At 38.3% G+C, this 121896-nt stretch overlaps 2 protein-coding genes across 6 annotated transcripts; both read right to left on the bottom strand.

Annotated features, from left to right (window-relative positions):
- Positions 1-1809: 1809 nt before the first annotated feature.
- Positions 1810-50508, bottom strand: ATF2 (activating transcription factor 2). 5 transcript variants are annotated; one of them, XM_066554069.1, is made up of 15 exons: positions 50445-50479; positions 46784-46814; positions 45407-45435; positions 41352-41426; positions 40663-40732; positions 39047-39143; positions 37277-37395; positions 35129-35257; positions 30306-30484; positions 29874-29988; positions 29609-29695; positions 18833-18982; positions 16832-17038; positions 11111-11216; positions 1810-4460 (listed from the first exon to the last, which is right to left on the bottom strand). In XM_066554069.1, exons 5-15 carry the CDS (start codon positions 40708-40710, stop codon positions 4234-4236), a joined length of 1464 nt encoding a protein of 487 aa, XP_066410166.1. In that variant the 5' UTR covers positions 40711-40732; positions 41352-41426; positions 45407-45435; positions 46784-46814; positions 50445-50479; the 3' UTR covers positions 1810-4233. The 5 variants fall into 5 exon arrangements, with proteins under 5 accessions (XP_066410166.1, XP_066410168.1, XP_066410165.1 ...); XM_066554071.1 differs by lacking the exon at positions 50445-50479 and adding an exon at positions 50176-50291; XM_066554068.1 differs by lacking the exon at positions 45407-45435 and having other exon boundaries at positions 50445-50508.
- A 3883-nt stretch (positions 50509-54391) lies between these two features.
- On the bottom strand, positions 54392-57629 carry ATP5MC3 (ATP synthase membrane subunit c locus 3). The gene is made up of 5 exons (XM_066553880.1): positions 57564-57629; positions 57405-57482; positions 56339-56416; positions 55795-55988; positions 54392-54630 (listed from the first exon to the last, which is right to left on the bottom strand). Exons 2-5 carry the CDS (start codon positions 57441-57443, stop codon positions 54516-54518), a joined length of 426 nt encoding a protein of 141 aa, XP_066409977.1. The 5' UTR covers positions 57444-57482; positions 57564-57629; the 3' UTR covers positions 54392-54515.
- Between the last annotated feature and the right edge of the window lie 64267 nt (positions 57630-121896).

Raw genomic sequence — 121896 nt, 5'->3', positions numbered from 1 at the left:
TGTGCACAGCATCTATAATGAAATCTTTTGTAACACTACAAAGTCCTTCCGTACTTAAATATAAATCGTATAATGTATCTTAGCTAGGAAGATGTAAATATCAAGATAACATAAGCTTCTCATATCTATTTTAGCTGAAGATAAAGTACAAAGTGTGCAGAAATTAATTTTCTGACTTCAAGTGGAAGTTCGCTATAGAGGGTTAACACAACCAAGGAGGAAGCAATATGAAAAAAGAAAGAATTCCACATTGAATACTATAAGCACTTTCTGGGGCTCACCACACGAGGAAAAATATTTTGAAGAGGAAGAAAGTAAAGAAAAAGAAAGGTCATGATCCTACATTCCATAAAGGAAGAAAAAAATAAAAGAAGGGGGGAAAAATAAAAAAGAGTCACATTAAACCCTAAAATTAAAAGGAGACTTACCATTGAAGATTATGAAACTTTGAAAATTTCATGATAAAATCATCCAAATCAACCCTACACAGCGTTACACAACACAAGTTAAATAAATCATATCTGTGTTACTTTTGATACAATGGTTAAAAACAGATGTAAAGACTACTGCAAACCAATCTTACACTGCTCTGCAGTGTAAATGAGCACAGTTCCAATTATGTCTCTACTGAGGGAAGCAACAGGCAGCATATAAATGCAAACAGCCTTCATTAGACACATTGTCATGAGTATATTAATCATGTCAAGAAGCATTGCTCAAGTTTCCTTCAGTGCAATTTAACATACCTTACTTTATTAGGATGCACTTAATTTCACTATGCTTTCTCCTCATTATCATTTATGATGACCAATTAAAATGTTTGTGTCTGTCTCTAAGCAAATTACTCCGGTAATTCAGGTAGCTGAACTCACTGTTCATCCCACACTTCTGTCATCTCCTTCTCTCAGTGCAATATCTTCCTTTTAGAGGCCCAGCCACTCTTACCATTGCAAACAGAAAAAATCCCTTATTTAAACCGAATCAATAAGATACCAACCTGAGTCTTTTTACAGCACAGACATTAAGAAGTGGGCTGGTTCTCCTCCCCTCAGCAAGAGTACCCCTGTTACACAGCCTTTTGTTCCCCAGGAGTCACCAGCACAACCCATAGTCAGGAAAAGAACATAGTGAAGCAACGGAGGCCTTGCACATTTTTCTCATTGGGTTAGAAGTTGTGTGCAGCTTCACTTCATTTGGTCCATACATGGAATAAATGCAGACACACGGCAACTTTACTCTTGAGTTTCCTCCAAAGCCTCCGTACTGGGGCTCCGGCATGAGTTTTTCAAATGGTAAAAGAATGTGCCATTCCATGCATGTTTCCAACATCCATAAATAAGCCCAAACCATTTTTACTATTCTAAACATCAGGTGTGAGGGCATGATTTTTTCTGAACCCTTGACAACACAACTGTGCGCCATTTATTTGATTACAGTTGTTATTTCTGGCTTCATGTATATTGAAATAAGATTAAAATAACTGGAAGTTAGGTGGAAATTCTGATTACACACAGTGCTTTTGCTGTGGAACTCAGGGCAACCAGGAATGGCTGAGCAACATCTGGGATCACCAAGCTATGTTTATGAACTCATTTATCTGTGGATTACCTTGGGCTCCTGGAACTAATGATAAAATGCTTGTTCCTCAGCAGCTGCTGGAGCTCAGCTGCAGAGCAATGGTATTTACCTTACTTTCTCAAGAAACATACGTGTTCTCATTTACATAACATTACTTTGACATTACAGTAATGACTTCCAGAAAAACACTGATAATTGCAAGGATGAAGAAAGAAGTCTGAAGACAGTGCGGCCTTTTAGAACAATTATAATTTCATTAAAATAGGAACATAACTTAAAGATAGATTTTATTCTCTTTGATGATTTACTCATGCAAACTGCACATAAAAGAAAACAGTACAGTTTGTGAAACATGTCAAATGTAAAGACCCAAAATGCTAAGTACAGAAGTAGTGTGACAACGTCTCAAAACGGAATCCATGGTAGTACGGCTAATACCTTTTCTCTATTTGCTGAACACAGATTTTAATGGTTCTTTTTCCAGCCCCACTGTTAAATTCATTAACTGTTTACACATCTCCTATACACTTATGTAGACTTATTTTACAAGCGCAACAGTTTTGTTATAAAAAAACTCCACTTATATGATTTAAAAGCCTTTGTGTTTAGGAGGGCAAATTATAGTATGATCAATGAGGCCGCATTTAGTCCACCAAACCTACAATGAAAAGTGACTGTAGAGCTTTCTTGCAGAATTCACATTTTGTGCCTTTGCAATTCATTTCTTTCTCGTGAGAGGTCCATTGTATTTAACCATCCTGGAAACGTTCAATAACTGTTACAGCTTTTTATCTTGAAATTGGGAAAGTAAGACTTTTAAACACATGAGGTTATCAACACAACTTTCTTAGTTTTAAAATACAAAATATTTAAATTCCCTAATATTTTCATGCTTAAAGCCCTGCAATGATACATATATGACTTAGATACTTCTTTGTCCAGTTTTCAGTACAGTATGGTTGTATATATATTGCAGAAATTATATTTTCCTGTGAATCAATTACATGTTTAGATTTAAAACTGAACCAAATAGAAATCTGATGGCACTGACACTTAAAAAACGCATGGTATAGTGTGGAGAAGGAAGAGCAAATGAACTACACAACCCATTATAAATGCATTAAATCTTTGTTATATACATAATGGAATCCTGCTTTACTGCCAGTTGCTACTATGCATCTGTTTTTGCTATTATACAAAGTTTTCCGACCTGAAAGCACACATCTACTTTTTTTAAAACAACTTAATCTATTGTAAAATATTGTACTGTATTTTGAACATGAGTACAGAATCAAAATAGATAATGGCACATTTAAAAAACTCAGTATCCTACAGATGATTGGATAATGAGAAAAAGTGTACCTACAATCATCTCATCAGAAACAAACTACATCATGGAATGTTAGTTATCCAAGTTCGCACAGTAAATAACATTTTAAAACTGCAATCACCTATCAGCCAGCATCACATTGAAGGCATCTTTAAACATTCAAGCAAAAGACTGCTGGCATTAACTACTGAACCATTCTCACACACACACCACACACACCACATTATAATTACATTGTTTCCAAGATACGGTAGATACTGATTTTTTTTTTCCACAAGAAAGGTATCAAAATTTTTGCTACTAAAAGATGACAGTGCTTACACAAGAATTAAGTACAAGTTAGCTTGCAAATACAAGACAATGACAAAAAAAAGTCGAGTTGTCTGAAGAAGGATTTTAGGCTTTTCTGGCATCCAAAACCATGAGTAAACTCCTTAGTCTGCGACTCAAAAATCCACAAAATATCAACCTACTTTGGAATAACAAGTATTCCATACGTGATAACTCTGTATTTTACAATATGCTTACTGGTTTCAGCCTAGCAACAAGGGGTGGTTATAGATATCTATTCTGACCGGAGAATTAAAGCTCTCCTCCCACCAGAATCAAGTGTTGGAGTGGGAAAAAAACCCACCTGACATCAATTAAAAAAAAAAATCAAATCTATTTAGTAATGATCCTCATCTAGGATTGGTATGTGCATAAGTACTGTATCTCATATACTGTACTGGCCCTATTAAACAAATTAAAGACCCCAACAGTTAAAAGCCAACCAAAATGCTATACATAAAAAACCCAAATGTTTTTCTTCCAATGTTCTTCCTCTCATAATGTGCAAAACAACAAAAAGGCAAAAAGACTAAAAGCAAATTTACTGTTACTGTCTTTCTCTTGCCTAGTGCTTTATGACCTTGCTAACTTTACAAAGTCAATAGGGACTATGCAGAACTTTGGTATAAAAATGTCACATAATATTCCTATCACAGTCTTGGGGATGACCTTCAGTAATTCACCCCAATGTTTGTTAAAATAATACCAAATTAAAAATGAAATAAACCACATTGTACTGTACACACACTTTACACATTAAGCACAAAAAATAACTAGTAAAACTAATACTTAAAAAAAAAGTCTTTCGCAAAGAGACCAGAACTGGTGTTCCGTCTTATTTCCACCTGCCAATCGTTAAAGCCAAATTTAAGTTGGATTTTTAAAAACGAATAATTTTAAGCTACAATTTCTCCTAGATGGAGACTGGTCTGTTGTTGGTTTCCCTTTAAAGTCACAGATGTGTATCTAAGGAACTGATGCAACCAAGTTTGTAATCAACTTCCCGAGGGCTGGGCCTGGGAGGGAGGCGCCAGGACGATCTGGGACAGCACGGGCTCCGTGCTCTGGTCCGCCATCTGCGTGAGCACCGAGGTGGCCACCGCCTCCGCCTTGGACGTGGAGCTCACGCCGTTGGAAGTGCTGACGGAGCTGTGCTGGATCGCCTCCGTGTGCGGGCTGCTGGGCACCGAGATGTCCTCCGAGCTGTCATCCTTGTCTGCAGCTGAACGACAACAACTCATTTATTCTGTGCTGGAACGCACACCACCTCCTCCCAGCCACAGCAATCACCCCCTAAATAGCTAACACTCGTGCTGTAATGCAGCACAAATTGCAAAACAAGCTTATTTCCGTTTTTTAAAAAGAAAATACTATTTTGTAAGCAGAAAAACCAGACTGCAGTATGGACTATTCAGGAAACCAGAGTATTTTCACATCTTCAAGGCCATGATTAAAATTTCCTGCCTAGTAAATCAGCCAGTGGGTACTATGCCTAATTCTAATGATGCATGTTCACATCAGTAAACATTATTCACAGACTACAAAATGCTATTTATTGTGTCTGCTTAGTAATCAAACAAGAATAATTCTACATTCAGTAATAAATATTTGCCATCATGAGTAAGATATCTGAAAAAATATTACTTACACCACTATATTTACTGGACAATGCTTACATGAGTTTTCAGCCTCCATTCTTTTAACAGAATGAAGTTCCATAATTTTACAAATGCCTCTTAATAGGTTTTAAAATCATTAAAACTGGCTTAAAAATATTTTTGGAATATTTCAGGTGTTCTCCACACAACCAAAGTGAATTAGCCACAGAATTACATCATTTTTTCCCATGACAGAGGGTAAGCAGATTAAAAAAAATTATCACTGTGCAAAAATAAAATTTCCAAAATTATCATGACTTAAAATGTCCCTCTTGCACAGACATTCTAGTCATGCTAAAATCATCCTTTTTTCCAGAGCTGCAGAAGTTAGCCAAGGTATTATGCAAACACTGCCAAACTAAAAGTTTGAGTTCAAAACTAAAAAACCAAGAACAGAAAATTATCCTAATGTTTTTCACTCAAAAATAGAAATACTAATGCTGAATTTTATTGTAACTTTTTTATATCACTTTGTGCTACTAACGTTTGCAAGTACTTTTCACAGCAATTTTATAAACAGACCAAAACCAGTATCCAGGTGGCATATTAGAAGTCCCTTTTCAACTACTACTGACTACCATGATACAAACATAGCCAGAAGCAGGCATGAACTATTGCTTGGGACAAAGCAATGGGACAAAGCTTGATCTTCTCTAGTCTTGTCTTTGCAATCTCTTTCAGATTTGCTTGAGACTGGCCTACAAGTTCAGAAGTGTCTCAGAGAAACAATGGGAAAGGATGACACTAACATGGGGACACAAGCAGTGCTGTGGTATCATGTCCTCATTTCCACAAAAAGCCAGGCTAAGAGCAGCAACTAAAAGGAACATTAAGCGTGAAAAACCAATAGTGAAATAGAGTTTCTGTTTTACTGAGGTTTATATGACATGCTAGCTATGGGTAAGAAAATTTACTAACTTAGCAAGTCAAGACCCCAGTATAAAGATCTTTGAGCAGCCCTATGCATACTAAGAACAAACTCCTCTTCAAAGCTTGAGAGCAACTGTTCTATTACTGACTGCTTCCAGAAAAGAATGGTAAGGTCAAAAAGGATGGGTAGGCAAGGAAACTGCTGAATTTTTTTTTTTCTCAGAAATACTGCGTACAGGAGCAAGGTGGCAATCTCTCCTACAACTCCACTAAAAGAGCAAAGAGTAAAACGTAATAGCTTGGAAGTTAGAATGCTCTTATCCACAAGGCCAACTGTTTTACAGATCCTGCACTTTTTAAAGAACAGACCGCTCAAACACTGAAGGAGAGGGATACTGGTGACACAGAACTAGATCTGCTGACCAGTGCTGCATATCCAAAGGTTTCATAATAACTGCAAACAGCAAGAAAATCAAGGTATTTCCAAACGGCATTTGTGACCCTTAGGAGAGTTTGCCCATTCAAGAACAGAAAGAATACGAACAAGTATCAATTTAGTTAGAAGTATTCAACAGGATAGAATCTTTACCATACCTCCACAGCAAGACCTACAAGATCTCATGTAAAACAAGCAAGAAGGAACACATGCAAACTTTGTTAAAAATAGAAACCCTAGTGCGACTTGCTGAAAAATACTCCATTACTAATTATGAGAGTAGCATATTTTTTCCTCAGACAGAATGAAATGGCAGCAAGTGGGATGACATGTATCAAATACAGTCTCTCTGCTGTAACACCTGCTCCTCTTCTTCAGAACTGCTGCTATTCTCCTATGAATCTCAATCTTCCTATCAGCTTCTTTTGCTGATTCCCAATGTCTGGGTTGTCCAAAACCTCCTCATTCTCAATAAAAAATGGTTAGTTTTAAATGCTACGAGCCAGAGACAAAGAAGAAGTTGAAGTACATCCCTATCTTTCAGCCAGAGAAGAAAGGTCTTCCACTGTTCTGTCTTCCTTAACACATTTCTGAACTCAAAAGAAATGTCTGTAATAATATCACAGTGGTAAAGAACATGAAAAAGGCCTGGTTTTCTGACTTTGATGGGTTCTGGAAGATCCTACAAGCAATGTGAGAAACAGTTATGAGTACAGAGATAACCACCAATGTACAAGAGCAGTGTTCATATCACAGAGCAGATAAACAAACATGCTGTGCTGAAGACACAAAAGTATACAATTCAGGTATTTTCAGATGCCAGGGGGCAGAGAGGGGGAGCCTACAGCAGACAGGTGATTATATAAAACATAGAGCTAACACTAATTTATGATAATAAACTGGACTGGAAGCATAAATCCTTGCAATAACTACAGACCAATATTTAGAAATTAGGTGACACCCTAAAGAATAGCTATATGAATTTTTTTCAATGTCCTTCCTAATGTAGTCCTAACTTTACAGGAACAATGGCCAAAAACTGAAAACACCTCAATTTGAAGTATTAAAACCAAACAAGAAAATCTACTCATAGAATATAGAAGGTATTTAGAAGTCATCCTATTACAGAGATGGCTTGTTTTCTTAAGCCTGAAGACTCGGAATGAAGAACAAAGGCTTTTAGAAGAAGACAGAAAAGTCATACTTAAATTCTGACAGATTCTTTTTTTTTCTTAGTTGACCAAAGAATTGCCAGGCACAGGACTGTGATTTCAAGAGTGTGACTGATATGTAACAGAATCATACTGTAGCTAACAATTAAAAAAAAAAAAAAAAAAAAAAAAAAAAAAAAAAAAAAAAAAAATTAAGCTTTTTAATGGCTTCCCCTGCTTTGCCTCACATCAAGGAAAATGCACAGTCCAAATTAGAAATTAATTCAAAGAAATAATGTTTGCTGTATATTAGAGGGCTGAAAATTTACAGAACTGTATCACATGAACTTTCCTGAAGGCTACGTAGCTCCTAGACAGGCTGTGTCATGAGGAGCAAGCCACTATGGATATGGAACGCAATGTGGGCTAGATTGGGCTATAAAGAAGATTTAAAGAGCACCAAATCAGGCACCGACTTTTGAGGATCTACTAAAAAGTACCCTTTTCAAATAGCCAAACATTGCTGCTATTTGCTTCTTACCTACTGTCTTACCACCACAGTAAGCAATAGCTTACTAATAGCTTACCAATAGCTTACCAATTTGCTTACCAATAGCTTTCAGTAAGGTAAGCAAAGAGGGAGGGATTTCAGTCTTCAGAAGAAAAAACCGACCTACACCAAAACAGGAGTGAGTACACAAGCATTGATATGATCCTGAATTCCTTTCAGCCCCTGATAATCACTAACAAGAAAGAGGCCTCATGGTAATTCTCATCAGGCCATGCAGGGACTACAGAGGGACCTAAGCCTAGCAATGCTTTTTTCCAGGGAGTTGTCCTTTGTGAATATCCCCTGCAGGCACTGAAGAAGCACTGCCTGTCCAAAACTGGGCTGCAGGAAAACACAGTGGTTTGAGAGGTTCAAATCATTCAAGGTCTGAAATTGGTTGGTCACCTTCTATCTTTCTTTTTAAAACTAGCTACAGAAAAAACATAAAACCGCCCCATTCAACACCCCCTACACTGCAGCCTCTATCTGTCTTCTTTTATACTCTGTTTTGAAAAAAATGCTCTTGAATATTAAGATGTCCTTGTGAAAAATATGGAAAAATATCTTAAAAAACTCTTTCTCCCTTAAAAAAAACCCAAACTCTGAATACCACAATACATTTTCTTCTCACTAGTTTTCACCTTTGTCCTAATACAAGCCCAGAAAAATCCTAACACAATACAGGGAGTATTGTAGAAGACTTTTAGAAATTATCTAGTATAAAAGATAACACGAAAAATAAATGAACAGCATCTAGGCATCTTGTATACAGAGCACTTTCCCAATCCACAGCTGAAGATGCACTCAGAACCAAAAGCATCCTTTTCTGTAAAATAAAAAAGTTTAAGCTGGCTGACTCAAAGTAAAATATCTATTTTTCTGGTTTCTCTGTCCTGATGACACCCTCTTTTAAAGCAGGCACAAGACTTTAAAATAAGGAAAACGTGATCCCAAAAACAATTTTAGAAGAAAGGGCTATGTGCACTGTCGTGCTTTTCACTTGGCCTGAGAAAAAAATGTGTTTGGGAAATACAAAAAATTTAAAAAAATATGTAAAAGTAAAGGCCAAGTGATCAATTATTTGTTCCTATTTAAGGGCATAATGCATGAAAAGCCATCAAATTGTGGACTTGGCTGTTAAAATGTGGTCTATGCAGTGCACAGTAGTCAGCACTGCAGGAGCTCTTTAAGCTGGGGTCTTCAATTTCTTCCAGAGACAAGACTGTTAAACCACTCACTACATTTTTGAAGCAATTCCACTTTGATTATTTGATGAATGGAGTATGTTTATTTAAATACACTTTATAGGAATACCATTTTCATGAACACATTGACTGAAACAATTTTTTTCTCTCATAAACTGTTACTGTGGATATGTCACTTAGCCAACATACTTTCCTTACAATATTCACGCAGAGATAATGTGACAAAATCCTTTCAGAGGAATGGCATTACAACTATCATTCATGTTAAGCTTTTACTTTCAACAGACTTTCCAAGAAACTGAGCTATGCTTCTAATTTCCTTGCGTAATACTATTTTCCTCTAAAATGTAGGCTTTTGCCACTGATTAGTATTTTAGGTCTGATTCATTTTGTATTCTTTACTGAATCAGATGCATAGTCCTTTACTGAGGGCTGAAAACAAGCACTACTAGACAGGCCATTCACTAATCCTTCAACAAAGAAATCCTTGGCATGGAATCACTTTGACAGTTTATGACTTACGATGAAATATTTTACATCCCAATTCAGGAACATGAATCCTCAAAACATCAAAATTTAAGAAACCTATGGTTTGTTTTTTGTGTGGAGTTTTTTTTTTTTTTTGTTAAAAACCTTGCATGCATAATGCCATCCCCCTAGTAGCTTCTGTATGAAATTATGTTGTTCTGTCAGATGGGAGCCATAATGGCCTCATCCCTGCAGCAATCATTGTTAATATAAATCCCAAATGTATTTCTATACTGTTCCAATTTAGTCCAAGATGCTATTTTCTGTCTTGTCAAAATGACTGGAGATCAAAGGACCAAGATTTATAAGCTCAAAACTGACAAAATCAGTATTCTAAATATATATGGCAATACAGAGTTGCTAAATCTCCTGAATCTTTTAAATTAAAAAATATTGCCCATTCTGATGAAATTGCTTACAATGACTACAAGTAAAGATGGTGGCTATTAAGTTTTATCGCAAGCACCTGAGGATCTGTTTGCATGCAGTACAAAATGTTCCTTTATTCTCCTGAATTACTGACACTGGCAAATTAAAATGAAGTGGCTACATATGGCAGAAACAATCTTCACATTTACAAATATCTTGAAATATCACTAAATCATAAAAACGAAAGCTGTGGGTTATATATTATGAATGTTGCCTAATGCATTCCCAGCTCAGTTATTTGTAACAAATTTGTGTACAATGGACAAAATTGGCCATTTATTCTACAGCAGCAGCAGCTGGTTCTGGCACTGTGTATCACAGCCAAAAAGGAAGCTACAAGTCAGGAAAGCATAATTAACCTTTAAAATGCTGGAAGGATGAAAAGTAAATAGAACAACTTAAAATAAAAATACGGATTAGAAAATATTGGTATTGACAGTGTCAGTATTCTCCTCAATACTAGAACTGTCTTCAAAACTACCCTCTCTATATAAAAGAAGTAATTTAATGTAGATATCAAAGCAAACTAGAAGACATTGTACAGTAGGAGCCATGAACCTGCATCTGATTATTTTAATGGCTTGACTGATCCTGGATGTTATGGTAAATGAGGACAGCTGTTATAGTTCCTCCACTGAAATCTCATTACAATGAAGGAAAAACACCCACAAGAACCTTTCACTGTATTAGGCTATGATAAAGTATAAAAAATGGTTTATCGTGTGCTCTTAATACTCTAATTATATTTTCCAAAGCAGGTGCAGTAACTGATAGTCCTTAAATGCTAATTATCATATGCATTCATTAAACCAACATAAACCTTTCAATGTTATGCAACAATTCAATTTTGACTTATACATATATTTTTAAATACCATGTAATATTTTCTGTCTTCCAATAACTTCAAGCTTATATAAAAAAAAGATCTTTAATGTAATATATATAATATTAGAACCGCACTTCTCAATTTTAATGCTCATTCAGTTCATTTTGGCAGTATTTCATTGATGCAGCCTCAGGCTATAGGTAATGGAACATTACTCACTATGATAGCCAGATTTCTTCTGCATGGCGGTTACAGGGCAATCTTTATGAGCCAGAAGAAGCTGTTTCAGCTGTGCCACTTCATTTCTCAGCAGGGTGACTTCATTCTAAAGGAGAAGAAAGTTATGTACTTTACCAGGCTCAAACTACACAGGTTTTGAAGGTAAGCATTAAGTTTTATAGGATTTTCAGTTGTTCATTTAGGGGTAGCTGAAACACAAGCAATTTCAATTTGGTATATACTGCAAATATATATATATTTATTTTATCTTAGAAAATGCAAATATTAGCTGAAACTTGGCTAGCTTTGTTACATTTACTGGGAAATGCTTGGGTTTTTTTAAAAAATATAACATATGTTTTTCAGTTTGCAGATGCAGAGTCTACATATAGTCTCATTCACATGATCCAGCTACTGTGAGACTCTTCTGGAAGGTTTTGTGATGAATTCTAATCAGAGTAAACCTACATTTAGCTCCAGAGATTTTAACAAATGTCACGGCCAGCATTAAAAAAAGGGAAAATAGAAAAGAAAATCCAAAAAGCCAATGCAGAATAATTTTTTAGTGACTCTATTTACACTTGGACTTCAAAAAAGAAAATCTTACATAGTGGAAAATAATTTAGCAAATACTGGTTGATCCCCAGACTGATTTTTATTTTGGCAGCCATACATAAACATGGTCTCAGAAGGAATCACTGATAATAATGACAAAATCCGGAGACGTCAGCTTGTGTCGCTAAAGCACAGTGCAATCTAAGAGACAGCACCTGCACAATCCAGTGCCTGGATTCATTTCCAGACTCTGCCTTTTCACTACTGCATGACCTTGAGCAAGGTCATTTCACTGCTTTGTGCTCCAACTTGGCCATTTGTAAACTGGAGAGCTGCAATACTTACCTTCCCTGGAAAGCAGCTTGGTGGCTAGAGATGAGGAGTGCTGTGTAACTGCATTGCATGTGACAATCCAAATTAAGAATGGTGTGGCATTTTGATGTCACATTGATGACCCATTTTTATAGAGTAGAAAAATATTTATGAATCAAATTATCTGTAATGCTTTGTGATACCCATATCTGGACACAATGTGTGTTTTTCATGGGTTATTTTATTTTGAATATAAATCTTTTCTATTAACACTTGAAGTTACTTCAAATACAAGAACCTTTGCATATTATTGTAATATACCACACATGTGACATAATTATTTAGTAAATGTTTATGTTTCTGCATTTAGAAGCAAGTTAAAGAAAAAAACAAACAGCAGAGGGAAACTAGATGGCATCTGAAATTATCTGCACAATAAACTACAAGAAAGTCAACCTATTTACTTGCAAGCAAGAAATAAGGCAATGCAGCCAGAGATGACATGAATTACAAGTTAAAGGATTCCAAAAGAAAACAATTCTTCCAGAACAGAACTTATTAGGTTTAATTACATTAAGTAACTAAAATATCAGACTGTTCAAAGAAAAGCTCCTCTCTTGTGTTCCCTCTCTCTCCATTTAGAAGAACAAATTTTAAGCCTTTATACCTGCAAAATCCTCTTAGGGTCTCCTTTTCTATTCAGTCCTTTTATGCGTAGAATACCCTTTAGAAACTTTTTACTAAAAGCAAAAGCTGGAAGATGCCAAAAATGTGACTCCACAGACACTTGTAATGAAAGAAAAATGTGACGGCAAACAAAAAGGTTTGAAATGATAGAAACCCAACCAAAAGCTCCACAAATTCTCTACCAGCTGGCACTACATGTCCTGAAACCTTAGGCTGTTAAGAAAGCACAGGACTACTGCCTCCAGCTCTGTCTGCCCTTAGTTCACCATGTTATTTACTGAGGAGCCACAAATCTTGATATGCAGGCAGCTGCACAGAATTGACAGAGGTTGGGCAGAAAAAACCACACTGATGTAGTTTTGAGGCACCTGATGACCTACAGAAGCAACAGTGTCCAAGACTATGAAATATAGTTCTGCCAGTTCAAAGGAACTCTGGCAATCAGGAAAAGGTTTGCAGAAATTTTCTCTTATGCCTCCCACATTTTAAGGAAGAATTTTATATACAAACAGCACATCTAAGTATGAAGTTGCTGTTCATCTGTGGAAGTAAAATGATATGTTTATGAAAAGTTTTTATAATACAGTTTATAGCTCAATATCAGCTGTATCAAAAATATTAAGACCACTGCTAGCATAAATACAAAAAGTAATACATTATCTTACATTATCTTATTAAAGCAAACTTGAAAAACATGGATCAGCATTCCTATATAAAAGAGACTGAGGTAATTTCTAGAACAATGGTAGCTGTATATTCCATAACAACAACACTGGCGCCAACAGTACCACATAAAATGCACACACCACTCGTGACACTAGAACAGAGTTCTGTCTGCTGAACACAGGGATGGGGAATGTTGCAGGAAGCAATCTATGGTTGCCATTTACGTATTACCAGTAAGAACCACTTCTAACTGGTAAAGGGGGCTGTTTAGAACCCATTCTTAAACATATTTGCTTGTGACAACAGCAAGTCCTTCCATCTCATTCATAACATGTGAATGTGTGGTGGTCATTACATATGTGGTTAACCTGTGGGAAACAGGCTACCAAGAAACACATAAAATAAACATTTTTAACAGGTGGCACGAACAAAGATGATTTCAGATTTTCACATTGGAAAGGTTCTCATCATCAGTGAGACAGAACCAAGTGCAGGCATCAACAACTCTTTAATGAAGTATACAATATAGCTCACATGCTGTTGAGAAGAATTTGTATGTTCCTGCATTTCAAAATGTGCTAGCATGAGAAAGCAGCTTTCCGGAGGAAAGCATACTGACTTGTACCCGCACTCCATCCTTCAAAAGATGCCTTCCCTTCTGCATTCTTATGAAGGGAGGGCACAGTGTATGACACATTCTTTTTTATCTGCCTATTCTTCCCTGTATCCAAAATGTAATAGTGGGACCATGGGAACACATTAGCCCTTACCCAGCACGGTGTGGGACAACACTTGTGATATGTTATTACTCAAAGTATCATCAGAGGCAGGTAAATGTGACTTCTGGGGATAGGGGACTGCCTGTGGCTGAGTTAAACAGCATTCTTCCTCCTTCCTTTTTGGGCAACTTCCTCTATGGGAAAGGATCTTTACTTATGGGCATACTTTCAAAATTTAGCCTTCCTAAAACAGCTTCTGCAGCATCAGTACAAATCATCACTCAATTGCTGCTCACTGAAAACCCATTGGGACTTCATGAGGAAGACAGGCCATTCTTCTAGAGCTTCACCTTTTAAGATTATTAAAGCAACAGGGACCAAATACAGAACATGTAATGCACTTTGGCATCTGATTCTGCAATGTGGCTCAGCGGCCACTGTGAGCATGGTCAACACCTTCTTATACCCTGCAGGATTGTGTAAGGCAGAGGCCACACAAGGTGAGGAATAAAATTTAAGATCAATAAACAAGTCAACAATAAATAGAAAACAGTTCTCAAGAATCAAATCAGTAAATAACCTTCAAAATACTGGAAGCATGAAAAAAACCTACACAGCAGAATCTATAATAAAGGCAGCCTAACTAACCTATATATGTTACTGGTGATGTAATAGATGGAAATTTTCCTTTAAGCAAATATTTGAAAAATATTTGCAAACTTGAAAACAACCATGAAGTTACCTTCAAACATTTATAAGAAGAACTTGATAGAAGTTAATATACAGAAAAAAATAAATTCATCAACCAAGTAAACCTCTTCGAAATTCATACGTACTGTCACCAGCTTGCAGTCTTACAGCCCTTCCCACTGCCATGGGAACCTCTGACACAGGCATTATGAGAAAGCCAGTAACAGCACTGAATGGAGTCAGAATTGTTACATGCAGAAATGCAATGCAGGTGTTTCACTGTGAACCTGCTTTTGGAAATGTGATATCTTGGTAATTTCAGCTGGGCAGGCCACTTACACATTAAACTAAAAATGAACTACTAAACCTGCATTAAGGCAAAACTCCAAACTTATTAAATTTTCTATTAAATATAAAGTAAATAATCATGGGTCATTGCTGCCCACTCTGCTGATAAGCTGTGTCAAGTTATTATTATGGAAGTATAGGATTGATTAATATTTTCACATAACGCACAGTGTAATTATTTCTCTGATACCCAATTTTCTTTTCAAGTTTTTCTGTTCTTTACAGTTAACAGTTTTGCTTTTGGTAGACTGTAAGAAAATTTTTCTTGAATTCACTGTTACTGAATTAACACTTGTAAACATTTTGTTTATTGGACTTATGTGATTTTTTTTTTTGTTATAAAACTTGGCATATATATGTGAAAGACAGGTCACATGATACCAAACATTACTTTCACTAAAAAACTGATTTTTTTCATTCTCCTTCACTCCTTTCTTTGATTATTTAAGCTACAGTGCTACGTATGATTATGTAATTAATGGACTTAATTGAGGGCTGTGCATTAAATGAGTATGTCTAAAGACTGTGAACAGGTGTGAGAAGAATACATATTTGCAAGAAATTTAACTAATGCTTTTGCAGAGTGTCATGATTCTTGGAACACAGGAAACCATTTCACGGTGTGTGCTTAGGTAGGAATCTTTTACATTTCAGGGTCTGGGATGCTGAATATTTTTAAAGACACGAACATGAAGATGGCTGATACAGTGTAACTTTGATTACATGATAAAAAATAACCTCAACACGCCCTACTTTCCTGTTGATCAAATTCCTGTTGATCAAACAGCAGGAGAGGTGAGTTTTCATAGGAAGATGATGATCTGTGAATTTGACTCAGTGAACAGCTCTGATGAAGAAAAACAAGTGACACTCAAACATATCAAAATAAGTCTCACCACATTTTCTAATGAATGCTTCACAGTTTTTCCTTTCAGCAACTTTCAAAACAAATATTTTAGACTTTTTATTTTGAAAACAATAATTTCTGCCAATTTTTAATGTGCTACTGGAAAACATTAGGAAAGTATGCTTTAATATTTAATAGCAGTTTAAACAAAAGGGTCATGGATTGTTTTACTGGGGAAAAGTACATTCACATGGTGACTTTCTGAGATCAGATGAGGTGGAAAAATGACCTGCAACATACACCGGCCCTACCCTCTTATACCACACTTCATCTCTACCGGATTTAGGTGTTGCTGGTTGAAATTTGCAATGCCACTGCTGTACCCATCCTGTGGGCAAAAGAGGCCCTCAGTATCCACTGATATCAACCTGGCACCTTTCATAAGCATTACACTCACTTTAAAGGAAAAACAGTGAAGTTTAAAAGAACCAAAGGAAATAAGCCCAAAACTTACTCAAATAACCTGGGCCATGATAAAAATAAAGAGCAAGATGTGTTCAAGGTAAGACTATTACTTTGCTCATAAGTGTTTATTCCAACACATCTTGTCATCTTAGTTTAGTATCATAGCCTGAAAGTTATTTCAAATGGAACGAAGGAGAGAAGGGTATGATCCTTAAATGTACATATCTTGAAATATGAGTATGTTTTCATCCTCTAATTTTACTGCTATATGCAACTAGTTCTGAATTTCAAGCCCGAGCTGAGCCACCAGTTATAAAACCATTTATATTTCTGATTTCATGCAAAGTTTTAAGCTCCACTGATCAAGGATCACTGAGTAAGAACAAAAAAAAAAAAAACCTTCCTAATTTTTCCTTGAAATAAAAGGTATACCTGTAATTGGCCATTTAGTGAGCTCAGGTCCTCAGCTTTTTTCTCCAGTGACTGCACCCAGACTTTCCGTTTCTGCCGGCACCTGGAAGCAGCAGCTCTGTTTCTCTCCAAGAACTTTCTCCTTTTCTCATCAGGGTCTTCATTGGCAGCTCTTCTTCGCCGACCACCTGTATTTGGTGTCTGTGGCGTAGGCTGAGCTGGTGATGCCTGAAAACAACCATGATTTAACCTACAGCTCTGGTATAAACAGCCAGCACATCTTGAGAAAAGCATTCAGGGCATTTCTAAATATATTCAGGTGAAAGCTGTGCCCATTTAACTCTACAGTGATGTTTTTAAATCTTTTACCCATACTTACTTCTCCTGATCATCTTACATTAACATATTGCATCCAAAATAGCTTTCAAACTACATTTAGTAGGAAATGAATTTTCTATTTTTGACTCTTCCCACACACCCAGCCACAACTGAAAAATGACACAATTGCTTATGCCCGCTACTCAGAAGCTGTTTGACAAATGCTGGCAGTGCTGAGACTCTCTGATCCCTGGATCTCCAGATAGCAATTTCCTATTCATTCATGTGTTCCCCACCACTGAGTAACAATTTCCCTTATTCTCCCCACATTACATGACAGTATCAAAAGACTTCAATATTTTAAATAATACATTATACTCATTTTACAGTTGTATACAGACCCTAAACAAAGATTTAATGTAACAATATAATGGGTCTTAAAATCCTTTAAAGAGATAAAATAGAACATAACTGTCCACATGACATTCAAAGGTGCATCTCCACATTCAGTCCTGCACAGCAAGAAAGTTTTATTTTTAAATTAAAACCTCCAAACATGTATCAGCTGGCATATAAATTTGGCATTAATTCTAAATAGCTAAGAATAAAAAAACTCTGGGAACTCAAATCAGTGTTTTAAGAATGAAACACTATTTTTGATTAACACTAATTGTAAAATAACTCTAAGACAATCAAACAGCAATTTTCATCTTGAAAATTCTGCTATGTGGTATTTTGAAAAATATTCTTTAGAAAACCTCAAGGCAGTATGGGGAAACAGCAGCTTTAAGAAAGAGATCTCTTTACGATGGGTCACTTTTTTCCCCCGTTCTGTTCCAAACATATTTGTTTTGATACATTATTTGATTTCACTGGCCAGAGTAAGAATCTGAGGCTTTCATTGCAGGTAAGTCCTGTCAATTCTGGGCCAGCTTTTATAAAATTAATATTATGCTACGAATTCTGAAAATATCTCTTTGAGATTTTTATAAGCAGTTTGAAAACACATTCCAAGAGGTTTTTAGAAACAGAACAGCTGCAATCCTTCAGGATTCACCAGGAAGTGTATCTTTCCTCCAGCAGCATGCCCACTTCCAGTCTGACTTAGAGGCTTTGTCTTTTACTCCCCTGTTCTGATCTATCATCCCAAAAGGATAACAAAACACTCCTAAAACCAGAGCCCCCCTTCCAGAGCCTGAGATGATGAAGTACTCTTAATGACACAGATGAAACTCTTCCTGTGGCAGCCCAGAAAAGATCCTTCAAGCAAATTAACACAAGCATGATACCTGATGCAATAGAAAAATTTCTAAGCACACTTACGATACAAAAATATAATAAACATAAAACAGATGCAACAGAAACACAAAATAAAAACACTTATTTTTTCAAATATATATATATGTTGACCAGCTGTAAAAATTTCAGCTATCACAGGATCTCCTAACAATGAACTTCAGAAATCAGGACTTGGTTCTAAATTTGAGTAGATAGATACTACCTGTTTTGAAATCATCATCTTGGATAATAGATTTTAGAAGCATTTAAGAACATGTAAGACCTGTAAACATTTTACTGCTGTAGAGCTATTGATTAAAAGAGGAGTCTGTAATCTCTATTTTACAGACCAAGAGTATAGAAAAAATAGATGTATTTGCAAAATAAAAGGAGGAGCTAGGAGGCACATGCCCACTCCTGTCATACCGGTGTTTCAGTTGTTGAAGTTGCAGGCTGTTGGAGTGACTGTGGTCGTGGTTCCTCTGACTGAGTCCTAACCAACCCACTTGCATGTCCCTTGGCAGTATCTCCATTTGTTACCTGAGGGTGCTGCTGGGTCAAGGCTGCTTTCAATCTCTGAAAGCAGAAAATAAAGAAGGAAAAAGAAATATTCTATCATGCTAGCTTGAATGATTAATCATTTATATAAGCAGTTACTTCCACTTTGGAAACAGGAACTCCAACTCATAAAGAGGTGTTTCTTTTTACAGGCTTTCAACAGTGACCTATGCATATACCTAAAAATGGGGTAAATTTCTGCAATCATGTTAAGAGCAATGAGGTTTACATAAGATCCCAGGAAGGGAAGGATGGTATGGAGAAGTAAGCAGAAAGCCTCATCTGTAGTGAACTGTGCCCACAAACAGATGAGTGGAAGGCCATAAACAGAAGGTGGTAGTACCAGAAGAGTAACGATGACACATGAAAGAAAATAGGGAACAACCAGAACACAAGCATCTTTCCACTTGAAAAATTCTGGTGTTCTCTATCTCTATTCATTTTTAAATAGCTTGTTATGCCTCCACTAATTCATGGTCTTTACAAATACTCACCTCTGCAATCCTAAGGGTAATTAGATAAAAGCCAAGATCTTTGCTGAAACAAACATCTAAACACTAAGAAGCTTCAGGTTATATGTAAAGATTATTTATGTAGAAATATACAAGATAACTACTACAGCATGCTACTTTGCAGTAAAATACTGCTAAAAGGTTTGATGTTCTTCCTTTACTGCAAACAGCCACTATGAAGAACAGTAATGTGCAAGTTCAGCTGTATATAATACACCCAAGAGTTACTGACAACCTGATGGATGATTTCAGAGCATTTTACTGACTGCCTGTTGAAAAACACTTCATTCAACTTTTGGTGAAATCTATTAAAACTGTAATATAATACATTCTATTTAAAATTATTTTTTAATCTTGAGTGATAAAGTGTCCAATTTCAGCAGATACAACTGCTTGTAATTCCAGATTCTTTCTTAAAATTCCATGACTACTGTACAATTTATCATTAATTTTTTTTGTTTTACTGAAGAATTTACCTTACTAGAGAAATGGTGTTAGAAAATGTTTTTATACTGAGTACCAGATTTTTTAAGAATCCAATACAAGTTTAAGAGAAGATTAATGACTTAAACACATAAGTTTGTGGAAATTCTGATATCTTGTAACATCATATTTTGAAACATGAACAAAGTGTCACCCACATACTAACATTACTAGGATATCTTAAGAATACTAGAGAGAGGCAGCATTTGGCCAGCCCAGAATAAACAGAAAACTTTGCACCTATTTATGTAGATATTCTCTATAAACTGTAGTATCCAATGTCTCCCAACAATTAAGTCAGTGAAATACAGTAACAGCTCTCTCCGACCTTCCACGGTGACAGGCTTTCCTGGATCCTATGCTACAATTAAAACAACAGATTGCAGATTACCTGTGTCAAAACTGCAAAATATTTTCATGTCTGAAATATGGCAAGTTACCATCAACTGCATGGACTTGGTAGCACATACCAAGCACCAGTAGGTATTCTAACTGGGGGCTACAAAGAGAACCAAGAAACTCCAATCCTTCTCTACTGGCCTGCTATTGAATCTTTAGCCAGTGACTTCTGTAGTAGGTCTATTCTGTAGATTGCTGCGGACTGAATTAGCAGCACATTACATCACTTAGGAACCATTCAAGTGCACATGAAAATTAGGAGTTAATCCCAACAGCTAAATGAGCTATTGTTCTTCACCTCATTTACTGTATCGACTTCCTAAATTTCCCAGAATAAAGAAGACACTTCAGAAAATTACACAAACCATATTTACTGCAGTTTCCAGTGCTCAAATTTAACAACAAAAATTTAGGATAGCTGCAAGCATTAGATCAGGATAATAAAAAAAATTAAGATAATATGTCCATAACTTTTAGTATATTTACAGCATTCTGAAAGCCCTTAGATAGTTAACACTTTAATTAAACTCAAGAATTGACTTGTACCTTCCTAATTCTCCTTGGAAAAACAAGTTAACAAAAACATTTCAGTCCCTGTCTCCAGCAGGCCTAAGTATTTTCTAAATGTCTAACTAAAATTACTAAAACCAAACTCTATGATCTATCTGCAACAACTGCAAGGTTGATGGCTGATGATTCCTCTCTCTCTTTAAGTAATCCTGGTGTCTAAATTGTAACATCTTCTACACAACCACTACCAGGACTACTAGGGAAACATATCACATCCAAGTCAGGTTTTAAAATAATGGTTTTCTAAAGAAACTAGCAAGTATTTAATACCAATACGACAATAACTTTTCTGTAGGTTATTAAGGTAAGATTTTTTGCAGTGTATTTTCATTTATGACTTGAATAACTTTAGAAGTATTTATTTTATCCTAACTTGCTGTTAGGCAGGACGTGACAAATTTTCATCAGTCCTAATCAAGAGAGCAGTGAAAGTACAAATCAGTTAAAGGGTATGCTCTCTTCTACTTCAAGCTGTCATACTAGGAGAGATTTCAAAGTTGCCATCTCAAAAATGATGTATATTGGGTTTGCATGGTAATTGATGAGTTTGCACTGGGATGTGCAAACAAAGTTGGACTTTACTTACTGTAATGCCAACACTTAAACATTATATCCTGTAAATTCATAAGTAAATAAACTCCTTTTGAGTATTACATTGTTAAATGTAATGTAGTACGGAAACACAAATAGGAAATAATTAGATTTAATCTCAAATGACAAAGTTTGAAAGTTGAAATTAAAGTAGTTGGGAATAAATAATCCACAAATGCAGGCACATAGTGAAAATCTGAAGAATATTTACAGATTTTCACAAGGAGATTTCCAGCTTGTATGTTTAATAAGTTTCATATTTTAAAAGGTAATGCTGGAGTAAAATACTGTATGGGTGTTGTGCTTCTTGTGAGAGTTACCCCAAATTCAATGAGAATCTCATTTTTAACAATCAAGAATACAGATACATATATTAGAATAAATGCATATAAGCATTTTTATGTGGAAAAACCTGATGACAACTGAGGTTTTTTGGTATTATTTGGTTATAGGTGAACTAACCAGATAGGTCAATAGCTTTTAAAATCTTGATTAGCAAGGTTTTATCATTCATGTATATCCCTGAAAACAAATCCTCACCACATCTGTCAAAATTTGGTAGGACTGGATCATTCCATCAAGAGCTCACAGAAACAAGATAATATACTCCAGAAACAATTTGTGAAAAACTCAGATCCATATTTCATATCTGCCACAAAAGCTCATCAGAGTAATAACCCTCCTTCTCCTGGGTGTTATCCTACCATCTGCTCCTCTATTACTTATCTTTATTTTGCAACTAATTAACAGCATAATCTTCTAAATTCAGCAAGTTAATTATCATTATTGTGGTCTTTGCAGCATCATCAGTCCTTATGAAGTCTTGTCTCTCCACCCCCAGAGAACATATGAAAATGAAGTAGGTTGTGAGAGGGTCTGTTTCTTTAGAGTAGGCTCATTAGGTGTTTGCTGATTAGCTCGGCATGCAGAGAGACAGGTCAGAAGAATTCTGCTGAACACAAGGTCCCATGCCGGGCTGCAGCAAGTTAATGTTGGTTTCTGAACATTTGCCAAGCTGCCCTCTGTCACTTCTCAGTAGAAACCTCCTGCAAAAAGTCTACTGGTTGCCTACTGAGTGCAAGGTATTTTTTATATTGTGACAAAAAGTTTTGCATGGGAAGGAGGAGACAGAGGGAAACATTCCATATTAAAGCGATTTTGAAATTCTTCAGAAACTTCTGCAATCCATGCTGAAGAGTCTGAATGCTAAGTTTGCACCCACAAGCTGCACACTCAAAAAGGATGTTCTACAGCTACAACTCAAGGCTCATGTTCCATACACAGAAAGCATACAATTACAGATCTTCTCATAAGAACGTCAGAAGCAATTCTACAGTTATTTAAAATCATGCATCCTTATCTTAGTGAGGAAGTTTTTTTGGGGGTTTTAAGTTTTTTGGCTTTTTTAAAGACAGTTATTGAATCTACTTCTAAGCCTAAAAATACCACAAAACTGACATACATATGATTTTACTTAAGTAAGTGAAAGTTAGTTTCTTTAGCACACTGACAAATATGGATTCATGTCAGAAAAACTGACAATTTATATTAAGTGTGCCATAGAAATCTGAAACTCATTTTTACTCCTACTGAATGTCATTCTTAGTATAAGACGTAAGAATATTTCCAAAATCATAGCAGTAAAAGACAAGGTTGAGTCTGAATAAAATCTCTAGTCATTTTGTACTTCAGCTCTGCAAGCAGGAGAGAAAAAGGATCCAAGAATATTCAAAACTATAGTAACAGTGCCTTTCACAGCTGTGAATGGACCAGCTCTGTTCACTACAATAAATTCAATACTGAGGCAATAAAATTAAAATGCAATGTGATTTCATGCAATTCTTTCACAGCACTGGAACACATCAAGCACTGTATATGTTTCTGTAGTGAAAGAGATTCTAAGACTGTGCTTAATGCACTCTTTCACTTAATGTCAACATGTCAACTGTTTCAGCTGAGAGCCTCTTGCAAGAATGCCACCAGTCATAAGGATTTGGCTCACTGCACATACAGTTTTTAAATTTTTGTCTGTCATCACTTTTATGTATTCCTTTTTTTAATGACTATTTTTTCTTCCCAGTTATCAGTCCTTGCAGTTGGTATACATTTTTCTATCTGCTATTTCATTTAGTGAACCTGTTCCCACATACAACTGCTCCTCTATGAAATTCATACAATCATTTAATGTCAGGCAACTTGACCAGTAAGCAGAGAAAAGAGCATTTCAGCAAAGAACAAACAGAGTTTGAGAGGTGACATCTCAGTAAGTTGCTTCGCATCAATAATCAAAACTGCCACGCTGAAGGAGTTTGACACTTCAGACTGGAAACTTTATTGAACATAGAAATAAATACACAGCTTTGATTATTATGCATTAAACTTGGACACCCCTAATAAAAAAATCCTTTCAAATGCTCTAAGAGAGACCATTTGCAAAAATAAAAGTCTCCAAAAGTTGTCCATTGTGGGAAAAAATTCTCAGCAAGTGCCTCAGTTCCTTTATCCTTAAAGGGTTGTACGATTTCCAGGACAGCTAAAGAAAAATTTTAACTATGCTATAGGAAGGCATCCAATGTCCACTACCAAAGACATCTCCTGCCAGTTATTTTAAGTTTTAGATTTTGGAAATGAAAATATCAATTTGTTTACTAAAGTTCATTCATGAAATTATAAAGAAGAAATACACTTCTTCTTTGTACAATTTGGCAACTCGTAAGGGAACAACAGGTATTCATCAAAATAAAAATTTGTTCTTCTCATGTTAATTCAAATACAGAAATGAAGTTATCTAAATTCATATTTAAATTTCAGAGCATTAGGAAAGAAGCACTGCAATCTCTAATTTGACTTTTATCAATCTCACATTCACTTAAAAAAAAGTCTATACAACAGTAGGCTTTTGTAAGCAAGTAAGAGTGAAATGAATGAGGAATGTAATCAGAGCCCAAAGTTATTTTCTTACTATAAACTTCTAAAATGTGTTAGCTCCTTGAAATATGCAGAAATAGCCTCTGCAAAGAAAGGCACAAAGCACAAAAGAAAGTGGTTTGTGGCAGGTATTTCATCCAAAACACAGAGCTGTACCTTCTACACAGGACAGCTCCAGATCTGATAACAATGCAACAATGCGATGCTATTTCACATTAAATTTACTACAACCAGTTTTTCAGGAATTTTACTCAACTTCTGAAGTTATTAGATCTGTGTCGACTTGGAATACCTTGAAGTAGTATAGTGGTATGATAGCAGAAAATGCCAAATACCATAATAGCAAGTATGGTCCTTCAATACAGGAGAGGTTCAAACTACTGCCAACACCAGATATGATAAAACCCTTTGGAGATATAAATAAACCATGTTAACTTTCCAAACTCTGCATCCCATACAATACAAAGCTTACTTAAATACCCAAGGAAGTTAGGGAAGTTAGTTAGGAATCTATTCCTGCATGGTTTTTTATTTTTGCTACATATTCTACTCTTACATTTTATAATGCAATACAAAAATTCCATGAGATTGCAAGGTCCATCTATAAAGAACAACAAAAACTTTCCTCAAATAATAAGTAAGAAACAAAGCAGCAGCAAATATCTATACTCCTGGGAATGCTGTGAAAGGAACATCACAGCTTCAACCCTTCATCTGGCTTTTTGTTCAAAATACACTAAGAATACTATGCTGACAGACTTCGTAGGTTCATAAAATTGTTTAGGCTATAAAAGACCTTTAAGATCAAGTCTGACCATTAAGCCAGAACTGCCAAGTCCACCACTAAACCATGGCCCTAAGTGTCACATCTCCATGTCATTTAAACACCTCCAGGGATGGTGACTTCACTACTTCCCTGGGCACCCTGTTTAATACTTGACAGCATTTTCAAAGAATAAATTTTTCCTAAAAGTCCAATCTAAACCTTCCCTGGTGCAACTTGAGGCAGTTTTCTCTCATTCTATCAGTTGCTGTTTAGAAGAGGCTGAGTCCTACCTGGCTACACCCTCCTTTCAGGTAGCTGTACAGAACATAGAGATCCTCCTTGAGCTTCCTTTTCTCCTGGCTTAACAGCTCCAGCCCCCTCAGTCACTCTTCAAAGGACTTTCTCTCTAGACCCTTCACCTGCTCCCCTGCCCTTCCCTGGACATGCTCCAGCACCTCAATGTCTATCTTGCAGTGAGGGGCCCAGAACTGAACACGGAACTCAAGGTGTGTCTGCACCAGTGCCGAGTACAGGGGAACAGCCCCTGCCCTGGTGCTGCTTGTCACTATTGCTGATTCTGATACAAGCCAGGATGCCACTGGCTTTCTAGGCCACCTGGCCACTGCTGGCTCATGTTAAGTTGGCTGCTGACCAGCACACCCAGGTCCTGTCCCAACAAGCAGCTTTCCAGCCACCCTGCCCACAGCCTGTAGCGCTGCCTAGGGTTGCTGTGATCCAAAAGCAGGACCCAGCACTTCGCCATGTAGAACCTCATACAAATGGCCTCAGCCCACTGATTCAGCCTATCCAGTTCCCTCTGCAAAGCTTTCCTACCCTTCTGCACACCAAAACTTTTGCCCAGCTTGGTGCCATCTGCAAACTGACTGAGGGAGCACCCCATTCCCCTGTCCTGACCACTGATAAAGATACTACACAGAACTGGCCCCAACACTGAGCCCTAGGAAACACTGCTTGGAACTGGCCACCAATTGGATTTAACTCCATTTACCACCACTTTTCGGACTCAGTCATCCAGCCAGTGCTTTTACCCAGCAGACTGCATCTGTCTAAGCCATGAGCAGTTTCCCCAGGAGAATGCTGTGGCAAACAGTGACAAAGCCTTTAGTAAAGTCCATGTAGACAACACTGACAGCATTTTCCTCATCCACCATAAGTAGGTCACCTTGTCACAGAAGCCAAGCAGGTCAGTCAAGCAGTCTGCCTGTCACAGACCCATGCCGGCTGGATCTGATCCTGCCTGTTCTGTGTGTGCTATGATGATCAAGACCATCTGCTCCATGACCTTCCTCAGTGCAGAGGTCAAGCTGAGAGGCCTGCAGTTCCTTGGATCCTCCTTCCAGCTCCTCCTGAAGATGAGCATCAAATTTACCTCCAGTCACCTGAGACCCCCCCAGTTAGCCAGGGCTGCTGGTAAATGATGTAAAGTGGCTGTACGGAGTTTCTCCCCTAGCTCCCTCAGTACCCTAGGGATCCGATCCAGTCCCATAACCTTCTGTGTGTCTTAGGGCTGTAGCAGGTTGGATTAGAGAGGCTCTGCTCTCCTCCACGGCTGTCTTCCAGCTCAAGGTGCTGGGTACCCAGAGAGGAACTAGTCTTACTAATAAAGACTGAAGCAAAAAAAGGCATGAAGTACTTCTGCTTTTTCCTCATTCTTGGCCTCTATGCTTCCCCCCGTATCCAATAAAGGATGGAGATTCTCCTTGGACCTCCTTTTGTTGCTGATATACTTAGAGAAATATATTTAGTTATCTTCTACAAAGTAACCAGATTAAGTTTTACCTGGGCTTTGGCCCTGCACAACTTCACAAGATCCACGTAGTCCTGAGTTGCCAGCTGCTCCTCCCACAGGTCACACACTTCCCTTTTTCTCCTGTGTTCCAGCCAAGGCTCTCTGTTCAGCCAGGCCAACCCTCACTGCTGGCTCATCTTTCAGCATGTGGCGACAGCCCACTCCTGCACCTTTAAGATTTACTTCTGAAAGCATGTCCTGGACTCCTCTGCCCTTCAGAACTGCCTCCCAACATGAAGGAGACATGTGGCCACAATAGGCAAAAGGACACAGGGCATGTTCCCAGAGTTCAGCTAACTTAACCACACCAATAAATCCACAAATTGCAGTATACCATTAATACATGAAGCATACAGTGTTCATTTATTAAATTTCAGTGTATTAGCTTATTTTTCAATATTAAATGTGAACTATTAACGAAATGAAAAGTGAGCTGTAAAACTAAATATTGTCTTCTGTTGGCTTAACCAGGAACACAAGTGAAAAATAAACCTGCTCTGCAGACCTTCAGAGAATTTAGTATGCAGCAAGCAAAATTATTTTAAAGAGAGACATGAAAAAAAGGGTTTGATATCACAAAGATTTGAATTTAAAAATTAAATTGAACTTTGCAGTTAATAAACCATCACGTATCTGCCAACAATGCATCCCATGGCACAGTGAATTAGTCTTACTCTTGGAGGCTTTTCTACATAAACATTAAGTTTCTCATTAAATTGCTTTTACTTTCAGGGGGATAAGAAATTAGGTTTTTTATTTTTGTGAATAGGCACTATATAAAAGCAAATGAGCACAAGAAATATACATAATTCTGATATTCTTGAATTCTGCTCATGCTTCATGTTAAGCAACAAGGAAAGGAAATACTGCAAATACCCTTTTTACAGTCTCACTTAAAAAAAAGATAAGCAATCACTGAAGTGCATATATTAGCTAAATTGTAACGAGAAGGCTAATGAGACTGTTAAATTTTAAGTCTAATGATCTTTGTTTTCCTTTGCATTTGAGTGATTGCTTCTTCCAATGTGAGATCAAAGTCTTCACCACACACATGTATTTCCTCTCTGCCTTTAAATCATTCTAAGAGAAAATCACTCAGCAATACACTTAAAAACCTAATTTCTTGCCCATCTAAAAAATTATTTGGAACCAATTCCTCCTGGATTTCCAACAGAATTCAGAGTGGAGTCTCCTGACTCTAAAACATGTTCAGTTTTGGAGAAAACAGTTCTTGCTTTCACTTGTTTTACATTCTTCTCTCCTGGATTTAAGGTAAATTAATTTTGTAAGAGCTGGTTACATTTAAGTATTTTCTGAGGTATTAAAAGATTCCTTTTCCCATTCCCAGGGAGACAAGGATGCACAAAAACAGACCTCCTTCCCTTATATCCTCCTCTATACTATTTCAGAAGTCATTGTGCTCAGCAGAGCAGGGAAATGAAGGAAGACCTGAGAGCATTAGGCAGAGTCAGTGCACCTCTCCACGGCAGTTTCAGTATTTGGTGAACGTGGTCTAGGTGTGCTCACTCTATGGGAATCCCTTTACTCCAGAAAAACCAGACACACTGTTTCTCATATTGTGGCTTGAGAAGAGAAAACAGGTAAGGAAAGAAAGCCCACAGGTTCAGATCAAGAGAAACTAGATATCTAAGAATGTTAAGGGCATCCTCCCACTTACCAATATCAATGCAGAAAAAGATATTTTATCTAGCAGGTGTTCCTGATTCTCTTTTAGCACAAAGTAAGAGCCGAAGAAAGAGGAACACTATTTCATAGGATAGATATTGTTCATGGAGGCATCTTGTAAATATATAAATGGGTTAATTATTGTTTAATAATAGATCTTCTATTGCTTTAGAACAGTTGGAACAAACAAGACAAAAAAAAAGAGAAGTGACTGCCTAATGCTGTATAAAATATTTCAATAAATTGATAAATTCAAACTACCATCTTCAATGGTCACTAATATTAAGTAAAAAGGACAACCCCCCCAATCAAACAAAAACCAAACCCATCTTTTGCTTTTTTTAGACATTTTCCAAATATTCCTCAACTCCCCCCAAAAACACCCAACACAACAGAAACAACTTCCACATAGAATAATTTGTTAACTACATGAGTACTACATATTTAATTGCAAAACTCTTGCCAAATGGAGTATATTCAGTTGGGAGTCTGAAAACATTAAAAAACCCATATTTTTCTTAGTTTAAGAAATATCCTTCTTTTAGGCAGAAACATTCTGCTTCTCTGAAAGAAATGTTCACATGCTACTAATCTTGTCTTTCTCCCAGCTAGCATTTCTGATCCTCTGATACAAGGAGTAAGAAGGAGTTTAGTTAGAAAATTTATTTAAAAGAATGACTAAAAATAAAATAAAAATGGCCATTAAGAACAGAACTAACATAGGCTGGAATTGGAAAGAACTGTAAAATAAATGCAGCTGTTATTTTTCTGGTTTTATTAAATTTGTATTTGCAGAATTTAGACTAATAAAAGAAAACTAAAGCTGTTTTAAAAAGCAATAGAATGTAATTAATTTCTCAAGTTATTCTTCTTGAGGAATAATGGAGTTTTTCACTTACCAATTTAGCCTCAGACTGCACTGGCTGTGGGGAGGAAGGCCCTGGGATTCCTGGGATACTAGGCACCATGGTGACAGGTCTAACAAGCTGACCAGATAAAGTATAAAAATGAAGAAAACCTGAGTATGTTATCATAATAGAGAGCATTTGACAGCACTACCCTCTGAAGCCAAAACAGCTATCAAGGTGCTTAAAACTAAGTTCTATGCTGCACTTATGCAAATCTGCTCCACTTTCAAATTAATATAGCATCATGCTTACTTACTGGAACTGCAGCAGGGACATGCACATTAGAATTTGTGATAGATGCAGGAATAGCAACAGGCATGGTTTGTCCATTAGGAAGATGTAACAGCAGAGGAAAAGGACCTGGAACTGGACTGAAAAAGGAATGAACTATATAAAAGAAAACTTATCCAGAGAAGAGAACAAGTTTACACATTATTTTAAATTGGTTTGTTTCTTTACAGGTGTAATGTATAATTTATTTGGAGATCAAAAATATGAACTTAGTGATGTGGAGAACATAGCATTATATCTCACATGTAGTGAAAGTCCAATGTTTCTTGTGTAGTAAAGCACCACATTACACCAAAGCATCTCAAATTCATATATTAACTGCAGAAACAATAACTGAAAGTAAATCAGATTTTCAAATTCTGCAAGAAAACATTTTACTAAGATTTATGTAACTTACACTATTGGTCTGTTAGATGATGGAGCCTGGGTGATAACAGTACTAGAAGTTGGTGATGGTATTGCCTGCTGAATAATAACACTTGAGTCAGAACTCGTAAGCAGTACATTGGGAACCTGGAGCGACGCTGGACGAACTATTGTTGATGTAGGCTGTGCAGTCTGCTGCAGTGACACTTCCTGAGGAAAAAGAAAGCTTCATCAGTTTGTAAAATACAATTACAGACCACTAATTCCAACTGTTAGATGAATGCAGTTTGAGGGAACAAATCAGAATTTCTGTAACATTATGCAAATAGAATCAGTTATACAATTAAAAACATTCAAAAAACTCCCTCTGGATGATTCATTTAAACCACCAAAGTAAAATTGTTTCAACAACAGTGATTTTACTTTTACGACAAACCTGGCTCAATTTATTCTAAGGCTACTATTATTTCTTATTGCTTCTAATTCAGTTTTGATCAGATTTTAATTTTTTTCCCCAAGAAACCCATGGTACTACCAGCACCACCATGTTTACCCACACTCCGAATACGGAAAATGTTTTATGATGTCCTTATGTACATTTCAGTTTCAGTCCATTGTTCTGGATTTAAACAAAAGAAACAAGACATTTATGGTTCAGTAAAAACAGTAACAACAACAAATTTTTTGACCCTTTTTCTGTAGCTCTCTAACTAGAGTGATAAGAGTACTTGGAATGTTATATTCAGAGCTCTGCAAAATACATGCATATCCTGTGTATTTGAGCACAGAAATTAAACTTTCTTAGGTGCAAATAAAGAGTAGACAGAAATCCCTATAGCTCTTAGCTTAGCAACTAGGTAAAGCACATTATCAACTGAATGCTGTACTCTATTTGCTGTTTCTGAAAACCCAGAAAGGCCTTACTGTAACCAATGCCTTCCTTCTCAGGAAACTCTTGATATTGCCAGACTTCAATTTACCTTCAGACAGACTTTTTGCCAAGTTATTTTTTTGACAATACTTACTGCAATCAATGATACATAAAATCACATTTTTAAGATGAGCAAACTTTAGTTGCTCTGCTGGTAAACAGTAATTCAAAGAGAAATCTCTATACCTGTGTCACACAGACTGCACTGATTATTATCTTCTTTGAATGAAACTTGAGTTCTGAAAATTTATCCACAAAGCTTTAAGTAGGAAACTCTGAGCTCTCTAAGCCGATTGCTTGTATTTTATATATTAATGCACAAATGTGTGAGATCCTCTGAGCAATTCATAGAACTGTGAGCTTGCTAGCAAACTGTGGGCTTTACAAAAGAAAAGACTTTAGATGATGAAATTTTCTGCCTCCAAAAGCTCAGAGGCTAGATTTGTCATCAGGGTTCACTAGTTCATTCATGCTTTTTCCCAAGGGACCTAAAAGACTATTCACAGCGAATGAGAGTTTTTGGAGAATAACAGTGAGCTGTGCTGAGGGAAGTGAAATTGTTTTAGTATCAATCTGGGGTATAATATTTGACTGTACTTAGCACTACAGATGAGCATTCAGTAACTAGTACAGAATTCTGGAAACAGAAAAAAAGCCCAATCATATTGTTAGTACAGGATTAAACACTTTGCAAGTAACCTCTTACAGATCTTATTCAGGAGTCATGGGGAGAATATAAATGAGACTGAACTGCTTGACTGTGGGAAATTCAGAGCTCAGAACACCAGCTGAATCTGTATGCTAGCCTGAACAAGCCGCACAATTCAAGCAACATCACAGTGGTTCCTACATGTGAACAAAGACTACAAGATCATATATACACTTGATAAAGAATGGACCCTTGGAAGGACTTTCACAGAATCACAGATTGTTTGGAGCTGCAAGTGACCTTTGGAAACCACTCCAGTCCATCCCTTCTGCCATGGCTAGGAACATTTTTCATGAGATCAGGTTCCTCAGAGTCCCAGTCAGCCTGACTCTGAGCACTTTCTGAACCCAGGCTAGAAGTTGTGGTGTGTCAGTACCTCCTACCTCTGGGCAAGCAGCTGGGATTGCCTCCCAACTGTGGCTGAAAGCAGGTAACCACATACAAGTGAGACAGTAAGGGAGGGCATTCTGTCAACACTTCTTTGCTGCTCATAACAGAAGGTTAATTAATGCATGTTCTAATAAACACTGATTGTAAAACTTGACCTTTCCCTGGCTTGAACACCTATCAGGAAAAGGACAATATGAAATTTTTAGACACAGTGTTCTATAGAAACCAGATTTCAGCAATAGTCAAAAGATTAATGTACAAAATTCTGAAATAAATCTGTAAAATTCTGAAAATGGAAACCTCACAAACAATTGTTTCTGTGTTATTAAAGATGGCATTTATGATTTACAGGATCAGAAACTATCTTCAGCCATTAAAAAAGAACATGATCATTCACGAGTGTTTATACAGCTGAAAAAGTATTTTCAATCTCCTCTTCACACTAACTTGCTCTTTGCTACAATGAAAAATGCATGCAGGTGCCTGTAACTGCAATGGCGTGGCAAAAACATAAGCTGCATATTTAAGAAGTACTGCTTTGAAATAAATTGACATTTTATAAGCATATAAAAACAAAACCATAGATCCAACAGCCTGATGGAAGATTCTAATAGATCACTAATGCACTGCACTAATGGAGTATACATTTTGCCTGGAATAAAATAAATTGTAAATATACTCCCCTAAAGAACAAGAAAAACAGGGTTGAATTTGCAGTCATAAGATTAAGTGAAAGTGACCTTACCATTACCTACCTTTCCTTACAGGACAGAAGTCTAAGCCCACCCAAAGGTACTAGACTTACTAAAAGGACTTCTCCAACTCTTGTAATTCCTATTCTTGAAGCTAAAACCCACTGAATGGGAAATTACAGAACAGGATAGTTACTTTAAATGTTCTCAGATGTGCATATTTGCAAGTATTTCCTATCTGAAAGCAAATTTCATGCAATAACTTTCTAATGCTATCAAAAATACATAGAATTCTTTATACAGAAATGTAGATGGCCAGAACTAATACTGTATTTGATTATTACTATAAGAAAACAACTGGTTCTAAAGTAATTAAATTATGCAGTTAGCTACTTGGCAACAACTAATCAACTTTTAAAACTCTGTTGAGGGTTGCCCTTTTAAAGTCCTGTTAATAAACAACTACAATGTTTGAAAGCTCTTACTACTTTAAGGTTTAAAGACTTTATACACTTCTGTTGATATCTTGGTCTATTCAAAGCAAAGTACCAACTCTTACTGAGCCTAACAGAACTCATGGAACTCTTACAAAGCCTGGAAAATAATTAAGCATACTTTTTTTGAGAATCTCCAAGGAATTATTTTGACATCTACAAGGACAATTAGAACTGCCCTGCACAAACATAAATAGACTGCAATCATTTAAGACTACTAAAATACATGCAGCCAACAAAATGGTTACAGTTAAAACCATCTATGCCCTGAAAAAAATCCCTTCTCTCCTTCAATACATCTGCAAAAGGAGAACACAAAATCTAACTGAACAGCACTCTGCTCACATTTCTCAATGTCTGCAGGTCATGTAGAGCTGTACACTCCAAGCAGCACCCTCAGCCTTGCTCAGCTTGTCTCTACAATCAGACACGAGAACGGCATTGAGCAGCAGCACTGTCACAGTGACACACCCAAATTGCATCATCATTGAGACAAATTTTCACTTGTAATGATGCTAATGGGATACTGACACATGATTGTATGAAGGTAGTAATATTATCTTCTGCCAAAGTTAGATTACTTGGAATAAGTATTTGCAGCAAAAAAATAAACTAATCTCTGAAATAAAGACTTAAAATTTGAACTATGATTCACTTAATCCAAACAGCTCTTTATAATAGTCCTTTAAAATGTTTTTACTATTTTTGAGACTGCACGATTGCCTTGATTAACCATGATTACTCATCCTTGCTAACTACGAAACTCAGGAAAACTTAGTAAGGACAAATCTGAATTAAAACTCTTTACAACTTCTGTCGCACACTTAAGGTTGTCCTCACAGAAGTTCCTCTGGCAGTATAAGAGTTGAAATAGAGAGGTTCAGACTGGATCCAAAGAAAAACACTCTGCCCACAGGAACAGCCTGGTACTGAAGCAGGTGGCACTGAGGCTGTGCAGCCTCTCTCTCACAGAGGATTCAAGACCAGACTGTGTAAAGTGCTGAGCAACTTGGTGTGATCTCAGAAGTAGGCCCAGCTTTGAGCAGGAAGCTGGACCCTAGGAAATCCAGCAGTCCCTTCCAACCTGAATTACCTGGGATCCAAAAAAAGTCCTGCTGATTCCTGGGAGTGAGGCATCTAAGCCCCTCATACACACACTGCCCACTGAAGAGGCACATAAAGACTGACTAGAGCCATCTCTATGCTTTATTATGGTCTGCTCCTACTATTTGTATTTATTGAAGACTAGAAATAATTAACTCCCTAATTTTGCTTCATTTTCTGTACTTCAAGAGAACTCCACAAGATGAAAACACTGCAAGTCCCATATTGAAGTGATCACTACTAATGATGATGTATAAACAAAAATAAAGAGCCCTTTTAGTCTTTTCTAAGATAACGTAAATCTTAAATTTTATGTCTTTTCTGGCTTTACTGGATGGCCAGCTTTACTGGAAGCAATTACTCTAGTGAACAAAGCTAACTGAAGAATTGAACAAGTCACCTATATATCCACTGGAATGTAGCAAACGAAATCTCTCTTCCTTTCAACTACAGCATGGCTATCACCACATACAATAAATTTACAGATGATCAGAAAAATAAATTCCAAAAAAAAGGAAAAATAAAGGTTCTGACCTTTTCATCATTGGTAGTAGACTCTGGATGAGGTAAAGGACTATCTTGATGAGTTGTCTCTACAACTGAAGGTTCTTCAATTTTATTTCTTATAATTGGTGTTGCAAGAGGGGACAGATCTAGAGGCATCTATGAGCAACAATGTAAAACAAAATTAGTCAATGTTTAGAAAACAAAACTGAGCAAGAAAATATAAATAGCTGAAGAGAAATATCAGCCCATTACAAGACAGAGGTGCTGATGTTTGAAAGGTCTTGATGCAGATGCATTACCAGTCAAGGCTATTTTACCAGCACCTACATGAACACCAATCTTCAGTTACACAAATGTCTTTCAACACCTATGTTAGACTAAATATTTTCTCCTTGAGAATTAACAACATTCCTGAAGTTTTCCATTTCCAAGGGTCAAAAGAAAATTATAGCTGCAGAAGGACTGTGTTGCAGTTAAAAAATTACAGCTAAATTAAGGTATTATATCCTTCTGTATATTATTAGATCTCATGCTACAAAGCACAAAAGCCTAATAACCACATTTCCAAATTGAGAAAGTTAGTACAGACGAATTTCAAGCTTATTGCAGCTAATAATTATTGAAAAAGCAAATTTTATATTACTACACAGGTAAAATTCACCAGGACATCTAGAATGCCTTGAAGAAATTGAGCTATAAAAGTACTTAAAACAATACTATAGATTTGAAAGCCTATATTCCTGTCTAGTCTCCTATCTAAATACTTTTGGAAGAAATTTCCCCCAAAGAAGTTTTTCCAGATGCTTTTTCTTCAATTAAATTCCTAGTTTTCCTGTGCAATATATTACTAATAGACAGGGAAGACTGTAAGAAGAGGAATCTCTTCTCATATCACAAGTGACTGAAATACTACAGAAAAAACTCAACCATCAATGCCCTAAAAAGTGTGTTATTGTGGTACATTTTTCCACACTTTGTTAAATCATCCAGAGATATGGCAGGACTGTGTTTCTTCTTGTAATACAGAGGGCAGCGTGGAAAATTAGTATCGACTCAAGAAATGGACAAAATGTTTAAAATACTTTACAATAGATAGAACCTTCTCCAAGACAGTGGTGAGCTATACAGAAAATAGTCTTGTTAAGTCAAAAATCAATTTGACCAAATATCATGGTCTGAAAACAGTCAGCATACAGCAACTAAAAAAAGTAAACTTATAAATCCATTATTTGATACAGCTGTTACAAAGTAAGGGTGAGGCTTGGACAGGAATGGATAATAATCCATCCTACTCACAAGTACCTCTCAAAATCATTACTGAAACAAAATGAAGCCACTGATTCTGCAAAACTTATATAAGTAGGTATAAAACCATATTTTTAATCACTACCTATAGAAGTCAACGACATAATCAACTAAAGACAAAATTAGTCAAAGGGGACATTGAACAAAATTTTTTACTTGCAAAAGTATTTAAATGTTTAAGTTCCTAACCAGTTATGACTGGGAAGCACTGAAATAAATAACAACAGTAACATTTAAAAATATGGCAAAAACATGAAGTTGCTAAACAGATACAGTTCAAGTTTTTATAATATTTCAATCAGTACACTAAAAAATAAGTAGATCTTTATGTTGTAATCAACAGCTTCTAGGCAAAAGTGACTTCAACACACAATGAATATAACCATAACCAAATTACTGATACTTCCTAAAATTTAGTCAGAACTTAATTCTCATTATCATGATGACTGATTCTTACAGTAACATATGTATTCAAAACCAATCAAAATGATCAGTGTTCACATACTATTGTTTTCATGAGTGTTTTTCTTTCTGTAAAAACTTTACTTTTCAGACTCCTTTTTTGCTTATTCAGGACCTCAGGAAATTTCAATCAAAACCATCGTGGTTAACTTCAATAGATACTAGATACTTACATGATTAGGACAATGTGTCCCATTATCAATGCTACATATGAAAATTAATCAGGTTAACTAAAATTCAGGAGAGTAATCATAGACTTGTGTTCTCTACAGACAGCACATATAAACAGCTAACATGATTATTGGTATTGTTTAGAAGGCAATACATAAATCCAAAGTTTACTTTTTCAATGGAATTTCTGATATTAAAAAAGTGGAAGATCTGAAGAAAAAAATGTTTTGAACATACTTTCTTAATGTCATCTTCCGAAGCCTTTTTAAACTCATTTTCAAAAGGACTTGCTAATTCATTGAATAAGCCCACTTCTTCACAGTTCTTCAAGAATCGAGTTGGTGTTGGTGTCTGATCTGAAAAGAAGTGTATAAAACCCCCACAATTTTATTTTTACAATACCATTTATGAACCTACTTGTCCTAAATAATTTTCAGAGTATAAACAAACAGAAAGAGACGAGGAAGCGGCTGGGATCCCTCGGGCTGCATTCTGCCCTGAGGGGAGGCAGCTGGCAGGCAAACTCCACCTGCTGGAGACAAGCACCCAGAGCCTGCAAACCACCCTGCCGATTCTAGCAGGGAACCACGGCATTTCCTTTGTGGCCTCGAACCACAGGGAGTGCACAGCAGAACACTTCGATGAGCAAGCTGACTCTATTTGCAAATAGAGATAAGGACTATATGAAGGCTTTTAATCAGAAAACAGATGAGAGAAGTGCACAGCTCAAAGCCAGGTTGCCTCCTTTCCTAATCTGACAACAGCAGTGGTTACTTCCAAGTGCACAAACTTCTGAAGGAAATTGTGACTGTGCACAAGATTGCATTGACTCCTATGATGCCTCTGGATCAAGCTGGAATCATAAGACTTCTGGCATTTGGGTGACTATCCCATGAAGAAGTTTCAAAAACATCTTTATAGAAAATTCCTGTTAGTATATAAATTTGCCTTATTTCACTGTTATTATCAGGTCAAAATTAACTACACTTGACATGAAGTTTCCAGCATTTAAAATACTGTAAAGTGGCATGATTGTGTGGACTTATTAAGCCTGGTGTCTACAACAATTTCTACACTGGAACGTGGCTGCACAGAGACACTCCCATGGTTTCATTTATAAATACCTGATTATTGGAAAGGTCCCTTTTCTTGTGGTGTAATTGACAAGGAGTACATCCAGAGTTTTACAATTTTTAACTGCTAGTTTAGGAGCAATATTTTTTTAATCTGCTCATTGTAACACATTAGCAATGTACAAGGAAAAAAAAACTAGAAAAAGTCTGAAAGTCTTTCTGAAGTTCATTTAGGCTGCTCCACCACTGAAAAAAAACCCAGACTGACTGTAACTTCAGCATACTTAGCACATGCTAAGTATGCGTGTGCTATCATTCAAAAATTCTCAAATGTATAATGCAGTCAATCATCCACTGGTGATTACTTCTGATCCTGGACAAAAGTTGTAATTACTAAGGGTATAACATGAATTCAGAGGTGGGAATAAAGTACTTTGAATTTAAGCCAAAATGAAAACAAAAGATTTGATCTTTCTTTTACTATCCCATTGGAAGAATAATCACTGATTCATTCTTCTAATATCACCATGATATGTAAAAGATGCTACATATTTTAACATTGAAGAGACAAGTAATATCAATGAATAATTAAAACTGAAATACAGTTTAATTTAGTTACAGGTCCTCTTAGGAGTAGTCTTTATTAGCATGTTTTTATTAAATGCTTATATAATTAAATCAATTACATAAGTATTGATAATTTTAAAATATTTTGGGTCATATATCAGATACGAATAAAAGTAACTTATGGAGAATACTACTGGCTTCAATTATGTAAGAAAACACTGCCTAAGCACACACTGCAGACAAGTTTAGTGCAGAAAACGTATCACATTCTTTTAATGTGAATCTACGCATTATGTACAGAAAATGCATAAAGCACATGCCCATTCCAGCAGAAAAGTGAACAAACCTAATACAAGTGTATGCTTACCAGCCACAATGACACTGTCATTACGAGCCGGCCCAAATTTCAGTGTCATCTCATGTTTGTGTTTATGGACAGCCAAATGATCCTCATTGGTAAAACGCTGCGGCAGGAAGTTTTAAGAAACAGTTGTAATTGGGAGTGTGAACACAACAAACGACATTCCACAGAAAGCAACTTTTACAACATGTAAAACTACCATTACTATGTTAAAATAAAACCCTCTAAGGCAGATATATCTTGTTCCTTGGTCAACAGCACCAAGCAGAAATATTATAAAACTCAAATTATGTTATGTTTGTAATAACTAAATATACCAGGGAAATTGCAGTATAAGTACTTGCATTTATCAAAAGTCCAAGATAACATTTCAGAGTGCTGCAGCCTCCATCAACCATCAGCAAACAGCCATTTGCTGTATTAATAGATCTTGACAACGTCTAGTAATTGATCACCACTACTTGATTACTGCATTGTGTGTATTACCACATTAATGAGAATTGATCTGTAATCACAAACTTCACTGCATTTAATAGTGTAAAGGTAAAATAAAATGAAATACTATAGCTCCTGCCCCTGACAATTTACTACATAAAACAAGAGGCAGGTAGAATAGGTAACACTAGAACAATGCCAGACAACTGAAACGCTGTGAATTATCTAAACCTTACCAGCATTTTAAAAACCTCTCAGGTTTGCTCATTTCATGTATACTTTCCCCAATATTTGGGGTATATGCTATAAAAAAAGCAGCAAGCAGACAAACTAAGTTCTGTAAAAGAGATACTCTTACTTTCACTATTTGTTTATTTTCACTAATTTGCCATGCATCTGTAATTGTGGGTGAAGTTAGTGTTTCAATTGACATAATCTAAGAAAATGTTTCCCAAGATGCAGTTTTCCTAAAAAGAACACATTTTACACAAAACATTGAAATTCTTAATTTTCTTTGTGAAGATCTGAGCTCCAATTTATGTTTCTGGTTATGCCTCACTAATTTAAGTCATTCCACATATAAGAGATCCATGTCAAGAATCACCTCTCAGGAACTAATACTTAAACGAAATTCACCTCAGAGTACAGTAATTCAGAATGTTTCCATGAGAAAGGACATGTGCATATGGAACTGTGAGGGAAATTAAAAATGCAGGATCACTGTAAGACAGGGTGAAACAAGCAAGGGACTTTTTTTTTTCCCTTAGAACTTTACTGCCCTGAGTTCCAAATGCCCAGCTCTCCATAATTCATGCACCCTATCTCTGCATACAGCATAAATGAGAAATTTCTGCATTCTATCACACTAAGAGACTTAAGTCTGTCTTTCCGTCCTCTTTCCACTAAGTGGGGGAGCAGCCCTTCCAGAGGGAAGACGATGTCCAGAGCCTGACTTCCTCCCTCTGTTCTACAGTACAAAGCTGGCATCTGGGACATGAACTTCTCTCTTCACCTTCACTGGAATCATTGGCTGGTGTAGACCCACATGCTATAAATTCTTGCTTTTCAGCAAAACATAAATACTTCGTAGTAATTATCATAAGCCCCTTTTCTTCAATCTCTAAAAATACATTTCACTGCTTTATTTTTATTTGAACAATGCTAATAACTTCAGTTCACACCATTACCTGGCCACATCCAGGGGCAGTACATAAAAAGGGTTTGTCATCACTCATATTCCACAGGTCGTTGTGCTACCTATATTAAAATTAGAATGTAACAAATTTTACAAATAAGGCAACAAATTATCAATATATCAACAAGCTATTTTAATATTCTTTGGGCAAGAATTTCTGCCTTGTGGCTGTAGTAATATTCTAAATACTCATGATTCAGAGTATGGATTTCAAGCTATGTCAGGAAGCTACACAAAATCCACCACAGCAGTTTCTGAACCTACACCTCAAGCAGAAATCCACATGTTCACATGTAACATGAGTAACTGCAAAAAGTATCTGAAAACACAGTAAGAACAACTTGCCATTGAAATCAAATACATTGTAATAATGATCCAATTCTCAGCTAAAAAGAGATCAAAGCAGCAGACAACACCATGCAGTCAGGGTTCTGGTGCCAACGGAGGAAGAAGTAGTGTTCATTCCTCAGCCTTTTCACAATCCTTATTTAAAGCTCATCATTAGAGATAAGTTGGCACATAGCCCTTAATGTAAACTGTTATGAATTTAATTACAAATACATGTACTTTAATAATGTTTCAGCTACTTAATTACTGACAGGCTAAAAATACTTAAGAAAGAAGGTATTAATGATATTTGGTGCTATTTTGCATACTCACCCCACAGACTAATACACATACCTGCCAGATTTCACATATAAACCTGTTTCATAAGGCAAGCTATCATATCCTCCTTTTCATGGCAATGAACTGTAACTAAAAGAAGATATTAATTACTTGCATGCTAAAAATATAATAATGAATGATTTTGTAAATATAAATGAGAAAATGTCCACTATTCACCCATGAAATACAACAATTTTTCAAATAAATAATTTACTTCAACACATCCTCTAATTAGTTGTAGCATCTGTGGCTTTGCCTTGGAGGAAATACATTCATCTTTAAATGAATATTTGTATGGAGAACTAACAGTAATAGTTCTGAACACTATTTAGATTGATGAAGCAAATAAAGATGAATAAAGATATTTTTATGATTAAAGATCACAGGCAGAATAAACCATGTCATCCCCAGCATACTGGTCATGTAGAGTTGCAAGGATTCTCAAACTGTCTAACCATCCTAAGAATTAAACTTCTGGTACACATCTGGGCACTAGACACAAGACATATCAAGTAAGCATGAGCAGATAATTTCAGACTTATTACCTCAGAGATCTGTAGGGAATACAGTATCTGATCCTTCTGGATGTACCTGTACAGTAAAAAACCACTGTGTACAGACCTTTTTGGATAGTCTTTCAAAGAGGAGGATATCCCAGTGCTCTTGGTAATGTTCATCCAACAGCAAAGAAAGAAAAACATGGCATGCAGGAGATTCTAAACTGTCACTTCTATATATGTTTCATGGAATGGGGAAATTGAGCTGAGATCAGAAGTCAAGAGAGATGAATGGCTGCCAGAAACTTCAGTCTTTGGCACTGACAATTCAGGGAAACATTTACATCCCAAAGAAAGGACACCAAAGCAAATCAGAGATGAAGACTGTTCCACTGTCTGCAAAGAGTTCATAACCTGTCTCAAATTTCTGAAGGAATGAAGTATTTTTTTAACTGTTCAAACTGTGAACTTGGTACTTTCACTAATAAGGAATATTAACAAGATTATGGGCAAGTCTGAATACTCATTATTAAGGCTTCAGGGTAAGAAATAAGGTCCTTATCCATGACACTTTAAGAGTATATCCTTTCAACATGTGGAACTTCAACAGAGTTAACAGCTATCCCACTATTCTTCAGCAATGCAACAATCTCATTTTTTGAAATGCAGGCTCAGACTAATAGAGTTAGTCTTGTTTAGATCTCAAGAGGAATTAGTTTTTGTGAACCTGTCATCATAGGGCACTGTATACTTCTTTAATGGGTACATATGCCACCATATGCAATATAGACATATGGGTAAGTATTATGAGTAGACAAGTAATATCTATATCAGAAATGTCTAATGGTGGAAGAAACAATTATGATTTGGTTTCTTTTAATCCAAAGCATGAAGATTTTGATTAACTGAAGTGCATGTAGGGCATTTTTTCCACTCTATTACCATGTCTTGTTGTCAGTCTCTGAGAGATGCAGTTTCAGCCATAAAATCAGCTCCCTCCATGCTGTCAGTATTTTTTGTAGGTGAGAAGATGTAAATCTTTTAGGTCCATTTATTTTCTCTTTTCAAGGAATATTACCAAATCTCATATTTGCATGTGAAATTCCTATCTGGTTCTATGTCTTAGTTTGTAAAGCCCGTGAATTTTGAATGCCTAATATACAATCAATCCTTGTGAAAAAGAAAAGCAGTGCTGTCCTTCTGGCAAACTTACTGGAAAAAAGTTGGAGATAAATTCATTTCCTCATCTTTGTAACATTATTTGACTGCAGGCCACATGGAATTCTGTGAGGTAATCCCTTGTAAAGAGATTCCAGATAACATCTGAGGAAAAAAATTATGTTGAAGCACTCAAATTCTTGCACCTAAAAGAAGTTTACTTGCATTCTGAGCAAGACCTTGGACATTTTAAATCTAAATAGAAACTGGATCTGACAGGATGGGAAAACAAAGGGCTCGCATTCATTAGTGCAGCCAAATTGGTAAGAACTGTATTTACCTATAGAACAAAATAACTCCATGCAACAGTGGAGGCTGAGGGGCAACTGCCTGTCAAGCAGCTTTGGGGCAGAACCTGTAATTCACGGTGGACAACAAACCCAACACGATTCAGCATCATGTTACTTGTAGCACTGAAAGACAAGAGGCTACTGGGATGAATTAACAAAGGCACAGCAGTGAGATGAAGGGAAGTGATTACTGTCCTTTATCTGGCACTCTACAGCTGAAGTGCCGTACCCAGACAGCTGATGATCTGGAGAGAAAACATCTGGGGCCCCACCAGAACAGTTAGGAGGCTGGACTATTACATAACAAGAGGAAGCAAAGTTTGTTCAGAATGGAGAAGGAGGATCTGCTTGCTGTCATAAACTATCTAATGTATTGATAAAGAAAAGTCAGATCCAGACTTTAGGTAGAGTATAATAAAAGGACTGAGATGCAACATTCATGAGACACACCAAGAAAGTTAGGAGCAAGTGTAGAGGATGAGGAAAACACAGCATTAAAAAAAAATAAATCCCACAACACTGGAACAGGTTGTCAAGCAGGGCTGTGGAATCTCAGCCTTGCAGAAATTAAAAATTTGACTGGATAAAATTCTGTGCAATCCAAGATAACTCTGAAATTTAAAGCATACCGTAAAGATATCCCAGTGAGGAACAGAGGTGAACAATTGCAATGGACAATCCAAACCTGGGTAATGTTCTGACACTTTTAAAAGACTCTGCATGGTCAAAAGCCTGTTGCAGCTACAAAATGCACACAAACCCCATCCTTTGCATCCTCTTTTCCTTCTGGATTACATGTTGCCTAACGTAACAAAACTAACATAGAGAAGGCAAATTTTCAGGAAAAAATGTCAGTAATTGCCACTCTAATTTCAAAGGAGTCTCTCTCTCTGTTGTAGACTGACTGCACAAAGTGAGAATATCACAGTAAGAAAGAGTAATTCAGAAAATACCTTTCCCCTGAAAACCAAAACAGCAACTTAGATGCAGTCTTGACAAAAATGTTACTCACCCAGTCAAATGAGAAATGTAATACATGAAGTGATAACCCTGTCCCTAGAGGGGAATTAGAGTCACCCTGGACTGTTACCTAGGCAACAGCTAACACCTTGTCCAGGAGAAAAAAAGACAGTTCCTGAAGGAATCCAATATGAATGTGAAACTCCAGCCTTAACTCATCTTTCAGATAAAATGAACATTCAGTGAAATGATTCTTACTACAGTCCACTGAACTACAACTTGCTTCTGTAAACTTCAAACTCCACATTCATTTCAGTAGCATAAAGAAATCCATATGTAGAATTCCAGTCACACTGTAACAGCATCAGAGCTAAACACAAAAAAACCTTGAAATAATCTTTACAGCAAATCATATAATAAACTTCAGTACTAAAACCACACTAATAACCTCACTTTTTTGGTGTTTGCTCTGTACTTTCAACACAGAAGTAAAATACACTCAGATCACGCCTATTTAAAATGTAGCAAGCCTCTTTCATGATGTTTGGAATGTAAACGGCACAGTAAACTATATAAATAAGTATATATCCATCTTTAAAATATATCTAATATGGAGAAATAAAAATGAGTTTCCAAATAATTCACTAATACTTAAGGCAATATGCTTATTTAAAAAATAAAAATGTCTCCATAAAATGTCACATTAATACGTATTTAAATGTGCTACAAAAATAGCTTCAACAATTATCTGCATATTTCAATAAGATTTTAATTAAACACCTTGGGTACGCTTGGTGGAAACTATTACTACATAGTCTGAGGCTCGCTTCCAAAACCTTTTAGAAGACGATCTTATGAAGAATAGAAGCCTACACTGACTTAAGCCATGTCTTGTTGGCTTATTTAAGTGGTAAAGATTCTTTTGATTTCTCTTAATTGCCTATATACAGGAGCATGGAAAATACAACTGACAATTTGTTTCAAAATTTTTCTACTGAACATTTAAGCAGCTGTTTAAAATGTATATGTGTCAATAGTCCTTGCAAAAACTTCTTCAAATTTGCTGAGAAAAGTAATTCTTCACATGTACCTACTAAAGACTCACCAGATTTGCAGCTAAAGCCTCCTCTTCACCTGTAGAAAGCAAGGTGTGTATGAAAAGATGTCCATGCACAGAGCTGCTCACAGGCTGTGCACTCCTACCCTGGGATTCATTATTTTAAGCACTGTAGCAATACAGAGGCTGCCCTCCTGTAATATCAGGGCTGACACAAACAGCACAGAGGAAAGCTGCCAGAACTGAGCACAGAAAAGACAGCTATGAACACACTAACCCCACGAACAAACAAAAACTGTAAAACTTTTGAAGGACAGCATGCTTCCTCTGACCAACATGCAAGAAGAGATGCATATTTTCACAAGTGTGTCCCCCTCCTAAACTGGACAGTCCACAGAGGACAATCTGTCAGTCTGCAGCTACAGTAGTAGCTGATTTATCTCCTGCTGCTTACATGAGAAGCACACCCAAGCCCTGCAGCTACACTGACCACTTGCAACCAACCCTCCAACCCTCAAAACATCTGTACATTGTGGTTTGAAAAAGATGAGAGTTGGACAGAAACCGTATCAGGCCATTGAGACAAGCCAGAATTACAGCAGTCCATCAGCATTCAGTGTGCTCTGAGTCCAAACACTACAAAGTGCTTATGTTACAGCACCATTGATGCCTTTTCCTACGGATGTTTGCATTTCCTCAAGAGCTGCCATGTCTAGTCAACATTTCCTTTTATTCATTACATTGCATCTGGGATTGTGCCCCCTTTTACTGCAAGATACAAAGCCTTACTGTGTAGAGAATTATTAACTCTTACTAAACTTTTCTGTTGATCTCATCATAGTGTGTAAGTACTTTAGGTAATGTAAGATTTTACTTTAAAGCTTCATTTTATAATAGGAAACTGAAGCATAAAAGAATCAGGTCAAAATTTTTAACTTTTATCAACTTTTAAGAGTTTTACTTAAGAGTACATACTTATTCAAGGTAAAGTGAATGGAACATATTTGCCACAGTAAGAATAACATTCTCTTAATGGTTACCTGGAGAGCTGAATTTAGTATTTTGCTTAGCTCCTTCCAAGATGTCTTTAGATGGGGGGGAGGTAGCTATTTTTATTGTCTAAATTTAAACATCTCACAATTAAGAGATAGCTTTTTCATGCAACCAAGCAAATAATAACAAAAATCAAAATGAACATGGTGTCTTTATACTTTCAACACTTACATATAGCATTCACACCATAAATTTTAATCACTTCCCACATTTAAAGAGTCTATTTTTATTTCCACAATTTTCTACACATGACAATTTGCAAGTTGTGATTTCAGTAAAAATCAGAAGTTAGTAGGCAGAATACACCACTTAAGAAGGGACATAAATTTGAAAAGAAGTAATTTGTATTTTAAAAGGAAGTGCTCTACTTACCTAGAGGGACTGGAGCTATATTTTCTGTTTCCTATAAAGCAAAAGAAGAAAGGTGAAGCAAAACCAGTGTAATTAATGCTTGACCACTTCAGGGCACTTGCAGAAGTGATCTGACTGTATTTGTGCAATACTGTTGAATTTGACAGTCCTAAAAACTAAAACTGAACAATGAAGGAAATAGAGGAGATACAACCTGAAAATTTAAAACATTCCTCCTCATAATGAAAGTGGGATTGGCAGAAACTAACCTTGTAGATTCTGCAAGAAAACTATAAGCCCTAGTCCAGAATATTTAAACTTCATAACTACCAATGGCTGGCAAACAGAAAAACTGGAGCTCCTTCATCATATTACACTGCTAGCACAAGGTTCAATTTTTTTCTTTTAAAAAGTCAAATGTTAGGGACTTTTTGCTGATATTATTAGTTAACTGCTAATATCTGATGTCTAAAGTTAATTCCATATCTTCTACCATTTGTCTAAATTCTATGAAGGCCAGCACATCTGGACAAGAAGAAAAGATGATTGACTTAAAGACAAAAGAAAGTATGATTGACTTAACAAGTGCCAATAAGACAGCCATTGGACAGATAGTCACATATACAGAAACAAAGCAATTTAACTCCTTCAGCTGCAGGAGTGGCTTCTTCCACAAGAAGATACATTTCTGGCAAACAGAGAGCACTAATGGCATAAGGGAAGGTCCTTAACATCTCCTGCTGGCTGAACATGGTGGCTTCTAATTCAACTCTCTGGCTTAAGTATTTTTCAGAGACACCGCTGATCTTTCTTTAGCTTACTAAAAATTCAGGCTGTGTGAATACAGCTCTTGTAGAGAAGCAAAATGTCAATGAACCTCATAAAAGAAATATAGAGGGGGTCATATTCCTCCCATCTTCTCACAATTTGATTACAGAGATATTAGGCCTTGCTTTCCCCAGTTCATTTATCTAAGTTTGAACATCTTCGACCTAACAAACATTAAAAATTCAACCTCACTTTTCTACACTTGTTTCAACAACACTTAAAAACCCAGCTTACCAAAAAGTTACTTGCTTTTCACATTTTCTTAGATGGCATCCCTAAAGTCTAAAATTAAATGAATTATAAAGAAATCAATCCTAAAAATCTTTAAATATATCAAATATCTCACTACAGGATTCCTCTTGCTCATTAAAACAGAATGATCTTTTTCTTTGCTGTAAGCATTTACATAAATGACCACAGGATTTACCTAGGAAGGAAGCATAATATATTGCTTGGAATGCCTTGCTTAAGCAAAGCTCTTATCTGAAGTGAAGCTAATGGAAAAGTTCTCAGGCTGAACTGAAGCTGACACTGAACAAAGCTGAAAACAGTACATCATAAATGTGGAAAAAAAAAGCATTGATTGCATAATTATTAAATATTGACTAATATTTTTGTAACTAACTATATCCAAAGGCTCCTTAGAGTGCATATTATATGTTAAACAAATACAGTTCAGTTATGCAGAGCAATGGTAACCTGAAATCTATTCAATATTAAAATAAGAGTTAAAAGTATTGAATCACATTTTCTCCTTTGAAAATAGAAAATACATAATTTTTATACAGACATTCAAGACTACGTTAAGAAACCATTAAGAATGTTGATACTATAAATAACTTCAAGTTAGGAAACCTTCACGGAGGTAAAAACGTACATTTGTAAGTTTAAGTTAATTAAGAGTAGAAGAAAAAAAAGCTGATGACAGAAAAGGAATTTTTAGCACTAGGCCCATTCAAAATTTAATGAAACAAGAATGAAAATAATACCACAGTTCATGCTGTTCAACATGGTCACAAAAGGAAAGCAGCATGAAAAGCAAGATTAATAAAAGTATATATAATGAAATTTAAGATCTGAAAGTACCTTATATTAGATACTGCATAGTCTAGAAGTTTCTGGAAAAAGACCTACCAAAAATATTCATGTCTCTAGAATTCAGATCAGGGTAGAAATATCAACTACATTGTAAAGAAGATCAAAAGCTCAACTATTTGATTAAGCATTAGAATACAATGTCAGTATTGAAACATAAAATCCCAATGGATTTTTTAAAGAGCTGCTTCACTCATGTACACATTAAGGTCTCATTATTTGACAATTCTTTTGAGGCATTATATAACAACCAGTCCCTGACAAAATTATTGTTTAGTTTTTTAACAAGACAGCTTGACAATTTTGATTCTAGATTGCATAATTATAAACACTTCAGAGTTAATTCAAGTGAATGCCAAACTGGACTACAGTTTGTCCCTCTGAAATGAAGTCCATTAACAGGCAGCAACCTGTTTCAGTGGATGGCTGAAGAAATTCCACCTGGAACATCTGAGAAGACCAGAACCACAAGGACTGCTCTGATCCTATCAGCTCGTGCTGAATTTAGTATCTAACCAGACCTAGCAGTCTTATGACCCAAACTTCAGAACATTTGTTTTTATTACCTCTTACCCGGCTTTATGCTGAGCAGTAAGTGCGGATGTGACATTCACTGCCATCAGTAGAATACGTCAAACAGAAAACAAAACCACTGTCTTAAAATCTGGCAAATAAAATACATTTCAGCCATGTTTGTGGTCGCTGTTTGGAAAGTAGGGGATGATTCAGAATGTTCAGATTATTCAAATTTGTCATTTCAGCACAAGTAAACAGGTGACAGTATCACTACTGGAAAATAAACACCTCTGAGAGAAAGCAACAGGACAAAAAGCAAGTGAGGTACATAGGTGCAAGAATGGGGCACATAAACACACTAATGGATCTCCCTCCAAAAACAGGGATGCTGGAGAATGAGTAAGACTGCAGAAGCAACATGGCAGCACACATTTCCCCTAACTCTAAACATGACGTTACATCTTGACATAAAACATTGTGCTTAAACACCGCGTAGCTATCACTAATTGAGGGTCTGTGACATGTTTTTTCAAGTGAAAGCTTCAGAGACCTTTTATTTGACAACTCGAGAAACATTACGCACAATAACAGGCAAAGTCAACGAGGCAACTGCTCCAGGAGATTCAGCTCCATGGCCAGACACCAGGCAGGCCAACACCTGGTGCCGAAGAGCTGTTCTAACCCCGCGCCCGGCATCCCCCACACCCGCACCCTTCTCCGCACAGGCACGGAGCAAGTTCTCCTTCAGAGCCGAAGATGGACGCAGCTGGCGGCCTCCCCGGAGCAGAAGCGAGGCGGAAAGGCGAGGCCCGGCTGCCCTCTCCTCCCGCCCTCCACGCCGCGGGCCGGGCCCGGGGCGGCTGCCGGCGATGCCCCCGCGGGGCACCGCTCCCGGACGCGCCGTAGTCCCCTCACCCACCCACCCGCCCGCCCGCCTCGCCGCCCCGCGTCCCGGGCCGCCCGCCAGGCCCTACCTCCGGGCGGGTACCGGTGTCCGCGGCGCCGGCCGGGCCGCCCCGCCCCGCTCTAGGGGCGGCGGGAGCCGCAGGCCGCGCTGGGGGAGGGGGCTGCCGCGGAGAGGAGCGGCGGCGCCATGTTACTGCCTCCCGGGCATCCCCCGCCCACTGCCGCGCCGCGCCGCTCCCGCCCCGCCGCCCCCGCCCGCCCGGCGCCGCCGCAGCGCGGAGGGAGGAGGAGCCGCCGCGCCGGGCCGAGCCGGGCCGGGCCGTGTTTACAAACTCACCCGCAACGCCGCCGGACCGCACATTAAAGGCCGGGTCCCCCGCGGGCTTCCGTCACCTCTCGCGAGAGCCGCGCTGACACCTCCGCGGGGCGGGGCGGTCACGCGGCGCGGGGGCGGGGCCGGTGCCCGGTCCCCACAGCGACCCCGGCCGGGCCCAGACATGGCAGGCCTAGCCATGGCCGATCCGGCCTCGGCCGCACTCGGCACGGCGGGCACTGCTCCCGTGGTGGGGCGGGATTGGTGCGGCCGTGGCCGAGGGGAGCTCAGCATGAGGTGCCCGTCCTCTGCGGTGGGATGTGCGGGAGGGCCGGCAGCTGAGGACAGCAGGCAGCACGTAGTGAGTAAAGCACTGCAAGGCCTCGCTCAGCGGCAAGTCTTCATGCGCCTGTCACATACAACTTTTGGAATTATCAGCGCTCCAAAGCCCTGGACTGGCGAGATTCCCCATCTCTCAAGACACCCGCTCTCAGGGCAGGAGCGAGGTGTGTGCCTGAAGCCATGGGTGTGCTAAACACTCACCTTGGTTAATGTATTAAAAATGCCGCAGCACTGCAGAATAATGGCAAACGCCTATATTTTACACAAAAGGACCTAAAGGAATTTTGGATTAATTAAAAAAGTAGCATAACCCTATATGGCCACAGAGTTTAGCTAGTGTGTACTCTGAATCACACATGGAGCTTTAATTCTGTGCATGTGCATAATTTGATCTTGTTCTGAGACTGATCTGAGAGTGCAAGGCTGTATCAATAAAGTACTTCTAAAAAAAGTAATATCAGTTCCAGTAAAATACATTTTGGCTGAGTTTCTCCGAACTTGCACAAGACAGTATGGTATGTTTCATTTCTCGTGGATGGTTTTGGTGGGCACTGTACAGCCCTTCTGCAAAGTTCTTTAAGATATGGCAGGATAAAAAGCACTGCATTAAAGTACACTGTTTACTTAGCGGTGGAATTATTCTTTAAAGTAGCATGTTGCAAGAACTCAATTGTACATGTAGAAGAGAGGAACAGAGATCTTTCTTCAGAGAGCAACTGAGACCTGTATTGGAAAAAACTCTTTTTTGATGGTTTAGCTTCACCATTACATAGCAGCAGCAGTCCTAAGCCTGGACTAAAAAACTGAACTACAGGTTCCTTTCTTCAGTGTGAAATTGATGCAAAAATCAAATACAAGGAAAGCAGGAGAATGGAAAAAGCCAGCAGCAGGATGTTCAATTTTACCTGCAGCATGGGATGAATCACTTTTACCTGCAGCAGTAACTTAAGAGCATAATTGGTAACTTTAATGTTTCCTTCATTTTCCGTTAGAATAACATGGATATTTCAGAGGTTTAGCTGGCTTATCTTCAGCAATGAAACATGAACACTCATTCTTTCAATCTGGAGAACCTACAAGACAAATTTTCATGAGCTGACCATCTGAGTTCAGCATGGTCCATGTCAGAAGAAACTGAAAAAGGTTTTGGCAAAGTAAAGCCTACAGTAACACGTCATGAAACTTAAGTTTGGTTTCTCTGACCTACAGGAAGATTACTTGATGGAAGCTCTTACAGGAAGATCAAGAGACCTTAGTTTTGCTGCCCTATTAAGGCAAAGAGACTGGGTTGGGGTTTTTTTGTAAGCAAAAAGGTCTTTTACACATTTATAATTGTTACTTCTCTGAGCATTTTAGGAAAATTGAGGGTACTCCCTGTCAGACCACTCAAATTGACCAACTGAGCTCTGCTGGGAAGGGATTCCATGTGCCCTGTAATAGTTCACCTGTCAGTATCTGCCCATCACTCACTAACTCTAAGCCCCTTATTGTCCATAAGGAGGATAATCCTCTGTGTGAAGGTATGTTGCCTTGTTTTGAAAGTCCTTGATTAATCTTTATCTGTAGAACCCAGATCTGATTCTGTCACCACTGGTGTAACTAAACAGCCACTCTGCCTGAGTTTGGCCTATGCTCACCAGTCTAAGAGTGAGTTAAAAGGCAAAAAGCTTGGGGAGATGCTACTACTAAAACAACCTTCACGTCCACATTTAGGATGACCTAAGTTGTCCACTGCCTTTCAGGCAAGGCTGATCACAAGAAAAAAGGTTCATGTTGAAAGGGTGGTAAAAGATGGGCTGTAAATCCAAACCTCATTATTCAAACCTGGTTCAAATAACTCACGGTGACTCAGGTGGCTTTCTGAGTGAAGTTACAGAGCAAGTAATTCAACCAGGTCTTCTATCTCCACCAAACACCATTAAAACTCAGCAGAAACATTTTATATGCAAACAAATTCCTCAGTTGAATTAACAGAGTTGGAGCTGGACTTGACCAAGAAGATCTGAAGATGCTTGTTTGGCCAAATCCCAGTGATACCTGAAGCTTGAATAAGCTAGTTCACTGGACTGTCCATGATTTTAGAGAATGCAGATTACCACCTCAGATGACTCTATAGAGATCCCTGCTGTACTGAAAGAAGAGAAAAAAGTTCACCACCTACCAGGACAGCAATACAAAGATGAAATTTAGAGTCTAGAATATCTTTCAGCCAGGACAAATGCACTGTCAGCTTTGCAAATCAGTGGCTTCCAAGAATAGGTAATAGCAGGTCCCTAAAATCAGCACTGCATGAGCATAGACCACATGGAAGATACCTGCAATGTGCTTTCACCTCCTATCCCCTCTCACTCCTCAAAACTCCACTTCCTGATCTACTCATGTAAGACACTAATATTGTTCTGAAGATACTTATTTGCTTCATATTCTACTCTTCTGAAATTCACATATATAAAAGAACATTCTCTGAATTAGAGAATACTGTTTTCTACTAAGAACATGTGGGGGAAGTTGTTTCTTGTGCTAGGTTCTAAATTTTTCTACAATTCTACAATCATTTAGGTTGTGAAACACCTTTAAGGAAAGGTGTTTTAGACCTTGAAGATCATTAAGTCCAGCTGTTAACACTGCAAAGTCCACCATAAACCAAACAGGACTAAAGTCCACTAAACCATATCTCTTTGAATACCCACTTGGTACTTTTTAATTCAGATTAAAACAGAATCTTACCCACATCTTACACTTCTCTGAGCTATTAATCATTTCTCCATTTCCTCCAATAAAAATTCCTATATTTAATTCAGTAATTACTTAGGAGCAAGATAACAAAACATTTAACAAGCTTGGCTTACATTCTTCCTAAGTTCAGTTTTTTTTTGTTATAAGACCAGAATATTTAGTGTTCTGGATAAGGTTTGAGATGCTATCAAGCCCCCCACCAGGTAAGTATAGTAGCACACAGTGCTTTCCTCCAAGTATGGATGACACCATAAATCCATTTAGACTGCTACAAGGGAAGCAAAGGTAGATACTGCAGCTATTTTTTTAAACCAAAATGCTTTAATCTTAATGCTCTTCAAAGAATGTGTGAGATAATGCAAGGCTGACTACAAAATTGGAAATCTGGAAGCTCTCTCTTCAAATTAGGTGATGCCAAAAATGCAGTAACGAATTAAAATATAATGTCCATGAATCACAACTTAAATGCCTTGGACCATACTAAAGTGGTTGCTTATTTAGCTTAATGGGGACACTGTTCAGATCCAAGTGGAAAACCTACCACGGTAATCAAAATATCTGGTGTACTTGAAAACTGATATGAAGTGTCCTATCACCTTCATGGATTTCTGTTTGGCTCCTTCTATCAAGAGGTGCCAGAATGTGCATGTCAGCTAGCTTAAGAAAAAAACAAAAACACAAGTGAAGGAACAAGGCCAACACTACAGCCTTGCACACTTAATCTCTGCATCCTTTGGTCTTTTACATATATACCACATTGATTATAATAAATAAAACGTTGGACTGGAAGAGTGCTATGCAATGTCATTATCAGGAGCAATCCGTGGAGACTGAATTACAAAATGTCGTCTTCCATATACCCTAGTGAGAAAGACAAAAATGAAGGCAACAAGTTGACAGTTGTTATCTTTAATGAAATGACTTTGGAAATAGCATTAATTTCCATGACACCAACATTTTGGGAGTCCCATAAAATGCAGTTACATTCCAATGCCAATATTACAGGCAGATCTCCATTCACATGGCAAATAGGATCAAGAAAGCAACCATCAGACAGAAGAGACCCATAGCTTCAGACAGGGCGAATCCCAGGATAGCATATGAGAACAGCTGCTGCTTCAGAGAAGGATTTCTAAAAGAAAGAGAAGGTGTAAGTCCTTTTTATCCTTACAATTAAGATGTTTTTCATGCAGTTTAACCTCACAGTTCCTTGCTACAGATTCTGAAATGGGAAAATTCACTAAATCCAAGCAATTTTTTGCAAGGATTGCACTGAAGACAAATTAGTTGGCAATTAAGACTAGACTCAGGTCTAATGTAGAAATTTATTTCACATCTGTGACATAAGAACCGTACTCCCAAGGAATTTAGTGTGTATCATGTTTTAACCAGCTCTCAAGGCAAATACAGGAAGTGAAACCACTTAAGAATAGGAAAAAAAAAAAAGTTGAAGCAGTTTGTTGCAAAAATGCAATATGCCTTCAAGAAATGAGAGAAATCTCCAATATAAAACTCTGAAGCAATGTTCTACAACCGCTTATTGACATGTTCATGCCAAGTTCAAAACTTGATATATTAATTTTGTACCGAAAACACTTGTTTTTTCAAGTGGAAAGATTGCCTTCTTGTCATCCAAAAGGCTTAAAAATCTTTATTAAGAAGTTAAGACTTAAATGAAAAAATTAAAAAGTTGTGAAGAACATGAAACCTCTTTTATGCCTGTATCAGTTCTGCGCTTCCATGATGTCACATGAACTACTGCTATAACATAAATGTTGTAAAATTACCTGAAAGTTCATCCCTACTATAAAATCCTCACCCTTGCCCTCTTCAGATTTCTAGAAGGAATGATAACTCATTTGCTAAAATAACTGAATATTCTGAGATGCAAAGCTGAATGTGTTAGAAAACATCCATTCCTAAACAATGATTTTGACTATGAAGACTATTTAGGACTTTTCCTAAGGACATGGGGAAAGATACAGGCTGGATTTTTATTTCAGTTCTGGAACTGAATGCTCAAACACTGGACTTCAGTGACCAAAAGACCAACCAAGTCTAATGATGCAATTTCTTTCATGGCTCTCCTCCAGGAAGAGTGTACAAAGTTCTGAATTTAACAACAGAGCCATCCTGATGAATATGGTACAGTTTCATAAGATTCTCTTCAGCCATGTGTATCAGTAACAGTAATCATTAACAGAATTTATTACAGTGCCATTATCTTTTCTACAGTTCAGCTGTCTCAAGATACATCTGCATACAATTAAATAGTTTTTAAAGAGAGATTGATTACCTGGCATAACCAATGATTAGACTACCGAAGACTGTTCCAATTCCAGCACCAGAACCAGCCACACCTACTGTGGCTGCACCAGCACCAATGAATTTGGCAGCAGTGTCAATGTCCCTGCTGATAGCACTAGTCTGGAATTCCCTAAGTGCTAGCTGGGAGACAGTATTTTGGGCCCCGATAACTGTTGACTTGCCCTAAGAAAACAAAACATGAAAAAACATTATATTCAGACAAAAGACCATGTGATAGTGTTATTATGCAGTTTAAAAAGTTGTATTAGATGCAATGTCTACTTATTCTTCAGAGTGATGAGACTGTTAAGTCATAAACTTCAGAATGTTACCTGTTCGACCTGAAAGTATCAACTTTAAATGTGAAAGACTTCTCAGGGGAAAGAGCAAGACAGCAACAAGTATTATTAGGTGTTTGACTTAAAGCAAGTTTCACACTATAGGAATTGAGTTAGTACAAGTGAACTCTAGGTTGAGGACATTTAGGCTCACCAGGTAATTTAGGAAGATACAGAATTTTGTTTATAAGGTACCTCTCCATTCTTGACCTCTGGCCTAGACAACACAGATGCCGAAATTGGTCTGTACAAGACTCTTGATCCAGCACGGATCTGTAAGAGGAGGAAAAAAACTATAAAAAAATGAAACATTTAATCACAGCTGTTCCATACAATAGTTTGTAAGACAGTAAGACTATTAGTTACTAAGCCATTTGTCTTCCTTGAAAGACAGCAATCTCTGAACAGCTGCATACACAATAAACGATATGGAAGCAAGCACTGCCATGCAATCTGACAGCGCTGTTTTCAGAAGATATATAGTAAATAGCCACACCATTCAGTGAACATATACATGCATTATGATGACAGAAAATGGAGCAAAACGGCAACAAAAAATCCCGACCGACCACGAAGCAGTGAAACACATTTTGAAATGAACAAATAAAAGCCATCAAAATGATTTTCGAAGTTGTTAAATGCACAGATGTAACCTAGACTTTCAAATTTAGCGAGGCACAAATGAATGAATCGTTTTTCACAAGCGGCCTGCATGTGTCCTTGGGCTCCCAGCAGCCTAAGGTCATATCGGCTCTTGCACAAAGCTCTTCCTGCAAGAGAAACCTGGGCCTGGACCATGCAAGATGAGACCTTCTGCAGGCCAGAGAGGGCATTTTCATGCAGAACAGTCTTTTATCTCCACAAGGGCAAAGAATTCCGGCCTTGCCCAGGACAAGCAACAGGCTGGAGTTTGACCTACAGCGAGGCACGGAGCGCAGTAGGCCCAGGATCTGCTGGCGGCGCTGACCTCCCCCTCCTTGGCCGCTCGTGTGCGAAGGCCCCCCCTCACCTTGGCAGCGGGCCCCGGCCGCGCCAAGGAGGTAGGAAGGAGAACGCGGCCCTGCCGCAGTCTGCCCGACCCCCGCCCCCCCTCCTTCGCGCTCGGGCGGGCAGTACTCGGTACGGGCCCGTCCCAGGGCGCTGCCGCGGGGCTCGGAGGCCCGCTCGACCCGCGATCGCCCCGCGGCCGGCACCGACCCCGCCGCCGACACGGACGGGGCCGGTGACGAAGCGCAGGCGCCCCCCGCGCACCCGCACTCACCAGGGAGGGCGAGGTGGCGAGCTTGGCGCAGGCGAACATCTTAGCTGGCGGCGTCCCGGGGCTCAGGATCCGGCGTCTCTGCGGAGAGAGGGAGAGGGTGAGGGTGCGGCGGGCGGGGGCGGCGATGGGCGCGGATGGCGGGAGTGGCGCGGCTCTCACCGCTGCGGTGCCGCGCTCGGGCCGACGGGCGGGAGGGCTGGGCCGGCTGTGCGCAGGCGCGGCGGGGCCGGGCGGCGGAAGGGGCGGAGCGCGGCCAAGGTCACTTTGTGGCGGCGCCATTGGCGGCGGCGGGGGGCGTGGGGTGCGCGCGCCGCTTCCCCGCGCAGCCGCAGTGCGCCCGCTGCGCTTGGGGGCGGTTCGGCCGTGAGGGTGGTGTCAGTGTCGGTGTCCCCGGCGCAGGGTTGTCGTCGCGCCCCCTCCCCGGCGCTCGGGTCACGGCAGAGAAAGGGGGCGCGTCCGAGGACACCCGTTGTGTGCAAGGAGCCCCTGCTGTTCAATTAGTCATTTCTGCACGATGAGCAGATTCACACCCAAGCAGCGAAAGAATCCTTGTTAATCAAGATTAACCGAAATAGGATTATCTTCACTGAGCTGAGCATGTGTTCCTGAGATTCCCACTTTAATCACTTACATGTGCTTTGATGTTTTTCATTTGAAAACGAGATTGTTATTTTAATAGTAATTTGCAATTGTAAGTGGTATTAGTGCCAACTAGTAAAGATGCTGAAAATTTGACGTTGTGACTGAAACACTGGGAAACATTTATCTAAGTTGTACAATTTTCGCTGGATACAATCTGCGCCATAAAAATAAATTCTAAAATTGTGTGCTGCAAGCTGTCTCCAATGGACCAAGTAAGGGGCTGTGTGTGTATTTAGGGATGGGAACAGTCTCAGGATGGGTGCTGGACTCCTGCAAACTTACAGGACAATTGATGTTGCTGTCACTGGTTAATCCACAGGTGCAACAAAGCTGAGACATGTTCCATATCAGCAACCTGAACACCTCCCAACAAACATGATCAAGGTGCCTTCAGCTGCTGCATACCAGTGTTAACCATAATGTTACTTTTATAACCTACAACACAGAGTCTTCTGATCTGTAGGTAAAGGGGAGAGAAGTCAGTTGTAGGTCCAAAGGTGAGAGGCAACAGCACAATTTGAATTTCCTGGCCTTCTGCTCCCTTCCTCAATACAGCAGCAAGCTTGGTTTGGTTCCAGTGTGCATCCAGAGTCTTAGTAACAGCAGTAAAAAGGCGGTCTGTAAAAAGGTCAGCAAAAGAGGTTATAAGCCAGTGGTTTTGGTTTTTTAGTTTTTTTCCTTGTCACAGCTTACACACATTTTTTGGAAACTGAGGTGTATGGACAGATCCGACGTGTCTGCCACACGGTTCTTCCATAGACAAACACTAAGAAATAAATATCAATGGCAAAACCCTTTAATGGTTAGGCAGAACTATTCATTCATGGATTCATTCATTCATTCATTCGAAAAAGATTCAATTCGTATGCTATTGTGGGAATAAATATTTCCATCACCACAAACAAAACCATAAAGCAAAGGCAAATGTTGCAGTGTTGGAATGACTCAGATGTGACATGCTGCTGCACAGTGACATTCAGAGCACCCCATTTCTGAAGACAGGTACTTCACCTTAGGAAGTGCAGCAGCCAGCAGGGTGTCTGCAACAAAGAAATTCACTTCCTCACAGAAGGAAGCACAGCAGTTAGAGACGTGCTTTCTCACTGGCAAACTGGAGGTCTGGACCTCCAGGCATGAAACAAATCTTCCCCCAACGCTCATGAATGGAAAAGAAAGTGAAAATTACACTCCTGTGTACACACAGCACAAAGTCACACGGACTCAAAACCGCATAAAACAGAAACCCTCTTCTTTCACAAAAGAAGTGTTCTCTTCTGTCACAATTCCCACCCCAGAATGTTTTTTAAAAGATGCATTCACAAGCCATTTGTTGTGAGCTGTGTCAAAACCACTATTAAACACTGGTTTATTGTTGCTTTTAAGGCATAACATCTGATATTGTATTGTGAACGTGACTCAGCTGTTCCTTTCAGGAGGATTTTGAAAAGCTGGTCTCTGGGGGCCAGGCTGAGTTTAATTCAAGAAGATCTTAATAAAGAAACACTTGTTAATCTCACACAGTTTCCTATCCTATGGCTGACCTGCTGGTAGGTCCCCAAGGAAGGGCATCAGTGCACTAAAGACAGTGTAATTTCTAGTTGCTCACCACATTTCTGAAAATCTTTTTGAGCAGGTTCCCAGTTTTCCAATTGTCTCTCCCTGTCAGGACCAGTTATGCACACGGGCAGAGGAGATACTCTCCCCATTTTGCCCCTGGCAAGGAAGACAGAGTGCAGATGATTGAGCAGGACATGGTGCCTGGAGAGCCAGTCCTCTCCCACAACTCCTGTGGCCTTACAATTCCCTGCTGCTGAGATAGGTTTGTGTCAGGGCATTAAGAACAGCAAGTGACCACTAGCTGTGGTTCCACTAGTATGGCCTTCTCCTTTCCCAGAAAGGAAAGAGAAAAGGACATCCCAAATTTTCCAAGCTTTCTAAAAAACCTCTCCTGGAACCACAAGGCTTCTCCCAGTCTTTTTGTCCTTATTTTAAGAAAAGAAACATCTGTTTCACCTCACTGCCAAGCAGCTCATTTGGTTCACTGATGTATCCATGTATCAGTCCTGCAGTGACATGGACTTTCACTTTATAACCCTGAAATGAATTGGTATCTACACATATCAGGCTCTGAATACTACTACACATGAGTATCAGCAGAATGGATGTTGCATACAAATGGCATTTTTCTGGTGACTTCTTAGAGTGCTATCAAGCCTTATATCTGTCCAGAAAGCAGGTAATAAGGCAGATGGGAACAGTACCCATAAACTGGAATGCTTGCCTGATAGATATGGGCTGGTTTTCCTCCAGGTACAGGCAAATAATGGTAGCTGCATACTGGTTCAGTTGAGCAAGTACAATCCTGTGCAATGCTAAATAAATGAGCATGTCCTGAGTGCTTTGCACTGGAGGGTCTGCCAGAATTCAACATTTATCATTAATAGCTTATAAAACATGAATGTCTATATCTGAATGTTCTATATTTGCTGAAGGAGAAATCTTGGCTAGTTAAGAGAAATCCCATTGTCCAAAGCCTAAATAAAATGTTCTGCTGCTAGATCGAAACCTATTCCTTCAGGTTAAATTTTATCTCCCAGCAGAGGATTATTAACTCAAAACATGTCACACACTCACACTCGTCTTTTTTTAAAATCTGTTTAGAAGAGGAGATGTATCTGGAAAACCAATATATTCCAATAACTTTTAATTGTTGGAACACCCCCAAAGGATGAAATTGGATCAAAAGCCTCCTGAGATTATCCTAATGTTGTGAAATATTTTAAAACTTAAGGTGTATTACCTCAGGGTTAGCTCTCTTGAACATCCAGATTTATGATGTACTTTGCAGGGCATTGATTGATATTGATTTACAAAGTCAGGGGTTTTCAGTGTTTTTCACAGCCTGGGCCATGTTTCAGTTCTACTTCTTTCACTCACAGCTTGAATCTTCCTATTCAGGACTCATAGAACTGGAGCAATGGCTTGTGGAAAGAAAATATGTATAGAGCAGAATTAATACACTCCAGAGTATTTAAACCATTTTTGCTCTGGGAAGAAGGAACAAAGCCATTATTAGATGGCTCTGCATTAAGTAGAAATTCTCTTGGTACCACTCTCTTAATATCTGTTTACCTTACTGTTTTTTAGTAGTTGGCCAATTTTGATATAAGTAATGTTTTAATTGCAGAGTTGGCTGGATCATAAGAGGTTCTTCATGGGAATGCAGATGATAAAGTTTTTTCTCTAAATTCTAAACTTCCTTACAAGGAAAAGGGAGAAACTGTCTCTTCAGTGATCTTTGTCCCCAAGAGTACTTACCCAAGCATTTTTTTTCCTAAAATTTGTTTTTTTATAGTCTCAATGGCTTTTTTTCAGTGAAGAGCAGGAGGCAATTAACAAAGTAGAGCTAATTTAGGCTGTAGAGCATTCTGCTCAACATTCCATTGATTATTTTAACACCTGAGTCCTAGAAATGGATGACGTTAGCCACAAACATTGTACCATGTTCATACTTGGCAAGATTTGAAATGTGTGCTAATACCGTTGAGAACATTCATGCAATTTGAATGGGAAATCATTATAATCCTCGTAATGTAATTTTTGGGTCTTTAAGATCTGCTTTAAATATCACAATGATTATACAAGTAGGGTCTGCTACACCACAGCTATATATGTCCAAATGGGATGTTGTCAAGAGGAAAAACATTCTGCTTCAGCAGAAATTCAGCATGGAAAAGAGGAAAACTCATCTTCATTCTGGCTGTTGGATTCTGGTGGCAAGTGACCTAAAGGCTCCAAGACACCTAGCCAGAAAAGACTGGTAGAGCTATTTTCCCTCGGGATAACAAGCCCTATTGTCCAGCATTCAGCTTCTACTGGTTACTTTTACAATGCTGTACAACAGTATAAATATTAAAAATTACACCCAGCCTTTTGTAAAACCCAGAATGTCACAAGGTGGAAGACAATCCTGTACTTTTAAAATTGATTTTATACGTCAGCAAAAATGATAGTTTTTTCTATAAAATTATGATTCCCTATTTTAATGCAACTTTTATTTATATTTCATACAATCATAGAATTTTTAAAGTTGGAAAAGCCCTCAGAGATTATTGAGTCCAACCATTAATCCTTGCAATGTAACTTAAAGTGGAAGGAAATGTCAGGTTCACAAATAGTTTCACTTTATGCTTCACATCTATTACACTGTGTGTGTCAGGATTGCAACATTCAGGGTGAACTCTCATGTGTTTAAAAATTATTATTATGCATCTGCCTAATATTTTTTGGAAATTGATTTTTGAGGAAAAGTAATAAAGAAATCCACTGATGTTTAATCAAAGTAATTTTTATAAATGCACAGAGGATTCAGAACATTTAGAATGAATATACCTCTTCATGTATTTTAGAACATTACTTTAGAACATAAACTCCTTTAACTAAACTATATCTAAGTTTTCTTACTCAGATGTCTCTAGATATTCCTCAAAGCTGTGTTGCAAAAGCAGCCCATACCTGAAATGGTCAATCAGTTCACTGAATAATACACATGTGGGTTTCTAGGTTACAAAATATCATTTGATTGAATAAAAATAAATTCAGCAATGCTTTTTATGCTGCTAACAGTACTAAACACCTTTTGAAGAGAAAACAAACTTCAGCTGTAAGCTGACAGTATTGGCTGCACTGGTTAGAGCACAACACTGGCAATCTGATTTTAACACCTTTCTTATAATACACAGTTCAGACAGCCAAGACTTTGCCCAAATTAGAGCCATTTTTTGTCAGAAGTATCCATAAATTTTTATAGCTGAAGTTGAAGAAATCTAAAATGAAAGAATGTTTTCCTAGTGGGCTCTTCTGGAAATACAGGCTTTTTGTGCAGGGAAAATTGCAACACCAGATTCTTAGCTTTTAAACAAAAATACCTAAGCATTTTTTCTTAGATTTCTTGTTTTTCCTGTTTCCCAGAATTATATAAATGATCCTGGACAAGTCTTTTTGGGTAATACATTTTGGCCGTTCATAATCTGAAAAGAGAAATAGGAAATGCAGCTGCTTAGTGCTCAAAAAAACCCTACAGGAATTAGTAAATCTTGTTTGGAGACTAAATTAGTGTTTTGGATAACTGATCTGTTATGGCTATTTCTGTCACATAGAGAGCAAAAGCAGGGCACACAGGACTGTGGCAGAAGGACTTTGCCTTCCTCCACCTTCTTTGCAGAGGCTCTACATCCAGTTGACGATCCCTGGCTGGAGGGGAGATGGGACCAAAGCCCATTAATACATGCAAGATTCATCTGCTTAATTGTAAATGACACACCTGCCAGCTATGAGTTTAGATTCTTATATCCCTGCAAATTGCTTTGAGCTCACAGCCTGAAAGGCAGTGTACAAGTGAACAATATTCATTATCATCTGAAAGCTTTTCACTCTGAAGCACTTAGCAGAAAACCTGTGGAATCCTTTTGACTCCAGTGCACAGGTTCTGCCCTCTAGGACCTGGTGCCAGTCTGAACCCAGGGAAAAAACTGCTCTAATTCTGTCATGCTTTGCATGGCTCAGATGATCTATTTTTAAATGACTGTAATTGATTTTGCTCATAGTTACAAAAGAGATCATATATTCTCACATTTTGTACCTAAAGTAGAGAAACTCTGGACAGCCTGCCACTTCTAAATTCTTGGAAAGGGCTCTGTCCCTAATACTCAGACTCAATGAACCTCCTGGTTCCCTGGCATGCCTGTATTCATTCCCATCTGTCGTGCTGGCATTGTTCCCACTCAGAATTATCTATGCCAATTTCAACAGGGCATAGGTGCTAACCAAACATGGTTTTAGAGGGACAGCTTTCATAACACAGCAAGTGCCATCTCTTTTGCCAGGAGATCCTGCTGTTTGCAAATAATTCCAGCTTAAGGCCACATGCTTCATTACATGGGATCACATCTGTAGATGCTTGTGGGTATTATTAAAAAAAATCAACAAATGTTTACTCTATTTCTCTTACAGTTTGGCTCAGTGCTTGGAATTTTGCATGTGGAGAATGAATGCTCTGCACCTTGTTCACAGGACTGAGCCATAGGCTGTTACATACTCTGAGTGTTCTTAACAGGTTACTGCATCAAAGCTGGGACAGTGAACTGCAGAAGTTTACCAGAGCTGTGCTGCTTTTTTCAGGAGCCTTTTTCACTGCTTTGTGTCTGTAGTATATTCTGAGAAGAGAATGATAGAGCATTGCTTTTTGCACCACAGCTTTTTCCTTTCTAGGTTCTCAACAGATTTTTGTGTAAGGCATATTCTGCCCCCACCCATTTGTAAAATGGCACATATATACAACAACATTAATACTGCTTATTGAAGTTACTAGTCTATATAATGCTCTGTATAAGAGACATTATATTGTATTGATATATTATACATATCATATTAGTATCATATTAGTATATTGTAGCTGCACTTGACTCCTGTTTTGCCCCCTGAACAGATTACTTGTGTTAGCAGAATTACACTGTACTGTATAAAGGCTAGAAATAGCTTAGGAAAGAGCAGAATCTCTTTATAAGTCTCAACTAAGCAGCTCAAAACTATGCTCAAATTTTAAAATATAACTTTGCAATTAAGCAAAAGAACATTTTGCCCAGCATATATCTCAGAAAATGCTATTTGGAATAAAATAAGACTCAGGCTACATAATTTCCAGCTATGTGTTTCCAGTCATAATTTCTGACTCCTAGATATTCTATTGTGCAGCCAGGATCCGTGGAAAATAAACCAAAATTTGCAACCCCCTTGACACCCATAGTGTTTTGGCTGAATAGCACTAAGAAGACCTTGGTTCACATGTGCATAGAAATGTATTTTTGCAAATCAGGAAAGGCATTGTCGCTTGTTCTCTTTATAAGCAAAAACCACCTAAGGCTGTTTCTAGTTGTATTTTACCTCTTACTAAAAAATGTTGAATCTAAGAATGTGCAGAAGAGTTAAACATTTTAGAGTCCTAGCATTTCAATGATGCAGGGTGACAAGTAGACACATGAGTATATTGAAAAATTCTGTTGGGAATCAAGGTCTAAAATAATCAAACATTTATACTGGCTACATTTCAGAGCAGTAATGGTATATTTCTGATAATTTTGTTGTTTAGTATGCTTATGAAATTGGGTACAGTTGACAAGATTTCATGGGCTTTGAAACATACATAATGTGCTTTTCCTATGCTATTGATAACTTCAAAATAGTGTATTGAGCTCAAGAAATAAAAAATAAGCCTAATTTCACAGTACATTACTCATCAATTGTAACTAAGCTTTATGTCCTCTCACCTGTCTTCCATCCTTAGCTTTTTTAGCTAAGCTGACCTTGTGGGCTGTGAGTGCTGATTTGTTTTCCATACCACTTGGACTCAGAGATACTTTGTTTTTCTTTTCCTTATCTTCTATAAGATAAGGGAAGATAAGTCTCCTAAAAGTGCTCCCTCATAATAATTGTATACCTGAGAAAATACCCTCAGGTAAGTGCAGCAGAGTGGCAGAAGAGGTGTATTATTAGTGCCATGGAATGGAAAACTTCAAGGCACATTCTTGAGGGAAGAGAGGTTTTCCAGTCCAATAGCTCATGAGGGGTGAACAGAAGGTTCTACTCCAGCACAGTCAGTCAAGGAGCTGCCTCATGGGAGGGCTGTTGCACTTTTGGGTGAGTTGTATTTTGATTGTTTCTTACCAGCCATAACAGCAAAGTTATAAGGCTGCCTGGTCAGAGTCTCAGCTCTGAGATGTTGCCAGTCCATTATCTCTCTATACAAACCTCAAATCCCCTAAAATATGAAGTCAGACGAGGTACACTTGTTAGGGAACACCTACCAGCAGCATTGCCAGGGTGCTCAGCTGAGTAGTTTTGACTGGTGCATGTCTAGGCAGCTTGGAAGCTTTGGCTAATGGAAACTGCTATCTCTAGAGCAACAATAATTAAAGATAGCTGATTTTAAAAAAACATATCTGGATTGCTCCAGTTCATGGCTGGACTGTGTTTTTAATGCCTCTAAAATGACTAATAGTGTGTATAGTGACATCCAGTGTTCAGTTAGATCAACCACAGGTCTGTGTTCTGTAAAGCCTTTCAATTAAAAGATTTATTGCAGACCCTATTTAAAATGCCTATGTAAAGATAGTAGATAACCTGCCAACTGCAACACACCTCCACAATAAAAATTTCCTTCCTGGCTTGTTGGGGAACAAGAATGGTGTGGCTCTTGTATAATCCTTTAACTTTCTTTCTTTATGACAGCAAGCGTCTGATTATTCCCAGGTGGTTTTGATTTTTTCCTTCTCTGCTTCTGTTGCTGTGAATGTGGCCATTAGGGCACAGTCATAAAGGATGTGTTCACCACTTCCTTCTCTGTCTGTCTCTTAACAGAGCCACAAGTCCACCGTCTTCTATCCACATTAATTCCCTGAGGTATCCACACAGTATTTGTGTTGACTGCCTTAATTTTGATCTTCTCTAATCATTCCCTGCCAGATGGCAGTTAAAGTTTAATGGTCCCTGTAAAAATAGTTCCCTTTCTTCTTTTAATCAGTCATGTGTGTTTGCTTAGCTAACTGTTAGATGTTCAGAAAGCACGAAGGGACCACCAACACAATTACTTCAAAATACACATCCATATTGTGATTTCAGAGTTACGTAAAAGTGAAGGGTTATAGTGTAACCAAGATTCCTGGAAATTAGTATGGGCTACATGACCTTAAATTTTCTTTGCTTCTTTAGATTTATTAAAAAGATTAAACTAATAATTTGTGACATTTCATATAATCAAAGGTAGATTACTTTTAGTATTTTCTAGTCTCAAAGGTATTTTCTGTGCTAGAAAGCATATCAGTTTTATGCTTTTAGGGAGGAATTGAGCAATACACTTAAGGATATGCTTAACTTTAAGTACATGTCTATGGCTAATGATAGATGATAGGGCCTTGAGCAAGGTACTTCGACGTATGCTTCATCTTAGGCCCCTAAGTAGTTCCAATGAAATAATTTACCTTCTTGAATTTTAAAGAGTATGTATAGACACCTAATGACACAGAACCTGAAATTCTCCAGTATGTGTTTACTTGATTGAAGCTTATTAGAGGTTTAGGCTTTTGCTGAATTGAGAATTTAATTCAATTGCATATTCATGCTATGCCTAAGTAGCAAATCATTTCAGAGGCAAATGGTTTAAATTATATCAGACACCTAGGGAGTGAGCAGGTAAGATTATACCCCTGAGGAATATGGACAGTCTGGGAAAGTGATAAACTAGGAGTCCAATCCAGCTCAGAGTACTGCCAGACAAAGGGGTGCTGTGGAATTAAATGGAGACTGGATCAGGCTCTGAATGCCTTGCCTAGAGCAATACAGGAAATATATGGCAGAGGCACTAACAGAACCCAGATCTCTCGATTCAAATTAGACTTCTTTTGTATCTAACATCTGTGTATGCTGCAAATGGATGTGTCATCACAGCCTGCACAGGCCAGCTTCTAGATTAAAGCTCGCATGATAACTCCTACGCACACTGCAGGAATCACACCCACTTACACATCCCAGAAAGATGAGACTTAGCAGAAGTGCATTCTCCTCCCTAGCAGAAGCCTGAGAAAATAGGAATCCTTGTATCTTCCTTGAAAGCATATTTTAACAATCATTTCCAGAAGTTTTCAGATATGACAACACACACTACAACAGTACTCTAAACTTTTTGATCACTTAGTGCTTTTTGATTTGCCATAAATGCCAGGAAGCGGGACAAAGGGAATTGCTCCAGCTCCAATTTTCTGCATTATGCCTTAATTAGCAATAATTTAGTTCTAACATAATAAAAATTTTGATCCAAAGGAAAAATACTCTGTCCTCCATCTAGGTATTTTTCCTCAATTCCTTTCTATATGTGGGGTTTTTTTGGTAAAATCTAGGTCTGAGGGCAGAGACATGAATGGGACAATTTGCATTATGATAATAACCAGATGACCTCGTTGAGATCAGAGCCTCAGGGTACTGCATTCTGGCAAAAACATAGTAAAAGTTGATCTCTGCACAAAGAACATGAAGTCTAATTACTCATGTTCCTTGGTAACTTTGTGATGGAGAGGCTGATTTGTCCACTGTCAGAGTGTGGCCACTGCAAATGACGCACTCTTCATTTCTTGTGCCTCCGCCAATAGCCTTAAACCCAGCTGCATCTTTCTTCTCTACTTAGAATTAATTAAAAGCAGAGACCAGCTTTGTTAATTTTGGTATGTCAGAGTTGTAAAATCTATCAGCTGTGGAAGAGTGGACATACCTTTATCTTTCTTTCCCTTAGTTTCCTCTCCTGTTTCCATATCAGACAAACACACACTGGTTCCTTCATTGGTTGGCTAAATATTGCAAGCATAAACAAGCCAAGCAGAGCTTGCTGGGCAGATGATGGCTACTAGCAGGTGTCAAAGTGAAGGCGTTCCCCTGTGGACACAACCCATCATGGTTGGGCTGATGCCCAGTTCATAGGAGGGAGGGAACATGAATCTTCCAAATGAAAAGGGAGATAAATTGCACTAAACACTCTAATGATGATAATGCAGGGAGACAGATGTGGTAGCTGAGCGTTCGAATCCCTCCATGCGCTCTTTACTTCTGTTATACTATCACATCGTGTACTGCTGACTAATATAAGCCAGATGCACAACCAGAATGTTGTTTGAGTTTATATTCTCAACATCTCCAGATCTGTTGTTTGAGTTTATATTCTCAACATCTCCAGATCTGTACATCTTATAGATAGAAATATTTTTCCCTGGCAAATTCACACAACGGTCATTTTTACGAGCTCATATAAAGAGTGAATTGGAAAGCGCTCACTGGTGTTTGTTTCAGCTGCACCACTTCTGTTAAAGAATTCTTACTATAAAAATCAGGGCAAGCATAGCTCAGAAATCTGGATTCTGGGCAAGGAATTTTGTTGCCTTGTCCCTTGTAGGCCCACTCACATCTTTGCAAAGAGGGTGCCATTTAAAGGCTCGTAATTTAGAAGTGGTTTGGATCAGCCTTACGTAAATGTAAACGATATAATGATTTCCCAAGGTGAAAGGCAGCAGAGGAGGAGACAGAGCTCTGCCAAGTGAGGTCAAGTGTGGAGCATACACAACGACCACGCAGAACGTTTATACACCTGGTATTGTACATGCCAGTTGTTAAGGCAGACAGCCAAGATAATGAGCACCGTGAGAATTACCAAGAGCTCCTTTTTGGCCCAGGTTCTTGTTTGTAATTGAAGTGCTATCCTCTACTGATCCTTCAGGTAGCATTGGAATGATTATATCCGTGCTTCAAGGGAGAATCAATCCCTACAGAATAAAAGAAACTTCCTTTACATTATAGCTCTGTGCTAGAAGCAAGCTATGGATGTGACTCATGAGTATTCTTAATAGTTTTTAAAGAAAGTGAAATTCCTAAGTGAGATTTTGATTTAAATTTTGAAAGTGATTTTTATCTGTGCTCCAAGATTACTAGAAAACTGTATGTTTACATATTTATGTTATTAGAACATACAATGAAATGTACATTAAAGTGTATTCATTGCATTTATTAGAAAATATATTTTAAAATATTTCTGTATAGTATTAGGAAAAAATAAATAATAGCCATCCAGGAGTATTCCCCATTACTCTGTTACTCTCCATCAATTTTAACAATAGCCTATTTATTTTTGTTTACCCAGATTCTAATGTATTCACAGACAAGGAGGGGTTATAAGACACTGTAATCTTATTCCTGGATAACAGATTTTAGATTTTATATATCCTAGTGAGTTCCTTCTCTACAATACTGAATTTTAAGGAATTGGAGGCTACTCTGTGATGTTGAGAATTTCCATCTATGTCTTCAGTTGCCAGCCTTGAAATATTTTTTATATACTTGACAAATTAGTCAGACTGAAAATGAAGGACTGACTTGGCAATCTCATTAAAGTTCATGTAATTGTCACTTGGCTTTCCTTGCCTTCCACACTCTTCATTATGGCTTTACTTACAATCTGTTTAGGACCAACACTTGCTTTTGCAAAGAGATCTGGGACAATTTTCTGGTTCTTACATAACCAAATTTATTTTTTATTCTATTCATTTTATGGGTATAGGGTGTCTGAGTTCAGAAGCATCCTTCAGAAATATCCATTTGGGAAAAACATTCAGAGACTTATAGAGTAGTAAACCCAGGAAGCACTGAATGTTTAACTGAGAAATCAGAAATATAAGCAAAATAATTATTGGAGCTGCAGAGAATCTGCAGGTTTACAGAAAACTATGATGCCAAAATTGTTTGCCGATAGTTCTTTTTTGTTTTTCCCCTTCTTTTTTATTTTTTCCCCCTGAAAGTTAAGTGATGGACCATAATGAAAGGCAGGAACTGTTGAATTAGTTTGAAACTGAAATTAAAAAACAGTAGACCTTTCTGCAAATAGGACACAGTGGAAACCCCCTGTGATCCAACCATTGAAAACCAGGCTGGGAAAAGCACTACACTTGACTGCACAGCTGCAAGGATGAAGCAAACTGGCCTCTTTGTTTGTTACTTCTGACTTTGGTCTGGGAAGACACACACTTAAAAAATAACATTAAATACAGTATTTCTATTACACTTTTCTATTTCAAAGCATGGAAAAGACCTCCCCTTTGGCTGTCTGTAACTGCTGAAGAGCATCACATAGTTCATTTCTCTGTTTAGCAGTAAGGCATCCTTTGAATCACACAAAACAAGTAGACTGGTAGAAAAAAAAACCAAAACACCACAAACAAAGAAGAAAAAGGAGATCATTTCTACTACTAAATTGTACTTTAGCTACTAGTGGAAATAGACTGACAAGTCTAATATAAAAGAATCTTTCATATTGCCTAATATCTTTTTATTTTTTGGTAACAGTAAGAGATAGTTTAACAGAACATTTACATCTGATTTAATGCAGAAAGCTTTTTTGAGAAACAGAAGCCCAAATTATAGCTGAGAGAACTTCGGCAAAGAAAATTCATCTTTCTCAGAAGAAACAATGTAAAGAAAAATTAGTAGTTGTATAATGTATCACTGCTTCAGAGTTCCTAAGTGGAAGTTAGGCTGGTCTATTAAACCGGCAGCTTATCCTCTTGAAATATACTGTAACCACCTAACTCATGAGGAAGGCACAAGAACATTAAAGAACTGCTTTTGCACCTGTTATATTACACTTTGCATTTTTAATGCTTAGCAGAAGCTGTTGGTGTTTAAAAATCTTCACCAAATGTATCCATGCAGCATGGAAAAAGCTGAAGTCATTAAACTGCATATCATACAACAAAATCATCTTGCATTTAATGACCAGATTTCTGAAGCAATTACTAAATTTGGACCAAGTGCTGGCCTAGGGGGAAGCCAAGTTTCTCTTCATAGTGAAGAATGAGCCTGCCTGGTGTGCAGTGAGCTGCTGGTGCCACGGGCAGGATGCCAGGCAGGGTGTGTGAGCCCAGCCAGGCACGGCCGTGCAGGCAGACCTGTGACTGTGCAGAACGTACAGGTGCTGCCTTCCCCTGCCCTGCAGCACGAGGGAAGCACTGCCAAGGCAAGCTACCCTTTCTGCAGGGGGTAGAAAGAGCCAGCCTTCCCTTTTCAATTGAATGCAGCTATTTTTTCTTCACACAGTCTACATCCTTGAGTTTTTCTCTCATTTTTCCCTTGCATTCCCATGATAACTTGACACAGAGTAAACATAAAATTTGTTTTTAACTCCAGACAGGCATTTAGTAAATGCCAGAGATAATGAGACAAGGAAAGTTTGGAAAAAAGTAAACAGCAGTCATAGCAGAATTGTGTTAAAGAAATTGGCTCATTTAATCTAAGACAGTAAAATGACCAAGTTCCAGAGCTGAATTCTTCCCAGAAGTAACACCATGACTTCACTCAGGAAGCATTACTCAGTAGGATTACAGCTGGAACATTTTCAACCTTAAGGATTCATCTTCAGAAACATCATTCTTGGAGTGCAAAATATCCTGTACCTCCCAGTCCTAGAATAGTTCTCTGTTAATAACTCACATTTCTGCATATCATAAACTTCAATTTACTTGTGAGTCATTTTGCTGTTCAGGAACTATGTAAAATACTAATTTTACATAGTTTTTACATAAAAATTTTATGCCACTAAGGGTTAAGAGTCTGAGGAATTAAGCTTTCATTGAAATACAGAATTTTCCCTACACACAGTTGGAAATCCTGCCTCCAATATCAAAATATTTAATTTTTTTTTTTTTTAATGGAAGAAAATTCCATGCAGTCACTTATGACTTCCCTGTAAGGTGTGATAACCTACATCCAGAGATACAAGATCAGGTCATCTACCATGAAGTGGACTGTTCAGTGTGGTGAGAAAAAGAAGTTGTTTTTATTTACTTACTTCAAAACACCCCAAACCAACAAACAACACCCAAAACCCCCAGAAAATTGGCACTAATTGAAGCATGCAAAGCTGCATAACATGAACAGCTTTGGGGAGCTTTTTCTCTAGGTGTTTTAAACATGCTATGGAAATTTCTTGCCTAGTGAGGTAAAATAATGGGATCACAAAAATACAAACTCTACCTAGAAGAAATTGCAATAAAGTAGTGCACTAGAAAAAACATTTTCATAGCATCCTGACTTTCTTTCTATTTCACAAGAAATCAAACTGAGCAAGAGTGTCCTTTATTCCACTCATAAATGCTGTGTAGAAAACTGACAGTCCTAAAGCTTTTATTTTTCTTTAAAACTGATATGGGGTGGTGGTCTTGAATAAATATTTTCATCTGGAAAAACATGTTGAGTAATGTTTTTGACCTAATTTTTGACCTCATTTAAACTTAGATTGTTTTCCTTGAATGTCTGTCATTCTTCTATGATTGTGAAAATGTGGTGCTTCCTTGGATGATCCCTTGGATGCCCACATGGAAACATGCATTGGAATTAGATTAAAGTAACTCACCCCTAGAAGAGATTAATTCAATAAACTGGAACTAGCTGTAGTTTCCATTGCATTCCTCTTAAAGATGCTCTTGCTGCCACTGGTGGTGTTTTTTTGTGCTGGACAGCCAATGTAAGAATTATAAGTAATTGGAAAGCTTTTCTGTCCTTATCATAAAACCGTATTTTAATGTTAGTAGCTGAGATCACTAATCTAGGCCTGCCTCCTTGTGTGCCTGCATGCAAATGTGTAGTCAGCACTCCTATTATCAGGTCACTGCTTCAAGTGTACCCTCACAGACAAACATGTCTCTTGAGGTAAAAGGAATTTAGTTATGTCAGTCCAAAAAGCTCAGCTTAAAAAGAGACTATCAGGTGAGCTGAAATGCTTTTTGCAATATGCACTGATGTGAGACCAGCAAACCTTTTTTTGCTAAGGTGTCTTAAGTAGACCTGGATGGATCTTTAGTTTTAGCTGTACCATGACATTTCCTTGAAAGTTCCCTTATCCATAAAAATAAAAAGTGAAAGGGAAGACACATTTTCTTGTGACTGAAGAAATTTGGCTGTTGGTATTTATGTCCTTCAGTTTAGGGAATAATGAGTGGGAAATACACAGGCCTTGTGTCTAAATGATCACCACCGGCATCACCATGCGCTTTCCTGCCTGTGTGAAGGTACAAGCTGTGTGCTAAACACTAACATCAGGCTCAGATTCTTCTTACAGATGCACATGTAGCAGTGAGTGAAAATTGGGTGCACAGATTAAATTCTAAAATAATATGACATTGCATCCATTTGCCTCGAATGAGAATTTTAGTTTAAAGTATTATCAATTTACTGTAATTAAATCCTTTAGCCCTTTACCACATTCATATTATGAAAATAAGAATACCTTTCATACACAGAGTGTTAAACAAAGATTTAGTAGGAGGTATGGAGTGGCTTGGCTGGGAAATCATGTGAATATTATGCACATACATCTCCTGAGTAAACTGCTTAATGTTTCAGTTATTCTACTTCTGAAGAATTTCTGTTGGCAATAGGGTATTGGCCATACATTCACAGAGTTTTGGGCAGAATCCATTCTGGATGCTAGCTTGCATCCTGACTTTTATCCAATGACTGCTTCAAAATGAGGATTTTTTTACATGAGATAGTTCAGCACTTTAAAAATAATCATGGTTGAAAATACATGAAATTGTAGTAGGTATGCCATATGGAAAACGTCAGATAAAGAAAGAGCTCAGTTTGACACAAAAATTGTGGATATTAGCTAATTTACACATATAAACAATGAATATTTTATTTTGTATTCTGGAGCAGTTGCAACTCCATGATGTTGATTGTAATTTCGTCTTTCACCACCAGCAGAGGGAGCAGCAGTGACTGAGCTGCACAAACCGTGAGGGTTTAACCCACTCTGTCAGCCAAATTCCCTCTGCAAACACCCTGAAAATAGTGCTATCAGCAGCAACCAAAGAAAAATGTCTGAGGGTAGGAATGATCCTCGAATACCTTAATATTAGAAAACACTAAATATTCCTATTTTCTTCAAAATAAACTCTTGTGTAGTCCCCAATTAAAAGAGTAGCATCGCATTTACAGCTTTGTGAAAACTACATAGCATGTGAGTGGTATTTGGAGTAAGATCAGAGACCTGACTACACAGACCATGGCAGTCACATCTCATAAGCTAAAATCATGCTTCCAAACTGTTAAGCAAACTCTGTTTCTGATTTTGCAACTTAAACCTCAGTTCTGTGGGAAGACACATTTCAAATATGAAAACTAAAGTTACTCAAAACCTAAGATTTTGAAAGATGTTGGAATACATTTCAAAATTGTCGGTTGTTGTAGTTTATTTTCAGACAGTTTTAAAAGTGTCAGAATCATTAAATCAGTCCTCAGCAGACATTTTACCATTTTCATGCAACCAATCTAGCAAAAAAATGGAAATGCGCAGCTGTTAAAAAAACATGTAAGAGAAGATTGAATTTAAAGCAGCGTAGCCTATCTCCAGAGCTCTAGGTTTGAACACTTGTGCAGGGAGAAAGCAGCAGAGACACCCTCTGTTAAACAACTCCTAACTGAGTCCTAATACACCAGTGGATATTTTAGTTGGCTTTGATGTGTTACCCATTTCAGTAATCATCTTCACCAAATATGAACATCCATACTATTGTCACTTAAGCTTATTCTCCGGTATTTTTTCCAAAGAGCAAAAGCATTTAATAGCAAGGAATTGGAGAGTTAACCAATGTATATGTCCCACAGACATCATCCTAACAAAGACATTGTAGACTGGATGACAACACTGTACACATGAACTCTGTCTTCCTTCAACCTTATCAGCACCTCTGATGGAAGATGCTCTGACCACAAACCTGATGTGCTTATGAACACAGCCAAGACAAGCCCAGCAGCTCAGTCCCTGCCAGGGTCATGTCAGTTCAGCTCATCCCAAAACTGAAAGCCTAGCTATCATCAGCAGCATGACCTTTATTACATTATTTCTGATGAATGTAAAGCAGTGATAATACTGGGGGAAATAGTAGTTATGGAGACTTCTTATTATGGGACAGCAAGGACCAAGGGTTTTGCTGGTGGTTTTGCAGGAGGAGGATTGAGGGATGTCAGAGTTCTGGGTTCTCCGTCACTGGTGTCATTCATCTGGCTGTAGGAGACAGTGCCTAAGGAAGCACTGCTGCAGGTTGCTCTCAGCCTCTCCCACCTGCTAAGGATCTGGTTAGAATGCCTGGCAGGTGGGAGGTGAACACATGCTATCTGAAATGTTCACAGTCTTGTAAAAGTAAATTATACTTAGTCACCAAAATTTCATTTATCCACTCTCAGTTTTCTGACATGTCACTGTCACTCTGGAGTCTCTTCTTAGCTACTGGTGCCAAGAATATGAAAAAATTAAATCTTCTTACCTTGGGAGGCTTTACAAGAATGACACACCACTCCTCAAAATCCATATCAGCATGGCCCTCCCAGTTACTTATTTGATTGATGTCTGGGCATTGACCATAGATTTTTTTTTTAATACCTGCAAAGAAAGAAATTTCATATTTTTCCTCACCAAAAGTATCTCTAATAAAGGTCAGTGTTGCTGTGTCCAAACAGCTTATTCAGTGGGCTATGCTGCCATATGAGCTAAACAAAATCACAAGGCTTTATTTGTTGTTAAACAAATATAATTTTTAGCCACTTTGAAAAAAGGGCAAAGGATGGATTACAAGTGTAACTGTATAATTTCTTCTGTTTATCACACAATACAACAGTGCAGTTTGGTTTGCAGCATGTGATATTATTAATTTATCCGTATTCATGGTAATAACTAATATTAAAATCATTGTTATTAATTTTTGCCATTGGATTCCTTGAAAGGGAATATAAAGCACAGTTTCACTGTATATTTAACACAATCTATTTCTAAAATTTTGTTATATGTGATTCCTCTTGAATTTTTAAAATAATTTTTATAATTTGCTGGAATTGTCTACCATGTGGGAAAAGAACTCAAAAGGATGAGGAACACTACTAACAGTGATACTAATATTAGGTCAGTAATTGAAGTTCTGTGTATCTCTTTCATCTAGCTCTAGTCACTGGATGTTAATGAATTATATGGTACTTAACAATGCAGCTAAAAGGGGTCTAATTTGTTGGATCTATAAGATATTTTTGTCTGCATCCAATAAAGGTGTCTAATTATCTTTAAAAAATATCACTTTACAATGTTGCTTCCTGATCACTATATGTGTCACTACTTAAATTAGAGATATTTTTGCTACTAGTACTGAAGTTTCCACATGCTTTAAGTGCATACATATTCATCAGCAACATGATTGTTTACTTTCCTATGGCCTAATTTGCCCAAGTATACAGAAATCTGCTGTAATGTTTTCATTGGAGATGACAAACATGCAATGATACCCTAGGCTGTCTGGTTTCAGTTGTGATCCATAAGGGCATGTGCCATTTAACAACCAATAAAATATGACAGGCATATACAGTTCTGTCTGAGCAGGAAAGGAAATTTTATTGCTCAGGTTTTAGTCACACATGCCTTACATAAAGTTGTAGAGTCAGATCAGTATTTTATTATTACTTACCATATGTGTTACACCCCCTAGGCATGGAAGAGCAAGCTCAAAAGCATTAACCTTATCTGCAGAAGAAGAAATTACTTCAAATAAGTTTATAGTCAATACAGTCTTTATTTAGGAACAAACAAAAAAACTGGAAACACATCTACATATCTCATAGACTTCAGCCGCAGAAGAAAGGAACCAATATTATTTTTATCAACTTCTTTCTTAAACACCATATCTCCTCTCACACACTGAAGTAATTCAGTATGGATCACTATAATTCACTATGGATCACTGACATCAATAAGTGCTATCTGTCATCTCCCTACCCACTGAATCCCCCCAAAATTCCTGGTATTGGGGGTCTTGGCCTCACACAGAGAGAACATTGCTAATCTTTTAGTAGGGTTATGTGCATAAGTTTATCAGAACCACCAGGTATGTTGTTCAGGAATGGATCCATGGTGAACAGAGGACTCAGCAGGACACATCTGCACTCTGTTCACACTTCTCGGGTTCCTTGTACAGCTCAGCAGGGGAGGGCAAAAGGAAAGGTGATGATTTTGAGGCACTTCTGCAGTTACAGAAGAATTCCAAAACAAATTCCACTGTCTTGTTATTTCAGAATATATGATGATATTTTCTTTAATGCACATGTGAACCAGAATTTATTTTTACGAGGTACTACCGGCGTTTATCTCCACCAGTTGAAGAAATATGCTAACAGCCTGCAAAGCATTACAGGGGCAGGATGTGAACCTACACAGGCTATGAATTTATAAATGCCAAAGGAGTGTAGTAGTAGCAACATGCAAATTGAAGTTCAGAAAGCCAGAAAATCTTACTTTAAGATCAGCTGATCCAAGGTAGCCACCTAGTTATTTTTTTGAAAAACAAGTACTTTTGTGGCACCAGACTGAGGGACGGAATGATCAGTAGGCAATGACCTGACAATGATTGATACATGACAGAAGAAAGGGACAGAAAATAAGTTGCATTTCAGATTCCAGCATGCAACATACCATAAACACTGAGCAAGGTCTCTGAAAGCCAAGTAAGGAAGCTTGTCAGCTTTTCTTTTTCTTTGGGCATTTTATCTATTAAGACAAACTGAAAAAAACCACTACATTATCTTAATTTAAAATGTTCTAGATATTTTTAAGTCTGAAATATTTTTAAGCAACATTTGAAGAAATAAAGGAAAACTGAAGAAACAGCATCAAGAATACATAAGACATTTATTCTGGATAAAGTTGCTAATCTCAAGCTTCAAATAAAATAATATAGTGTTCACCCAAGCAAAATTTCAGTGCAAGTACTGTAGAAAGCAGAAAAAAAAGGATGATTTTACTCTGCAATCACATATTCACACAGAAGTAGTGTCTTTTTATATGTAACCAATGCTTGATGACTTTATGGCTGACTAGAGAAGTCTGAGGATTACAGAACCATTGCTTGAAGAGTAAACACTTGAATTAGTTGCTGATATTTTTTCTGATTCTATTTTTTTTAATAAAGTGATTTAGGGTTTGTGAGCAGCTACCTATAATAAAAACCAATCCATTTGAAACACTGGAGAGTGCAAGTAGAAGGTGTTAATTATAGCTAAATGCCCAATTCCCCTCCCTCCTCTGGGCTAAACCCTACAGTTTTAGGCTGCTTTCATTTCAGTAACCATTTGATCTTTCCCTGGAGAGGATTTTCTACTATTTCTTTTAATCTTCTCTGCATGCAGCTCAAAACTGGCTTGCTGAACTCAATTTAAGTTAGCATTTGCGTTTATGAGGAGAGGATCGCAGGGTCTACAACAAACCAAATAAAAATAATGTTTATAAATGTCAGTTAAAGAAAACTGTGTGAAGTAAAGTTAAGTGCATATGAGTGCATCCATACAAATTTTAGAATGATCCTGTTACACTCTCTGCTCACTATGATCTGCAGGGAAAATAAAATTTAGAAACCTTAGACCTTTGGTAAGCTTTTACTATAGTGTCTTTTCACAACAATAGTAAACAATTTAGCAAGCAAATTAAAAATATTTTGAGAATAAAACCCATCGATGTTTCACTCCATACATGTAAGGATCTTCTCTGACTGTGCATAATTAACCAGACAGAACAAAGTTAAACAAACACATAAATCTTTGCAGGGTGGACATTCTATGCACTAAATAATGCAACACGTCCACTGTCATCAGATAACGTGAACTGTGCTAAATTCCAGAGAGCCACATTTTGGCACTAGCATCAGTGCCAAATTGACTTACCTTGTAACTTTTACCTCTATGGATCAAGTCTCCAGAAATCAAAATGGCTCAAACTAGATGGGGTTTACCTTAAAGTAAAAGTAGGTCCTGCAGTCAGCTAAAAAATTGCAACATGTGTTTACCCACCTCAAAATATTGCTCCATATCTCATTCCTTTTGTAAGAATGTTTATAAATCCACAAGACTTATTTTCCATATCCATTGTTTTAATAAAGTTCCAAAGAGACATTCATTTCCCAACTTCCTGCTAGCACTGCAATAGGTAAATATGCTGCTGGTGCTAGCCACAGTCATGTCCACAGTTGGGTTCAGGCAAAGTGACAAATCAGCTGTAAGATCCAAATGCACACAGGCAAAGTTACAGCAATATCCTAGTTATGCTTACAACAGAAAAATATACTGACAGAAATACTGAATAAATACTTCACAAACAAAGGAAAAATCAAGATACAAGGAAAATAAAAAAAATAGAGAAAAAAAGAAGAAATGAGAAATCTAGCACAATATGTACTGTCTGGACCCCACAGAACAAGGATTTCTATGCATTAATATAACAAAATTACAGTTGGTAACTTCATTTGGATTGCCTCTACCAGCCCAAATAAAACCCATCAAAGCAAATTTACACTTAGACCCCATTATAACTGACTAATTTCAGAGTTGTTGAATTTAGGAGAATTGTATAACTGGAACCAGAACTTAATGTACTGAGAGCTGAGTTTTACTAAGATGAAATATCAACTCACGTTTATTATGCATGTCGGTTGTTTTAATACCCTGAATTTAGATACAGAAGATTAGATGTAATGGGTTCTTTCCACATGTCACAAGTAATCCAGTTGCTCTTTTAACTGTAAATTCTGCAAGATTTTTTTTTCTTACCTAAAAATACAAGCAAATTGTTTAAAATTAAACCATTTTTCCAGCATGTGTAAAAATGTGTAAATGACAGAACTGGCAGTATGATGATTGCTTTACAGATAAGCATTTTCTTCATTATCTTCAAGGACATCCAGATTTATGATCTAATCACTCAGCCCTTTAACAGGATGCATTTGAGTTTGATTAAAAAAGAAAACAAACAGCAGAGCAGATTTATTAATGAAATCTGGGTGACCTTTTCACATATGGAATGCTCTCAAAATAGCAACTTTAAAGCTGAGTATGGTCTCCTTAGCTGCTTTACCTTCTCCCATCCTAGTGTACTGCATGCTTTTGGTGTGCTTTTTTAAATTGGCAAGTGCAAATTTTGGGAAACCATTTCCCCCTCCCCCTGCTTGAACTTTAATTGCTTAACCTACATCCTAATTCAAGTTGCTCATAAAGCTCAGCCTTTGTTGTAGGTCCGACAGCTGCGTTATGTCAGTAGCAAGTAAAACCTTCACAGAGTTCCGGAATGCTGCAAGACATTTTATAGGTGCTGCAATAAAAGGCAAATTGAATTTACAAAAATGCATTTGTCACTGATTAAAAACTTACAAAGTTAATTGGAAACACAGTGTAGGTGTTGCCACACAACTAGAGGTGTAATTGGTGGTTTTAATTCAGCTGGAGCATGGGGGAGAGTAGCTGTTCATGTAAGGCCAGAAATCTTTTTCATATTCCTTTTCTCTTGAAGAAAAAGGGTGTTTTTACTGGAAGACTTGCATGAATGGTCAATAGCATTAAGATGTCAGCTGAGGACTAAGGACCACTTCCATGCTCAGCTTTCAAGGCTGTATCCAAGTGAAATTTGCAAGTACCAGTCAGCGCCCGTTAGTAATTGCAGGGTCCATTGGGAAAGTTTTCTAGGCTTTTTCTTGTTTTAGGTTGGCAAAACTGACACCACTGTAACAACCACTGCTTCAGCAAGTGAGAATGGGAGAGGGAGGTACCCAACAGCCCTGGCAATCAGCACCCTCCCCCTGGAGCTGAGTGAATTATCTCCACATAATCCACTTAACCTTTGCCATAGTGGGACCTGGGAAGCTGAAGGTATTTTTAAACTTGAGTCTTTTAATTGCCATTTTATAGTGTCACTAGTCCAGCTCAGCTGGAAGGAGGAGGATTGGAAAATAGTTCCATGAGGCAATAGCTTTTCACCTCGGCTAGGAGTCCTAATTATTATTGGTTTTGTGGCTCACTGTCCTCTAAGGCTGTGGGGACAGATCTACCTACAGTGAGGCCACAGGTGATGGAGTTTCTTTAATGTATTAACATTTCTGGTTAACATGGCTAAAATATCAGAGATTCTAAACTACTTACAATGTTCAACTTGGGTAACAAACATACTGTCATCAATTCTCAATATGCAGAAAAATCCAAGCAAACACAAAATTTTGGGAAAACAGTTCCGTGACAATAAGGTTGAGTAATATGAGAAAGCTCCTTTGTAATTTCTATTCTTGGCAAGTTCCACTTGATATTAAATTTATTATTTTGTTATTTACTTTATATTAAATGTTTTTATATGCTGCATAATCCCTTTATCAGAAAAATGTGCCTTGAACAAATGCTGAAGGATGCTTCTGGATTGTTTTCCAAAGACAAACTATGGAAAATTTAATTAGGATGTGATTAGTCCAGTAGATTGCAAATGCCTGTGAGAGCCTTCTGCTATATTTTTATTCATGACTGCTTAAAAATTAAATAACACTAACCTATTTTACTGGTGAATATTCTACGATGCTGGACTGTATGTATGTCCACATTTTAGAGATCATCAAATCAGGCTAGGAACCATGCACGTGCTCTTCACAGAGACACTAAGAAATGGACACTGCACCTTTTCTTGGAATTTCGAAAAAGCCATAAAGAGTTAGGCATCCAGCTTCTGTGTACTTTTAAATTTTAGAGTCACTGGATCATATAGGTCCCTTCAAGATCTCTGGGTAAAAATGGGATACTCATCCCTTTTATTGATACTCAGGAAATTCTCAGTCCTATAGTTTTTACTCCTTATTCTCTTTACAATTTTAAGCTTCCCACCCACTGGCAGGGACGAAGGGAGCACGTGGATATCTTGCACACTGGGTGCACTCATACTTCACTGGGCAAGGATGTGGCAGAGCTATAATGTTAGTTACTTTGCAGCAATGCAGATAATCAGTGTCCATCATGCCTGTGCTATATATACCACTCCCCAAAACCCCAATGGTGCACTCTCCCAGAGCATTTCTGAAAGGGAATTACTAACTCAACCATCTCCCTTATTAACATTCTTTGGCACATACTCAACCAATAGAAAACCTCCTTGTGTGAGGCTTTAGCATCAGTACAGAAAGAGAATTATTCTGGAAAATTCATGTCAAAACAGACTTGCTGTTTCTCACCACAGTGTCTGTGTCATCTCCTTGATCTTTTATTAATGATAAGGAAGTGAACAGCAGTAGTCAGGACTCAGAAGTAACAGCAGGGATTGTCCAAATATTCTATTCCCATTCCTGCTTCTAAAATTCAGCAATATATATGGAAAAGTCCCTATTACATATTTTCACTTGCAATCTTTGGAAATAAACACAGAGTAGACTAGGAGAAACAAACAAATAAAAAGGGATTTCTAAACTTAAATGTATACTTTTATCCAGGCCTACTGAGCAAGAAAGATACCCACTTTGTTTCGTATCCCTTCTTACCTTCACAAGTTTGTACCAGATGCTCAGCTTTTCAGAGAATTTAGATAATCGAGAGGAGGAGAGAATGCCATGGAAGACCGTAGTCATGTCTGTGACTTATCCAGGTCCTCCACTGGGACAGTTCTGGGCTAGAATTTCAGCAGATTTTTGTGAAAATTTATTTTTCTTGACCCACATACCAAGATGACTAAACATATATGTAAGAAGGAAGAAATTTAATTAAATAAAAGAGAAAGTGTTTGGCCTACTTTTCTAATTTTTCTGTTATTTCTGTAGTTAAGACTTCATTGGAATGATCAGCATTAATATAAGATTTTGTGGTGAAAGGATGGGCAGAAGGAGGGGACTGCTGTCTTTGATGCAAGACCAAAGGAGCAGCACATCAGCCATACCTTTCTTTCCACTGGACAGGTTCCAGATACAAAACAGATTGAACAAAACCCTGTATTCATCTTGATATTGGGAGCCTTCAGAACCAATTTAAGTATCTGCTCTGATTTGGATGTTAATGTAACTTTTTTAGATGAGGATTTAGAAACAGAGAGGTTTTGTAAACAAATGGTAAAGATTCTCTTGTTTCCACCTCAACCTAAATTTCTTTAACTTTCCCCAAGCCTTTTCTCTTCTGTATAGAAACCTTGGAGGCATTTCCAGGTTATACACCAAGAGCTGAGATTCTCCTCTGAGAAGATTCCTTTGTGTCTGGCTATGGCCATTACAGACACATGCAAGTCTTAAGTACCTTCCCCCCAGCTAAAGCCATGGAAGAGCCATAGAGCCACACCCCTGGGCACCTTCTGTCCCAGCCCTCATGTCCCAGACTGGCTGCCATGGCTCCACCCATGACTGGTGGGGTGTCTGGGTGCCCACTGAATCACCCTGGCATTAGCAAAGGGCTTTGTTCTACTGCACAAATGAGGACTGGTAACTGATACTTGGGGGTACAATTCTGTATTAAAACCAAATAACTGTACTGATTTCCTCCCAAGTGTTACAGACTCCATTCTGACCCTCTGTACCATCCCTAAAGCCTCCCACAGCCTCATGACAGGAAGAGGTTTTTCTTAACAGGAGTGGCAGGTAAAACATGGTGAAGGTTTTGCCATGGCCTTCAGCTTCTCGTCTTTCCTGAACAGCTGTGAGCATGTAAAATAGCTCACATTCACGTTTCCTCTGGTAGGAATGATCACAATATGGAGAGAGAGAAAATGCTTTCAGAGCTTTACTGGCAGCTGCTGAGAACAGGAGCTGATATTATCTAAAGTGATCTTTTACATAGCCAGGGAAAAGTTTCTTTTTTATGTTCTCATTTAGCAGCTTAACTTTGCTTGCAGCTGATCAGGTGGATCTCTCACTGAGTCACAGTAAGGTTCTTAAGATCTCAGTCATACTTTTCCCCATGGAGGAAGAACACCTCTCACTGTCAGCTGAAGGACTGTAACTCCAGAATAAAGTGAGAGCAGAAATGAAGCCTCTGTGAAGGAGCATGGTGCTTCCCTCCTTCCTGCAATCGGCTGCAGCTGACCAAACAGCAGACAGACAGCTCCTAAAATTGTTCATGTGCATTATGCCATAAACTAAATTGGAAGTTACATATCCATATTCCTACTACTTTCATCTCCACTATGTAGGTGCATATATTGCTGCCTCTCACACCAAAAAATTTTTGACCTTTATATGCTTAAAATACCAGGATGGTGGAACACAGTGTTGAACAATTTAGCCAATTTCATTCTTTCACTTTCATGAAAATGAGACATGATATTACTGCTATTAATTTAATCATGTAATCCAAAGCTGGTAAAATCCTTATCACTGCTATCTGATCTCAAATTAGGGAAAGAAACAATCACCCATTTCTTACAAGAACCTTATAGTAAAGCCAGGTTAGTTTGTCTGAAGAGATCTGCAAGATCTCATGGACAGGACCTCAAACAGTTTTGATTAATGAACCTAAGTCATGAATTGCCATCTCCTTTCTATTCCCATCACCCCTATCACTAGCACAATTCATATGCTTCTTTTGTGTTTGAAAATAAATGTATGCTGTGCTTGCTCATCTGCTTAGGATGAAATGTGAGGGAAATTGTCAAAACAGAAAAGGTTCACAGTATAATCAAGAAATACAGTATTTTTTCCATCCCATGATAGGTTCCTTGTATCACACTTCCTTCTCAATTAGAAGATATTATTGTAGTGGTGAAGAGAGATAGAAATCGTGATTGCATTTCAACAACTTAGGGCAGATATCATACATTCACATATTGGTTTATTTTTATTTTCAGAAAGGGTTGTTTTTTCATATGTTATTTTTTGAGTATAGGAGTAATAGAAAAGTGAAACAAAGAAAATAATGAAGAGCTGTGGGTGACGCACCAGTTGTTAGAAGGACAGAAAGCAATGCTTGGAAAGTAGGAGCTGTGAAGGTTTGTAAGTCCTTGATGAAAAGCAGCTGGAAGAGATGTCACAGAAGCACAAAGAGAGACCTAATGTGGTTCTTCAAGATGTAGATGGAAATACTGGGAAAGACATGGACATTGGTAATAATAGTGATGCACATGACATCAAATCTATTTCTGAGACAGCATGTTTGGCATGGGATATACCCACCCTTGGGAACTATGTTGATATATCAGATAAACTCTGAGGAAAAAGATCCCTGAAAAGTGGGAACCTACCTTTTTGTAGAGTTTTGTAATAAGCTGAGTCTGTTTAGTTCAGTTAATTAAGATATACTTTGATCATGGTCCATAATTATCTACAGATGAAGACATCTGATACCTATAAACAGACACAAGTATAGGAACATCTAATGACTGGAGAAAAGAGTGTGAAGCATAAAGCAAGAATAAAGTGCAAGGGGTACTTAAACACTGGAACTATTTCCACATGGCAGATTCATCTTCATCTGATGAAGTTTAAGGTCAGTCTGAAGAGGCAGGCTACCTTGCCAGGAACTCAGAAGCTTGATGCATGGACCGTGAGGTGAATTTCTACTGCCTCTTTTATGCAGGGGGCCAGGTACTACAGATGAATGCAGGGTTGATGAAGGATTAATGAGAGCTTGTGATCATTGCTGATAAATGTGAGGTCCTAGAGAATGAGTATGTCTGCCTATTCAAATATTAAATAAGAGATTTTGAAGATGTTGATTGGTTTGGCTGAATGAGCTGTTGTTCAGTTATATACCACAAAACTTCATTTTTAAGCAGAAGAAAAGGCATATGATAATTTGTTTGCAATATGAGTCTGAAAGTCTATTGACCAGGGCCAATTGTCCATAAAGTACAGCATGTTACCTAAACTACTAAAAAACCAATTACCTAATTATATACGTACTTCAGAATTCTTACCCTCTAGCTGGTTTTCTGGTTTAGCCAGAGCTTCTTTAGAGTCTTCATCTGTGGAAGCTGCTTCAGTATGCAGAGCTCCTAATAAATGGAAACAAAATGAGAAACATTCACATTATTAATGTAGTTTTATGTTGATTAGAGATCAGTTCTGCTGTAACTTTTTATTATAGTCTGACCAGAACAATAAGCTATATCCAAGACAAGGACATCAGAAGTCTAATCAGTTCAGTATTTTCTTTGTAAGTCCTTTCCAAATTATTCTTGGCAGAGTTTGCTTTATGAAAACTAAGGAATACCAAGTTCATGATGTTATGAAGCAACCCAGTGCAAGATGCCTACCTTGATGGGCAGTAGTTTGCTTAGAGCTGATTTCTTCATACACTTTACCATGTTGTTTTGCCCTTATTGAATTTTAGCTACCATTTTATTGCCCAGACAGTTATTATGACAGCTGCAGGCAATTTCTATTTATGGTTTTATATTTGACTATTCTCAATAATAGCATATCTTCAAACTTTGTCCTTGGATAACATGAATCCTTTTCCCAGCTTAGCTGTTAATTGAAAAAAAGAGAGAAATAAAGGGAAATATCTTTATATATATATGCAAATATAGAAAAATGTACATTAAAGCACCATTTCATCTGCTATTTTTCTTCTTTTAATTTCCCTCAGACATTTTCAGGTTAGTATTATAAAAAATTTCAATCTCTGTGGAAAATTAGTGACAGATTATGAATATTTCTTTAATCACAGATTCTGAGTATTGGTAACATTATATCTAAGGTATATGCTATCTGACTTACAAATCTTACATTTTATTGACTGTCTCATTTTGCTTTCTTTCATATTTCATATTTATGATATGTCCAAACATACCCCTGTTTTGTTAAGCAGGAATCTGTGTGGTCTTTGATATAAGACATAATTTATTTGACAAGGAAATATGAGATGGTGCCCTGCATCTGCATTTAGTTGATGGATTGAGAATTTTTAGCACTGCAACAAGACAGATTCTCATCCAATGTGTCATGGAAGGAGACTTCTCTTAATCTGTTCTCCCGTGAATTAAAATACATGTATATGTATTTTGAGGAGCAATTTTTGAAGTTCTTTATTGAAGGTAGTTAGCAGGGTTTTCATACATATCTGACATTCAAATACTAAAAGTGATTGATGCTATTATCTGTTCATAAGGGTATTTTTATACCCATGAGAAGTGAGTGCTCCATTCTGACAAGTCTTCAGAAAATATCACTAACATTGCAAATGAAGACTAGCCCTTGGTAGCACATTGAGGCTGGATATAAATATAACCTTTTACTAGCAATGCAATTGATGTGAGTTTGTGATTGTAATTAAACTTTCTGCCATTTAAACATCAGTCAGCCCCATTAAAAAATTCTTAATTCCTAACTGTATTTTCCTTCTCCATGGTTTTACATGGGGCTGTAATAGCACACCAAGAGCTCTCAGAGAATTCAGTAAAGTGTGGTATGATTGAACTTGCCATTGTATGCAGACTTCTGCTCATTACTATTTCTGTTTATCATCTTCACAGCTCTTCCAGCTATCACTTAAACTTATGGGACGCCTTCAATCTGAGACAACTGTCTTTTAACACTTACGTATTTTTTAATGCCAATGCAATCTCTCGTTACTAGTACTTCTTGAGACATTTTCATATGGAATATAAAGACAGGTTTTTGGTCATCTTTTCTGATAGAGTTCTGCTTCTTAAGTGCTATAAAGCTATTTTAGAGCCCTGGGGATGCTAATACCCTTAACAGAACATTGGCAATCTCTGTTATAATCAGTATCAAGACTGCACTTGTGAAAACTTCCTGAAAGGCAAATTTTGTATTTTCATGACATCATACAGAGCCTCTAAGGACTGAACTGGTAATCTAGAAAGCTTGTCATTTTTTGTCTGAATAAGGATTGCAAAAATCAGACAGCATATTTCAAAATTAAAATGAAAATAAAGGTAAGGTATTATATTACAATGGCCTCCTTCAATTGCAGCAACCTCTCTCTGGTTTTTACCTTGCCTGCAGATTTGTGCAATAAAATAATTGACATTTTTCATCATTATGTCTTTATATCTTTCATGAGAGAACCACTCTCCTAGTTATCTTTATTCAATGCTGTAAAAAAAAAAAAGTCCCTTCATAAAACAATGCCTTTTAAAAGCTTTCAGTTTAGAGCTAGTGTTAGGCCATGATGGATTGCTCTATGGTTGATTTCCTGACACTGTTTCTTACTAACCTTTCCTGACAGCTTCTGGATTACTCTACCTGGTAATTTGCACTATAATAATGGCTACAGTGAGATGTCTCCTAACTATTTCCCTTATTTTTAACAAGATTCTTAACACCCTCTGTAGGTGACAAAATGCAGTTACAGACATAAAGTGTCCCCTCGAGGAAGGCTGTTCACAGATGCCACCAGTACTTTAGTAGTGCAACTGTTAAATGAAACAAAAACAAAGAATCAGATTTTCTAAACATCCAGTTCAAATAAAAATTTAATTAAAAGTTATGAAGGCATTTTACTGATTAACAATCTTAGTAATTAAATACTGTCGTTGACTTTTTTTTTTGGTTGGATTTGTTCTTCCTTGGAGATCTCTAATCGTGGTATGGCTTTACATTTATTGATAACTCTTTTTGATGAATACAGATGCCACCTTTTATGGCAGTCGTTGACAGAGTAATCATATTGTGAGAAATACCAGGCTTCTGTAGTAACAGGTGTTGCAGTTATACATGCTGATATCCACTGGGAAAATGTGTTTGCTGCTATCATGGGTACACAATAAATGGAAGGTGCAATAAAGCACGAGCTAACATTTTGAAATTCCTTACAACTCTAGGAACTTTATTGCAGATTACAAGCACTTTGATCTCTGTCCAGTACTTAAGTCTTAATTATCAGACTAATTGCACAGACTATGTTCATTTTCAGTGGTAATTCTTTTGTGAAATGCTATGTGAAATGATGTGCTGTGGAGGAAAAGGTTCTGCAGTTTTGCCCAGGGCCACTGCAATGCAACTGTTTGAGAGACTACAAAGCAAATCCAGAGTCATCAATGCCCAAGTGTGTAGACTCTGCCAAAAAGCCAGATGCTGATATGGGGAGCATTACATATCTTTTCTAGTTTGGCACCTGGGTCCTGCTATGAGCAGCCATGTCTAATGCCTGTCTGTAACTTCAGATTCTACTGGTGCCTAAATAACAGCCTTTTTTTGGTAATGTGTATAGAGAAAGATTCCCTTCTAACCCCTCTTCCCCACCATTTGTCATTCAGATTGGTTCCAATGCAAGACAGATTGATTCCAATTCAGATTGATTCCATGCTAATTTCTGAGGTGTGTCCTCTTCACTCACTCAGGTAACGTGGTACCTGAGCTCACTCCATGTACATTTTTTCTCCTTCTTCTAATTATGGTTAAGGAACCTGATCAAACTAGACTTCTCAAAGAGAATCTTCTTCACTGAAATTGTCTGGTTTTTATACAGTTAGTTTGGGGTTAAGATATAACTTTTTGTTTCTTGCCACTTATGAAGACGAGTAATCATTAACCAGCTGCTCAAAAGACACACAAGTTGAAGAAGAAAATTTATCATATCCCATGTATATTGAAGGCAGTAGCAATACTCCCATAATTTGATTGGAATTAATATCTCACTTTCAAAGAAAAAAGAAAAATCCTTCTTTTTATGTGCCCCACTCTAGAAATTAAGATAAAGCAGCATTGCCTCTATCTAAGGGTTCTTCCTCCAGTGTGTTCCTTGTGTTACTCCTATGATGCCCAACCACACTCCTTCCTGCATGGAATGGAGATAAAAGCAGCATTGAACTTGAAATCAATAGAAGTGACTTGTGGCCAGTGATGGGAGCGTCTGGCTCCAGAATTATTATCTGGTGCTAAGTGCTGACAATGCAATAGGATCTTTACAAGAAATAAATACACTGAGGGATCTCCAAAAGCCTAATGCTATCCTGGGAAGCAAGTCTGTAGGGACTGCTTGTATGGAGTATGATGGGAAGAGACTCACACCCACACTTCTGTGAGACAAATGAAGAGCCCAAACGGAAGCATCTCCTATCACATGCAGAATGAACGGCTGAAAGGCTCTACATTAAGCTTTACACATGGGCTATTCTAAGCACTTTAACCAAGCGTGTATTTGACTTAGTTCAGAAACTTGTGAGTGGGCCAGGGACTTGAATGCATTTTCTGAAAGTTACTGACTTTCACGTATTGATGAATTTGAGGATTACTTTGCACTTAACTGCCATAATCTGATGATTTTTGGTAATTCCACGTTTGAACTAAGACTGCTGATATTCATTGTTGTTCAAACAGTCATAGCTAGTTGTTTATATTGTTGTTCACATAGTCATAGCTAGCTAATTTTTAGCTGCCTGCTGAAAAAAAGAAAACTCAAGGGGAATTGTGATGCCTGGCATAGTCAATATTTTGAAAAACAGGAACTGTTTATGGAGGAGACCTTTTCACTGACTGCAGAGGAAGATGGGCCTGCCTACATTAAAGCTGGTATCTCTCCCCAAACCCCTTGTTCTCTCCCTCCCTGTGTATCCTAATTAATTCGAGTAGCTACACAGAGCCTCTTCCCAGGGAGGTGACAACCCAGGCAAGGAACCCATAGGTTTCTTTTGCTATTCACAGGGATACCTAAAAGCAGCAGGAAAACCATGACATGGCACAGTAGTATGAAGGCCATCACCCAGTCTGTAGTTTAAGTCATGCTGGACATTAGTGAGCTGCAGTTATTCAATTAGGATAAAAGAATCATGGACAGAAATGAGCACATCCACTCCACTGAGAGACAGTCATGGAGACAACTATGGAAATGAAAGGCTTCCAAAGCTACCTGCTGCTGGAATTACCAAACCACAAGAGCAAAGAGATCTAGTACAGCCTCCAGCTATGCACCTACAGATAGAGTACCAGAATGCCTGCCGTTAGGGAAACAGGTGGTGTTCTGCCACCTTTTTCTGATGACAAAGTTGTAGAGCACCAGGATACCCAGGAGAGCCCATTCAATCTCACTAACATCACATGCAGGATCCACAGGAGCAGTGCAAGCACAGGACAGAAGGATGCTACAGGAAATTCTGACAAAGCAAAGGCAGAAGATACAAAATTACTTCCCTTAAAATCACAAAGACTATTGAAGGACATTTCTTATTACCTCATTGTGACTTTCCCAGGAAAATATTTTTTCCCTGTATATTTGATTGTGGTTGCACTTCCTCTCTTAGTCTGGGTCTTGGTAAAAACTATTATACTCTTGAGCATAAAGGAAAAGCTGTTTCTTACGGAAGCATTTACCTGTTTGTGGATGATAAAAAGCAAATATTCTCAGCAGATGCTGAGACCACCACAAAAAACTGCTATTGAGAAAACTGGAATCTCCTTTTATTCCTGCAGTCATCACAACACTGCCAATACTGGCTGCACCTGAGTGGCCTTGGAATGACCTAGTGCAGACATTTCTCACCTCATCTATTCCATAGTTACCTGCAATGTCTCATAATGCACAGAAAACAAATTTGTAAACAGGAAACGGCATCCAGTTTTATTTTTCTTGTCTTCTGTTTGGTTTTTTGGGGGCAATAGTGGTGACAGGGACAGATGCCACAGGAGGTCTGCTAGAACAGCAGATCACCTAGGTAACACAATTTAAAATATTCTTTTCATTCCCATCATAGCCAGAGTGTGATTACACAAGTATTTGGTGCTAAGTGATCCTCTTACCTAGCTAACATCTGTTTAACTATTTTATTCACTCTGCAGCTATTTACTATCCTAGTAAATCAACTGCCATGTTTCCAGGGCCCCAGTTCAATATGGTACTAAGACCATTCCTAACTTTTACCATGAGTTTGAACCTACTAATATAAAGCTTTGCTACAAGCCTAATGTTAACAATGTACTGAATCAAGACTAACATCTCGGGAACATCAATGCATTTTAATGGTAGCACAAGAACCCTATATTCTTGAGGACTCTAAAACCACAGTGAATATAAAACTGAATAAGGGAATTAAAATGAGTAGGGAGGTTCTTATGTGGAGGTAATTATTGAAATCCCGGCCAGAAAATATGCTTAAGCTCCACATTTAAAATAGGAGATTATTGAAAAGCAATTGTGGTATTTATTTACTGAAGCTGAAACATAGCTTAACTCCGTGTTGTAATAGGTGATAATCACAAATTTTCATCTGGATATTCCCACACTGGAAGAAGCTCCTGGACAAACAGGAACTTTTATCCCCAGCTGAATTCTGACTGCCAGTTTTAGATGGTTGAGACATGGCTTTCTCATCCTCACCAGAGCAGACACAGAAGCCTATCATGTTCCTGTTGCTGCCAGCTCTTTGCTAATTTGTACAGTGATAAGCACCTATTTCCATCGCTCCTGGTAATCTTGTCATTTCCATGATGTCATCAGCGCAAGTCAGAAGAGAAAAGGTCAGTGGTACAATGACGAACCGTATATAAAATGAGCCATTAAAAAAAGAAAAATGGCTAGACATTTAAAGGCCCAAGCTTGCTACAGCACAGTAATAGCTATCCTGATCATCTCAGAATGTATTTCTTATGTTATTCCCATCATAAGCAAAAAAATTCCCTCAGCATTGCATTTTCCCAGAGCGCTGCTTCGTTTACTGCACAAGGGAGTTATGCCCAGGGAGACCATTGTCATTCTGGATGAATGTACTTTTAATAACAGTCCCTGCCTGTATTTGCTGGATTTTTTGAGCATTACATTCTGCCTTATATTTTCTCCAGTGTCTATACTACTTAACAGAAATAAGAAATAACATACTTATATGTGGGATATAGATTTTTCCTCCCTTTATGTAGAGAGACTAACCAAAAGCAGTGTAACAAAACCTTTGTGCACCTGGAAATAAAGTCAAAAATCAGACAAAAAACAATGTTATAAAATCTTTTTAAATCAAGTGACTGTGTTTATACATAATGGGAGGAATAAGAGAGGGGAGGGAGAAAACAGAGAGAGACAAGGAGCCACACTGAGAGATCACCACCAGGTAACTAGTGCTGTGTTATTGCTCAGCCTGCAGCCAGACCCCATGGCAGGCACTACTCAAGGAGCCCTCTGTTGTTCTTTGTGTTATTGTTACCAGTGAAAGCAAAGCTGGAGAAAAAACGATGCCATTTCTGAAGCTAACCAGTTGCAGGACTTTGGCTAAAAGTGGACAGCTGGGGATTAAAGTAGGTGAGCTGAAATGTTACTGTGTCCTTGGCTGCAGGGACAAGACCCAGCAGATGAAAAACATCATGTGCAGAACAGGAGGAATGCCTCTTTGTCAGATCTTACATATTGTTTAGGAACAGAGAACTCAAGAAATTTCCAGTATTGCTGGCTACTTTTCCTTGTCCTTCTCTCCAGCCTCTCTCTTTAGAATTATGATTCATGTCCTATCAGTTAACTTCAGAGCACATCACCCTGCTCCACTTAGCCTACAGCTCTTTCCAAACTGACAGAATCAGCAGGATTTGGTATGCATACACAAGCATATTTATCTGAATTTTAAATTTGGGATAGTCACAGTACTTTGTGGATTTCCATCACTACTGCTTACAAAACTAGTGATGAGATAAGAAGAGTATGGGATTTAATTGTTGTCAAGTAAATATTTCAGTCAATGATTCATTGCTACATTTCTATGAGATGCTGTTGCTTCAGTCAGGAAGTGAAAGAGTGGAAAGCACAGCGCTGTTCCATGCCAGAACGGAGGGATGATCAGCAATATGCTGTGGATAAGAGTGAACAGACGCTTGCCCTCATGGCTAATGCTGGCACAGTAAGGCAGCAGACAGTACTGCTTTAATTACAAATTCTATTGCTTTCCTTATTTATCAGTGATCTTTGACCACAGGTGATAAAAGGCACAGATTACACAGATACAACGCACAAATTATTCAGCTTGGTAAAGAGTAGGGAAGGCTGTGAGCTTGAGAGGAACTTAACTAAACCAAATACAAGATGTGCAGCAGTGTTTGAAATCCACTGCCAACCAAAGGGAAGTAACACATGCAAGAAAGAACACCCCAGGCTTCTCATCTTTTAACTCCAATTGCTTTGGAGAAGGGCTTGGGCATTGTCTGAGTAAATATACTACTGACAAGCTGACTCTGTGAGAAAAGCTAATGGGCTTCCTCCACTTGGGCTTTTTAAACTGTGTTACTCTGAAACTAGATTTTGGTATCTCCTACAGCGTGGGTATTGACAAATGCAGCAACCAGTTCCTTCCAGGATAACAGTCCCTATATCCTTCAAGTTAAATATAGCCAGTTTCATACCACCATTTGCATTGCACTTCTACAATTTACTGTTTTGTTTTTGAAATGTGGGGAAATCATGTGATTTTTTATGAAGGCTACACCACCAGTCTATTTGTATTGTATTTTTAGAGACATTGTATTGATTAAAAAAGACCTGGCTAACCTGAGATGTAAACAATGACTGGCATTTGCCTTAACCCATGTGGTTAATATCACTGATTTGTCATGCTGAGTGATGTGAGAAGAGGAACGATTGGTTGCTGATTATTGAACAGCTCAACACAGGGCACATTTGGCACCTCAGATGAGAGGCTATTCTAATGAGTAGCACTACTGCCAATTACTTAACAGCCAGTGTTTCCTCTACAAGAGATTTTGTACATCTTCAAGATGTTTAACTAAATTCTAGCTCAGTAACAGATTGCAAATAAGGTGGTTAGATTTGAGGGTCCGTGCATATGTATTCCTTTAACATCATCTCACATGCACCTGCCTGCTAAAGGAGCCCTTCATTCATTCTCTGGTGATGACTAATTAACATACCACACGGCAGTCAATTTAAGAAATGTTTAGTCCTTTGTATAGGTTGACAGGCTTGTGTAATTGAAACATTCCCTTGTACTTCTTATTTTCTTATTTGATTCAGGAAGGAAAATTTTATCAGCCTTGAAAATTGCTAGAAGAAATAAGGCTGGAAGGAGACATCTCTCATCATGTACGGCCCATTATAATGACACTGTATACTTTCAGGTCAAAGCTGTAGGTATCAGACAACCAGTAAAATATAAACATAATATCCTTGATCGAATCTCAGCACTCAGTGTGGTGATCTTAAATATCTGGACTTCAGTATCAGACAAAATTCCCATTTTATATTTGAAATAATTTTTTTCTTTTTCCAGAAGCATAAACAACATCCATGCTCAGGCCATCTGTGAACGTCTTAAACCAAGAAGATACTCCAGCCCATCCAGCCACTCAACACCTTCCCTCTGCATATATGAGCTTATATGTGCATGTGTGATCTTGGGATGCAAGCACTTAGTCCAGAAACTGGGATTACCACTATTACCCTCAAATATTTTTAGTTGCTGCTGATCAGGAGTTATTTTAACTGGCAATTACCAACTAGCTAACACATTTCCATTTCAAACATGATTAAGTGATTTAAAGCTGTACCCAAGTTAATCCAGACTTTCTAGTGCACTGAGTCTGCTCATATGAACATGGCACCTTCAATGGCAACAATGTCCACTACCAGCACAGGTAATGACATGACAATGTTTTCCATTTTCCCATGTGTTTTGTTGGGTAAAATCAGTTGCTTATTGTAGTTGCCATGGTACATGTTAGTAATGTTAAAGAAGCAAAAATCACATAATGGTGTCTTTTTGACAGAAAATATGACCGAAAAATATGTATGATTAACTTTATATTGATGTGGGGACACATACCTCTTCTAATAATGAGACCATGAATTTTGTTTAAAATTGACATTTAAAGTTGACTAGTTATTTAAATATGTATTTAACAGAATCAGGGTACTTGTGCAGGAAATTCCAGAAGTTCCTTTCTCTGTAATTTTATTGTGCTGTCTAGAAAGTCATAACAACAACAAAAAAGTTTTCATTTACTTTGTGATTTAATTTGTGCTCTACATTATTTATACTTTAAAGATTCATTATAGAATCTGCCTGTAAACTGGACATTGAAGAAGTGTGAGCTTTTGTGACCCTAATGGCTCTTGATAGATTTCCAGTTGTAACACATTTGCTTTCATTTTTGTGCAGGTTAGCCCACAGCTCACATCCAGAACAGAAATAACACTGAAGTACCCTGAATTTCATGGTCACAGAGCCTAGCTGAGTGAAACCTCTCTGCAAATGCAAGGTACCTTTAGCTACACTAGCACCGTAATTTATGGGTATTAAAACTAATAATTTTCTTCTACTTTTCCTCTAGATATGTAGGGTATTAAAGGCTTCTAGAAAAAAAGAGGTTGTAATAATTTGTTTGGGGTTCTGAGGTTCAAGCACCTTTATATTTTTTTTTCTGATGAAATATTTGCTGTTTTCAATCACCTGGGGGACATTGTCTAGATGAAGCCACTGAAATATGTTCCATCAGTCTCAAAGGGTTTTCCTAGCCTACTTTTCACCCTCTTCTTGCCAATTAAGCTGCCACATTATGTATGATAGTGAGGGTCACTTGTTTTTTCCAAGTGTTATTCTGAATTGGTGAAGATGACAGCAGCATAGTGGTCTAGTGAATAATTAGAGTGTCTTAAACTCCCAAATCCCCACCTTGCACTGCCACATACTAACTATTTTTTAACCTCAGCTCCTGTATTCTAGGAGGCTATATGCATTTTTGCCAGAAAAGAATCACTGTGGTATTCTGTGCTGTGTGCCTGTATTTTATACTAAAGACTTACCAGATCAAATAACTAGAGATGATGTTGAAAAATAGGAAACATTTGAAGTAAAAAGATACGCAACACAGGACTTGCCTCCACTGGGTAAATTGCAACATTGCTCTAGGACCTCACAGCATTACTTACACTGTATCTTGTAAATATCCATAGGCAATCCTTCAGGTTTTGAATTTGCATACATCAGTTTAAACATGATAAAAAGGCAATTCTTCTCAATGCTTTAAAACCACGAAGTGCCAGTCTAATAATCCTAAAGCAGCAGTCTCCCCTGTGCTCAATCAGAGTTTTATACCCAATGGCAATTATTTGCTATTTTTTCAAATAGCCATCCCAGAATATCTGCAGAACAGCTTTGCCACTGCGTAACCTCAGAACAAACTGGGACCAGAGAACAGCACAGGTCAGTATGTGTCCTGCAGTGAAAGACCTTTATGAGCCTAAACCAGCCTTTCCAAAAGAGAGACAAATATCCTAAATGTTCAGTCTTAATCCACTGCCCAAGACATTGAACAGTAAGGCTGAAAGGAAGAATTACTGACACTGGGTGAAACTTTTAGTGAAAAAGCAGAAATGCTTCAGCTTGTCTAGCTTTCCTCAGATAGCTGTTAACAACGATTACCAAAACAAAGGAGATAATGGTACAGTAACAAAGGGATGAGTAGTGACCTTCCTCCCTCTTTTGCCTCATTTTTCAAGTTGGAGCAATGATGCATCCTGTGACCAAACTCCTTAATTGATCTCTCATTCTGTACAGAGCGTGAGAACTAGATTTGCAACATAGATCAAACATTTCAAACCAAAATTAAAAATCCTAGCCACCAGGAAGTACTCCAGTAGTTGCCAGTCATCTTTCTCTTTTAAAATGTAACCAGAGAAGTATAACTTCCCCCAGCCTCACCCTCTTGTTGTTACACTCTCTTCCTGAATCTCAATTCAAAGTTGGTTAGGAGCTATTAATGATTCTTGGTTTACCCAGCTCTGGCATAATAACATCCCTTATACTGAGAGCATCACTGGACTCTTATCTCAAATATAAGTAATATCCATAATTTAATGGAATTGTTCTGAAGTGGGTGCAGCCTGTGATTTGCTAACCAAGAGGCAGGCAACTTGTGCTGGGCAGAGAGTTACAAGTTCCACTTGTCTTATGCCTTGGGTCACCATGATCTTTTGGCTACAAGAAATCAGCTTCTTCTCAACTCTACTGAAAGTAGGGTTATTTGTTACTTGCACAAGTTGCTGGAAGTGGAAAACAGGTGGCTGATTTCACAAACAGAGAGATTCTGGGCTGCTGACAGCAGAATTACAACTTAAACCATGGTCTATGTCTTTTTCAAGCTATTGAAGGTAGCACGGACTCACCCAGCCCCAAATACATAGGTGAAAAGATCCTCTCTGCCTGTAGGATATAGCATATCTTATATTTTAGTGGGTTTTCCCTTTCCCCTGGTACATGAAAATTTTTCAACTGATCATCCTTCCAGTAAGAAAATTTCAGCACTGGTTTCTGTGTGTGAGTTTGCCTTCTCTAGATAGGATTTCAGATGGCAATTCTGTTCTTGTTTCTTTCCCTTTTGCTTAATAAAATTTTAAAAAATACATGTGGTAACAATACTAAAAGAGTACAGGAAAAAAAAAAACAAACCTTACAAATCCATATCAATGTTTATATACTGGGTCTTTAAGATATTCTGAAACAGTGTAGCAAGGGCAGTAGCAAGCAGGTAAGTTAGATATAATGTTTATTTTAGAGTTAGTGATAAATCACTGTGAGATAATAATGGGAGCATATGTCTCCAACAGCTTTTCAGAAAAGGTGTTCTATTCTAAACATGAAGTAGTGGACTAAAGAGATAGTGAAGATTTATTTCCTCTTTCTTGGCAAAAATAGATTTCTTTCCTTAGCATATTAATGATGATACATTAAAAATGTTTACAAAATACCATCACTTGAAATTATGAAATGAATGTAATTAGGTTGCCTACAAGCCCTTAGGGCTGTGAACACCAGCTTAAGCATTAGTGAGACAGATTGCAAGCCAGGATTCGAGTTGTTTCCCTCATGCTGAGGAGAAATGGAAACAGTAGTGCAACTGAGAGCTGTGCCACTGCATGTGTAAATCTGAAATATGGCAGGGAAGAAAATGTCCAGCAAAAGCTAGCACCAGCTTGAAAACCCATCCTCATGAACAACACTGGTAACTCATGTCCCTGACCAAGGTTGTCCTGGAGAACATTCACTATCATCTGTTTACTAAACAAAATTTGGCAACCATGCGTATTTCAAACATATTTAAGTTGGAGTAAGAAGATCTGTAAAAAGAAGGGTAGGATGTAACAAGAACGGGAAGCTCCAAGTTTAAAATTGAGTTTGGTTTTGGGTTTTTTTCTATGTACTCCTCTCAGTAAGCCATTTTCTTTTCTTTGTACTCTTTATGTAAAAGTTGATGAAAATAAAACTTATGAACCTGTGCTTCAGAGTCATCATGCAGCTTAAACAACTGATGCTTAAGTAGTTCTTTAAACACAGTCTCAATCTTTAAAGACTTCCTAAAAGTGTTCTGCATTTCTGAAGCAGAATATTTCAGAAGCATCCAAAATTAATTGAGATTTAATCTGCCTTTTCCAGCTTGCCTATCTGCCTATACAGTATAAAGGCAATTTCCAAACTGAATATGATAACAACACCAAGCTGTAACTCTGTAAAGCCCTTATGGCAATAATTACTCCATTAAGCACTTGTCCCAGGTCTTGAGAAACATCCAGTGGGATTGGAGACTTGTGTAAAAATTAGGTAAGATAACGTAATGCAAGATTCTGTTACGTACATATCCCAAAAGGGATTTGAATATGAATAAATTACCAGTAAGAAGTTATAACTCTATAAAATCCCTATGGCAATGTTTCCTTACCTAGTTCAGAAGGTGAACACCAAGCAGACTGGCTTGGACTCACATGGTGAAGGGAATTAAAAGCCTTGATGAAAAGTTGTCTTGCTTCTTGGAAATCACCCACCCAGTGAAATCTGGGGGTTGTGTAAATGTATGTAAGGAACTGTAATGAAATGCAGTATAATGGATGACTCTATTACATGTCATAGGCTGAACAAGGTCATAGGCTGAACATTTACAGTGCAATGTGAACTTCCAGTTTCGTATAGTAAGTCCAGACAGATCTGAGCAACCGAGTACTGCAGACAAACCTCTCTCAACTGGAGGAGCATGCACTCCTACAGGAATTACACTGTTACACATAGGCTTTTCTGTACCCAATGCACATCAATCAGGAAACACCTTCCTGTGCATTTTTGAGAGGTTGCAAGTACCCTTTCTTCCCTCAGGTTGCAGAGTTGTGTCCCTGGACTGTCTTCTCCCTGGGCAGGCATCACCCACAGACACCGATAGAATGGGGTTTTAGCAAGTCTGTGACAACTGCTGAGGTACAGAGGACACGTGACATTCTACATCCACCTGGGCAGCACAGTTCCCACCTGGAACTGTATTCATCACTGCCAACCAGAGCATCCAAACAGAAGCACTGACCCTCACATGAATATTTGCACACTGCATCTGAATTTTTGTATTAGATGTGCTACTGTGAACAGCCAGAAGACAAAAGTAGAAAATTTCACTAGAGAGAGTCCACAAACAAATCAGTGGACCTGAAATGTTAAACCACAACCTGTGTCACCAGTGTCTTACCTTATGCTGCTCCTCTTGAATGCACGAGAAATCCTTTCAGCAGGTCATCAGAGGGTCATCTAACTCAGCAGCCAAGTCCAGAACGTTGTTTCTTTGTGCTACTTGTTTCCACCTTCCTGAAACATTTTTACACTTAGTTAAAGCTTGCCTCAAAACCTGGAGCTCTCTGAACTGAGAGACAGGTGTACTGAGAGCAAGTCCCAAAGGGTTCTTTCCAATTAGCATGGACACTTGCCACAGCACTCAGGGGATGGCTTTTGCTGAAGAATGAATCCATCAGCCTAGAGTTACTGAAAAAAGAGCTAAATTAACACTAGTATTTAAGAGATTTATCATGTAAACAACAAAACTACAGGATGAGGGAGTCGCTTTGCTGCTTTATTAAATCAGTGTTCCCCTTTAATCTGTTTAAAACTGTTTAAAATCCATCCTATTTTCCTGTATCTTGTGGATTGCAGGAGCACTACACACTTTAACCATGGCACTGCAATTATTTTCTATGTTACAGTATTTTGTTGTCTGATATTCCCATAAAAGACAGAGTAAATTTCTGTTATCTATATAACTAACCTCAATGTGGCTAGAGAAAGCTAAAAAGAACAGCAAAAAAAGTATTAGATTACTAGCAGAAGTTAAAAAACAACAAGCAAACAAAAACCTTACCAGTTTTAGTCCTTTGCAACTAAAGTATTCCCAGACTTTACCAGAAATGTTAGAAACACTTAAAAGCACTTCCCAGATACCCAAGAAGTGTAAATTTTCTCTCCTGCAAACTTAGCACTGAAGAAATGGAACAGAAAAAGCTTGATATTACAATTTATAATAATTAATTTCTTACTTTAATATGAGGAACAGTTACCCCACTAAGTTCTCAAACATGAGCTTCTTGAGTTACTACTATTACCCATCTGAGTTTATTTCAAGGACTAAATGCAAGGTCCTGAATCTGATTTCCGGTGTCAGTTCTTAACTGTAATTAAGAGGGCTAAGGATGTACCTTCAGCTCCATGGAACTTGTACAAAATCTCAATGCATCTGGTTTCAGAGAACAATCTCAAACAGTCATGCTTGCTACTTAGCACAGGTCCCGATTCCTAATCACACTAACACCAGATGGATGTGCAAGCTCCAGTCCTGCTCTGACCTGATAAAGTGGTCCAGCTGACTGGGGCAGGAGAAGGCCACAGGGCTGTGGCCTCTGAGACAGAACAGTGAAAACAGCTTGTGTTAAACAGATATCAAACAACTCCTCATTTCTGTATCAGGTTCTTTTGAGGGAAGTCAGGACACTCACTCAGGGTACCACCTCCTGATCATGTGCTTTCCTCAGGTGTCTTTTTCCTGCAATTCATGTTTCCCTGGCACAATGATTCAGCTTTGGCAGCTGTGGAGTTTCAGGGCTCATCCCTAGAACCATATAAAATATCCAGGGTACCTCAGTCAAATATATGCTGGCTGTAGTTGGAAGTTCCTCACTTTCCGTCTTCGTACATCAGGATGTGTTCAGCCATCTCTTGCACCCTCAAAGGAAGGCAAGAGTGCTGGGCTAGTCCAGGGCTCTTGACAGCCCAGCTGCTGTGAGTCTCCTCTATTCTGCTTGGAAAGTCGTGCTTCTTTGTGCTTTGGAGTACCCAAAATTAGAATACCAAGTGAGATGTGGAACCACCAGATAATAGTTATCTCCTGCTGTGTATGGAAACGTGCTGTATGGAGTAGCAGCAGAAAACACTGAAAACAGCTCCTCTTAGAATAACCTTACTGTTGTGGCTCGATGCTTTCCTGGGAAATATTTCATTCCTGCATTCCAACAATGCAACCTAACTTTATCTCCAGTGAGAACTTTGTATCTCCTGGTTTATAGGATTAACAAAAAAAAAAGAAAAAAGAGAGTTCTTCCTCCATTTTGTGAGTTTAAAATAAAAATACAATAATACAATCAGTCAGAAGTATCAGAGGACTTAAAAGCACACACAGAGTGTTTCAGTTCACCTGGAAAATCTATTTTAAGAAATAAAATCATTTACAAGAGAATAAAAAAATAACCTCCCCTGAGGGAGGGACATGAATTACAGTTACAACATATCTATATCCAAATTTGAAGGATCCATACAGAGGAGCTCTGTAAGCAGGCATCTGAATTTTCTGAGCCTTTGGATATATATTTTTGGTCAGAGTTGTCTCTTTTCTCGTTTGTGTTCCAATGCTCCTCTGAGGCTACTCATGTACCAGACTGGCTTGAAGTGGTACATCTGTTCCTTCATTATGCTCTGCTCAGGTCTTTAAATACCTGGAGCAAACCCCAGACTCCAGATTTACCTGCTATTTTAATATAGCTGAACTATCTTTTCTCTACTTGGCAGTCACTGTTATTGCACAGGCTGTATAGTTGAAGATCATAAATTTTTCTTTGTGCCCAATAAATGCATTCTTTCAATAGGCTAATTCCTGTATCCTGCAATTATTCCAAACAGGTGGGCACTCTGACACTTGCCATTAGCCAGCCTGCAACACACAAATGTATTGATCAAGGCAAAGATGCACTTCTGACTTGTGCTAATCAATGTATCAGTTCTCCAAGGGTTTTTACAGTGTAATGAGCAGGAAATATATATACCACTGCTAAGTTTCTCTCTCTTCAGGGAGTAACTGAGTGCACTTATAGAAGAGCTGATGTACTGATTCGCAGTAAAGTGAAATGACATCTCCAAATAAAATTTTAATCTTAAGTATGTATGTAAAGTTTTGAGGAAGACTGATGGGGAAACTTGCAAAGTTTGCAGAATTATAAGACTTAATATACAGCTATGGAGCTCCTATGCAATTGTACTTTTTACTGTGAGCTTTCCAAAGTTAACTGGAGTTCAACCTGCTTTTAGATCCCCCCAAGGAAGCCAAATAATGCCACAGGAAGTGGGGTTTTTATGAGGAATTAGTAGTTTCTGCTCCCACTAAGTGTGTTATTGAGATTTTCACTTTCAGAGGTGATATTCTCAAACTCTGTATTAGTGGCTGATCTTTAATTTACACACTTTGCCTTCAGTTCTGGTAGTGCAGCTCTGTGTTAAGTGTCAAACAACAGTCACACATTGTCTGTTTATTTTCCAAAATGAGCAAGTCAGTTCTCTGCACACAGCCATGAAACCAAAGCGTGTTGAAGGCTGGCATTGTAATCACACTGCATTCAAATTTACAGTCAAGATTGAAGACCTCTTATTCAGACTAGATTTGTCAAGCTTCTCTCCACTGGTTCTTTCATTCAATGTTCAGAGAATTACACAACTTATCTCCAGTCAGTGGTGTGATTTGTTACCTTCAGTAAAGTTTGATGTGCTGTCTCTGGAAAAGCAGCAGATAAAGGGCTTTAATAAGCTGCACTCAGGATTCTGAGTCAGTGCAAACCAGTGCTGCCTCTGGGGGAGGTCATGAAGAGTGTCTAAGGTTACCTAAGGTTTAAGTAGCACAGCAAAAAATGGCATAGAGGGAAAAAAACATCCACTGAGAACTTTTGTTTACAGTGAACCAGTTAACCTGAAATAGATGATAAAAAGTATACTGCAAGCAATCCCTGCAGTTTTTCCTGCAGTCTCATAGTTGTATTCTTTTCATAATGACAGGATGGGAATTCAGTAATTCTCCTTTTGTCTGGATCTCAAAGTCCATACGCCAAATACACTCATTTGGCTCTTAAGTGTCTCTGAACCAATGCTAACCAAACCAGACATGTTTATAAAGTCTTTTGATACCTGCATGCTTATACCAGTTTTATGGAAAAATATGACAACACTAACACTAGCTGACCCATTTCTTACTGCCTACTCTTTTCAGGGGGCAAAACTCCTTCTGAGAGGCACAAAAGGAACCTAGGAATTCTTAATCTCAAAATTGAATGTGTAATCCACCAGCACAGCATGAGTCATATATTTTAATGCCCAGTGTACACAGGCATAAGTGTACAATTGCAAGCAGCTAATGGGTTTACTCTTTTAATGGAGGAAGTCGGCAGCTAATCTGAGGGCCTGGAGTTCAAACACTACCCGTGACCCAACTTAAATTATTGTTTTATTAAGCAAAGACTTAAACATGATTGATATAGTGTAAGCTATTTAATCTGCCATTATAGAATTATTAACATTCATCCATCTGTTCTATAATCAAAGATGTTAATAAAGTTATGAAGATAATAGTATAACAAGTGTTTTTGCTAATCCCAAATTGTTGGGATAGTTCTCATCTGGGAACAGTGAGGGACACAGCAGGGGTAAGAGTCCATCTCTATTAGGAGTGATTAGTACAACTTTAAGCTATAATTGCTTGGATACATTCACACAGGAGACTGCTACCCAGCCATTAAATATCCTTAAGAGGATGATCTCTTGTACCAAAAGGTCCAGCAGTTTTTCTGACTTTCTGACAGTTGGGAAGTTTATCTTCACCGAGTACCTAGAGGGTGACTCACACATACAAAATGCTTTAGAGGTGGCTGACAATTTAAAAAAAAAGAAAAAGTTGATACATCATCATTCCAAGCATATTTCTCTAAAGGGATGCTCAGCAGTTATGTGGCATGAAGGTTTTACTGAACTGAAGGCACCTTGTGCCGCTTACAGTCTCCATAGTCACCCTGGAGAGTCAAGAGCAGCCCAGGCTGTTTGGCATTGCCACTGGCAAATCAGCTAGAACTAAACCTGTGGAAAACATGTGACATCTTCCCTTGAGTCTGAAAACCATGGTGTACAGCCCCAGCATGCCATTCTTGGGTGCCTGCCAGGAAGAGCTCCAGGCAGGAAGGATCTGGCAGCTCATGGGTAACTATCAATTGATAAAGCAGCAAAACAGTCACACCTCATCCCTTCCACAGTGCTCTGCACTCTCTTCCTCAACCATGTCATGCTTCCAGTTACTTTGCCTAAACATTCATGAAAAGTTCACTGAGGTCTGGAATTCAGGAAAACCCTCTTTTCCCCCCACAGATATGCAGAGGATTCAAAAGGTAAAACTGATATCTCAAGATACCAAGAACGGCATTTGCAAAACTGTCAGTTTGCAGAAAGTTATCAACACAACGTGCAGATGAAAGAGTTTTAACAATCCTTTCTGGATACTGAGTTTAATGGCCAGTTTTGATTTCTAAGAGCTGAAGATGCAACCAGAGGTGCTACTGCAATTTAGCCAAACTGTCCAATGAAGAAAACACTACTCAGAGGGCTTTGAAGCCATAAATAATCATGTCTATGTAAGTGATCTACCTTAACAATCACATTCCACACATTTTAATTTCCTTAAAATTCAGGTGTCTGGTGAGCTGGATGGGTCTTCCCCTCATTTTCCATTTAAATTTTAAATTGTCCTGAAATTAGTCTTTTTCTATTTGGGATGAATTTTTTAATGGAATCTTATTTCTCTCTGTTTTTTTTTTTTTTTTTTTTTTTTTTTTTTTTTGCTATATGCAAAGCTGGAATCATTTATCCTCCTCGGCTTTATTAGTGGGCTAGACAAACCTTGTACACCTGGAGCACACCCCTGTTCTGAAATACAGCAACATGCAGAAGCATAGATGGAACCCTGAACATTTACATCTCCACTATGTCTGTTGCACTGGTGGCTTGAACTTGTACATGCTGACTGATTAAAGGGTACTTTCACTTCATCTGATGATTTTGATGGAATTCCCGATTACAGCTAGAGTTCTTTTTAATGTTGCATTTAGTTTTATTTCAAACTTCTTTATCCCTAAGTTCTGGCTATATAACAGTCCAGAAATGTTCTAAACCATCAGTGCCTTCAAGATTTGCATCATCTGCAGTAATGCAAATTAATGCACCTGTTTTCTGTCCAGGTAGTCATGAAAACATTTTTCAGCCCTTTATATTTGATCAGCCTTTGGACCAGTACTCTCTTTCCAAGAACTTTCCCTTTCAGTTCAGATAAATATCTACTCTTTAGCCAGTTTCTTGCTCATCTTATTCTTTTTCCAATGTTTTATTGAAATTTCTGAGACATTTCATGAAAACCTTAGCTAAACTGCTGCTTCAACACCCTTTACTCACAGTGCCATGTTCTACTTTTCAGGCTTTTTACCTTCAGGGTTCTCACCTTCTCATAAGATTGTATTCTACCTCTTATGCCTTAACAGCCAGAACTGAAGGAGAGTGAAAGAACAACAAAAGCACACTCATCTAAAAAAAAAAAAAAAAAGAAAGAAAAAAAAAGGTCAGGAAATATTTACTCTTTCTTCAAAATTTTGAAAGTTTTTACAACTTAACTCCAATACAAATGCTTAAAGCAGAATGTAGAAATAAGGAATAATAATTAAGATATGAAATGAAGACATGTAAAATACAAATATTAAATCTAGAGTCATCTAGAAACTTCTCCAATGCCTTTCCAAGATTGCTGCCTTCTGTTCATGTCCTTACAGACTTTAATAATTTTCAAACTTTTTAGTCAATATTCCTAAGGAAGAACTGAACAGAAGCTGACCCAGGACTACAGTTAGTTTTGACATCTTATTTACTCAATAGTGAGATAACTTTCAAAGATAAAATATCTGGTTTAGTTTTCCTTCTGAATAAGTAAGCTTTGTGGGTTCTTTCCTACTTTTCTGTTTGCAAGCTGCATCCATTACTGCCACAATGAAGGTTTATGTCATGAGCAGGGAATAACCGTCCATGTGTTTACCTCCAGAGGAAATAAAGGAGAATTGGTTTTCTATCTTTTTCCAACAACTTTGGAATCAGCAAATAGGCCTTACTTTATCAACAAGTCAAATATATTTAGAATTCTATACTTACCTTAGTTTACATTTTAAGTCACTTTGGTAACTGTTTTGTTACACTTGGAAAGCATCTCTAAGATGCAGGTTCTTGATACAGCTGTAAAAATTAAGCCTCTCTACCTGTAAACAAGTAAAACCAGATAACTGCAAATATAAGCAAAATATCTGCCTCTTTCTCCTGCCCTACAAAGAACAGCAAGTGTGTGATCTACATATGTATCAAAGAAATGAATGTCCATGGATTGAAGTGAATGCAATAGAGGGGGCAATAGACACCTAGTTCAGATTAAACAAAAATGCTGCTGTGGTACAGTGTTGTTTCTACTGCTTTGATTGCTATAGAAAGAGCACTCATTTAAGAGGAAAAGGTGCCATAAAACTGCAAAGCCTTCCTACTCCACCTTTGCAAGAAGGTGATTATGTCAATCACTAGGTCTATACACAAAATCTGCATGAATTGTCTTTCCAGTTAGATGTTTCAGCAAAATGAAGATGTGTAAGACTCTACATCAGGTCCAGCTTAAACCCTCCTAGTAGAAATAGCCTGATACAGGAGTGTGGCCTTCATTCTGGATCACCATTGCTAAAGTTTTTCAAAGGTCTTACCCGTTTGCCTCACAGCAAAAATCATGAAATGCCAAGTGTTCTCTGTGTCTCTGTGCACTGAGTTAGTCTTGATTAGAGCCTGAATCCAGAAGATGATAAGTAGCCTCCTTGCTGCTCTATTTAGACAGAGATGTGTGAGATTGAGACCTTCTGTTTCAGCCCTTCCATAAAACACAGAAATAAATGGAGCAGTTTATTCTGCAAAGATCCATGAATTCCCAGAGCTTTCTGCATCATCCCTGGGGTAAGTATCACCTCTACCCCCTGAAGTAATGTTCCAGCCTTAAAGATTTGGGCTGAGATGTAGCAGTTAAGACTCACAGTCCTTCTCAGTGCTTGTGAGTCAGCCAAGGTGGCAACTTAGTACCTTTTCTAAAAAGCCAACTGGCCAAGTACAATGCCTATATACTGACAAACCAGACTACTGTGGCCTCGTAAAGATCAAATTAACACTCTTGTGATCAGCAGCATATGATTAATTGTAAACATGAGGTTTACAAAACAGTCAGCGGTAGATAGTGGCAGTATTCAACCTGCTCCCATTTCTTCATCTTTCAGCAGAAAAATTTCCCATTGCACTGCATTACAATATGGGAAATAAATATAATCCCTCTATCAACACAGCTGTATAAACATGTCAGAACCACCCTGAACAGGAAAAATTACTAAGAAGCTCACATTACAAAAACTAAACATCGGACCAAAACGCTGAACACTTTGTAGAGTTTGCACTTCATTTTACGAAAGAGATTAACTGGATTCAAGGTGGGCTTGCAGACAGGCTATTGTAAATTGGACGAGAAATCATCAGACACCTACAGTCTGAATTTGACCCCATTACATTAAACAAAGAGCCCTGAGAAATAATTGAGCTGGGAGCTGCACAACAGCCTAAACCCCTGCTGGCTGACAGTGTCCAGCAGAGAACAAATGAACCCACTACTAATGGTAGTCAACAGCTTCTTCAGAAGACTGAACTTATCAGCCTCTAAAGAAAAAACATTATTCTGCATAGTCCTTAAACAACCAACATGATGCAGAAAGCTGGCCAAATTCTCAGCTCCTGTAAATTGCTAAAACTCTTTTGTAATCAAAAGTCCATTGAGAATTTAGATTATGACCTTGTCAACTTTCCTTACCAAAACGAGTATGTGAAAAGAGTAACAAACGAGCTCCAACATTATTCTGTGTGTAGGCTCTCACATTGGCATTGCAGATGGGAGGCTCTCTCAGCAGTCTGGGTGCAATGACAGAGTCCCCAGAAGCACTGATGCACGATGATCATACATTATCATGCATACGGGTTGACTGAACAGGTGTGCTCCTCCCCAGGTGAACGTGTCAGTCTCTAATGTGCCAATAGCTCATCAGAAAACACCGTCACAGGCTCTGAAGTTGGTTCTTCCCCAGTGATGGCAGCTGTTGGAGAGATTGAGGCAAGATCAGGTTTTTTCACTTTTGCATTTTTAACATAGTTGAGCATTAAGTAGTTCCTGTTCTAGAATAAATAGTGTAGATCCGCTGCTATGTGTTTTACAGGCATAATAAGGACTACTGTGAATCTACAAACATAAAAGTCTTGGTGACTTTCTGGCAGTGATCACTGCTATCAGCTATGGTTGGGGACATTCATGCTGCAAGTTAATGGAATAAAAAACAAGCTTCCTAGCAAATTAGCTGGAATACAAAGCCCAGCTGTTTCTGGAGAAAAGAGAATTAAATAAGCCATACCCCACTTAATCTTTCCAGCACACTAAGATTTTTCTATGAACCTGCCACATCTCTAAAAAATGTTTCCATTCTTTTGCAGAAGTCAAAAGAGCAGGTAATTAGAGCAGAATCTGAAGGTGCTTCCCCAAGCCAGGCCTGACCTGCTGCTCCCATGGTGCTCAAGCAGCTTCCCCTGGGGCAGGACAGACAGACCCTGTGTGACTCTCCTCTCTGCTGAGCTCTGGGCTATGGACAGGGGAAACCCTGCTGTCTAGTCAGATACAATTGTGGGGAGGAGGTCCTCCCTTCCCACCTGGGGCAGTTTCAAGCTTCACGCATTCCTCCACAGTGGCTTTAGCTGTCTGCAGGGCTTGGCTTTTACAGGGTTTATAGTGGGGAAGAGAGCAGCCAGCACAGAAATCTTGGTTAATCCAAAAAAAGAGCTTGCACTTGCTGGGAGTGTCTTGCATGTCGTGAGAAACAAAATATTTGGTTTATATTTAAACTCTCACCATGAACATTTTTTACTTGACAAATTGATCAGTGAAGGTCTTCTCAGGTTGTTCCAAATGCCCTTCTGAGTACTGGAACTTGTGGAGAAGGTCTGAATCTCAGCACACTGATGCAGAGACAGTGTATCATCTGCAGCATGTATACAGGGTACACCAATAATTCCAGTGCCATGTAGAAGGTCAGTCTGATTAGAACTCTTTTGCCATATTCTGCGTTTTGTCTTTTTTTCCTGCAACTGATCAGGGAACCTCAGAATTAATTAAATCTCTTGATGTACTTAGACAGCTTGTGGAATAAGTGGTAAGATGTTAGAGATACTGAACTTGTTCATTTGATTTCATCTCTGTAACCTGAGCTCCAATTTAATGCTGTACTTCTACCCTCTTGAAGATTAATTACTGTGTGAGTTAGCAAGTCATCTCACCAGCTTTCATTTGTGAAGAGTGGAAGTCAGCAGAAATGTAATTCAGGTATTACTCTGGCTTTGTACATGACCGTTGAAAATTCAAAGATTTAGCAGTTAAATATATTAACACTACAACACTTTTCTTGAAACCAACTCTAGGGCCAACTCAAGCATGGTTACAGGTGAAGGAATGCGACTAACGCTTAAATTCTGTTTTCAGTTCTCTCAGTACAGACAAACTCCACAGCTCCCAGTATCAGAGGAGTGTTCAGGATTTACACTTGTGTTAGTGAAGGGATAGTAATTCTTTAGATTTTAATTTTTTTAAAGCATATCACAGCTTTGTAGAAAGAACAGCCTTAACATTGGCAGGACCATCACAGGACTGATTTTACAGTTGTAGTATGTAACTGTCTTGTTCCTGCTGGCTCTGCAGCTCTGAGCTCCAGGGTACCATGGTGTCCTGTTCAAGATACCCTGCTTTGGACCCCTAATCTCTCTAGATAAGATGAGGTAAATAGAGAACTCAGTGAGACTCCATGTTCTTATAGCTCTGCCATGATGACACTCCAGCAAAGGGGACCAGGTGGCATCGGGCTTGTGTTTGCGCCAATAATACAATTCTGGTAGCAAAAGAAAGCTCAACAGCTTGAAAATAAAACAAGGTGGAGATATAGGAAAGCAAAGGGGTACAGACAGATGTTTCAGTTTAAGAATGACACATTCAAGAAGCTTTAGGTTGTTGGACAGTAACTTATTTTGAAAGATCATGACCAAAATAATATTAATTCTGATTTCTCAGGCACTCAAAGAAGCATATTTCTTGTCAAAATGAAATTGATTAATCTCTATCCATTTTCAGAACTGCATAAGAAGTGCAAATCTATCCTTGAACACACCTGAGGTTTTAGATTTTCTTGGTTACTCTATTAAGTCCAGCAAGCTCAAGCACTAGCTACATACAGAAAGGTTCAGAAAGATGTTACATGCAAGCCCAGATAAACCTAAGTGTGCATTGCAGTTTCCACAAAGCTTCCTTTCCTTACTCCCAAGAGCAGAGGTAGCTTTGTGGACAACCACTCTTTGTAATCTTGACACAATTGTGACTTGTCACAATTATACCTCACAGAACAAAAAGGCTTCCAAACTTGTGCTTCCTGATGTGCAGAAACCTGCCCCAGCCCAGTGGGCTCTTGTTTTGCCAAGGAAACACCACTTACCCATCCCTATAATCACTGTAGTTCTTACATTACTGTCAATATTGTCATTGCTCCTTACAATGCCCCCTAACCTGGTTACTCTGCTAATGGCACCAAGATCCCCACTCTCAGTATCTGACACACAGTTTTACACAGTCTGTGCACAACACAAACACCAGTTATTCTTTCCTGGAAGGCCTTGTCCCAGCAGGGCAAAAGGAGGCTTCTCAATTTATACCCTTAGGGTTAATGGATTTTTCCAAGGGATTGTTACCCGCAGGATTCAATCTCTGCATTATTTCTCCATATAGCTTTAAAAGATTGCTTACAGCACCATTAAGAACTCATAGCAGCTGCCTCCAGGAATTCTATATGTTTTCCTAAGGCTCTTTTAGGTTCCTTCAGTTATACACCCTAGAAATGCATCCAAGCACAAGCATCACTGTCTGCTTTAGCAGGGTACCAGGCTGTCTGTTACAGAAAACATGCAACAAGTCTTGCATTAATTCAGACGTCCATCCCTTATCTTGACATCTGAAAATGGCACCTTCTGGCAGCTTCCCCTTTGGTATTGTCTTTCTTTTAAGGATGATGTATAGTGGCAATTTTGCTTTATCTGCTAAGACCACCAGCAAAGTGACAAACCTGGTTTTTTCATTGGCAGTGTTTTTGATAAGTCATTTAGGCTGCTTTAGTGCATGGTAATATGATGTCTAAAAAATCCAATGCATGTCTAAATTTGAAAGGGGATGTCTGATTTGTGTTGCCTGTGTGCATTTGTAAATATCTGTGAATTTTCTATATTGTTGCAACATATTGAAATGTTAATGTTTTATAATTTAATTTAAAAAATCTTTATCCTAGTGTTGTATTACATCAAACATCTTGAATATTACATCATTTTTGCATACCTAAAAGTCCATGGTTTTTACTGTTACTTCATCAAGATCTGTCCTGCAAAGTAATTTTTAATTGTGATGGGAACCCTGAAAGAACCTCCTTCTAAAACTAATGATGAATTTTTGTTAGATTTCCTAATCTGAATAGCCCATTCAGAAATGCACTAGTAGTGGAATAATAACTTTCTTCTTTCTATAAAACTTTTAGAAAGAAATGGTCATTAATCTACTAAGAAGTTTTTACATTTCTCATACAATAAAACATAAGGCTTCCAAAACCTCTTCACAAGGCCTGGATCTATACCTGAAAGTAATCAGTAGCAATGGTAATTGATATGTTTCAGAGACAAAGGAGAAAATTACGTGTATTATAAAATACAAACTATATTACATGCAAGCTAGGGGTAACCAAGCAGTAGAAGGCGTTCACTCTGTTCTCACCTTTGAAGAAGCCAGTGGCTCAGAGCAGCTGCTTTGGCTGCTTTTGTTTGTCACACTGAGGAGGAAGAGCAGGAAAGCAGCAGCTCTCAGAGCTTCTCCTCCCTGGGGTAAGAGGTGGAGGCTAATTAGGAAACCCTGCTAGTGAGTGACTACACTGGAGTAGCTAAAAAAGATGGCTGTCATTTTATACTGTCTTAATAATGCACCTTCTTATTTCATCTTTTCTAACATTTGCCTGTTTCTGTAAATCTATGCTTTCAAATGAAAAAGAAATCCTATGATGTAAAATCTTATCTAGTGTTTGAAGAGATAAAGTATTCAATATTCCCAGTGCTGGTATCTTTAAAACTGGGGTGCAAAGCTTCTGCCTCAGCATCCAGCATCCTGGTATATTCCTTCAAAGTGTTAAGAGATGAGAAGACTAATAGGTCTTTTCCCCTGAAAGATATAGCCCAGTTTATGAGCTGGAAACCCATCAAAAGAAGCTTTTAGCTGCTGTCATCACACATTGTTATGCCATATGATCTCCCTCCCAGTCTGCAGTGTCCCCCTTGAGCTAAGGCAGAGAAGACAATTACAATTCTTTCTATCAAGAAAAAAAATAAAAACCCACATTCCAGCACTATGTTCTTGTCCTTCCCCAGCCTGGCAGCTCATTTACTTCTTGCTTTGGTGCCAGGTTAACTAATGATACTTGTTCCCCTAGGCTAAGAGGGTCCACACAGTTTCATCCAAGGGTCTTGTCTGAACAACACAATTGTTACAGAGGCCAAAGCAGAAATCAGTGTTTGGTCACCATATTAAATAGCTAATGGTTAATGGTCCACGTTTTCATCCTTCAGGCCCAATACTCCCGAGGGGTTTGCAGAGCTTACCTCTCTGAGATTGTTCTACTTCTCTGAGGTTGTTCTCGTGTTCTCTTACAGCATCTTTCACTTAAATTTACAAGCAAAAAAGCCACTACTTACAGTCTTGATTTTTGAAGACCAGTAGCTTCCAATCAGCCAGGAAAATAATCTTCATAAATCTTTTTTTATTTTTTGTCTTCTCATTTCAGTAAAGAACTGGGGAAAAAAAAAATCTGAATTTTCTACAAAATGGAAATTCTGGGTCCCCACTAACACTAAATGGCGTTGAGACTCACCTTCCTATCAGCAAAGTGGCTTTTGGTTTTTCGTTTTAAGTGTTTCACTTTGTGTCATTTTATGTCACAAACTGATAATAATAATAATGAGAAGACATCTGTATTGGGAATCTCCACACCTGTCTTTTTGGGAAGTTCATATTTTGATACAAATCCAAACTTTGCACCTGAGGCCCACAGCTAGAAAACGTGAGCAGGTTTTGGACAATAAAGCAGTGTCATGGCAATGAATATCAAATTAGATTGTCCTGGAAATTGTAGCAGCAATGACTTCAGCTTGTTTAAAGGTGTGAGCTCTGAAGCACAGGCAAAAGCCAAGGCTGGAGGAAGTCATCCAGCCTAGCTAGAGCTGAGTAAAGGCAGGGGTCCCAAGCCCAGAGCTGAGATCATTGGGAAAGCTGACTTTCCTATGCTGTTACTCCCCTGCCCGCCTACATGTCTGACACAGAGGTGAGGTGACAGCCAAGCCCAGCACAGTAAGAGCAGAGGCCAGAGAGAGATGTGGAGGGGGCTGCAAAGGCCATGAACAGCAGAATGATGTGAGGTGGGTGGGAGCCCCATCCCACCCCGGCAGACACTCCAGGCACCATTCTGAAAAACTGGAACCACATTACAGGATACACCCTGCAAATCACTGCACTGTCCAGTCCTTCAGGCAAAGAGCCCATTTCCCCATATGTTTCAGGCTCAATTCATCTCTGCGTGGAGGAAGTGCTTGCCATCAGGACTGCCTAATGCTAGCAGTGGGCTTGTGTAGGGGAAGGGCTCCAGGACTCCTCCTCACAAGGCCAGTACTGTCTGGATGGGATAGGTCTTTAGGTGATTATGGCTGAGAAACATTCCTATTTTAATAAGGAAAGGACTACACAAGTTAGCACAGTGGGAGTTTTGCCTGAAGTCTGAGACTGGAGGTCCTCAGAGCACAGGGTGTACTCTGCGCCACAGCCAAAGCTCAGGGGAGCTGAGCTGCTCAGCAGTTAACAGGTACAGTGGGGATTGCTCTTAGGCACCTTTTTTTTGGCAAACAAATGCATCCCCCCACCCCTTTCCACTTAGGCAACACAGCGCATGGCTGTTTTTATTATGGTTCTGTCACTTCACACAGTGCAGCTTTACTTCAATAATAAAAATATAGAAATATAATTAGCATCTTTGTTTCAAGGCACTGAGTTTTTAAATTACCATGTGTGACAACTGTTATGGCAGTGAAATCGTTAAAATCATGTAAATACTTAAACCATGTAGGCCTGGGAGATTATAGTTTCATTAGAGAAAAGGCTATAAAGTTAGACCTAGGTAATTACCTTTCCCATTAATGCTCGAAAATTCTTTGCTCCACTGAGAAGTGATTGTGGTGCATCATGCCTTCTGTGCTTTTACATTCAAACTGCAGGAGCTTTTATTTCATCAGCACAAACTGCAAGGAAACAGCGGCAGCCTTCCAGGTGTACTTTGCAAATTGGGGTTTAAATGTGGAACACATCAAATTAAAATTCAATATTAATTATTTTGTCTTGCTAGGAGCCTGAGTAGTTTAAAGCAGCAAGGGTAATTGTCTAACTCATTGTATGTGTCTACAGCGAACTTAATCATTATGTCAGCTTCCTAATAAAAGGTTATTATAGAAACAAAGATCCCAATTTTACATATGGTAGGCAAGGGAGAATTCGAAGAGCTAGTCTCCAAGGTAGACTTGAGGTTCTTGACAAATGATGCCCATGCTGTGATCAGATACTTAACAAGAAATCTCGTTATTAACTAGGCCTGTACAGATAATTAGCACTTGAGCTTCAAATTTTAAATCTGGCTTGAGATGTATAATTTATCAAAAGCTCTAGCTCACTGTCAAAGTCCTATAATAAGGCAGTGTTATTGATGAATTGAGATTAAGAGCAGATTGAAGAGAAAATTAGGCCACTGGTTAGTCTGAAAGGTCTGATTTCAATATTTGCAGTACTAATTTGGTATTATTTTGGTAAATGGCTGTGGTCCCCAAGTGCTACACAGTATAAAAGAATAAACTGTAAGTCATTATTCTAACAAAAAAAGTATTGTTTACTGTATGCTGAATTTTGCAGCACTAGCAGTCTGCTTAATAAGCTTCTTTACAGGATAAGTGTACCTGTTTTTATTGCATTAATTTATTATAACACATAGAGAATGCTGGGGTTTTATTCAGGTTTAGAAAATGCAGCTTCTTTACGTTAAAGATTATTGTACATCAGACTAATGATGATTGTGTATGCCAAACCCTAGTTTAGCTGTTTCATTTCCATCTTTGAATTTTCTTTGAAGCATTCTTCACATCAGAATGCAGATAAGTAGCATTTCATATATTCAGGCTACATAAAAAGAGCAATCTTTTTTTAATGATTGCCGGTAGCAATTCATTGCAAGTCGTTCCAAGGAAAAAAATGAAAGAGTGACTGTATGCAATCTATCTACAGTAAACTGCAGCTTCAGGGGTGTTAGATACACATTCATGACCCTTAGCATACTAAATCTTTTTGATACACATACTAAAATGACATTTAGGGGAAAATCTGATATCCAGAATTACGTTGGGTAAAACGTAAGGGTGGGACAAGTTTGTTTTTCTCAGGATTTAATTCCAAGCCAAAATACATGGATCATATCAAAAAGGTGCTGTTTTACTGTATATCCTACCAAATATTTATCAAATGCAACTGTGTATCATTGGATATATCTTCTATATCACATCAGTATCCTCCAACAAAATAATAATGTCAGTCACTGCCTGTTTCCAGGAAACTTTGCACCGACAATCCCCTGTAACCCGTTACTGGCAGCAGCTCCTTTCCTCTCAGTTTCCAGCTGTCCAGCGGGGTATGCCAAGTCACAGCAGGACCTTAGGAGTGTTTGTATTCAACTGTGGCACTGAGCTTTATGGAGATTTGCCTTGTATATTGTGCACTTGCAGACAAGCGGGATTTCCAGGACCCAGTGGGGGCTCCCTGGTGTTTATGCTGAGGTGGTTTGCTGCTTGGCAAATTGCTTTGGGCCAGAGACGTGTGACAGAAGAAAATGTATTGCATTAGCTTTTCTATCAATAACATCTTAACACTGACTTATAACACAATTGCTTTCATGCTGATCCAGCCTCCTAATTTTAATTTTAGGACTGAATTTTGCAATAAGGCATCTTTGGCTATACTGTAAAGAAAAGCCTTTTCTTCTTTCCTTAGAAATAATACACTATTAAAAACATAAGCAACAAAAATATAAACAACTTATACTGCTCTAATGTGTCTTTTCTAATACACATTTACACAAGTTTTGAAAATGTTCAATTTTTTATATATACATTATAATAATTTTAAGAAGACTTAAAATAATTCATTCTTTTGCTGATACTCAGCTGTACATACTGGAGTATCATTTTGCAGAACTGCTTGAGTCTTAAAATATTTGTAAGGGATCCAAAAAAGGAGGGGAGGGTACTGAATTCTCAGCAGACAGAAATGCTAAGATGTACTTTTGTGTGGGTTTTCATTCAGTCATTTACATTTTTTTACTCAGTTATTATGGGCTGATCCCGATCTTATTTATGCTGATGACACTTCTGAAATTTGAGATCAAGAGACTCCCCTAATTGGCGTGTAAGACGTAAATCTGAAGATCTTTAGGGATAATTTCAGATTAAAGTGATCAATAAGCTCCAGTTTAATACTAGTCAGAAAAATAATTTAGGAAGTATTTTAGAACTTTAACTGACATTTTCAAGCATACTCAAAGATAAAAATATTTAGATATTTCAAAATTTGGCAGGAAAAAAATAGTAAGTATATGCCAAACAGAAACATGGGGCACATCTTGAGGCTCTGTCAATTTAGAACCTTGGAACTCCTCAGATAAGGCTGCTTTCTAATAAGTTTGGCTACTCAATTGTCTGACTTTAAAGTCCTTTCACACGAAACATTCACACAGCTTGTAAGGGGAGCTGCACACAAAAGTGGTGGTAGAATGTATGTTTCTATACTTGATTATAGTCACACAGCAACTCTAATAGCAATATAGCACTTTTCATGGATTGAGGTAGGAAATAACAGCTACCCAGTGATCACTGAGTAAAAGAATGGAAATGTTTATAATACAATACCTGGCACCCTACACTTCCTCATTAAAAACAAATGGGTTTTTCACCCAGGTGGTTCATACTGTTGTTTCTGCATCTCCTTTTTAAGTGACTTGGTAGTGCTTATGTAAATGCCATTGGTGTATGAAGAGTAGCACATATGACAGCCGGACTTGAGGATTCCTTTCGGCGTAATTACAAACTACGACTACTCAGTGCAGCGTGGCACAGGAAAACAGAATTTTGCCAAGACAAATCCCTCTAGCTAGCCCAGGCACGCTCAATGCTATAGGTACTATTGTCATCCCTATTAATAAAATCGCGGGCGCCGGGCGATCGCTGGAAGAAAGGCAGAATTACACCTTTTCTGCGTTTCCCCAGCAGCTGTGGCACACGAAGCTGGCGTTTAGGAGCTCAGGAGCGGGCACAGGAGGCAGCGCCCGGCGGGCGCGCACCGGGGGCGCTGCCGTGTGAGGGGCAGCCCGGCCGGGATGGCGCCCCACAGGGATCGCGCCTGGACAGGATCACACCCCACTGGGATCGCGGCCGGACAGAATCGCGCCCCACCGGGATCGCGGCCGGACAGGATCGCGCCCCTGTGGGATCGCGGCCGGACGGGATCACATCCCTCAGGGATCGCGGCCGGACAGGATCGCAGCCCGCAGGATCGCGCCCGGCCGCGGCCCCGGGCCGCCCTTGCGCGCGGCCGCCGACAGGGGGCGCCCGCGCACCGCGGAAGGCCCGGCGCTGAGGGCCGCGGGGCTGAGGGGCCGCCGGGCCGGGCCGGGGCTGGAGCCGCGGCCGGGCCGGCGGTGACGGGCTGGGGGTGCTGAGCAGCTGCAGGTGGCGGCGCCGCGTTCTGTTTACATCGGGCGGAAAAGAGCGCGATGCGGAACGGCCGGGTTTTGGTTTTTTCCCTAAAGGGCGAGAGCGGCCGCCTGGGAGGAGGGCTGGGATGCGGTGCGCACCCAAAGTTCGGGAAAATAAAGCATTCGGGATACAGACCGAGGCAGGACAGCGGCCGGCGGTCCCCGTTGGGTTCGCATCACCCAGGGAGCCCTGGCGCTCTGCGGCGCCTTGGAGCGGGCAGCAGAAGCCGGAGCAGCCCGGCTCGAAGAGGCGGTGGTGAAGAACCGTGCCTGCTACTATAGAACTACGTGTTCACGGAAGGGCTTTAAAACATACGCAGAGTTTGAATTCTGTCTCTTCCCCTCACCCCCCCTTTCTTTTTTCTAAATTTAATTATTCCGGAAGACAACTGTCCGGGAAACTCACGGCATTTTCCAACTGGAGTAGAGCTCTATAGCCTGTGACAATGCACAGTGGTTGATGAGTTAGTTCTAGAGGCTTCTGAATTTTAATGATGTTGGAGATGATATTGTGTGTCCTTCAGCTTGTTAGAGTGACACTAGCACTCCATAAATCATAATACCTGTGTATTGTAAAATCAATACAAAAGTGCTATCTCAGCGATAAACCTTAATAAGTTTTTCAGTGCTCTAGCAGCCTAAACTTTGCTGTAATGCCATTGGACCTGCGGGTTGGGATCAGAGCATGCTTAATTTGTTTTGTAATAGAGACTTTTCTTTAATGAAGGACCGATTAGTAAAGCTTTGGTTGCCACTCTAGTGATCAGTTGGCAGAACAACCTCTGCAATTAAACTCGTGTATCTCTGTCCTGAAGCAAAAAAGCAGGCTTAAACAGTCAATAAATGTTAATCCAGTCAGAACCTGTCTGTGCCTTTGAAGGCTACCCATGAGGGGCTTTTCAAATCACATTTTTTTTATCATTTTAAATATGGAGGTCCCTATAGAGCTGATACGTAGCATACAAGGCCTCCCACTGCTCTGTAATAAGATCTGGCATCCTAACAGCTTTCTGTACAGATCTGTCATCGTTAGGTTTGTTTGTCCCTCCCCATTCCAGAGTAACTATCTGTATAGTTACTGGTTATGAAAAAAAGCATTTTGCCTTTCTCACATATGAGAGTAAAAAGGCTGCTTCAAAAATCTTTATATAAAACACATCACTTTGGATGAATATGATTTTTATAATTTACAAGTATTTCCCTCAAACTTTTTTCCATTATTATTTGTTTCTTTGTGGGATGACACTGAAGGGAAGAAGTTTAGATTTGTACATAAACTGCAAACCATACATGGCAAGTATGGAACTGCCAAACTGTCCTTGAAACAAGCACAAAGAAAAGTTGAACCTTATTTAGATTGCTGTTGCTCTCTAGGATATGCTTCTCATGAAACACTGCCAGATTCTCATCCAACTGCTTTCCAGTCTTGTCTGCTTGCTTTCTTTGCCTATGAGCAGGGTAACAAAAGCAAGCTGATAACTAAAACAGTGGGAGCTTGCAGAAAGTTGTCAGATAGAGTTGGGGAAGGCAACTCTTCTGGAGTAAAAGAAAGAAGCAATTCCCAGTCTTTCTGTTTGGGGAAACTGTCTTTGCTATTAACTTCATTTTCTTCCATATCCCTGCCTATTTTTCTATCTACTCCTTTAGCTGCACGATGTACATAGAACATTAACATACATGGGAGAGTGTGTTAAATTTAGCCTAATCATAACTGGCATCTCCCTTATGTTGTTTTGTAGGATTTAGCTTTTGTTCTTCATTGTGAGACTGAGAGCTTCACAAAAAAAGATGAAGAGATTTTTATGAATCATTGGATTGGAAAGAAGAATTTCCTGCTGGAGAGACAGGGGGAAAAGAAGGGTATCAGTTTCTTTTTACAAAGGACCAAATTCATCACTAGCACAACATTCTGATTTCCCTGGAAGTCACTGTTCCCTGCCAGCATGACCTGGGAGTGTTTGGAGAACACAGAAGGGAAACTTGTGATGGCCCTCTGGGCTATGCAACCAGTACAGTGCAATCATGCAGAGTTTCAGCAAAGGCCAATACTGTGATGGGATGTTCACTGCTCTTTCCTGTTGGCTGCCACAATGGTACAAACCACCAAGCTGGCTTTAGTTTAATGAAGGAAGCCAAAGAAATAATAGCTAAGTGTAGTACTGTAGACATTATTATTAACTACAGTAATATTACTTACAAATATAGGAATATAACCTCCATATAATTTTTTTAAATTATTTTTTAAATTTAGACTTTTATAAAGATCATTATGAATATTTTTAAAGCACAAAAATATACATTTGAAAACTACCACTCACCCTCCCTGTTTTTTCAACCCCTGCCATGGTGCAAGACCAGTCACAGGCAGTTATTGAAGTCATAATGTAACCACACAGTATAT

Source organism: Molothrus aeneus, chromosome 7 (assembly GCF_037042795.1).
Source record: "Molothrus aeneus isolate 106 chromosome 7, BPBGC_Maene_1.0, whole genome shotgun sequence".
In the NCBI taxonomy this organism is placed as follows: Eukaryota; Metazoa; Chordata; class Aves; order Passeriformes; family Icteridae; genus Molothrus; species Molothrus aeneus.
Note: the sequence above shows the minus strand (reverse complement) of the source record. Positions and strands in the feature narration are given on the sequence as shown.

Bases quoted from the DNA above. Each gene is read 5' to 3' on its own strand.
- ATF2 (XM_066554068.1), bottom strand. From the start codon at position 40,710: ATGAGTGATGACAAACCCTTTTTATGTACTGCCCCTGGATGTGGCCAG. The intron at 17,039-18,832 runs GTATGACAGGAG...GGTTGTTTTCAG, and splicing joins CTTCAACAACTGAAACACCG to GCATCACCAGCTCAGCCTAC. The intron at 11,217-16,831 runs GTATACCTTTTA...CTTCTCCTTTAG, and splicing joins CACTAAATGGCCAATTACAG to AATGAAGTCACCCTGCTGAG.
- ATP5MC3 (XM_066553880.1), bottom strand. From the start codon at position 57,443: ATGTTCGCCTGCGCCAAGCTCGCCACCTCGCCCTCCCTG. The intron at 55,989-56,338 runs GTACCTTATAAA...TTGTTTTCTTAG, and splicing joins CAGAGGTCAAGAATGGAGAG to GGCAAGTCAACAGTTATCGG. The intron at 54,631-55,794 runs GTAATCAATCTC...TCTTTCTTTTAG, and splicing joins CTAATCATTGGTTATGCCAG to AAATCCTTCTCTGAAGCAGC.